This window comes from Cupressus sempervirens, chromosome 3 (genome assembly GCF_028749045.1).
Source record: "Cupressus sempervirens isolate cs-2001-9-10 chromosome 3, ASM2874904v1, whole genome shotgun sequence".
NCBI classification, from domain to species: Eukaryota; Viridiplantae; Streptophyta; class Pinopsida; order Cupressales; family Cupressaceae; genus Cupressus; species Cupressus sempervirens.
Window position 1 is genome coordinate 283,345,689 of NC_143120.1, and position 144,179 is coordinate 283,489,867.

General features: G+C 35.9%; 2 protein-coding genes across 5 annotated transcripts; one reads left to right on the forward strand and one right to left on the reverse strand.

Moving 5' to 3' along the window:
* Positions 1–9,115: 9,115 nt before the first annotated feature.
* Positions 9,116–102,331, forward strand: LOC149566050 (uncharacterized). Of its 4 annotated transcripts, none has more exons than XM_089819486.1 (6): positions 9,116–9,277; positions 18,926–18,957; positions 71,169–71,366; positions 98,568–98,618; positions 101,778–101,845; positions 101,986–102,331. In XM_089819486.1, the coding sequence occupies exons 1-6, from the start codon at positions 9,231–9,233 to the stop codon at positions 102,061–102,063; spliced, it is 474 nt and encodes a 157-aa protein (XP_089675612.1). In that variant the 5' UTR covers positions 9,116–9,230; the 3' UTR covers positions 102,064–102,331. The 4 variants fall into 4 exon arrangements, with proteins under 4 accessions (XP_089675612.1, XP_089675613.1, XP_089675614.1 ...); XM_089819487.1 differs by having other exon boundaries at positions 71,187–71,366; XM_089819488.1 differs by lacking the exon at positions 98,568–98,618.
* Positions 30,674–32,421, reverse strand: LOC149566051 (uncharacterized). The gene is made up of 2 exons (XM_089817337.1): positions 30,825–32,421; positions 30,674–30,699 (listed from the first exon to the last, which is right to left on the reverse strand). Exon 1 carries the CDS (start codon positions 32,364–32,366, stop codon positions 31,089–31,091), a length of 1,278 nt encoding a protein of 425 aa, XP_089673463.1. The 5' UTR covers positions 32,367–32,421; the 3' UTR covers positions 30,674–30,699; positions 30,825–31,088.
* Positions 102,332–144,179: the final 41,848 nt, after the last annotated feature.

Here is a 144,179-nt window from a genome sequence, read left to right on the forward strand (position 1 = left end):
TTCATCCTAAATGGACTAATCGTATACTTAAGTCAGGTGTTTCTCCTTGTAACAGAGTGGCTTGGGTTGTTATTAAAGATATTGATGATTGTTTTGGTATTTGCTCATTGTATGCTTCCAATGATTATCGTGAACGATCCCAAATTTGAGATTAGATGATTACCCTACCCAATATACCCTGGATTTTTGGGGGAGACTTCAATATGATTGAAATAGATCTTGATAAATCTGGAGGTGTTCCCTTTGAGTGGAAAGGATCGAAAAAAGGCTTTTGGGATAGTTTCAAAAGTCATTTTAATCTCTTTGATCCTTTTTATGATCAAAATAGTGACAACTATGCTCTTACATTTACTTGGTGCAACTATCAACATGGTGCCAATCGTGTCTACTCTAGATTGGATAGATTTTACGCCAACCTTGACTCTTTCTCCTTTTTTTCTTCTACCTTTTCACCTGCTATAATTGTTCACCCCACCATGCTTTCTAATCACTCCCCCATCTCTGCCTACATCAATTTTAGAAATGCTATCCCTCCTTCCGCCCCCCATTCCAAGAAATTCATTCTTAACACCTCCCTGCTTGTTGATTCTAATGTTATGATGGCTATTAAAATGGTTAGACTTTTTAATTAGAACAATAATAACCTGTCTCATATTGATAGATGGAATACCAATATCAATTCTTAGCAAAAGTTCTTTCAGACCTTCGGACAGAAAAAAGCCAAGCACTATAGAAGACTTGAGGAAATCTTATTTGATAACCTTTTGTCTTTGGAAGGCAAACTTCAAGCCCAACCGTCTTCTTTGACTCTAGCAGAGCAAGTTTCTCTTGTTAGATCAATGGCTTCAATTTGGGGATAAAGGCTCAAAATTTTTCTTTAACTACTTAAAGCAAAAGCATGTGAAAGAAAGACTTGATAGGGTTGTTCTTGAAGATAAAGAGCTTCTATTATCAATGTCTTTCATGATTTCTATTCTAACCTTTTCTCTTCTAAGGATTCCTCCACTTCTGTCGACACCAGGATCCGTTGTATGAGCCTCATTCCTACTAAGATCTCTAAGGAAGATTCTATCCAACTTTAAAATACTGTCTCCCCTCAGGAGATCGCTAATGCTATATGTAAGCTTAAGGATAATAAAGCCCCGAGTTCTGACAGGCTTCCTGCTGAATTTTACAAGGCTAATATTGAGTGGATTACTAAAGATCTTTACAATGTTTACTCTGAGGCTTTTGTTAATGGATCTTTAGGATCCTTTATTAATACTGGTATTATTAAACTCATCCCCAAGACTGGTGACAAGGCCCTTATCAAGAATTGGAGACCTATTACGCTGTTGAATGCTTGTTACAAGATTCTTGCTAAGGTCCTTACCACCAGACTTGAAAAAGTTCTTCCTAAATTTATCTGCCCTACTCAAACATGTTTCATTAAGGGCAGATACATTTTGGAGAACCTTATTACTAGCTGGGAAACTATGAATTGGGCTAAGACCTCTAATCAGAACAATGCTATGCTTCTTGTTGATTTTGAAAAGGCCTATGATAGAATTGAGTGGGATTTCATTATTAAAATGCTTAGTGCTTTCGGTTTTCCGCCTACCTTCTGTAGTTATGTTAAAATTTTACTTATTGATGCTACTGCTATTGTTGAAGTTAATGGTCTCTTTTCTTAGCCAATTACTCTATCTCGCTCTATTAGACAAGGAAGCCCCCTTGCTCCTGCCCTCTTTTTCATTACTTCTGATGCTCTTTTTTACCTTCTTCGTGATGATTCCCTCTCTCCTAGAGTCCATGGGATCACCCTCCCTGACAACTCTGAACTTTTAAATATTCAATTTGCTGATGATACCTCCCTTTTTTGGAGCTCTCCCAGAATAATATCCACTCTCTTGATCAGAAGTTTGAGATCTTTGGGAAAGCCTCATGAGCTCATGTTTCCAATTCTAAATCTATTATGCTTGGTTGGAAAGATTCTCCTCCGGACTGGCTGAATCAGTTCTCCTATTCTTGGGGTGGACCTCACAAAATTGTTAGATACCTTGGTATCCCTTTTTCTATTGATCCCTCTCTCAAGGATATGTGGGAGTGGGTTAAAAATAAGATCATGAATAAACTAAATAACTAGAATCATAGAGCCATGTCTCTTGTTGGAAGGGTTCAAGTGTGTCAAACGACCCTTTCTTCTTACAACATTTACTACTCTTCTACCTGGATGTTTAGTAACTATCAGATCTTTGAAATTCAAAAACTTATTCGCAACTTCCTTTGGTGGGATGGTAAAGGAAAAAGAAAAGCTCATGTGGTGAAATGGAAATGGTGTCATATGGATAAAAGAATGGGTGGTCTCGGATTAAAAGATCTGAGACTACAAGGAATCTCCCTAGCTTCCAAATGGATCTTCCAGGCCCTTGAGGGTAAGGAGCCTTGGAAAATCCTTATTAGAAATAATATTCAGTGTGGTTTACCTAAAAATGCTAAATCTTGGAAAGGTCTTCCCTTCTGCGATTTGGTGGTTGATCGCTTTGCTGTCTCTATTCAGGGGACCTGGGTCTTTAGATCCATTTGGAAGGCTTGGGAGATGGTCAAAGGTTACATAGATAATTCTAGCTTTGATTACCATTTTACTATTCATGGAGAACGTTTCATATGGTGGAACCTTACCAATGATGGCAAGCCTCTTGCTCTCACTAAAGGCTAGATTGCTAGATCCTAGAATTCTAAGGGCATTATGGATATCATGGAACATAATACCCTTATTAGCTGGAACAACCTGTCTAGTATGTATGATCTCCCTAATTCTCAAATAAGAACTTACAATTTAATTAAAAATGCTTGTGTTGGTTTAAATCTGCCTAGAAATATCGATGTGGATTCTCTTCGTTATCTATCCTTTAGATGGAGAGATGGTTCCTTGCTTACTAAAGTTAAAAGCTAAAGATGTTTATAAGTTTCTTAACTATGACATTGAAGTGACTGATCATATTAACAACATTTGGTACTGTAATCTTAGCTCTACTAAGTGACAAAAGTCCTTTGACAAGTTATGTAAATCTCCTCTTCCTACTAAAATTAAATGTTTCAAATGGCAACTTCTTCTTGACAAACTCCCTATTAGAAATCATGTAACTGGTTTTGATATTTGTTCTCTATGCAGAGTTCCCGAAACTATGAGGCATATCTTTTTTTATTGTAGTTTTGCTAAAGAAATATGGTTAATGTTCGGTATTTATATAACTAAAAATGTGTATACTTTTGAAATTGCTACTGGTTTTATACAAGGATTGAGAAAAGATGCTAACCTTTTCTGGCACATTCTTTCATCTCTCATTCTTTGGTTCATTTGGAAATTTAGAAATGAAGCCAAATTTTAAGGCATTGATAAAAGTCTTACTGGGTTTTATAGAAAACTCACCAAATTTAAGATTGTCTCGCAGGTTTGTTGCATTATGTACCTTGAACACGGTAAGCTTTTGATATTTCTTAAAGATGGTCACACATCTATGTTCATAAATGAAATGAAGCATGGTTATGAATGGGCCACCATCACAAAAGACAAGAACACCTTTGATATAGCCCTTGATAAGCTGATTAAATATATTAAAAATAATGATACACCTCCTTATGAAAAGCTGGATATGTATGCTTAGATTTTGGATAGAAAGAAGGTCATTTGGATGGAAGGCCCTCAGGGTTGGACGACCTAGTTAGAGAACCAAGATGATATTCTCTCTTAATTATTTTTTTGTTGGGAATCCCTTTTTGTACTCTAGCTCTTTATATTATGTAATTTTTGCATCTTTGATGTGATCTCTTGGGCTTGCTGTTTGCCCTTGGGTCTCTGATGTATCATGTATCTCTTTGAACCCACGATTTTTAATATGATTTTTTTTTATTGTTTTATAGTTTCAATAATTTATTTAGTTAGAATATTTGTTAGACATTTTTTTTTTGTATTTATTTTGATGAGTTTTTAAATTTTTAAATTTTTTTTTATATTTGATAAATTTAATTTAAATAAATAATATTTATTAGTCTATGGAAAATATTTTAGTAAATATTATGTTATTTAAATTAAAATTTATTAATAATCTAATTTGTTCACATAAGATTATATTTTAAATATCCACTTTTAACTATTATTTTTCTTTTTTGATTTATTTAAAAAATAATTACTTTGATCTCCACATTAACTTATGTTGTCATCTCTATTTATTTAACTTTTGATTTTTTAAAATGCTTTAGGTTTTAGTTTTTAAACTATTTTTTATATTAATTTAGTTTTTTATTTGAATATTATTTTTTACTTTTCTATAATTTATTTAGTTAATAGAATATTGGTTAGAGACGTCATTATTTGTTCATAGTATTTTTTCATATTTCTCTTATTAATTTTTCGTAATTGATTTTTTAATGGGTTTTTTTAAATGATTTTTTTTTTCATATTTGATAAATTGAATTTAATTGTTAAATCTTGAAATTATTGAACACATTTCTTAAGCAATATTCAATTTTCTTAAATATTGTAAATTTTATATCTATGTTTTAATGTTCAACTTTTTATTATTGTATTTTTATTTTAAAAAAAATTATATTTACATTATTTAATGTTCATTCTGCATTTTTCTCTTAAATCCCATATCCTATCAGTGCACTCGTTGAATGTACAAAAGCATGCAATTGCTAGTTTAATTTGGTGAGAAAATTTAGGGGAACCCATTGATATATTTACAATTTTTTTAATTCTTAAAAATATTTTGTAAATCTCTTTAATATATATATATTTTATTACTATCTATTAAAAATTAAATTTTTTATTTCAAAAAAAAATGTTCACAAATAAATAAAGAAACATTTAAGAAAAATAAAATAAACAACTTCACAATATAAAAAACAAAAATAAAAAATAGCAATAATTATATTATGAAAGTTAGATTATTAAGAGGACGACATTTTATTTTAAATTTTAACTTTTGATTTTTTCTAATATTTATATATGAGATTTTTAATCTCTAAAATTATGAAAATTATTTTACTTTAGTTTGGCTCATAAATTTTGGGTATATAAAAATAGCAATAATTATATTATGAAAGTTAGACTATTAAGAGGACGACATTTTATTTTAAATTTTAACTTTTGATTTTTTCTAATATTTATATATGAGATTTTTAATCTCTAAAATTATGAAAATTATTTTACTTTAGTTTGGCGCATAAATTTTGGGTCTATCCTATTATAAGGGGGATATTTGAGGATGAAATATGTATTTAATTTAATTTTTTATTGGTAATCGAGAGAAGCCTAGATTATTTATTATTTATTAATTATTATTGTTAAATCACGCGATGTAGGCTCTTCATTTTTAAATTTTATTTTGATAGGTAAATGGCTAAAGCCTAGGTTATTTATTATTATTATATGTTAATTGCAAGTAGATTTGAACCCAAGACCTCCTCGATGAGAGGCTTGCAATTTACCAATGCGTTGTAGGCTCTTGCCTAAAGGCTCTTCACTCTTAACAATGTTTAATTATTTTTTATTTATTTTTAATATGGTAATGGTAAAATTCTGAGAATACACTAAATACAAAGTGTTTTATATTTTTTATAGTGTTTCAATTTTTAATTTTTTAATGTTTACTTTAATTTAATTTGATAAATCAAAAATTATTTTTTTATATATTAAAAACATATTATTTTTCTATATTTAAATATGTATGTAGTTTAAATGATAAATTATTTATCTTAATAAAATATTATTAGATTCTATTAAATATTATGATTAGAACTCTTATTAATTGTTTTAAAATTTTGATCTTAAACTATTATAATTATGAAAAATACAAGCCGCTATGTGGCACTTGTTTATTTAAATATATATTTTTAAAATAATTATTAAAAAGTGGATGATAAATTAAAAAATAACATAAGTGTATTGATTTATGCACAAAATCAATATATGAGAATGTGAAAAAGTAACATATTAAATATATAATGGATAATAATTGATTTTATTAGGCTCTTCATTTTTTAATTTTATTTTGATAGGTAAATGGCTAAAGCCTAGGTTATTTATTATTATTATTAAGATTAATTATTATTATATGTTAATCACAAGTAGATTTGAACCCAAGACCTCCTCAATGAGAGGCTTGCAATTTACCAATGCGTTGTAAGCTCTTGCCTAAAGGCTCTTCACTCTTAACAATGTTTAATTATTTTTTATTTATTTTTAATATGGTAATGGTAAAATTCTGAGAATACACTGAATACAAAGTGTTTTTTATTTTTTATAGTGTTTCAATTTTTAATTTTTTAATGTTTACTTTAATTTAATTTGATAAATCAAAAATTATTTTTTTATATATTAAAAACATATTATTTTTCTATATTTAAATATGTATGTAGTTTAAATGATAAATTATTTATCTTAATAAAATATTATTAGATTCTATTAAATATTATCATTAGAACTCTTATTAATTGTTTTAAAATTTTGATCTTAAACTATTATAATTATGACAAATACAAGCCGCTATGTGGCACTTGTTTATTTATATTTTTTCTTTTTAAATAATTATTAAAAAGTGGATGAAAAATTAAAAAACAACATAAGTGTATTGATTTATGCACAAAATCAATATATGAGAATGTGAAAAAGTAACATTTTAAATATATAATGGATAATAATTGATTTTGTTGATTTTTTTATTTTTGATTGGTAAACGACTAAAGCCTAGCTTAATTATTGTTATTTGTTGTAATTAATTATTTTTTAATGTGTTAAGCTAATTCAAACTCAAGACCTCCCACATGAGAGAGACAAAACTTACCGTTGTGTTGTAGGCTCTTGCCTAGATTTTATTGACTTTTTATCCTCTCAATAATAATTTAATTAAATTATACAAATCTTGACTTCATTGTTAAAAACACTCCTCTAAATTAGTGACATGACACCCAAAATTTTCATCTATTTTTTGTTTTAATTACTATCATTGGTTATAAATATCACAAAAATATAATGGTCCAAGAAAATATTTTCATATGGTATTTTGTAGGCAGGAAACTATAACATTCAATGCACTTTTACTTTTTAATTTGTTTGTCAAATTAGAAGACTTTATTATTCAATTATTTTTTGAGCTATAAAGTTTTTATATTTATTGTATTTAAAATAATTGGAAACAATATATTTATTGACAATTTGAGTGGTTGTTTTGTGTTACAGTAGGAATGCAACTTTTTCATTTATTTGTTTGTCCAATCAAAACAATTTATTATTCAATTACTTTTTGCAATTGTAAAGTTTTCGTCTATATTATATTTGAAAGAACGAATAATTCATAAAAATATATTTACCTTTATTTGTTTGTCCAATCAAAATAATTTATTATTCAATTTTTTTTGCAACTATTCATAAAAATATATTTATTGACAAATTGACTTGTTATTTTGTACGACTTTTAATTATTTATACACAAAATGCAACATATTATGTTCAAAACTTTATTTATTTTATTATTGCATAAAATTCATATTATTTTCTTCTATCGCCACCAAATGCTTTACGTCCTTGTTGGTCCTTGCCTTATATAAGGCAGGAAACTAATGTTTTCTTTTAACCCCCCTGTCTAATTAGTTTTTTCCACCGTGCACCATTTGAAAAAAGTTTTAAGACTATTTATTTTTTAATTCATTTATCAGAACTTGAAAAACTTTTTCCAATTGGTGGAAGCCTATTTTCCTGGGCTTAATTTCTATTTTTTGAATTGGAAAATATAGAAAAATACAAGAGCTAAGTACAGAGTTAATGTTTTTGTCAGATTTTATTCAATATCTTCAACTGCGTTTCAACTACGTGTCCTTATCTGCCGTTTGAAAAATCAATTTGTTTTGAAACATTCTAAACTATAAATTACCTGTTATTTAAACAAGGACAAGCCTATACAGTTAAAAAGAAATCCATTATTATAGGCAAACTTTAAGGACATGATAAAACCATTAAATTTAATGGCATGGTTTGGATAAGTTATATGCATTTATATTTAAATTTTAGGTTCCTTTCATTTATTATTGCTTTTTTTCAATATATTTTATTTGATATAGATTCAAATTTTATTTTTATTTCCATATTAGAATTAATTCATAAATGTTATTCTTCAAGTTGATATAAAATTAGCACTATTTAAAAAAAATCAAAATGTCACTTCATATATTACTACATAATATAGTTTAAAAAATATTATGTCAAGTTGTTACTTAATTTCAATTTATAATACATCTTTATTATTCTTTTTGATGTATTAATTTCATATTTAAAAGTAAGAATTAAAATTTAAATGAATAATTGTTTAAAAGACTCAATCTTTACTAACTTATTTTAAAAATTCTAATTTTCAAGGTTAATATTTCAATGTATCTTAAATTTTTATTAATATATTAATAAAATCCTTTCCAAATATCATTATTAATGAACACACGAATTTATAATTTAAAATACAAAAATTCAAAATTAATAAATTTAAGAATATCATGAATCATGTGCTCTCTCAATCTCAATTATCAAAGCTTTCAAATTTTATTTCGTTCTCCAATCTCTACTTCGTGGATTATCACTTTTAATTAAAAACTAGTATACAAACTATTTTTTTGAACCAATTATACCTGAAATATCTAAACATAATCATTTTACAATTTATTTTTTCTTTATATTTCTAATTATTTTCTTTATGACTTCAATTCCACTTTAACTTCATCCTATATGTCTTATATTTAAGTGAAATGAAAATGCATTAAAAAGGGATAAAATATCATAGGACCTTTTATTCTACCAAACTTATATATCTATTTTTAAAAGATACACAAAATTTAAACTACTTCACATTTTCCCAAACAATTATTCACACTCACAACCTCAATTATGAATCCAAAAGACGGGGACTCCAGCTCCCAAAGAACTCTTGTTAATTATAAGAATTCTTTTAAATTGATATATTTATGTCTAACACAATTATAAATTCGCAAAAAAATTCAATAGATTTAAATAGGTTTATCATAAATAGAAAACGTTTAGGAAGTCTGTTTTGTATATTTCTCCTTCTTACCATTGTATATTTTTACGTCGGATTAATTTTTCGCGTCCCCGGGGGCCAGGCGGGTCTCCCATCGATATCATTGTTATAATTTGAATTTTTTCTCCCGAACCCTTGGAGGCTCAGAAAATCGGAGAAGAGATGCTAGAAAACGCAGGAGATTCCTCGAAGAGACAGCCTTCAACCAGGTATTAAGCTCTTTTGCATTATTTCAATCAATTTTTCTGATTGCGCAATTCTTTGCAAATGTTAAACTCGAACTCTTTGTGTTTTTTCCAGTTTTGGAGGATTGCGTTTCCCTGCATCTTTCAATATATGAATTTGCATAATTTAGTTGGTTAAAGTTATTACGAAAAATTCTCTCCTGGATAATTTCACAGAATTTCTACATTCTTTATCGAATTTTCTGGAGTTGATTAAGTTCTACGTGTTTTTAATGTATACGTACAGATGTACACCTATATACCTGTATAGATATACGTCTGCGTGCAGTGTTGGTAGACAGATTTGTCTTTAAAAAAGAGATATAAAAAATGACTCGAAATGTCCCAATGGAAGAACAAAAGTCACGAACAGTTGGATGAGTTATCATTAGATTGATAACTATCCTCTGAATTGTGAGGTACAACTCCCTTCTAGATGATATTCTGTGAATCAGATACAAATTATGTCTTTAACCTCAAGACATGAAGGCGATTAACGTTTATTCATCAACATGAAATAAATGTGATAATCAAGTTTATAAATGGAATAATGAGAGAAAGCCCAACAGACGGCCACAAGACCACCTATTGAGTCTTTTGCATTGGAAACGAAAAGAAACAATTAAATTGTTCAGCAACACAAAGGATAAGTAAACCTACAGATTGAAACATCTTTTTAATGAGAAATACAAGACAATGACTAACATCCAAAAGAGACCGCTATATGATTTATCTCAATCAGAGAAATCAGTATCTGGACCAATAGATCTTATATGTCTTAACCCTTTATTTCAGATAAAAAATGAAATGACCACAGGTTCAAATCATCCCTGCTATTACAATCAAATTTGCAGAAAAATAAATAATCTCCTCATTCTCTATGCTACAATCAGCACACGGAAAATATTCTCCCCCTCCCCGTGGCCACAAGACTGACAAAAGAAGAAGAACCCTATCTGTGTTGAGAGTTTCACAATAAATACTGTTTCCCTGTTGCATTTTGGTTCTTGTAACTGTTTCATGGAAATCCTTTTGATTATTCCCTCTTTAGTAAGTTGTGACCTTCTGAATATTACATCATATGTTGACAGCTGGATAAGCACTCTACAACCACGACATTTTACACTTGGCTGCACAATCCTGTTCTATTTGGGCCGGAGGATTTTATAAGTTGGAATGAAATTATTGTACATTTCTTCAATCCCACTTCCAGTATAGTCTAGTTTCATAAATGTTGCTAATTGCTTTCACTTAATAGACTTGAGCTTTGGTGGGACTCTGCATTGAGGCATCTCACCAGACAATTGTACAAAGTGGTGGATTCTTCGAGATTGATAAGGCATACGAGGCTCGAGTGGGATTTCATGAACAAAAGCGAGTGACAAAAACATTGAGGTTACATTCCAAACTACTCAAAAAGTTCTCTCTGCTTTGAATTGCTTTCAGCGAGCATTCACAATAAATCTGAGCTCCAACTAAATTCCTTTCCTTTGCATCAACAATAATTCTAAAGAAATCTACTTGTGGTGGCTTTGAGTGTGAGATCTTCCATTTGAAATGCCTTAGGACTCAAGCATGCTCTGCATCTGTATTGGCGCCAGCATCCATTAAATCTTTGCTTCACCGTCCTTCATTTCTTTTCACAAATAAATGGTGACAACGACACACCTCTTTTACAAGTCAAGCTTACGGTTTTACAGGGGTGCTCGAGACTAGGCTAATTGGGTTCAGTTTGGTATTATTCCCCTACGTAACTAACAATATTGTCAACATCGTTTTCATTATGACAACATTTTATATGGGGCATCCATATGTTGATGTTGTAATATGTATATTGTTGTGATAGCTGACCAATATGTCGATGCTCAAGTTTATCCATCTAATTGTGTCGGCATTCTGTCAAATGATTTCCATACCTCTTGAGTGGGCTTCTAAACATATAGAATAGGCAGACACTCTGTCGAACACTTCATTGTTATTCTCCATACTTTGCTGAGATCAGAGGTTCGATCTTGACATTTGCCGTGAGTTCATGGATTATGTTCCTAGAAAACCTCCCTCATTGTCCATGATATTCCTTCGGGTGGCATATCAGGCCTGCGCCCTTTATTGTTTGCTCATAAGGTATATCGGGCATCAATAGTTTATCATCGCCGTCGATGCAATTAACTGTTCAATGGATTCGATATCACAGTTGAACATATGCAATGGACACTGCCGTAGGACTTGGTCTTTGTTTAATTTGTGATCCGCCTTCAATAGAGATTAATATAGGCTATATACAGGTCCATTCCTCTCGAACATTTACGTTCAGTCAAACCTATCAAATATATTGCTTTGCTCCTACGATCTTTGCTCTGTTTTTCATGGCTGGATTTAAGTTGGGATCAAGGCATATTCAAATGTTGTGACTGAGTAGACTTCATAACCGCAAAACATCTCTTCCATTTACCGTGATTTTGGAATAATGGTCTGCAGGTTGAAACTTCAAATTGCGAATGTGAACCTATTTCTCTTCATGGCACTCTCTTCCTTTTGACTCCATGTTGAGGGTGAAATAGTGATCGTAGAGGATCACCTGATTCGAGGAATTAAGAGATGATCACAGGGCCCGTGAGTTTGAGGACTGGCTTTGCCTTTAAATTCTTGATAACGTATATTAATAATTGGTCCTTTTCTCGGCTTGAGCCTCTTAATTCTAATTCCCTATTAAATCGTTCACTTAGATGTTTGTGCATTATGCATTCAAAGATTCTACCTTTATATCAACACTTGATGAACCTTGTGTGGGTGTTGATTAGGATCGGGAATGACCAATTTCGGTTGGGTATCTTGCATTGTCCATCAAAACCTACTATAGTGTACAGAGAGATTATATCTTTTGGTGCGACCATGATCTTCTTCAATTCAGTCCTCCTTATGTTTGTTGAGCTCGGGCTTGCTTTGGCCTGTCACTCACATCAATATTTCTTACTCTCGGTTCCAAGGAGATTAGGGTCTTATTAGTGCAAATGGCATTTTTTATTCATATCACCAACCATCTTGTGACACCATCACATTTTAAAGACCATTGCATGTAAATGTTGCCTCTAGGTCTATCACCAGTGCGGTCATGATCAAATAGGGGATTGTGGATATGTACTAGAGACACACAAGATGCTCCTTCTAATATATCAATAGATGTCCCGATGGCTTCATTACACCAGACTCAAGCTTTGCCAACTTAGAAGAGCTATTTTAGATCTTTGATTTGCAGACTTGCATTTGCTGTCCTGATCTCATTCATAGATACTGATCGTTGTTTGCATGTAAGTGGCACTTATCCTATCTACCATACATCATTGAATGCACCATGTATTCGAATCAATGCATTTAACATACCACCTTGAAACTTGGGGCTATTTGGAGCTCATAGTCTAATTGGACAATTAGGCTCAGCATCATTGCAGGGAAGCCTGCTGTTCCTCAATTGATATGGCCTTACCATACTTGGGATTGTGTCTTTGAACCTGAATGAACTCTTGGAACTTTCTGCATCTGTCTGGATCATTAAGAGCCCACACTTTTGAGCCAACAAATCTGTATTTTAGAACTTCGAGCTTTGAATGTTGATTCTGAATTTGGATCTGCACTTTTAAACCTGTGCACTTTGAATTGAACCTCGAACGAGGTTCAAGTTCAATATCTCTTGCCAATGCTGCCTTTTCATAACACATAAGTAAGTTTCACCAAAACATTATTAACAAAATGGTATAAAGACTGAGAAAATTGGGCAGATCCTTTCAGTGAGCATGGTTTTGAAATTTTAAAACTTGGGTGCTGAAAGTATGCTGACATGCAGCATGGTTTTCGTGCCTCAAACGATTGTTTTAGAGAATTTGGAGTATAAAACTGATTGTATGTAATAGACCCTATTATCATTATTAGATGACTGCTCGGTAGGCACTACCTCAAGGGGATGTCCAAGCATAAGCTACAAACCTTACCAATTTATCTCATAAATGAGCCCTTGCATGCCAGTTGCAACTTTCTTTTAACCTTTTGTATGCGAATGTGGACTTTGAGAGTAAGTTGATTGGCAAGGTTTGGTCTACTTCCAAGCTTAGTCATCAGGTTGAAACCTAGGGTTATAAGATCTAAACAATGTATAATATAATAAGCTAATTGATAAAAACGAATCCTTGTGGAAATGAGGTTGTTATACTCCAAATTGGCATCTGCTTGAGAGTGACATTACAAAATGAGATCTATCCACCTTTACTCATCATGTGTATATGTGTGAATGTACAGGCTTTTGCTTAAGATCTTAGTGTAGTTTCAATGCCAAATTGATACAAGAACACAGTGCATTCCTTAAATTAGATGATTAGTTTTGTTTCCATTGGTTGAGGAAAGACTAGTACAGGAGAACCTTTACAAGAGTGAATAGCATTTCATCAGTAATGAAGCTTAATGAGCTTGTGCACATGGTTGTTAATGACTTGGGATGATCTGGAGTTTTCCGGGGAAGAAGAACAAAAGTGGCAGGAGGTTTTGGACTTTGAGATCTGCTGAAGTCACTGCTTGTTACAGGTGGACAAACTTGCATGTTTGCCCCTACATTTGAGAACATGTTCAACAACATAATGCTCAGCTCTAGCATTTTTCAACTTAGCAGTGGTGTGCAAGCATTTTCATTAAGTTTCTTGCAATGTTTAAATTCAAAGCCTTTCAACACTTCTTAAGCTGCGCTCTTGAGAGATTGATATAATAAGAGGGGGGTGTAAGAGGCAATGTTATAATTCTTTCTCTTTTGATTGATGACTGCGTGCAGAGGGCCCACTCTATTTAATATAATCGAAAGATAGAAAATTAAGTAGAATTTCAACAATCAAATTATCAAACCCAAGAGCAAGGGATCAGAGAAAAAGCAAGGTAACAAATTCTTACATAGATTTGCCTTGCTGAAGAGATAGGGAGAAACAACCAAAACGAGATTGTAAAGAGATTATTGCTTTGAGGCCATTAAAAATACTTCAGTTTTATATTTGCTATTAGCAAACTCAAAAGTCCTCATAAAAGTTTAGCTGCTATGTAATTTGAACCTTTTAGGTATGGTCATGTCCAATTAGGATTCAAGAGCCCATTAAGCTTTGGCTAGAGGTCAATTCACCTCCTTGAGAAAGAAGAGCATCCCTAGTCCATTGGGAGCCTAATCCAATTCAATCCCTAGGTTCTACCAAAGATTTCCTACATTAGATAGTTTGCTCCTTTTTTTTGATAGAGGCAAAGATAATCGCTGGAGTTAGAAGGGGGAAGTCAATTCCTGTAGGTGCAATCTTCCCCTCCTTTAGCTGAACATCCTCAAGATTAAGCTCCATTTTTTTATTGTTGATGATGCTCTTTATTTTAGCTTGTTTCTTATTATTGCCTTTCTCCTTGGTTTAGCCAAATTTTTGACTTAGGGCCAACCCTTCTTAATATTCCATATTTTGCTTTAGTTTTGCTCCATCGTTTTGGAGATTGTTAAGATATCTTTGGTCAATAAATAATCTTCAAATGCCCATAGTGTTGATGCCAGAGATTGCTGGTGGAAGGACTTTTGGTCGCCATGACATGCTCCTAAGTATCATCATTATCAATAAGTCTGTAAAGACCATGATCCTCATTACCCACAACAATTGCAGTGTGAGTCTACAATCAACAAATTACATTTGTGGGAACTAAATACCGCATTTGTGGAGAGTCTTATAATTTGTCTGATAGGAGGAAGGTTGAATTCCATTCTTGGAATGTAAATAAATTGAGGAAAGTCAAATTCCTCCCTCCAAATTGAATTTACACATCGCCCTTTCTAACAATAATATACTCTGCTTTGAAAATAACTGAATCAGTGAATGGTGTGTAGTTAGTGAACCAATCTTGACGATGAGTAAAGTGTTGAGAAGCACTCGAGTCGATGTGCCAAGCAGATGATTTGATGCAATTTACTAGGCATTTGGCCATAGAGGCATAGATGGCAAACTCCTTTGGCTTAATGTCTTCAGTGTGCTGTACTACATTCCCCTTTTGTTGAGACCCTCCTTGCGTATTCTGTCTAGAAGCCAAGCGTTGCCAATTGTCTTTCTTCATATGACCCTACTTCAAATGGTGTGTAGTTAGTGAACCAATCTCAACGAGTGGAAATGACCTTGGCCTTTTTGGCTGACACAACTCACTGTTCCCTTTGTCTTAAGTAGAGGGGTTTGCTGTAAAGGCCTGTTTTATGGACGACAAACTAGTATCTCCATCGATCCTGCTCTAGAAACTTGGTGCCAAGATCTGGAAATTTCAAGTCAACATTAGTTGAGGTAATGTTGTGTGTCTTAACAAAGTGCTTATTAGACATGGGGAGACTTTTCAGAGTGATTACTACCATGTCTTCTTCCTCCATTGTTGTACCAATTGGCTTGACCTGATCACAAATGTCCTTGATTTTTTGAGTTGCTCCTGCAGGGACATCCTCGCATCCATCATGATTGAGAAAATCAAATTTTTTTAGAAAATCAGATGTTTCATGTAGGGCCTTCAAATATTCCCATATTTCAGTAGCTGTCTTGCTTGAGGTTACCTGAGGTAGCTGATTACCAGGGACCAACAGTTTAACGAGCATTGCACCTTCTTGATTCTACTCTTCATATCTCTCCTGATCTGGAACCACCATGGTAGGATGAGTAGACTTGCTCAGAACAATTTGTTCAAGGCACTGATACTCAAAGATAGTCATCATTCGCGTCTTCGAGGTGTTGTAGTGACAGCCATTAAACTTTTGACTACCTTCCAACATTATGTTGGTCAAAGAAGTCATCTTTTACACTTTTGGAGTCATGAAAAATGGGGTAAAATTGAGTAGGCTTAACTTTGATTTGCATGAAACTTGAAGTACATATCCCAATGAAAACAAGCTCAAAATGCAGACACAAAGTTCAAGGCAAAATCGACAAAGAAGGAAATTAATTTACAAATGATTCAAAAACCCTGGCTGTTGTTAATAACAAATATGCTGAGAACAGCCACAAAAGTTTGCAAGCTGCCACAAAAGGCCTGGAAACCGAGCTGTATGCCAGAAACACTTCGAAAAGCATGCCATATCCAAACAGAAAAAAAAACTGTGAAATGTTTGCAGGCAATCATGAAGCCATAGCTCGAGCTTCAAACAAAAATTCACGGGCTGAGAAAGATTGGAAACCCCTGGTCGTAAAGAAAACCAGTGAGCTTGCAGAAAAACCAAGGCAAGAATGTGTCATTACAGGTAAAGAACTTTTAAAAACGTGGGTTGCAAACACATAACAGAGACAGAGAGTGTAGGTCTTGAGATGGGAAAAATGCAACAACGTGAAAATGCAGAAGACACTCCACCAAAAAAGAAAGATGCATGGGTGAGAAACAACCAAGAATGGCGTCACATGTCAAAGCCATAATTTTTGAAAAAATGGTTCTATCCTGTTTGTGTACGCAAACCAACAACCTCCAATTGTGGGTGGAGAAATCTCAGAGTCACACAGGTCAAACCGATGCCTAAAAAAAGCACATGATGACAAAAGCTTGATTTAATTTGCATGATTAAACTCAGAGAAAACTCTTTGATCGAACCCTTAAAACCGGAGAATGATGCCAAAGATGCGAAGAATCTAATGTTACAAAAGTAAATTACAGAAACCCATGAAAATTTTGAGCTCAAGCTTCAAACAAAAATTCACGGGCTGAGAAAGATTGGAAACCCTGGATCGTAAAGAAAACCAGTGAGCTTGCAGAAAAAACAAGGCAAGAATGTGTCATTACAGGTAGAGAACTTTTAAAAACGTGGGTTGCAAACACATAACAGATACAGAGAATGTAGGTCTTGAGATGGGAAAAATGCAACAATGTGAAAATGCAGAAGACACTCCACCAAAAAAGAAAGGTGCATGGGTGAGAAATGACCAAGAATGGCATCACACGTCAAAGCCATAATTTTTGAAAAAATGGTTATATCCTGTTTGTGTACGCAAACCAACAACCTCCAAAATTGTGGGTGGAGAAATCTCAGAGTCACACAGGTCAAACCGATGCCTAAAAAAAGCACATGACGACAAAAGCTTGATTTAATTTGCATGATTAAACTCAGAGAAAACTCTTTGATCGAACCCTCAAAACCGGAGAATGGTGCCAAAGATCTGAAGAATCTAATCTTATAAAAGTAAATTACAGAAACCCATGACAATTTTGCCCAAGATTAGATTACCGCTCTGATACCATGTTACAATGGTCATTGCTCGATTTTATTGAAATAATGAAATGTACTTATATAGGCAATTACATTGTGGATGTTTCCTAAAGAAACAGTTGAACACTAAGGCTCAATTAGAAACAAATCTAATATACCTAAAAATGCATTATTGAAAATTAAATTTAACATATTCAAATATTATTCTAATAGACTAACTCCCCATTACAATAGGAATACTGGAGGAGGTGTGTGACAATTTGTGTATTGAAATAAAAAATGGTATGAAAGTGCAATTTATAGGCTGAATGAGCTCTTTTTAGAGAAGAAAAAATTGATATATCTCAGCTAGAATTTTTTCCAGATCAAATGGATAAGTTGACATTTGACATGTTTCCACGATAACCTCAAACTGCAATGTTGAGGCAGAATCAGCTCTTGTGATAGAGGATATTATCAATCAACATATCCAGGTATATTTGCTGCAAATTAATTTTGGTTAATTGGACAACTTTGATTTTTGGCAAATTATCCTTGTTTAGCTTAAGGCTGCAACAACTTGCAGCACAGTACACAGAAGTGTCTATTATTGCTCTGGTTGGAGTGCCTCAGAATTTTCGGATGTTTTGGAAGTATTTGCTTTTTCTTGTTTTTAATTAAATAAAATAAAAATGGTATAAGTTTAAACATTAAATGGATCACAGTATTCTAACTTTAGGGTAGTATTTCAGTTGATTCTGAAGCAATTGGATGACATCTAAAACATATATGTCAAGGCTAAAGTGGAGGCCAAAAACAGGTAACACTTAGTTCGATTTGAAGAATATCCACTGCAGAGCATGATCTTGTCCTATCATGGACTTTGGAGAGTACAGAAAGTCCTCCACAAAACTGCAAAATTTTCAACCCAGGTTTCCAGAAATCTCTTTCTATCTGAAGCTGCCAAAAAATGACTTGCCTTACAGTGGGTCTAATTCCATGCAGAAATTTTCAGTATAATCAGTTCATTCACCAACCCACACAAGCTCACACAAAGTCACAGATTTCAAATGGTACAAATTTGTACAGAGAAAAATTTCTTAAATAGAATTAGATTTTAAGCATTAGAATCCATCTCTTGCATGTGCATTACCAAGAAGTCCATGTTGTAATATAGAGAGTATGTGAACCTAAGTTTAGGCATTTTTGTGAATAATACAGTTTAACATATGTGTATCTTCAGCTCATATTTATAAATAGCAATGAAAAATCACTTCTGCATGGTTTGGTCTTTTATATCTTGTGCTATTTAATTGTTTTTTTAACTTACCTTGTTGATAAGCCTAATGCATGGAGCTCTTTGTTTTTGGTCAGTTATGGACCAATTTTCAAGTGAATGCTTGGTAATAGGATGTTGTTGTGATTTGTAGGAATCGTGTGATCAAACAGCGACATCCTCGAGGTATTTTAGTAGTCATTTCTAGCTTTTTCAAAACTTATTATGCTAATTACTCATTTTCCATAAAGATTGATAGTGTGGAAGGAGATGTTAGTTTAATGGTCTTTACTTTATAAAATGGGGTTACGTGGGTCTTTTGCTCTTCCTTGGAAACAAAAATTATTAAGTTACATAGATTATGACTGTAAGGTTGACAAGCAACCAACAACTACAAAGAATGAAATGCCAGAACCAACAGACTACAGCTACAAATTAGAACAAGCTAGTGGCTACAGCGAACCAGTCAGTCACGAAGGTATCACTGACAAACATTCAAGATATAGGTGAATTTGGGCCATAAGCAGCCAATCAAAAGAGTAGTCAATGACTCAATACATTTTACAATCATTAGAACAAAGTTCAAGCAACTAGAGCAACCAGACTGCCAGGAACGATTTTTGTATAAAAGGAAAGGAAAAGTCCTTTTACAGTCCACGATACCAGCCATATGTTTTTGGGTCTACATGTGGTGCAATATATTAGGAGAGCTAGAGTAGGATTAACATCAAAGTCAAGATGGTAAGTGCGTGGGCTGCAAATGCACACAGGTAGTAGGGGCATTTGGGAAGCCAAAGCTTTAATCGCCCTTACGAATTTGACCATTTCTCCCATCCACTTATTGTCTTGCATTGGGTTTTGAGCCCTAAGAGCATCGGGCTCTTCTAGAACCATGTCCCTAGATACATTGCCATCCTCATTTGTAATCAGCAAGATGTGGAAAGGAAGTCAAGCACCATTGTGCTCTTCAACATCAAACAAAATGCCTAGAGAAAATTGTCTAAGCATTGACAACCTCTATGAACACCATTCTTTTGAAGCCTAAAAATGTGTAGAAGCCTTATAGGAATAGGAATGAAGACATTGAAGGCCTCTTTGAGCTTGTGGGTAGTGATAATCCAATCACTATGGTTTGCACTCACAGGGAATTGTTAGTTTCTTAAAACAGTAGATCGACAATCCTACAGCATTTCTTACTTTTAGCACTAGGGATTGTTGAGGATTAAAGCCTTAAAGGCTAACAATTGAGAGTTGGTATTCTCGTTTGCACTTTGGGTTTGTCTTAGATCTGGAAGGTTATTCCCAGAGGTATCTGTGATATGTTTGTATGTCAAACAAATGTAACATGATAACAACAATTAGCAGCGATGCTCACAGACAGTTGACTAAAGTATTACGACCCCATCAAAAAATCCGAGCTAGGGTATTGTCTCAAATCTGATTTGGATTTAAGATTTCTGACATGATTTGCTTCATTTCATTGCAAAATGACAACATGCAAACTAAGCATTCAAAGGAAACGATATAGATTTTCAAGGAAATAAGTGATTACAAAGACAAATTGTATTGAAATTGATTCTGAATCCTGATATAAAATGTGCATGGCTGTTACATCGAATATACTGCTGTTACAATGCTAGAACATGCATAAAATTTGCATGCAATATACCCACATGATTCCTCTACAATATCATCAATCCCCTGTGAGATATCATCTCCAAATCACAGCCATGAATGTGATAGCCACCCACAAAACTGGACAATGTAATACACCCGTGAATGCTGAAGCAAATCCACCAAGGGGGCTGATCTCGGTTATTGTCCAAATCACCAAACCATCTAGGGTTTTTCTGGACCTTCAAGAAAAGTTTCATGCTCACAGAGAAAAGACTTAAAATAAAAATAGCAATCTCTAGAATGTCTTCACAATGCCCTCTTTCCTCCTTTTGTAATATAGCCTTTTTGACTTTTTCCTATTTAGAGAGAGATACGTTATTTCATTTCCCTCCAAAATGCAGTTTTATGTTATAATTTAAAGTTGACATTATGATAAAGCAACTTAATTAATTGAGTGACTTTTAATAATACTTATTTTATGGAAGTCACTTCTAATTAAATTAATGAAAATAAAGTCTTTTTTTTAATATTTAATTAATTTGGACAAAAATAATTAATTTAATTAATTTATTTTACCAACATTTGGGGACATTACACCCCATTAGATGATTTCATTTAGTATTTTATACACACTGGCAAGGTGCAGACATCCATATTTTAATTCTCTGATGATTTAGCTGTTCAAATTGCTAGAGACTTGTTCCATAATTTGTAACACTGAATAATGAGTAGCATACTTATCCTACACTAAACTTATCTACTCCTACAACTAACTTGGGTGGAGGCTGTTTTGTGATGATGAGTATTTAATAATTCACCAATGTTGACCAGTGCCCACTCCATTGGGCAATAGACTCGTGAAAAGCAAGGAGGGAAAGAGATGCTATCAGGTAAAACATTAATAGAATTAGATTTCAATTACATGCAAATCAAAGATTGCATTCAATGTGATGGACATACTTAATAATTCGTTTTAAATTACAATAACCCATATGCAAAAGAGGGAAGACCATTACAAATCGTTTGTAGTGTATTAGAAACTGTCACATTTAGTCTAATCCTTATACAATTGCACCAACAAATATTGTAAGATTGCTAGAGACTTGTTCCATAATTTGTAACACTGAATAATGAGTAGCATACTTATCCTACACTAAACTTATCTACTCCTACAACTAACTTGGGTGGAGGCTGTTTTGTGATGATGAGTATTTAATAATTCACCAATGTGGACCAGTGCCCACTCCATTGGGCAATAGACCCGTGAAAAGCAAGGAGGGAAAGAGATGCTATTAGGTAAAACATTAATAGAATTAGATTTCAATTACATGCAAATCAAAGATTGCATTCAATGTGATGGATATACTTAATAATTTGTTTTAAATTACAATAACCCATATGCAAAAGAGGGTAGACCATTACAAATCGTTTGTAGTGTATTAGAAACTGTCACATTTAGTCTAATCCTTATACAATTGCACCAACAAATATTGTAAGAGAAAATGCACAATTGTGACTATACATTCCATTGAGTCATTGCAAATTGCCACAAAAACATACCAGTATAAGGAGATGTGTTGTTACAGACCCTTGCTACCCTTTACCTGATGCATTCTTTCATTTGCTGCCTGAAAGTCAGCTCCAGGTACTAGTAGGCTAGAAATTGGCTTAGAAAACGACCATTTGGATATAGAATAAATCTTTACTTATAATTCTCATGTAGTTGAAGTCCATGACCAGTGACAAGGTGTGTGGAAATTTGCATTGTATTTGAAAATCCTTGATGTGGTATGTTGTAGAGGACATGTAAGGCTACACCTAATGGGCATTTTCTTATCCTTGAATCATGCCTGTAACTGTGGCATAGGATGTTTGGTGTATTGACAAGATATGGTTGGAGACCCTTAGATTTGTGATTTGCCCTTTGCATTGATCAAAAATTGGTTATGGAGTGCTAGAGAAGTTGGATGAGTGTGCCTAGCCATGGTGATGGAAATGACCTAGGCATCAAATAGACATTCTTGTCTTTACACTCGGTGCGACTGGAGAGACATGTTGTACACATCCCACCAATAGGAGTATGGTATGTGTTGGGTTGACTAACATGCGACACAATGATATCATAAGATTTCTTCACAAGCCATGAAACTATGCCAATATACATGGTAGTATTTCACCTTCAATTTCTATTGAACAGTGAATTTGGGTCCCAATGCCAAAACCATGATGCAGAGGGCCTCTGCAATACAATAAAATTATACCATTTGTCTGCCATTGTATATAAAACTGCCAAAGCGGAAACCACATTAACACTTTCTTCACACAACAGAGAGATCCACCATGCATTGCCAAGAGTGAAAGTGGGGCCTGTTGGAGCTCTAAACTTTTGCAAAATCTAGAGTTCCTTATAAACAGAAAACCTTAAAGATGGCTTTCTAAATTCCATGGTAAATGAATAAGTTCTCCATGAAATTATACTTTGTTAGTGTAGTTTTTTATTTTTCCTATTTTGCTAGGTTTTTCCTACACTTTTTAATAATCTCGCTTAGGTTAATAAAGCATGTCTTATGAGGTAAATGGTTGTGAGGTGTCACCTTCCTACATGTGAGCATCCATTAGCTATCTTGGGAAGATACTTTGCTATCTTTAGTTCGATAGATGGTTGCTCCTCATTGGTTGGTGTTGCCACCTCCTCCCTCTTCCTAGCCTATATAAGCATGCTACCTGGCTTGTATTTGCATCTCTTGTTTTTGCATCTTCGTAATGCTATTTTGCTTCTAGCATTTGCATTACTCTCTTGGAGACTAACTCTGTGTTGCTATTTTGATTTTGTATCATTTGCATTCATAGTTTGGATATTTACTCTTTGCACTAGTTTTCTGGGTTGTTAATCTTTTCAGATTCTAACATGGTATCAGAGCTTTTCTATGTGCAAGAGTAGATTTTAGTTTCTTTATTTGAGAGATTCGGGGGGGGCTAATAAATTTTATTGTAGTTTTTTGAAAAACGAAGTATGCTCTTCTCTTGCATCTTTGGATGATCTTGAGAATCAGAAAAGTTTTGACAAAAACGATTTTTCTCTGGGGTTTCAATCTCAAATCTGACAACCAACTTGCATATTTAGAGTTTTCAATCAATATTGCAGGTTCCAGCATGCCATTAATGGACTTAGGAAGCTGATCTAGCATTTGCATGTCATATTTTGTTTGTTGGGGTCGTTTCTTGATTTTTGGAGCCGTTTTTTACTGTTAAAGGCGTCTGATTTACACTACAGCAACATCTTCTGTACATCAGCAAGGAAAACGCTTTTTGAGTTTTGTTCGCAGCTCCGAAAAACCATCTGGGTATCTTTTAGATTTTGCATGCAAGATGTATATTTTGCAGAATCGAGCATGAAAGGCTACAACCATACCCCTCTCCGTTGGCAGTCGCAAATTTGAATGCAGTTTTCAAATGTCTCGTTCTTGCTCATACGGACTCCGATTTTGATGATTCTTGTTATGAACTTGGCTATTTTTTTGTGCTCTATCCACTAGTAGAGTTGTTTTTTGATTTTCATGCATGAACTCTTCAGAAATTGCAGATTCTCAGCCGTGACTGTGCACAGTTTTCGTTTTGAAAACTTCGGAGGATCATAACTTTCTCATATGACCTCGTATCTAGGCGATTCTTTTTTTGAAAGTGCATGATTTTTCAAGTAGATCGCAATGGTGCTATTTGTTTCTTTGATTATTGTGCCCAAGTTTCACTTTTAGCATATGCTCTTCATGAGGTTTTGTAATGCATTGAAATCAAGACCACTAAGTATTTCTTTCTAATGGTAGTTGTAAACGCACTAAAATAAAGTGCTAAATCATATTTCTTTGGGGGGGGTTCTTTGATTGAGTAAAAAGGGGGGGGCATTGTCGTGGCTGGGTTCTCTTCTTTTTAGCATTTCTTTGCATTTCTTCATCATGGATCAAACAAATATGCCCATCCTAACTGCATACAATTACTTTGAGTGGAAATCACACATGATAATTCACTTAAGGAAAGCTGGATTAAATAGGATAACTATGGGACTTGAAACTGAACCTGCTAAAGATGAAGACAAGCCTAAGTGGTTTAACAAATCTGATGAAGCATATGGAACATTGTGTTTGTCTGTTTCTCCTGACTTGCTATTTCACATTGAGTCTTTGGATACACCAAATGAAGTATGGACAAAGCTAGAAACATTATTTGGCACACAAGATTCAATGAGGGGTCATATATTGGAAAATGAATTAATTATTTTGAGTCTAGGCAATTTCAACACAATTCAAGATTTCTTCACCAAATTGAAATCACTAAGGCTGCAGTTAAAACAATGTGGAATTGAAAAGAAAGATGAACAATTGATTCTCAGTATTCTCTCTAAGCTAAGTTTAGAATATTCTGTGTTTGTCTCTACCTTCTATGCTACTAAGGGTGCACTTGGTACTCAATTTACCATGCCATCTCTAGATGATTTTGCTGTCAATCTCACTCGAGAACAGGACAAGCTAATCCAGATGGGCACTCTTAAGTCCTTTAAGTCACATGCCTTAGCAACCAACCAAGGCAGAAAAGAACAAAAAGGACAAAGTAGTAACAACAATAGTAAGGATGAGAAACAAAATAATAATGAGGAAAAGAAGGATCAGATACCAATTGCGTCAAAAGCAACTATTGATACCTCATCCTCTAAGGGCGATAAGCCTAAGAAAGAAAAGGTTAAATGTGCCTATTGTAAAAGACCCGGTCATGATGAACATAAATGTTTGAAGAAACAAATTGATCACTTGACATACATTCTTGAGAAGAATAATATTAGTGTTCCTGAGTCTATCAAACAAAGTTCTAATGAAGAGTCTAACAAGGCAAAAGAAAACAACAAGGGGAAAAGAAAGGGCAAAGCTCTTGTTGCAGTTGCTTCCTCACCATCCACTTGGGTTCTTGATTCGGGTGCTTCGCACCACATGGCTTTATCTAAGGAAGAACTTGCATCCTTGGAACCATGTACTATGCCTTCTATTTTGATGGGTGATGACACTCCTATTGAGGTGTGTGGGAGAGGGTCTGTTGATGTGGGGGATGGCACATTCCATGATGTTCTTTGTGTACCCTCATTATCAACTAATCTCCTATCAATATACCAAATCACTCACACAGGTTTAGGCAAGCGGGTTGAGTTCACTCCTGATTCAGTGGAGATACGTGAGTTGCATAGTGATTCTGTAGTTGCAGTTGGGAGAGCAGATCATCAGTCACGGCTCTATCTGTTTTCTCACTTTGTTCCTGATCCTCCTTCATCTGTTTTGCTCACTCACTCTAATGATGTGAGTAAATTATGGCATGAGCGGTTTGGCCATCTTAACTTCCGCTATTTGCATCAGCTCAACCAGCAGAGTATGGTCACAGGGTTGCCTTCGGTTCAATTCTTAGGAGGTGTTTGCCAAGGTTGCATTCTTGGTAAGCATCCTTAAGAAAAGTTTGACAAAAGTAAGGCATGGAGAGCTTCACAGATACTAGAGTTAGTTCACAGTGATTTGGCTAGTCCATTTCAACATCCTTCTTTCAGCAGGGCCCGATATGTCCTCACATTCATTGATGACCTTTCTCGATATACATGGGTGTACTTTCTCAAACAGAAGTCAGAAGTATTTGATCATTTTCAAGACTTCAAAATTTTTGTAGAAAAGCAATCTGGGAAAGCCATCAAGGTTTTGCGCACAGACACTGGTGGTGAGTATGTCAACCATCGGTTTGAAAGATTTTGCACTTCAGAGGGGATTGATTTACAGCATTCAGTTCCATAGAATCCTCAGCAAAATGGTGTTGCAGAACGGAAGAATAGATCCTTGAAGGAAATGGCAAACTGTATGATTCACTCTAGATCTCTTGCACCGCAGTATTAGGTAGAAGCCATTAACTGTGCTTGTTATATCCAGAATCGTGTTCCTCATCGAGCCTTGAAGGGAGTTACTCCTTTTGAAGCTTGGAGTGATCGGAAACCATCAGTTAAGCACTTTCGAGTTTTTGGCTCCCTTGCATGGGCCCACATTCCTACAGAGAAACGTAAGGCCTTGGATCCGCAAAGCAGACCTTGCATATTTGTAGGTTATCTTGATGGTGTGAAGGGTTATCGGTTGCTCCACCCTACTACACATGAGTTATTCATTGAGAGGAGTGTTCAGTTTGAGGAGGGATCTTCAAGTTCACTTTCTATCACTTCTCCAACTCCTTCTACCTTGATATTAGAGTCACTTGGAATACATGACAGATCTTCTGATGAGTCAGATTCACCTAAACAATCTTCTACCTCTACTTCTGATGCAGAAAGTGATTCAGAGAACTCACCTCCTTCCTCTCCTAGTCATCATTCAGAGGTTAATGATTCCCCTCCAGATTCTCCATCTTTTTGCTCACTTTGGGCTAGACAGACCTTGCAGTCTGCAGGTGATTGGGTTGGGGATCCATCAGACACTAGGCGAACTCGTTCACAATTCCAGGATGCTCCACATGTCTTCATTGCTACTGCTTCAGATCCACAGTCCTTTCATGAGGCTTCTGGTATTTTTGAGTGGGATACAGCTATGCAGGAAGAGTATAGTTCCTTGATGAGGAACCACACTTGGGATCGTGTCCCTCTTCCTAAAGGAAGAAAACTTGTTCGATGTAAGTGGATCTATCGGACAAAATTTGCAGCAGATGGGTCAGTTGACAAACACAAGGCTCGCTTGGTCGCCAAAGGATTCTCCCAGGTTCCTGGGATTGACTACTCTGAGACTTTTGCGCCAGTTGCCCGAATGAATTCCATTCGAATTGTTCTTGCCATTGCTGCAACTAATCGTTGGGAAGTACATCAGATGGATGTGAAGAGTGCTTTTCTTCATGGTGACCTTCATGAGGAGATCTACATGGAGCAGCCACAGGGCTTCCTTCAGGATTCTTCACTTGTGTCATCTTCGAAAGTCTCTCTATGGCCTCAAACAGGCTCCTCGGGCCTGGTATGCCAAGATGGACTCCTTCCTTCTATCAATTGGGTTCACTCGGTGCCATTCTGATCCTAATGTCTACATTTTGCAACAGGGTGATTCACTTCTATTTTTGGTTTTGTATGTTGATGACTTGCTGATCACAGGAAGTTTTTCACCCACCATTAAGGCTGTCAAAGTGGCCCTTCAGGACAGTTTTTTGATGATTGACTTGGGCTTGTTGCATTACTTTCTCGGGATTGAGATCCTTCAGTCTCCTTCTGGGATCACCATCACACAATCCAAGTATGCTCTAGATTTACTCTCGAGGTTTCATATGGCTGACTGTAAGCCTGCTCCGACTCCCTTCCTTTCTGGAGTCAAACTTGAGGCTCAATTTTCTTCTCCACTTGTTGATGGCACTTTGTACCGCCAACTTGTTGGGAGTCTCATTTATCTGACTCATACGAGACCTGACATCTCCTATGCTGTAGGCATGGTCTCTCGATTCATGCAGGAGCCCCATGAGTTACACTGGAAAGCAGCCAAGCGGATCCTTCACTACATTCAGGGTTCTCATAGTTGTGGGATTCACTACGCAACAGGTATTGAGCTTGATTTGGTGGGCTACATAGATTCAGATTGGGCAAGTGATTCTGAGGATCGCAAGTCTACTTTAGGGTATAGCTTCTCACTTGGGTCAGGTCCTATTTGTTGGTCGAGCAAAAAGCAGTCTGCTATTGCTCTGTCTTCTACTGAGGCTGAGTATCGGGGGGCTGTAAATGCCGCCACTGAGGCCATTTGGATTCAACATCTTCTCACTGAGTTTGGTATCCAGATTAGACGGTGATCAGTCATATTTTGTGACAACCAGAGTGCCATTCAGAGCTCACGGAATCCAGTTCATCATCAGCGGACCAAACACATAGAGGTCCACATGCACTACATCTGGGAGCTCATCCATGGTCATGTCATTGACCTTCGCTATTGTCTGACTTCCGAGCAAGTTGCTGATATCTTCACCGAACCCTTCACTGAGAGCAAGTTCCTTCATTTGCGAGCTTTGCGGGGGGTGCGGGATGCTTCATCTTTTGGGGGGGCCTCTTCCTCTCACTCGGAGTCCTGACTTGTTTTGTGTGTGGGGGTCTCTTTTCTCTCTCTTTTGGGAAATCTTATGTACATGGGTACCTCATTAGGCTTGACTTGCTGGGACCCATTTCTACATCCACCTAAGCTTCGCTTATGGGGGGGTGTTAGTGTAGTTTTTTATTTTTCCTATTTTGCTAGGTTTTTCCTACACTTTTTAATAATCTCGCTTAGGTTAATAAAGCATGTCTTATCAGGTGAATGGTTGTGAGGTGTCAGCTTCCTACATGTGAGCATCCATTAGCTATCTTAGGAAGATACTTTGCTATCTTTAGTCTGATAGATGTTTGCTCCTCATTGGTTGGTGTTGCCACCTCCTCCCTCTTCCTAGCCTATATAAGCATGCTACCTAGCTTGTATTTGCATCTCTTGTTTTTGCATCCTCGTAATGCTATTTTGCTTCTAGCATTTGCATTACTCTCTTGGAGACTAACTCTGTTTTGCTATTTTGATTTTGTATCATTTGCATTCATAGTTCAGATATTTACTCTTTGCACTAGTTTTTTGGGTTGTTAATCTTTTCAGATTCTAACATACTTGTCACCAATACATAAGTGTATACATTAATTTTCGGCTCTCCCTTTTAAATCTGATGATCTTTTAGGTGGCAGATTGTTAGGGTACACACATGCTTTGCAGTTTTGAATATCACAGCTATTTTGCCAAGCTGTTTTTGAGACAATTTTTTGATACCTGTTGATCATCATGCTAATCCAACCATCCCTATCAACTCTGTGTGTCACCAATTGCTCGTGTACCAATTTGCAGATCACCATGGCCTCATTTGCTATTTTTACTATGTTCCCCCAAGTTTCCGGTACGGGGACGGCGGGGGACGGCGAGACGGGTTTCCAAGACGGCAAATTTTTTTGGTGATTTTGGGGACGGGGGGAACGGGGACGGCTATATATATAGGAAAATTTTAAAATATAGTATATACATTGAAATTTGTAAATATACATGTCATTCATATGAAACTAAGCACAAAGCATGTTATTTAAACATTATAGAACCATAACATACAACATTTGAATGCCATCTATGAAATAATATCCGATTTTAGTATTTTACTATTTAGTATTTTAGTATCCAATTCTCAAAATGCATATCAATACAATATCAGAGAACACTGAACAATGAACATTAAGTTATTAACCATTGTCAATATCACAAGACTCATAATGATAAGCATGATAAATCATAAATTTGAAAATCAAAATCAAAATATGCCCAAAGCTATAGGCTGCCATAAAGTAACAAGTATCATATAATCAATGTATCATAATCATGTTCATGTTTAACATAAAAAGCAAAACATAGAAAATGAAGCAGACTGCTGCTCCTATTCTGCCTCTACTAATCCATGGCATCAAAATCAGAATCCTCCTCGCTGTCATCCTCCACAGGAAGCGTAGTCTCATCTAATGGAACCCCAACCAGTCCTGGTGCTATGTCATCCTCATCTATCTGGGCCACATCCTCAGGCTCAACATCCCATTGCAAAGCTGGTGTCTGCCTATACTCTGGAGTCTGGCGATCGGCAAGTCGGAGAGCATGATGCACTGTCACTAGCTTCTCCGCTCTTTTAGAGGTAAGTCTATTTCTCTTGATAGAGTGGATATATGAATATGTGGACCAGTTCCTCTCTGCAGCTAAAGAACTAGCAACCTGTGAAAGGAGGCGACCGGCAAGTATCTTTAACTCAGGTGTATCTCTCCCATGCCAAGTCCACCATCCAATAGGATCCCTCTGTGCTAAAACAACTCTATCCAACCTTGCTTGTGGCTTACCCAAGTTTGGGCCACGAAGGTTGGTGAAGTCAAGGAACTGTGCACGAAGAGTAGAGGCATCTTGAGCTGAATACATTTTATCAATTGCTTTTGTGAAGCTATCCAAAACTTCAGGATCATCACATGAGAGGCCCCTTCCACCCAACTGTGCATACCATTTGGGATTTAGAGCAAATTTTGCCATATGAAGCGGGGTATTCATTATGTTTCACCTCCACGTCACAATAGGCCTAATATGCTCCTCATAAAAGCCCAATGTAGGATCCTTTGCCGCAACAATTCTCTTCATCTTACCCAACATGCTGTCAATAGTCTCATAGATCTCTCCTAAACTAGGAGCATCAGTATTAGCATATCCAATGACATCAACAATGGGTGCTATGACAGAGCAAATGTATCTGCAAGATCAAAATGCCAAAAAATAAAATAAAAATCAGAATTAGAATTTTAAGAATTTTAAGATTATTATTAAGAAAATCAGCAAGCAAAAGACTAATAGTAAATTTAAAAACCAACAATTTACTTCATTGTGGACCACCAACTCTCATCAAGGATCCTTTGCCTCACCGCTTTTCCTTCAGTGGACTTAGAATGAGACCATCGTCCCCACTCTGGATTCACCGCCATCAATTGAAGGGCCTCATACACCTCAATCATCCTCTCCATCAAGATGAAATATGTGCAATACCTATAGCAACAATTAAAAATTAAAAATTTAAACTTAAACATTAATGATTAAAATTTAAAACAAAAAGCATCGCATGTAAGTAAACTTATAAATGATTTTTTAAAATAACTTAAAGTTAAAACAAACTAAAAGTAAACTATAATTATAATTGACATACCTTCTCTCGGCTGGTTTGAGGAACTCCTCCTTAGAGAAGGACCTGAATAGAGCAAGTGAAGTGTGGTGGTTGCAAATAAACATTTGCACTTCTCTAGCTTCTAGCACCGCTTGCTTCACCCATTCAATCTTCCCTATGTCCTTCAATGCATTGTTCAAGGAATGAACACAACAAGGGGTCCAAAATATGTGCCTATAAGCACCCTCTATCATCAAACTTGCTGATTTGCACACAGGTGCAGAATCTGTGATAACCTGTACAACATTAGAGGGCCCAATCTCCTCTATGGCATCTCGCAAAATGGTGAACTGAAAATCTGCATCCTTCTTCTTTCCTGAGCAATCTATGGCTCTCAAAAAATAAGAGCCAACAGGGGATGTGACAATGATATTGATGAGTGGCCGATGTCTAACATCGGTCCACCCATCCATCACAATAGAGCAGCCTGTCCTAACCCAAATGCGTCTCATATCCTCAAATAATAAAGCAACCTTTGAGTACTCTTCATCTAGGATAGTGGTTCGTAGCTTATGCTCACCGAGGGGCACAAATGAGGAATTCATGCTCATAATATCTTTCACCATTTGTTTATAATGAGTGGAACGGGCTGCATTATATGGGATACCATTAGCAACAAAGAATCTACCAATGGATGCCTCACACTTCTCCTTTGCCTGTGCATTAAACATACTTTCCACCGAGCCCTTCTCACTACTACTTATCTTTCTCTTCCCTCTAGACCCACTAGGGCTGCCACTAGTACCAATGGCGGATGAAATATGCCTAGATGATTGTGAGGGAATGGATGGTGATGTCACTGTCAAATTTTGCCCCTCCATTTCAGCCTCTAAGTGCAATCTTTGACATTCTAATTTTTGTTCATCGGTTAGGTTAGGACAAGCTTTGACTCCTTGGCATGTAACACCTAAAAAATGTGACTTCACTCTTGTATAGCTGCCCCTAAAATCATCAAGACAAACATGACAATCCCACACCCTAGTCCCTCCCGAATTCTTTTTATCTTTTGGCCTAGGTGTGACATATTGGAGAAGAGGTTTTTTCCTATTGAAAGGACCCTTTGCAAAATTCTTCATAATGTCGGAAGGGCATTTAAACAAATCAGCTTTAGGATTGAGTTTTTGCCTAGTGTCACTACTAACAACATCAACCTCTACATTTTCTTCTTCACTACTACTACTTGTACTCCCACTGCTGCTCATTGTGTTTAAATATGCAATTGAATAGATATATGAGCTGAAACAATGAAAAAAAAATAAAAAATCAGACTTTGCAAGCTACAAATTTATTACAAAAATGATAGATGAAAACACAAAGAGTTTTATACTTACTTGGTGGACAAAATAGAAGATCAAACCCTTAGTCAAGCTCTTGGAAGCAAAACTATTACCTCCTCTACTTGCAAAATGAAAACTTCAGCCGGCTGCAACATAAAATGAAAACCAAAGAATGGTTAAAACAATTTAAATGTGTTGAGTTATATACATTTTAGGGTTTTTGGAGGAGTGGGGCCCACTAGCCGACCAAAAAAGACAACAAATGTTTTTTTTTAATGTTTTGAGCTTGCAAAGAAGGGGGACGGCCGGCCGTACCCGGTACGGTCGGGGGACGGCTAGACGTCCCCTTTCTGTACCGGGGACGACTGGCCGTCCCCCTTTTGTCCCCCCCACGTCCCCAAGTTTCGGGGACGTCCCCTGCAAAAAGAGGGAATTTGGGGACGGCTGGGGGACGTACCATACCCGTCCCCCCGTCCCCAGGACGTCCCCGTCCTCGAAACGGGGGGTTTTAGGCCGGGTATGCGTCCCCGGGGAACATAGTATTTTTATGAAACCCTTTCCATTTGCAATCTATTCAAAACATAGCCTACTGCAAAAGATCTACCAAAGCAGTCCTTTGTTGAAATTAATAATCCTCATCCAGTTAATTCACATAGCAAACCAATTGGTTACTACAATTGTTTTTACTAAAAATAATTGCCGTGCAAGTTTCAAGGTTGTAGCAGCTTATTTGGTATTTTTACGGAACCCCAGTTGTATGCAATCTATGCAGCATTGAAGATTGCAGTGAGCATGAACTTTCAGAATACCCTCATGGAAAATTAATGTTTTGACATTCGGTGATTTCCATGGGGAATCACTTTGCAAAAGGGCATATGACACTACCATAAGCACGATCACCAATTTTCATGAACATTGGATATCGTTCAAAATTTCTTCAGGGGACGGACTTCTTAGGTTTTACAACAACTCCAATGGTTATCTTTCATAGAGAATGAAGATGAAAATTACTAACATAACAGATTTAAACATAAATGTTTCCCACACAAAATACACGGTGATGGTGGGCCTTCTCTTATTGTTAAACTTGAACCAATGTGCACCAATGTCGCGATCTTCTCCGTACTATTCAAGCTAACCATTTTAGAGTCCTCCTGTGGGTAACTGCCCTTTGTGGGTAGATTTTCCTGATCATCATTATCATCTGACACGACTTCGATGTAGTGTATTGTCTCCTTACCAAGGCATCTGTGCTCAGATTCCTACGGATCCTTGCAATTGAAACATAATTTCTACCTTTGGAGATCCTGTTTGGTAGCTTCGTCCAATGAAGGCTTCCTTCGCGGAGGTTTGTTATTGTTATCCCTAGGAACCAATGATAGTTTGGAGTGGGAGTAACCTCAACAAGATGATGTCAACGATGATGCCATACTTCACACCTTCTTGATATTCTCCGGAAGGGTAGCTGGATTGAAGCTCTTAACCCAACCCCTTAGTGGTTTTGTCAGTTTGTCCATGAAGAGTACTATTTGCCTCCTTTCGGAAATGTCCGTAATCAAAACAAAGACTTTCTGAAACTCTGTGATGTACTACTTGACTGAACCCGTTTGCCTTAACTATGCCAACTCTTTAAAATTAAATTCCAAATTTTTATTGTCAAACCGGTGTACCAACCACTCAGTGAATTCTGCATAATTATTTACTTGGTCATGTCCCAACGTAATGGTGCCATGATACGACCATTCATGTGCTACTCCTTCCAAGTGGAGTGCTGCAAATTCAATTGCTTCCTCTTCTGGCATCATATTGGGCTTGAAGTATGGACCTTCATTATCCATGACTGGGTAGATATGGTTCTAGATCTATCAAATGTTGACAGATTCACCTTACTCAACTTCCTTTTGAGTTCATCGTTAAAATATTCTCGGTTTCCACCTCTGGAATATCGCATTCTTAATCTTGCGTAATCTTTGCAAGATATATCCTCTTCCAAGTTTGCATTCTTCCAGTCTTCTTTAAATTGTTCTTGAACTTCCTCAAAGGTTGGTCGCCTTCCACCGTGCAACACCTCTGTTTGTGGAGGGATAGTTGGCATGGAAGGTTGAGAGTGTGCGGGATGAGGATTTGCCTTTCTTGAAACCAAATCCGCACTATGACCATTTTGTTTGTCAAATATCTTATTGTCCGCCAGTTTTCGGAGAGTTTCTTCCATAAGTCGCTGAGTGTCATTGATCTGTGTTTGATTCCTTGAAAGATCCCTCAATAGTGCCATGACTCCAGCAGGAGTATGTTCTTGATCTGTCATTCTATCAAGTGGGATCTCCTTCATTTGCAGCTATAAACTTTCATTCACTGTCTATAGGCTGGTAGGATCACTGGTTTTGATACATTGTAATGTTCCTAATTGGATTGACCACGTGCTCTACCTCAAATCCCCTATGGGTAGTCTATATGGTAATAGTAGTAATCCGTACACAGAGCAAGGGAGGGTACAAAGGGAAAAAACTACGGTTGTATAACACTCCAATTGCACGAGGGAGGGAGTTTTGTATGTGAACAAATGTGGGTGTACAGAGGTGGCAAGGAGGGGTGTCATGGTGTTGTTCATACAGTAAGAATGTCGTATGGAGGGGTGGCATATTGTAGATGGCAGATGGCAGTGGGTAGTTGTTAGATGGAAAATGATAGATGGGAGGATGGTGTATGGCGAATTGCGGATGGCGAATGGCAGATGGTGAATGGGAGATGGCAGGATGGAGGATGGCGGATGACAGGATGGAGGGTGGTGGATGGCGAATGGCAGGTGGCGAATAGTGAGTGGCAGTTGGCAGATGGCGGTTAGTGGATAGCAATTGGTAGATGGCAGATGGTAGATGGAAGTAGAGGGAAATCAATCGTACAAGGATAGCTCGCAGCGTACAATTAACATTTGAAGACACCAACAAAAAAGACCAATCATAGATGTATGCAATGTATCACTGAATTTATAATTGCAGATAAAGATGGTGCTTTAGATGTGCTAGATTTGAAGTGAAGTAATGCAAAGACAAAATTGGGTGAGGGTTGAATCCCACCGAAAGCAGAATAGCCAAATAGGGAAGATCTTTCACTTATGAAATGGCAAACAATCCATAATTCCAATAGGAATTTGTAGTACAAAGAATTAATCCAAAATCACATACCTACAACAACTAGTTCGATGAACATATATACCTTGTCATAGGGAGAAAGTAAGTGCCGATAGGAGGCACGACAAAACACCTACCGGAACAATAAAATAAAAATGGGTTTGAGATATACTAAATCAATTGACCCATAAACAAATGTTTTAATAATTTATTTATTTTAATCAGGGACATCACATTAACACTCCCCCTTAGCAAGAGAGAGATCCTTCACAATTCATGACACGACAAGCACAAGGAGCAGCAACCAAAAAAATGTCAATATAAAAATCTCATCATAGGTTATAATATTGTCATCTAGCATGACATTCACCATAGTTGCACCTAGAGGGTGAAATAAAGAAAACTAACTCATGGAGTCTCACACATATTGCTCCTTGAGGGTGGATCCACCATAGCTATTCCAGAGGGTGGAACATCACCTCAAACATCTCTTGCACAAAAGTTTGCATAAACAAAGGATTGCACCTCAAACTTCTCCCTCTTTGAGAAGAACTCATTAACAAGAGATTGCACCTCAAACTTCTCCGTCATAGAGAAAAACTAATTAGCAAGGGATTGCACCTCGAACTTCTCCATCACAAAGAACTCATTAAACAACATATATAAAAATTACAGAAGCGGGGGCTCTCTCTCAGCAAGAGCATCATTCTCCACAATACCAAGCTTGTCTCGGAAATAACAAAACATCACTTTAGGAAGTGGCTTGGTGAGAGTGTTTGCTATTTTCTCTTCCATGCAAATGTATTTGAGCTCCATTGCTTTCCTCTAAACCATATCTCTTAAGTAATGAGATTTAATTTCCACCTGCTTGGTTCTATCACGGAAAACAAGATTAACGAAAAGCTTCACACAACTTTGATTATCACAAAGAATCGCTGTAGGCTCCAAACTTTGCTCAAGCAATCCTACAAACAATTTACAAAGGCATACTGCTTCTCTTGCAGCCATACAAGCTGAAACATATTCTGCTTCATCTTTACTTTGAGCAACACTTTATTGTTTCCGTTTGCACTAGGAAATCATAGCCGAACACAGGCTGAAACAACATCCTGAAATGCACTTTGTATTGGGCACACAACCTGCCCAATCTGAATTTGAACAGCCCTGGAATTTAAGTTCTTCACAAGAATAATATTTCAGATCAAACCCCACTATACCACATACATATCTCAAAATGTGTTCGGCTGCAACACGATGAATATGTCTTGGTTCACACATGAACTGGCTTAGAGTATTAACAACACAACATATGTCACGCCTAGTATTACCCAAAATTAATGAACCATTTAATTGCTTGAATGTAGTAGGATCAATCGAAGCTGAAGTGGCTGCAACCTCATGTAACTTTTTCAGATCTGCTTCCATAGGAGCTACCATAGAATGCCAAATCTTTTCAGAATATCAATAGCATATTTCCCTTAACTTGAAATGATTTGAATTGGTCTTTGCCATACCTCAAATCCAAGAAAGTAATGCATAAGACCAAAGTCTTTTATTTCAAAATCAGAAGGTAACTCCTTATATTTAATAATGAGACCATCATCACCAGTGAGAAACAAGTCATCAACATAAAGTATAAACATTAAGGCATTATCATCAGTTACCTTGAAATATAAAATTGGACCAGTATCGTTCTTTAGAAAACCCAAGCTCGATAAATAATAGTCAGTTCTCTCATACTAAGAACGTAGAGCTTGCTCAAGGCCATACAAGGGGTTTTCCAATCTGCACACATGTGAGTCCTTATCTTGTATCACAAAACTGTCTAGCTGTTAAATTCAAGCCTCTTCTTCAATTACCCCATTTAACAATGTCATCTTCACTTCCATTTGATGAAAGTTTTGATCTTTTAACTGTTGCAAAAGATTTGATTGAAGAGTAATGTGCTACAGGTGCAAAAGTTTCTTCATAGTCTATACCTTTTTTTGTGAAAATCCTCTAGCTACAATTCTAGCTTTATATTTTTCTATACTACCATCAGCTGCATATTTAATTTTGAATAACCATTTAGAGGAAACGATAAATTTACCTTTGGGCCTAGGAACAATGCCCCACACATCATTTTTTATTATGGATTGGTACTCCTCCACTAGGGCATCTTTACATATTTGCTGTTGTGAAACCTCCTCAAAACTTGAAGGCTCAGATGCTATAATGTGACTCATCAGGGCAACATAGCTTGCAAACTTATGTGGTCGTTTACTTTCCTTGAAAGTGTTAGGATTAACGAGACAAAAATAACAGTTACACGCAAATGTAACCAATATCAGAAAATAATAAATCACACTGAAGAGAACACAAGACACAAAGATTTAATGTGGTTCACCCAATCCTTGGGCTATGTCCACCAAACAACGAGTCCAATATTCTTATTATTCAGTGATTACAACCTGATTACAATTTGTAATCCCTTACAGCTCAATACTACTGCAAGAAACTACAATCTCATCATACATTATGAAATCCCTAACCCTAAGCTGTTTTATACAAGTTTTTTGCTGCTAACAAATTAGGGCTAGAATAAGCCGATCAACATAAAAATATAACTTCTGACACCTTTTACAATAGTAAATTCATTTTTGGCTTGAGAGTGTGCCTGGGGCCATTGACCCCAAGACCCCGCAAGGGGCGTTGCCCCTTGACCCCTAGAGCATGGGGGTGCTGCCCCCAAATCCCCGTAGTAAAATTTGGGGAGAAATTGTGCCAAATGAAGTGTGGAAAAATTAACCCAAGTCTGATTAGGCTCCATGTCGCAACAAAAAGTGCCTGTGGGGATGCATATTCTGCAGCCTCTTGCATGGTGTGTCTTGCCCACAATGGTCTCTTCTTATCAGCTGATACATTACTTGGACCAGCATTAGTATCTATAGGTTAAATAGGATCAATAGGATCAGCAACATCTTCTAATACTGTAGCCTCCTTTTGAATCTCTAAATGAGAATCTGGGACAAAATATACAGAAAAAGGTAAATTGTTGATTGTGAAAATAAGATCTCTTTGATTTATCAATTTGCTGATTCCAACTTTGCCAGGTTTAAAGACGGCTGCACAAACTCTGATATGCCGTTTGAGCTGCTTGTTTTCTTAGTTCGTTTTGCATGAAAAATCAACTGGGACATACAATTCAAGTAGTGCTGCACAATAAGTACGAATTGAATTTATTGAGAAGATCTTTGAAACTTTCAAGCAAATGCAATTGACAGTTGAGTCACATCAGTGTGGCTAGTAAGAGCATCATAGAAATGACTCTCATTGACTGCAAGATCTGCTCAAGATTGACTCATTTTACCACCTTAGTCAGCGGCAAATTCGCAGGTAAAATGATAACCCCCTAGACTTCGCTAGTACCCATGCACTGCCTATGCACATAAGGGAGTTTTGTAACAGTGGCACCGACCTTGACAGACATACACACATTGTGTAGAGTCATCCAAAAGTGAACAGAGAAGAACTTTTTCTCTGATAAACATGCATACAAAATGGAACCATGGAGGCAGTGATAAGTGACAAATACATGGCAAACATACATGTATAATATAGAAGCACAACTAGCAAACCCAAATTGCTCTATAAAAATGATTCGAAAGATTGCATCTATGAAGTGTAAGATTGCATCTACGAAGTGTACAGGATTGTGTAATATACAGAAAACAAGAAGTCCATGAAATTTTGTTTGTCAAATGTATAAGGCAGTATGGAAGATGAATGAATCGTATTACATAATGAACCATATTACATAATTGACCAACAAAGTGTCAATTTAATGAGGCATTTTGGAGCAGCAGCAAAACCAAAAATCAGTGAGAAGAAATTTAGCCCTTGCAAACTGGTTGGGCAGTATTATGGAGGTGAATCTAAACTATAAATGTTGTTTTTTACCTCTCAATGGCTGTCCAGACCATTTTCCTTGCCTTGGAGGTCATTCTGACAAAGTTTTTGATGTTTTTGGAGTGGGGGCAAGCGGAAAAGCAACCTAGATTTGTGAATCACGGCCTCCAGTCTATTTTAAGTCATTTAGCAGCAAACGACGTGATATTTTTGTGTGTGATTTTAAGTCTCTGTTGAGAAGGTGAAATCAAAGGAACATGAGAGGATAACAGTGGAGAATAAGGAAAGGAACTTTCAAACTGATGCAATCAGCTGGTAGAAACTTCCACCAGTGTTCTCATTTCCTGTGGTAAATGGAATCTTGGGAACAATGTATGAAGATCCGTCAAAGACATTGGAATTATTTAATTGACTGCATCAAGGAATGGATTTGGTTTTAAAATAAAAATATAAAAACCCAATGCTATTCACTGATTCAAATGTTGTAGTCTTACTTACTTGCAGATCACCCAGATTGTAGAACAGTGAAGCTTTGAGGAATTCATTGAAGCATAAGTGGATTAGAAAATAAATAAATTATTGAGAGGTTTTCAAAATTCCATCCGCAGAGAAAGTGTGCATTATTTAAATGAGTAAATTGAAAAATTGCAGGCATATACGCACCTGTCATCATAACCAGCACAACCAAATGATTTGAAAGCAATGTCGTCTCATGAATTCAGTGACTGCCAGTATGATTTGTCAAATTCTTTAGAAAAATCCAAGCAATGAATGAAGGAGTGGGTTCCATTTTTTATCAATGAAACATTAATATTCGAAGAAGTTAAAAATGCTCCACTGAAATGACAGGTTTTATTGAAAATAGCTATTGAGCAGACCAAGATAAGTCTCATCAAAGTTAAATGCCATCAACATAAGTCGCTGGGCAAGTAGAAACATGGTTCATTGAAACTATGAATTTCATCAAAAGATGAATGTCAAAGAGAAGATGAAAAGTCCCCAAAATATTGTTATTGATAAGGTAAAATAACTATGCCATTGATTATAACTGTCTTCCCAATAAGAATAGAAACCCTAACCAGCTACATAGAGATGGATTAAGATTGCAATTCTTTTTGATAAGAATGAGAAGTAATAAAATGCGCACAAACAGTTTTCATAAGGAGGCTATTAAAATATTTTAAAAATTATTCAAACTTTATTAAGCATATCCAAGCATTTGTAAGCAAATAATAGAAAGTGAGAAAATGTGATTAAAATTTAATTAAAGGTTTTACAAGATAAATTCTTGACATATGTATTGAGCACAAAACAAAGGTGCACTTCAAATTAAATTAACAGAATATTACTACGCCTTCACTGGAAGATTTAAAACTGAGGGTGATTAAAGGCACTCACCTTGAAAAATGATGTGCATTTGAAGTAAAATTGTGATTGCCAAGAGTTTTACTATGGAGTAGTTTCTTTCACTAAATAGCAAAAATTGAAGTGCACATGAAATTTTCCAGAAGTTCACATGAGTGATTAATAATGTGCAACTATTTTTTATGGAAAGAACTAGAAGCATTAGATTCTTCAAGCAACGACAAAGAGGGGCTTGAGTGGGTGAAAATATTTGTAGTGAAGACTGCAAAATTGGAAATAATTTTTTAAGTGAAGTTTTATCTTCAAAGTATATTCGCGGAAGTACTAAAGGACGAATTTTTGCTCAGAAGATATATTTTTTACCCAAATGTATTTTCTTTTGATATAGCATACATTATGATATTTTTTGTTTTGTGAGCGAATATTAGCTACAAGAACTAAGAATGAAGCTCAAGGGAAATGCCAATGAAGTGATCAAATGTTGCAGTTACCATGTTAAGGGAAAACTGGTTAAAAGGTTTTGTAATCTAAAGGTTGTGATGGTCTAAAATGCTTTCTCACTTTCTATAAGAGGGAATTCAGGATCGGGGAAGATATCAATTGGCAACCCAGTGTAATATTTCTCATCAAGAATTAATACAAGGCCAGTTCCTTTATTTGCAAATGTGATGTGGATTCTTTCATTTCCAAATCAGTTCTCTGTTATGATTATCTGTGTTTGATAATTGCTGCTTAAGTCACCGTGTGAAGAAATTGTGTGTTATTACATAGTTGGAACATCAAGATACATCTAAGATTTGTTTTGCCTGTTGTGTCTTGTTTAATTGGTCTTTCATAGGGAAAGTGAAATTCGATTAGACTAACTATGAAAACACCATACAATTATATAGCATCGTAGGTTGGGTAGTTGACAGTCCATCCAAGGGAGGATTTAAAACTTGTCTTTTAGAGTTATACATAGGGTTTGTAAGTGGACGACTCTATTGCCCAAATGAAATAAGGCACTGGTCTGATATAAATCCATATGTAATTAAACACACAACAAATTTTGAGTATAAGTACAAGAAGTGAATCAGGTAGTAGTAGAAGAATAGATAGAAGCAATCAGATATAGAAGATTCAAAATCAGTTAAAATAGCAGCACTACATAATTGAATATATAGATAGTAAATAACATTAGTGAAGAAAATACACAATTGAGTCTATCCTAGACTTAATGCCTTCTTGATAGATCACATATAAATCAGAAGAAAGATAGAGAAAATCAATATGCTACAGAAAGCTTCACTCTGCGAGTATAATTTAAGAATAGGTGTACTTGTCGAGATCCTGCAGAACCTGAATTATAGAGAACTTCAATCATATTTTATTGATCCTGTTCGTTGGACAAATTGAGTGAGAAGTTTGTAGAAGGGATTTGGCATTATCCTTGAATTTCTTAATCTGTTGATTTGGGAACTAACAGGGCTCTCATTCAAAACTCTGATTTGAGGAACTATGTGATCCAATAGAATGTAGTAGTGGGATTCTCCTCAACGTTTTCCTTCAAAGAGATAAACCCATTGTGCATTGTAGAAATGAAATTGGGTTCACATTCAGAACTGTGATGCCCCCTAATAGGTTTAGGCCTGTTATAACCAAAATTATCCCACATTTAATATTCTTATTCTCTTAGCTGAATTGACAGAGATATGGTGATTCTGATTGATGCTATTCCATGGTCCAAGGTAAGGAAAATTATTTATTTATCAAATAAATCAAGTAATTTGGTTTATATGAGTTATAGTTCTTAAATGCCGATGCTGATCTTACTACTACTTCAGTTTGAGAAGGAAGAAGATATGAATGTAACCAAAGCGTTTAGAGACCAAGCACAATATGCTCCCTCAGAGTGTACAGATCCAGCCTAAATTGGGACCATACCCTCAAGGTTTAAGGAATGCTAATCCCTACCCTCTAGGTTGGTTAAGACTGCTAACCCCGGAAACTGCCAACTGCCAACCGACAAGTAGTTGGGAACTAATTGTCCCATATTTTTTGCAGAGTACACTATGGAATTATGCCAACTACAGTTTCCTTAACTTCATTTTTAAAAATCAATTTTCACTTGCAAGGAGGCTACTTCTTATATTTATGAGAAATTTTATCCTTGACACACTGTTCTAGTTTTTTTTGTTCTGAAAGGGGCAAATTAAAACACTAACTACTTGAAATTCATATGTGAAATTGCATATCACATTAAAAGTAACAATCAGATTAAGTTGTAGATGGATTTCAGCACTTTTATCAATTGAAAATCATTGCAAATATTCTTCACTTCTATATACATTAATATATCCAATCCAATAATTAAACCTGTCTTTATTTTAATGTCGACGATTTCTCAGAATGCAAATATTGCAAAAGCTCAGAACCCAAAATTTAAAGAATCATACTTAATGGTTATCTAGCTAAAAGTATACACTGGTTTATATTCCTGGAGTATTGTATGAAAAGGTTTCATTGTCAGGAACCTCAAAAAATGCAGTTTGGATGAGCTGGAGTTATTTGTTGTCTTAAATTTAATTAAAAACATTACTTTTTTTATGGGGATGGCCAGCCATTCCTAGGACAGTTGAGGGGCATCATCCCCACCTGTCCTCTTTGGTTTTCTTGGGCGTTCCCAAGTTTCCAGGACATTTGTTGTGCTGTTTTCGAAATTATGAATGTCCTGGGGACATAACCTATTCATCCCCCCCGTCCATAGAATGTTCTGAAAACAGGGACGCCGCAGGGAATGCTGGGGATGCCTGTGTGGGTTTCCCTGATCTGCTTCAGTTAACAGACTTCTATCAGCAAATTGATATTATGAATGAATGGATTATTGAATATGCATTGAACTCATTTCTGCCGCCATACATACAATCTTGCACCTCAGTGAGCAGCATTTTTCTTGAGAATTTTGGCACCAGCCTATTTGAATATTTTGATGAGATGTTGTTTGAATGATTGCAATCTACTATCAAATTCTGTTGTGATATATTGTATTATATTTCAGTTTTGAACTTGTAAATTGTCAAAGTCAAAGTTTTAATGTTGGGGTGCTTGTCATTTTACCTTTAAGCAATGCCAGAAAAACCACATGGATTCTCCAATTTCCACGCCAAACATATTGCCTCCCTCAGAATAGAGCTGGAAACAGGAAATTTCGAGTGTTTCACTGCAAGATAAATACTACCTTAGCATGTTCAGCGGTTTCCATACTCAAATTTCTTATTATTGAATTGATATAAATTCACCACAAGAAACCCATTCATGGGTAGCCTCAGAAGATTTGTATTGAATCGATATAAATTGCCAAAATTTCATAAAAAATAGTCATGGAAGCTGTCCAGTAATCTCATATATATATATATATATAACTATAAAGTATACCCCCTGCTTAGATCCTTCAGACCTTATTATAATAACTGTTAAGAAAATTCCCAAAAACAATGTACTAACAGCCAAGGTCACATCTAATATTTGCTTCCTTTATACATTTAAAGTTTTGTAAGGTATAAAATAGCTCTTGTATGCCAATATATGAATTTTAGACATGGATCTTTGTGATAATTCTAGGGATGCTATATCCTTGTTTTGATTAAAATAAACCGATTACCAGCCATCTGTAGAGAGTTGGGCAGTGAACAACAAAATTTTGAATAAAAGTTCAAAATGTAAATCTTGTTTCAAGAGTAGTTGTATATTTGTGTAGACACTTACACACACATACATATATAAGTTCAAATCTATTCGAATGTAAAAAAATGGATTAATGTAATTATATGTGATTATTTATCTTATGGGATAATGTATGCTGCGATATAGTTCCATCTGTTACATCAATTATTTTAACAGAATATGCAGAGCCCTTAATTTTATGCTTGGAACCAATAACTCTTTCTCTTGAATGATTGCCAAAATTGAATGTTAATCAATATAAGTAGGATTCTACTGGTAAAAAAAACCAAAGTGATTGGTGTCTGCGAGGTATAACCTTCAAACTGAAATCATATTTAAGAAATCACAATAACTTCTCGAAAAAAAGATAGAGAACAAGATATAGCCGAGTGAGCCAGTTGAAATTCCTTGTAATCACAACAGAGTAGAGTGATATAAAAGCACTATTATTATTGATTTGTCTATAATAAATATAGAGTGTTCAACTAACATAAGAAGTAAGACTATACCATAAAACACAGTTGGGAAATGGGTACCATAAAACATTATTACAGGTAAGAAGAACCATCATTATATATTTACAAGTATTTTTAAAACATAATATCCTAGCATGCTAAGCTGCCAAAAACATTGGAGAACAACTAGACCGCTACTATAATTGGCAGAGAAAAGGCACAACATCCACAACCTAGAGGGAAAACCGAAACAGATATCCGAGAAAAAACTGGTCTTCATAAGGGAAAGATTATATGCACCATATGACAAGGATTTCTTCATTAGAGTCACTGTCAAAGCCTTTGGCGCCTAGAACGAATTTATCTTTGGGGTGCTTTTAGCCAACTAGCTTTTTCTTCCAGCTATTTTTGATGAGCTTAGGCAGAATGAACAGAAGGTGATCCAAATCTTCATTGGCATAAGGCGCAGGAATGTCAGCAAGAGAAAGATCCAAATCCAAACCATTCTTTCCTCATTTCATTGTCTCAGCAGGAGAAAGTTCCTTATTTAATTTTTTAAATTTCTATGCCTATTATTGATTGTTTCAACTATACTTCAGTTTCTTTCTTTCCATAGTTCCCATACTACTATGGAGTATGGAGGTTGCAATTTTCCATAATAAGCTATATAGGCTTGTGGTGTGAATAATTGGCTAGGTTTTGAAGTGATCAGTGCTGTCTGTAAATGGAGTTTATTATGTAACCATTGCCAACAACTTTGGGCATAGGGGCATTTAATAAGGATATGATCAATTGTTTCCTCCTCATGTTCACATAAGATACATCGAGGTGTATTAAAGTTAAATCTCTCTATTTTTGTTTCTCTCTCTTTCGTAGATTTACTTCTCTTTCTAATGGTCACTCTTCTATGTTTTGCATATTCTCTATTTGTTACTTTCTCGCTCTCTTCAAAATGTTTCTATTTCTCTCTATATGTTCTTTATAGAAACATTGTTGTGTATACTTGTACATATAGATCATTTATGATCTTTGTTTAATAACACATGCATTAGTTTACTATAATATGGCATTAGAGCTATTTTTTACGAAAAACAATAGTTTCATTATTGAAAATTTTTCAGTTATTTTTCGAAATAGGTTTTGAAAATCTTTAATTTCTTCATGAAATTTTAGTCAACATCCTTAACTCAATGTGTCCATTTTTTTTGGATATTTTGTAAAATTCATCTAGGGTTTTTGTATATATTTTTCTTTGGGCAACTTTTCTCCTGTAACTCATGTCATCTGCCTTTCCCTTGCCCGTACGACCAACTTCCTTTGAAAATCGAGTGGTATTTTGTCATTTTTTGGGCCTTGCATTTGACATTTTTTGTGTGTATTTTTCTGCAATTTCGTGGCTTTCTTTTTGGGCATTTTTGACCTCTTTTTTCCAGCATCCTCTGCAAAGGGTGATCTCTAAGGTGTTTTGAACCCTTTGTCTTTGGATTTTGTCCAACAATTTCATTTTCCACCCTTTTTTATAGCCAAATCTACCTTTTTTTTGTTTTTTCAAAAATGGCTAGGGTTTGTTTCAAAACTCTCTTTTTCTCTACTAGTTTTAAAAACTTTATGCTGATTCTTGGTGAGTTTTTACAGAATGTCAATTGGGTTTGTCTCCGTTTTTTTCTGGGTGCATTGTTTTCCATGCCTTGATTTTCAAGCCAGTGGATTCATAATCTACTTTCAGATTCTTTTTGGTTTTTTAGTTCTCTTTTGGGCGTCATTTCATTTTTTCAAGGTCTTCTGTCAATCTACCTCGAAGTTCGTGCCTTTTTAGATATTCATTTTTTGCATCAAAACATGTCATGACATCTCTCACCAATCTTTTCATAGTTAATGCTACCACAGACCAATATTGCAAAACATACAGAGCGGATTCCCTTGCAATTTTTTTTGTTTTGAAGTTAGATTGACCATTAAGGGAGGGTATTAGAACTCTCTATTCTTGTTTCTCTTTTCCGTAGATTTACTTCTATTTCTAATGGTCACTCTTCTTCTATGTTTCCATATTCTCTCTGTTCAATATTGAAACTCTCTCTTTCTCTCTTTAGAATATTTCTATTTCTCTCTCTTTGTTTGTTATAGAAACATTCTTGTGTATACTTGTATAATCATTTATGGTCTGTGTTTAATAACACATCCATTATTTTACCATAATAAGGTGGGCCATCAAAACTATTTTTTCTAAACTATTCTGCAGTAATAATCCTTTTATGTAGAGCTGCCCACAAAAATATACTTGCTTTTGAAAGACATACCTTATCCCAACACAGGTGTAGAGGCAACTTTGACTTTTTTCATTGTTGATCTTTAACCAAAGAGTCAACCACCCCTAACTGTATAAGATCCAATCTTGGATCCTGTCCATATCAATAATATCATCCCTTGTTTTGGGGAAAGTTTGTCTAGAATTTGAGGATTCTATTTAAATTGAACTTTTCTTCAAAATATAATGGGGTGTTTTCTAAGGATTTCTATTGCCAGCCTAGATTAGGATCTTCTTTAGGAAAAACTATATGATAACTGAGTGTTCCCCCTCAAAGGTTTATTAACTTAGTTTTTGGGGAAATATAATTCTTCAAGGGTGCATAGCCACTCCAAGAATCCTCTCAAAAGAGAGCAAAGTTACCTGAACCAATGTCCAAGTTTAATTTATTTTTAATGATATCCCTGCATTGTAATGTAAAGCTCCAAGCTTTAGATCCTCAGGGAGGATTATCAAGGGTGCATAGCCACCCCAAGAATCCTCTCAAAAGAGAGCAAAATTACTTGAACCAATGTCCAAGTTTAATTTATTTTTAATGATATCCCTGCATTGTAATATAAAGCTCCAAGCTTTAGATCCCTAGGGAGGATTATCTTTTCGGAATATGCTAGTGTTAGCAATATTATTATTTAAATATTTATTTTTTAGTATTTTGACCCATTTTTTGTCTCTTGATATATTTTCCAAATTAATTTGGCTCCTAATGCCAAGTTTTGCCATTTGGTTTTTTCTAGACCAAATTCACCAACTTGCAAAGGTCTAGTAATTTTATCCCAACAAACTAAAACCATTTTCTTATTATTATAGACTCCTTGCTGATTTATTTTATTTCAATTTATTTTCTAATTTATTTTTGGCATTTTTGGAGATAGGCATACAAGATTTGGTAAGTGGGTACAAATTTGAGCATTGTTGCTTTCTTGTACTAGAAATCCACCAACTTTTCTAGTTATCTATTTTGTCATCTAATTTTTTGATAAAGGGTTCCCATGTCTTAGTAGCTCTACTCCCTTAATCTATAGGAACACTTAGATATTTGCATGGAAAATTTCCCTTTTTCAAACCCTATAACTTGACAAGTTTTATCCTCAAGATGTGTGTCAATATTAAGATTTTTTTTTTCTAATTTGTCTGCATTAACTTTCGGTCCTCACACCTTCATGTATAGATTCATAATTTCTTTATAATTTTTTGGCTTCAAGGATGGTATTTTTTGCAATTAATAATGTGTCATCCACAAATTGTTGATGGGCAATGTTGGGTACCCCATTAGTTGCTTCAATTCTTGAAACTAGAACGAGCTGATTTGCTTTTGTGACCATTCTGCCAAAGGCTTCAGCCATAATAATATTGAGGAAGGGGGAAATAGGATCCCCTTGCCTCAATCCCCTAGATATATCAAAAAATCCTATTGGTGTTCCATTGAGAGCATGAAAATTTTGGGGGTAGAAATACAATTTAAAATGAGTCATCCATTGTTTTGAGAAATCAAAAAACCTCCGTGCATCTACATAAAAATCTCCAATTGACTTTATCATATGCCTTTTGAATATCTAGTTTAATAATCACACTAGGGTTTGTTGGTTCTCAAAACTGCAAATTGGAAATCCAAGAGCTTTGCCAATTCTCTAATAGGATTCCCCAATTGGTTCTGGCCAACGAACAAGAGTAATCGGAAATCCCATGCATTTTAAGCTTCGTTATACCTAGGCGGGTAAACCCTCACCTTGAGCCTAACCACCTGGTTCAAAGCTTTTCTATAGCAAATCTAGACTTTGTGAATTTTTAATATTTGGCAAAATCTTTAAACTCGATCAAAATTAAATTAAGTGAATGCTTTGATATGATTGAATATTTATATAATAACTAAGTTGATGCTTGTAAGGAGGAGGTATTGGAAAGAATTGTTAACTTCAACAATGGATCCAATAATTGTTTCAATAACTTGAAAGCCCAGAGCCTCGTTTATTCAGGCCATAGAGTCAACCACAATGAAAATTATTACGTACAACTTTATGAGACAATATATTAAAATATTATTATTACTCCAAACGCAGTAGATAGTTTTTTTTTTAATACAATTCAATGTTAGTCCAAAAGGAATTTAGCTTCTTCAATGGAATTCCAATTAGATAGAGACACATAAACTTTATATATTTCACGCTATTCCTTGTTTACCAAACAAAGAATGCTACAAAAAATCCAAAGCATAAGATTGTCAGGAATAATTTAATAATCAGTTTATTAATCAAAAGGACAAATCAAAATTGTAATTTATTCTCTCTGCCTTGAATAAAAACAAATTAAGATCTTTTTCTTCATTAAAATATAATATTTATTAATTCATATTAAAGTTACACTTAAATATTTTATAATCCTCCTTACAAATAAATGCATCTCTTTTTAGCTTCTTCTTATCGAATAGGTCTTTTTCGCTCTTGTTTTTAAATGCCATATTCCCTTTTTATATTCTTTCCCATAAATGAGTGTGATTTTTAGTTCCTGCCTACGACAGGTAACTTATGCTTTCGCTTAGTCCATTGTATTAATAGCTGCACCAATCAGATTTTAGATTTCATTCATATAGTAATATTTGCAAAAGATTTAGTAATTTGGATGATTTTTTGGAATTGAAAAATACAATTTTTTGAAAATCTTATTGGCTCATGAGGAAAAAGGCAATGAAAAAATTTAATTTTCTTCATCAAAAATACAACTATTTTTTCCAACACCTCTATTAATGCAAGCATTAATTGCAACTTTATCTTTTCTTTTCTTGTGACAAGTGGATAAATCTTATTAAAAAATAATCATTTTCCTAACACCTCATGAATGCATTAATTTCAATTTTACCTTTTCCACATTTGTGACTAGTGGACAAACTTTTTTTAAAAAGACAATCACTTTTAATTGATGTTTATTTTTGTAATTTGTAAAATGCTATTAAATATAGACATTTTAATCAAGTATAGGTATTTTAATCAAATATAAACATTTTAACTCTTTTAAATTGTCAATTTCTAAAAATTATTTTTTATATAGCTTAATTTCATATTTATTTTAATTTTAATTTATGTATAAGTTTAAATTAGAATTTAGTTTCTTTTATTTTGACATATCTAAACCAATGCTTTTAATAGATTTATTGTTTATTTTTTATTTATATATATAATTTTTATTATATTGATATTTTTAATTTATACTTTAAAATACATAATACTAATTTTGTATCAATTTTAATAAAGTTCAAATTGTTTAGCTTTGTATATTATCAACTTTATTTATGATAAGTGTGTTTGATTTTTTTAAAAGCATAAATGTTATTTTTAAATTAATTTATGTTTATTTATTTTTATGCATTAGATTTAAGCTTAAGAATACTGTCCACCTTCGTCAATTAGATGAATTTATCGCTTAAACAAGATATATCAAATAATTTCATCATTCAAATTAATCAATTTAACTCTTTTAAAAAAAAATTATATAATTTTATCTATATCTTATATATAATTAGTTCATAAATATCTTTGGTCTCATAAATGTTGTTTACATGTCATCTAATTTTAATTTACCATGATACTATAATATTTATTTATATATTCTTTTACTATTTTAATTAATATATATCCTTGCAGTTATACAATTTAATAATATACTGACTATACTCTGTAATTTAATGTAAATGTAGCTTACCACTATAATATTTTATTTGTCATTACTATTTATTTGTTATTTTATTAAACTAAATACATTATATTTTAACCAAAACCTACTTCAATCAACCATAAAATTATGAAGGCAGGAACTTTGGCGCTTGCGCCTCTTGTTCAAAATGAATCTTTGTTTCCCAAATCACATCTCTTCAATTTTAGTTTCCTTAATTATATTGCAAAACGTTTTCTAAATGTTAACTTTATTAACATGGTATATTATTTTCAAATACCAACTTTAAACTTATTTTTCATACGTCGACTAGACTAGGACATCTCTCCATAGCGTTTTTATATCCTCGATATTGCCCTAATATATGATGCTAATTTTATCTATAATAATCTCGTTCTTACCACTGGTTAGTACGTTAGTTGTTTTCACACTACCATGTTCCATCTTCCTTGCATTTGTTTCCTACGTGCTTAATCCGCACACGATACTGTTTGTGTCTCTTTGCTACTGTTGACAAACCTTCTTGCCTTCCCTCTTTGCATGCATCTCGGCAGAAGCTCTGACTGGGGACTGGCTCGATGATACCAAATCCTGTGATTGGCCTGCTTTATTTCGTATCTAAGTTTCGTTTGCTTATTACACTTCCTACTCCCTTGTTATTTTCTTATTCGTTGTGTATCATCCACTGAATGCGTGGGTTTCTCGTCCTCCACCCAACAATGTTTGGTGGCTCTTTCCCACACTATTCTGTTATTTATCTTTGTTCAAACTTGCGGCTTGCTTCCTATGTGTCGCCTCCTGCCTGCGTAGCCAATGTCGAAGTATTTATCATTTTCTTCTTGAAAGATTTCTTACTTGTTCGCTTCCTTACTCGTGAGTCTACGTATCCTCATTGCTTACATTGTTGGTTGTATTTTTTCCAGTTCGATGCTTATGGATTAATATATATTAATTGCCATCTTTTAAGTTTCATTCCATTTGAATTCGCTCATTGCTCCTTTGACAATTCCATTGCTTGATGCCTGAGTATGCTCTTCGATCAAGAAGATATGGTTTTATTTAATTGTAAACCATCGGTGTTATTATCCGTTCCTGCAAATGTCTCTAAAATCCGTGTCTGGATTTTTATGACTTGAGTGCGTTCCGTGAAGTATCTGTTTGTTGTATATATTCAAAGTTTTCATTACTACGTAGCTCTCAACCTTTGACGTTATTATAGATGGATATTTTGAAGATTGCCTCCCATGTCCACGGAAGTTGAAGAAATTTCAAGCACAACCACCTTGTTTCGATTATATATCCATCCGGCAGCCCAAAGTTCACATATGCTTGCATCTACCGAAGGATAACTAGTGTGGCCTTGTCTCCAGGCTCTGTTAAAATAGCCTTCATCCTGTGTTCCCTTGATGCAATTTCAAAAGTAACTTGCTTAGAGCACCACAACCTCTACCTAGATATTTCATGTTTCAATATGGCAACATGATTTGCTACAACTGGTGTTGGAACTTGAGCATGGAAATCAAACCTTTCAGAAGAACGCAGACAGCTAAACAGAGTCCCTGGAGAAAGAACAACAACCAAGAAAGCAATAAGGTTGAACTCACAAGGTCTCACGTATCAACAAATCTGCAAGAAATTCTGCCAAGGCCATTTCACTGTGAGAGTGCTCAGAAACCTCAGAATCACTAGAAGAGGAAATAGCACTATCTAAGTCATCCAATACTAAGACTGATGGTGTATGATCCAGTGCTTCATACACAGCTCTCCAAAGAACATCTCAAACTACCTCAGCTTTGTTGATGTCAGTTTTGTACCACTACATAACATATAGGAATTGAATACTTGATATGGAATATCAAACACTCAATCCCTCTCTTGAAAAGTAAATACTCATGAAGAACATGAGAAAAACTCCGAGGTTACACCTATGGATACTAACTCCGTTATATTAATGTGATTTGCTAGTTAATCACGTAGGCGGGCTTACGTTGTTCATTGGAGGATGTTGGACTTTTGCTGTGATGATGACAAAATCTAACTTTGTAACGTATATGAGTGCCAAATGATGTTGATGGTGATGATGGAGGGTATGTCCACCAACAATGCTCTGATTTTATAACTTTCTTTTTAAATGAGCTCCAACTATTAAACTACTTTCTACTTTACCTCTATTCCTATGAATAGAAAGATTAGCAAATGGACTGGGATCAAATCTGATGAAAGCTTACCAGCGGCTCTACCTCCATAGAGGCAATGATTCAAGGAAAAAAGACTAGATTACCATGCAAGGCTTCCTAACTAGCTGCTGGGATGTTAGTGGCCTAGTTTATAGATCCCTATCAAACATCCACTAATATCACCATACAACTATCCATCTACTCTTACTCTTACTTAACAACTTTTTTGAAATAAAATCTACTTTAACAACTTAAATGAAATTTAACTCTAACTATTGGAAGTAGAAACCATGCAATAAGACCAAGTGTTCTTATCCCCATGCAAGTCACAACAATGATTAAGAGCAGCGATTTTGGTATTATCTTAAGCGACAATTTTCTTCAACATTTACAAATGAGAGTAAATGGCTTTATATAGGGGCCGAAATTACAACCAATGGATTAAGAGGCAAAATCAACGATCCACATTAGATCCCAGAAACCCTAATTAGGGTCGCCACCCCATCGGCTAATGAGAAGATGCCACCTCATTAATGGACCAATGAAAAAAAAGAAAAGTGGCAACCAATGAGAAGACACCAAAATGGTAGCCAATTAGAATCAGACACCTATCCTACCTAAGAAGAAAGAGAATTTTCCACTTGGGCTTACATCAAATGATCTTGTAATATATTTCTACCCTTTTCTTTCATCTTTTTAGCCAAAGTAATGAACTTGGCTAGCCTGTCGTTGACTTCCTTCATGGGAGGGCAAGGTGTGTGCTTCATCTCGAGTTTAGCTAAATTCATCATGTTGCTCACTGCTTGCAGTGTCTTCTCATGATCCTTCTCATACTCTTTCGCAAATCCAATAAAGGCATTGAGAGAGACAAGGGTGTCCAAATGCTTCTTCTTGATGACAACCTTCCCCAACTCAACCAATCTCAATCCAAACTCTGTCTTATTGACGTTCTCCTCTTTGATATCTTCAAAATCAAGTGCAACCCCAACATCGCCCAACATGGTTGAAATGGAAGTGTCAACGCCTGGGCTGTGCTATGCAATCTCATTTCGTATCTCTCCAAGTATCCTTAATCTAATGGTCAAGGCAACATACCAAGACTCCATCGTTACTCATTCCTCCTTCATCCACCAATTTGGCTCTTTCCAAATATCTCTCTGGTAGCCCAATAAATGCCTATAGGCTGGGAATGGCTAAGTCCTTGATTAGAAGGAAATCCTTCCACTCCCCTTCAAATGTTCTGAATTTGTCTTTAATAGCCACCAATGACCTGAATGTCGAGATAAAGGAAGGCAAGAAATTTTGCCCATCTTGAATTATATCACTGGTCCAATCTTTCACTTCTCGTAGCTAAGTCGATATCTCTTCTATGTTGCTCCGGCTGTCTTTAGGAAGGGTTGCCTGGTGCAACTGTTGGATAGGCTGGCAATCTCTCCAATACTTGTTTTCAGCCTCCAATTTTACAATCCTTTCGTTTGCCTTCCTCAACCTTTCTCTAATTGAAACCATGCCTTCTTGGATCTCCTCACATTCCATGTCATCCATAATTCTTCCCAAGTTATGCTCTACTATCTCATACTCTTGGGCTACAATCTCATCCACTACCTTGCTAACCTTTGGTATAGCAATATGAACTTTTCGGTGACCCTCATCATCACTCTTGATTATCTTTGCCACCATTTTTGCAATTTGTTTCTGTTTCTCACTATCCTCCTTTGCCACTAACCCTTGAATATCGTCAACTGTTCAGACAGTCACCACCTCACCTCTTGGCATAAGCATTTTCCTTAACCATAGTGGTGCAGTGCATCCCCAAATCTAGATTTGGTTCGACTAGCAAAGCATCACCAATGACCTCAGGCGCCTGGCTTATTTCCTCAATATTAATTGGTCTATCCTCTTCTTCACTAGTGACTGTCATATCATCTCCATGTTGGTTCTCTAAAAGAGGAGAGTACTTGGTATTGTCATTGTAATGACTTGATTCTGAATCAAAACTCACCTCTTCTGAGCCCCAATTATGCTCCCCCTTGATAGTGTTGCATTCTATCTCTTTGCTAGAGGCTTTTGATGTTCCTTACTTTTCTCAACCTCCAAATTTCTTTTCTTGCTCCTAACTACTCTTTGTTGCTGGCTATTCCCCCCACCTTTCTGTTTAACTGATTTTGCTGGACCTTCCTCCTCTGGTTTCATCTCCTCATAAGTAAGGCGTACCTTTCGACTTTGGAATTGCCTTAACTTCTCGTTGTACCATGATTCAATGTGTAGATCAACTGTCCTTGTAACTGCCTCTAAGGAAGGATCCTGATGATCATCCCAATCCACTGGACCCAATTTTGTTCCATCCACTGTATCATAATCTTCTCTTAGCACATTTTCATTATCTTCCAGTTGATCGGGAATATCAAGGCCTCTCCATCTGATTGACCTCATCATGCTCACTGATAATTAGCTTCCTCACATGAAAGTCATCCTGTGCATTGGCCCAAAAATCTTCTATAGTAAAAATATGTTTGAACGTGTTTTCGTGAGATTCCTTGATAAGACCATTAGGATCGAATCCTTGTCTTGCTCTATATCATCCTAGATGATATCGCTCTAACTCCTTCTCCGCAACTGCAAAGGTGACAGGATTGGGGCAAGTATCATTGCCTATTTCAAATGATGAGGTGAACCCTGTCTCATCCTTAAGTTTCATCATCTTGTCATAATGCTCAAGTTGCCTAGCCAACTCCATCAAAACTATCTTGTCAGGTGGGTAGCTTGGAAGTCTCTTGGGACAAACTATACTTCCTGCTACTCTAATATATGCGAATTGCGAAAATTGGATGAACCAATTCCCATACTTCTTAACTTTTACTTCCGCTTTCGTTGAGAGCCTTCTAGTAGGTGTCCCTTGTAATATCCTTACCATCTTCATGGCAAAAGCATCATAAAACGTCTTATAATCTTGATGTTGTGCAAATGAAGTTGTGGATAGCACTCATGCACCAAACATTGCCGCAGCCCATTGCCAATCACTCCTAAGGCCTTAAGTCCAAGATTTTCATATAGTGTCGCAATTAGATAGAAAAGATAGGATCCCATGGAGAATTGCTTTTGAATTTGTATCGTCCTTAGTTGCAACTCTAAATTTTCACTTATAATCTTAGCCCAATCCAATCTCCTCTTTCTATTTTCAATTTCATCAATAAAATAGTACATCCAGTTCTCGAATTGCATATTATGAGCCACGCCCATGATCTGACCGAGAAGCATGATAAGCTCACCATACTCCATTTTGAAATCTGACTTGGTGAGCTTTGATGACTTGGTAACTCCCTTCTTGCCTTCGTATAACCAATTCTGTTTTAGATGAATGAAGTAAGCCTCCTGGTTACCCTGAAAGAACTTGGTTGTTTGATCCATCATTACCACTGTCATGCCTCTATGCTGGGGAATATTGAATACTTCTTCGACCACTTGTCTGTTGATGTTAGCCAACACTCTCTTCCCTTTATAAAAAATGATGGACTTGGTAACAATATCAAACTGGGATGCACACTCCATTACCAATTTCGGGCAAGGCAAGGTAGGAGGGGAAGCCGCTGTGTGAACAATTCCGCTCATGTAGATCTTCTTCGCCATGAGGCATTGTCCTTCCTTCAATCTATCCTTCAATTGTACCATGTTCACCGTGCTGATATTGGTATCATTTATTCACCTCACTTTCAAGAAGAAGGTGGTTTTAGACATCATGTCTTCCTTGTCTTTTTTGGTATTCGTTCCCTTTGGGTTCTTATTTGCACTAACATCTACCATCCTAAACACTTATTTTTGACCCTTCGTTCTAAATGATATGGACTACACTTATCAATCTCCAAACTTCTTTCTATCGATGGAATTTAGCTTATTTCTGCCTCTCCAAGTCCTATCTCTACACTCATCAATCTCCAAACTTCTTTCCTAGGGATGGGACTATTACTTATTTTTGCTTCTTCGTTACCTAAGAATGGACTACACTTATCAATCTCCAGACTTCAATCCTAGGGTGGTCTAGCTTATTTCTGCCTTTCCAAGTGTTCTATCATGAAATCTACACTTATATCTCTCAACTTCAGCCTATCAATAGAAATGACGAAGTGGTGGATGAAAAGTGCAAGAAGAAGATAAGGGAAACGAACCAAGTAAGAACAAGGAATAAAATCCGCCTTTAAAACCCATCTTCACCCTAAAAGATAAATGAAAATCTTACCTTAAATTTGCTTTTACAAATAATCGGGTCTCTTCATATTCAGATCAGATTTCGGAAATTTGATCTCCCTTCAAAATTCACCAACCTTGCTAACATCTGCTCATGCCATTGAATTTTGACCTTAAACTGCCTTTGCCAATTCACCAAATAAAATCGCCAGGCTGAAGAAGAAAATCGCAACCCTTAGAGGAAAAAAATCAGACTTCAAAATTGTTGCCAATCTCGCAAAAATCAGGCCTCTTCACCACAAATTCAACCTAGGGTAGAAATCGCCCAACCAAGGAGGAAAAAATCGCTGCCAAAGAAGGAAAAATCAGACTTCAAAATTGCGTTAGCTGGAAATTCGCTCACTAGAAGAAAACCGCTCCAACTTGCAAGAGGAGGCAGAGAATGAATGAGGAAATAAGAGGGGGGAAGCCCCTCTTATACCAAACTTTTTGCCTCTGCAAGTGGGCCGACCTCCTTGGAGGGAAAACAAAATTTATTCCCTTAATTAATGGCCCAGATTTAAATGCAACATTAAAATTAGTTGGCCTTATAGTGAAATTGGCCCATTTAATTGCCAGCGTGATACAAAATTGCAAAATAGAAACAAGGTAAGCCTAGGAGATGTCAAAATTTTCATTTAACAATGCTTTGGTAATTAAAATATCATTAAAATCAAATCTAGCAAGCGAAATTCAATTTTCAATGCCAAATTACCAATTTCCTTTAACATTTTTAAAATCCTCTAGGCAAAATTTCAACCAAATTAATGCAATTTAATACAATTTCAAATTTTTAACACAATAAATCCTTTTCCCAGCAGTCAAAGTTCAAACTCCAATTTCAATTTCACTATCAAAAAATTTCCTTTGCACTAAAAAAGTCAAGATTTTCCAAAACAACTAAATCTAAAATTCATTTTGAAAATGTTCAAGCTTATACAATTATTTCAAAATTTAAAAAATCCATCTAAGTCCAAAATTTGCAAATTTATTCTACCAAATATCGTTTTAACCATCGAAAAAATGTTATTTTTTCAATTCTGTTTGGCCTAAGGACAAAATTACATGTTCCAGAAAATCAAGTTTAGCACCGGGTGAAAACAAACCAAATCCCTTCTTGGCCCGAAGGCATCCAAGGTTTAAAAATCGTAAATTTGAAAACCTCTGGACAACTCCAAATCTTGCTAAGGCAACCGAAAAATTTCCAACCTGTGAAAATTGCCAAGGCTTGCCCGAAAAAGGGGGATCCTCAAATTTTTTTGCGGCAATGGTGTGAAAACCTCACAACAAGCTTGCTCTGAAGCCAATTCAAAACACTTCACAAAGATTACGTGAGAAAGTATCTTTGGATTGTCTTCCAGCTGTCATGCAAGAGCCAATGCCAGTTGAGTTTACGGTTTACCTGAAGCAGGTGGTCCATTAATAAGCTGCTAGGAAGTGGAAGACAAAGTCTGCTAAGAATCCTCTATAATTGTTGGACTCAAAGCAATTTCCTCACTTCCACCAAAAAACATACTCGTCTCACAATTATAAACTTGAATAAGTTTAGTAAAATGCTTCCTGATGTGATTGCTCTCCTATTATTCACCGTGCTGTAACTTCTTGCTACTATCAACACAGAAAAGAAACACAATTTCACTGCGAACTTGCCAATACCTATGACATCAATGACAAGTCTCCAACATTATTTCACAAATGGAGACATTAAATTTTTGTAAAAATTTGGGCTCCATCAGGTTCTTTATTTGTTGGACTGGATGGATGATTTCTTGTAGTTTAATGATTACTTCGAAAATTGATCTGCCTTGAACAAAAATTGTCTGTTCAACTATTATTCACCATGCTGTAATTTCTTGCTACTATCAACACAGGAAAGAAACATAATTTCACTGCAAACTTGCCAATACCTATGACATCAATGACAAGTCTCCAATATTATTTCACAAATGGAGACATTAACTTTTTGTAAAAATTTGGGCTCAATCAGGTTCTTTATTTGTTGGACTGGATGGATGATTTCTTGTAGTTTAATGATTCCTTTGAAATTTGATCTGCCTTGAACACAAATTGTCTGTTCTTCGGAGATGATGAAGTGTAAAACTATTTTTACCCTATTTGCTAGAGCTTTAGAAAGAATTTTATAAATTGTATTGCAGAGGGCAATTGGTCTGTAAGTCCCCTATTACTTCTACCTCCGCTTTTTTTGGTATAAGTGTAAAAATATGTGTCAAAAAGGTTTTGTTAATTTTTCTTAGAAGATTCCCTGCTTTCCTTGTGTTTTCAATAGCCTCACAGAGTTCATCTCCAAGAAAGTGCCAACAGTTTCAGAAGAAACCTGCTTGAAAACCATTAGGTCCAGGTGCTTTATCCACATGTAATTGGAAGAGAGCTGTTCTAATTTCTTCCTCTGTGAAATATTTGGTAAGCATCTTATTATCCTCTGCTGTAATTATTTTGGGTATATTTTTCAATAGTGATTGTTGTGACGTTAGATCTGAGGAGTCCCAAATTATTTTAGGATGTCTTGATAGAAGTTAATTAACTCATTTGCTAGCTCTATTGGGATTTCAATTGAGATTCCATTTACATTTTTTTGCGATTCTATTAATGTTTCTATTTTGCCTTGTACTGTTATGGAAAACTTTGGTATTCCTATCCCCATCAAATAACCAATTTTCCTTAGATTTTTGTTTCCACAAGGTTTCTTCCTTTGATAATAGTTCTTAATATTTATTAGGGTGTTCTTTTTCTTTGAAATATCTGTTGTTATCCTTCCCATATTTTATAACTTCTTCATTTAGATCTTGTATATTTTTTTCAACTTCTATATTTTCTTCAAAGATATTCTTAAAATGAGTTTTATTCCAGTTGAAAGTTTTAGTTTTTAGTACCATTAATATTGACACAAAACAAAACATTTTGGAACCGTCAAAGGTTTCTTTTTTCCACAATTGTTCTAGGAGATTTAAAAAGTTATTATTATGAAATCAAAAATTTCAAATTTAAATGGATTCTTAAGGCTTGCTTTCTTCAATTATGCCAAGGTTATTTGGAAAGTGGTCTGAACTAGAAAGGGTAAGAATTGAAGCTGAGAATATTTGATCAAAGGACATTAAATCACCCACATACAAAAATCTAGCTAATCTTTGTGCTATGTTACCAAATTCTCCTGTGCCAGTATATTAATTACTCCTTTACCTCATCATGAATGACATAATGTCTCCTATTAATTTCCTTAAAACCTCCATAGTTGTTTCCATTTCCTTGACAAGCTCTTCTTGAGATTGCTTTGTTTTATCCACTTCATTGTAAGTGATTTCTACTTCATTGAGGCCTCTTTCAATGTACTCATCTATATTTTCAGAATCAAAATGTATTACGGCTAGCAATGTCTTCTCAATTGTCTTTTCTTGATTGGTGATATTTTCTTTTTCTTTGTTAATATCTAGCGAAACCCGAGGACATGCACCCGATCCAAAACCCAGGAGTACTTGGTGAGGAGATGTCCTCAAGACGGGTACTTGGAGTACCCAAATACCCCCACCACTGCCCAAGCATCGTTGTACCGCAACCACATCCATCGCTGCACCACAATTACGGCTAGTAATGTCTTCTCAATTGTCTTTTCTTGATTTGTGATATTTTCTTTTTCTTTGTTAATATCTAGTGAAACCCGAGGACATGCACCTGATCCAAAACTCAGGAGTACTTGGTGAGGGGACGTCCTCGAGATGGGTACTTGGAGTACCCAAAGACCCCCACCACTGCCCAAGCATCGTTGTACCGCAACCACATCCATCACTGCACCGCTTGGGTGCTTATGTCAGGGGTACTTGCGTGCTTAGGTCCTTGGGTGCTTGTGTGTTTGGGTGCTTCATCCACTCTGTTAATAGGAACAAACATGCCTCTAATCGGGTTCTTGGGTGCTTGTGTTCCATTTACTCTGTTAAGACGAAAAAACTTACCTCTAAGAGAGCGCAAAAGCTAGTCGTTGTGCACAATGTTTTGCATATCGTAGATCGAAAGACACGTGTACAAAGAGAGCCTAGTAGTAGGATTGGATGTAGAGGAAGAGGACCTGTCTCATTTTGATGAGGATGGGATTGTAGCAGAAATAAATGTAGGGTTGGTTGGTGTTCCTTTTGTGAACTTGAGTGTGAGGAGTCTAGTATTTCCAATGATGAAGACTTTGGCTTGGGGGATGATTAAAGGCTTCACATCGCTACATTTTGTCATTTTGACATGATATTGTACTCACTTTGATATGGATCATGATTCATATCATGGATGATGCTACTCATTGTAATCATCTTTATCAGTATGAAATATTTGATATTTGATAGAACTAATATAAGTCCTATTTGCTGATAATTTGGATTTCTATTTGAATCTTGATTTATGAATGTTACTATTGGGTATGTACTATGTTACTATGTTAAATGTTCAATGGTTCTGGTTCGTGTTGCAATTTTGTTATGTGCAAGTATTTTGATTTGGTATATTACACCGAAATTCATTTTAGAACTAGCATTTCATGTTCTAATGTATAGCATGCCCCTACTCCACATCCCCCCTTGTTGTCCCCCTATCGTTCCCCCACCGTCCCCAAATTAAGGCCTTGTTTCCCTATCCTGACGCCCTCCCACACCGGTGCTACATTGTTAATAACATTTATTATTCCATTTTCTACTAAAGCAAGGATTTCGTTTCTCATTTTTGCAATCCCATCCTCTATATCATTTTCACTTATTCATGCTTCTTTCGTGATAGCCCTATTATCAATTTTTTTCAATATCTGACTTGTCTTGATATTTCCATAGCCCTTAATGCTTGTTTGAATTCATTAATGAAGGATTAATTACTATGTCCTTTAAATCATTGTGAATGTCATTATTTCTTGCCATGATTGTGACTTTCTTCATATCTAAATTAATTAAGGGTTCTAGTTCCTAATTATTTACTATTATAAATATGCTTAGGTTATCATTACCATCTTGTATGGTTGTTGAGGTACAATTCTCGTTATTTTTTGAATGATTTAGTGATGCATCATTTTCCTAAATCTCACATTTTTTGAGTTATGGAGGATCAAGATAGTTATCTTGGGTGTTTGTGTGCCTCCTTGTTGCGGATTGATCAAATATTTATGAGAAACATGAAGTTCACCTTTATATATATATATATTAATGTTAATGGTTATGTTATCCTCGAGTGAAGATGATTTAGTTTTAGTTTTGGTGGATGGATACATCTTATTGTTATCATGGGTACTTGGATCACTAAAAACTGTTATATTATTAATTCTCCTGTATAGGGTTTAGGGTTAAGGAGATAAATTGATCGACTGGCAATAATTTTGATTGGTTTCAGTTTAGGTTGGAGTCAAAGTTTATAATGATTTTGATGCTAGATGAAGAGCAACCACCTAGCAAATCCTCAATTTTAATTAAGATATGACTATGCAACAACTCTACTGGAAAATGGGGGATAAGAAGCCATCTAAGTTCTTTGTTTTCCTTATGGTTTTTAGCATAATTGGAAAACTCGGGCTCAACAACAACTCGCTAAGCCCCCCAAAAGTTTAATTGGGTAAAACTCGGCTATTTAAAAAAAAACACTCGGGAAAACTCAGGAACCTTAAAAAGCCGCTAAAATTTAATTAAAAATACATTTTTTTTGCAAAATTTAATGAGAAGATGCATCTAATAAGCTAATTGAAGAGAACACAAAAGAAACAAGTAGAGTTTAGATATATATAAATGCATAGTGGGTACAAAATCGCATTCTCATGCAGAATGCTAAAGGCGGGAAGCATAATAGTAAATGGTTTCAATCTGTCAAACTAGAAGTAAATACTAAATACATCAATACAATCACATCTTCCTCTTTCCAGCTCTACTAGCAGGAAAACGAGGGGGTCTAGTCCTCAAAGAAGTGCCCCGCATTGGGATTGGGCATGAGCTGCGTGATTGTAAAGTCTATGGCTATGCCTCCTGGCTCGACATCCCTACTAACTGGCTCGACATCCTGGAAGAGGATGTATCTCCTCCTATATATGGCACTGGTAATGCCTCCTCCTCTCAGCTTGAATCATCATCGTCCTTCTCGTCAATGTCATCCCTCGTGAAATAAAAATTTGTTTCAACACCCCCTTCAATGGCTTGCCTCTCCAAATCAGCGATCTCATCCGGTGAAAACAATTTTCCTAGCTCTTGTGCCATCCAATCAGAATAAGGATCTATCTCTTCTAGATCAAGTGGACCAGGTAGTGTTGAACTCTGTGCCCTTTTTATGCGCAACTTAAGATTATAACGCACATAAACAAGGTCATTAAGCCATCTTTGAGTCATTTTGTTTCTTTTCTTTGTGTGGATGGACTCAAATAAGCTCCAATTGCACTCACAATGGGATGCGCTATAATGTTGACATAGGACTCTGAGAGCAAAATTCTTTAAATTGGGGGTATTGCCACCCCAACTTGTCCACCAATCATCTGCAAAACAAAATATAAAAACTTATAAAGCAATGGAAAAAGATAATCAAAAAACACAACTTATCAATTTGTGAAAGTTTTAAAGTTTGATGCTTTACTTTGTGCTTGAGTAGCTCTTGCTCTCTTTGCTAGCGTAGAAGAAAACAAATTACCCCTTGATTCCATAAAGACTTGTTGTTTGGTCACAACAAGGTCTCTCTCTGCTTCATTGGATATCATTCTCTCAATGCATTTAGAGAGACTTTCCATGACCTCTCCATTGGAATCTGAGTAGGAATCATCAGCCCTACAACAAATAGAAAATGATATCAAGTCTTACTACACAACCTTAAAAAGTAAGGTAAAACGAAGTCTTTGTAAAATCTCAAGGACAATCATAGTACTTGAATTTGGGGTTGAGGAAGTAGCCTGTTGCATGAATGGGTTGGTGGAGCATATTGTTTCACCTCATATCAATTATTTTCCAGATGGGGTCAAATTTGAGTAGGTCCGCATGATAGTAATTTCTAACAGCCTCTTTGGCCTTATTCATGGCCTCATAAAGACCTTCCATTGGAGATTGTTGCCCATTACGTATGCGCAAGACTCTAACCAAGGGGCATAGAAATCTACATTTAAAATTTGAATAATACAAATTAGTTAATAACATATTAAGTTACAAATTAATAATTAAACCTGAATCAACTAAAAAAATAATGTTTTGATTCTTGAAGTTACCTCCACAATCTCCATAGCCTTTGCAAAAAAACTATCATCAAAGACTATCCATGCCACAGCCTCTCCTTTGGGCTTCTTTGAGTAAGGTGAAGCAACCTAATCATGTAATGGACACCTTAGAATTGCCCAAAAATTGAACCAATTGCTGATAGGAATTTAGTCAAATAATTTGCATCCAACTCTTAATTTCTCTGTTAAATGTTTAAACCCTTTTATGGCTCCGGAAATAAAATAAATGTTTGTTTTTATGTCTTTGCATAGATTTGAAACCACATAACATGAACAAGAAGGAATTTATAATAATATGCAAATTGAAGATTGAACTATTGCTAAAATAATATTAATTTTCAACTAATAAAATCAAATACATAGCAGACTTTTCAACTCACTAATTACTCTAGCATTATAACATAATTTTCCAGTAATGACTTCCCATCTTGCTGCTACAATAATATGAATAGTGCTATGCTACAGTAAATCTGCCTTCAATCAGTCCAAGACCCTCATAAAATCATCCCTTTACAATGGCATAAGCATCAAACAAGAAGCAGGAATGATATGAGCAAACACCCAATCCACCTATAGTTGGAAATGTACCCAATCTGCTTGTTAATGAAGCTGATAGCAATGAATTCCAAAGGCCAAATCTCAAGGGAATGACGTCTAGAATGTCACAAGAGAGGATAGAGGTCCTCTAATGCCAAGAACGGATCTGCAACTCACACATCAATCTCTCTCTGCTTCATTGGATATCATTCTCTCAATGCATTTAGAGAGACTTTCCATGACCTCTCCATTGGAATCTGAGTAGGAATCATCAGCCCTAAAACAAATAGAAAATGATATCAAGTCTTACTACACAACCTTAAAAAGTAAGGTAAAACGAAGTCTTGGTAAAATCTCAAGGACAATCATAGTACTTGAATTTGGGGTTGAGGAAGTAGCCTGTTGCATGAATGGGTTGGTGGAGCATATTGTTCCACCTCATATCAATTATTTTCCAGATGGGGTCAAATTTGAGTAGGTCCGCATGATAGTAATTTCTAACAGCCTCTTTGGCCTTATTCATGGCCTCATAAAGACCTTCCATTGGAGATTGTTGCCCATTACGTATGCGCAAGACTCTAACCAAGGGGCATAGAAATCTACATTTAAAATTTGAATAATACAAATTAGTTAATAACATATTAAGTTACGAATTAATAATTAAACCTGAATCAACTAAAAAAATAATGTTTTGATTCTTGAAGTTACCTCCACAATCTCCATAGCCTTTGCAAAAAAACTATCATCAAAGACTATCCATGCCACAGCCTCTCCTTTGGGCTTCTTTGAGTAAGGTGAAGCAACCTAATCATGTAATGGACACTTTAGAATTGCCCAAAAATTGAACCAATTGCTAATAGGAATTTAGTCAAATAATTTGCATCCAACTCTTAATTTCTCTGTTAAATGTTTAAACCCTTTTATGGCTCCGAAAATAAAATAAATGTTTGTTTTTATGTCTTTGCATAGATTTGAAACCACATAACATGAACAAGAAGGAATTTATAATAATATGCAAATTGAAGATTGAACTATTGCTAAAATAATATTAATTTTCAACTAATAAAATCAAATACATAGCAGACTTTTCAACTCACTAATTACTCTAGCATTATAACATAATTTTCCAGTAATGACTTCCCATCTTGCTGCTACAATAATATGAATAGTGCTGTGCTACAGTAAATCTGCCTTCAATCAGTCCAAGACCCTCATAATATCATCCTTTTACAATGGCATAAGCATCAAACAAGAAGCAGGAATGATATGAGCAAACACCCAATCCACCTATAGTTGAAAATGTACCCAATCTGCCTGTTAATGAAGCTGATAGAAATGAATTCCAAAGGCCAAACCCCAAGGGAATGACGTCTAGAATGTCACAAGAGAGGATAGAGGTCCTCTAATGCCAAGAAGGGATCTGCAACTCACACATCAATTTTCTTCTCATATTCCACTTGCCGAATGAAGCCAGTAACGCTCCCTTTTATTCTTTCTCCAAGGGTCTATTCCACTCAATGAGCAATGTGGGATAAAAGATGTGCGATATAAAACATATTAAAATAATCACTTATGCCTTGCTTAGGCGCCCCTTTTGATTTGCACACATCCCCATAAAATTCAATATCGAAGTAACACTTTAATATTTTACAACTAAATGAATTGTTACTTTAATAATACTTCAGGCATAAAAATATATTAGCTTTCGGATTCCAAATAGCATGAGTGATAGCTTGTCGGAAAGCTCTCGCCGCGGAGTATCAAATTCAATCACCAAAACTAGCCTTCCCTATGTCTTGCTGACTTACTAAAAATAGTAAGTATGCTTGAAATTGAGTAAATCAACTCCGTTTTGGCCCAAATTGGAGATGAATAGGCCAAAACACTCTGTTCTTTTTAAACCCTTCGTTAGCCCTCGGGGCCATGTAGAACTAAGCTAACGCACACACACTTGGTCAACTACTAAAGTGGGGACATCACAAATCAGCACACACAAACATTTGTTTCAGAGCCAATATGTGGCCGAGAATACTTTGCAAAGTCAAAAACACCGTTGCAAACCTTGTCATAGCGGGCCTCACCAAATCTTTGCCTTTAGTGGTCTTTCTTGTCAAACTGAGAACCCATGGGTGATTATAGATATATTTGGTGACTTGCCTAGTATCTTCCACAACTGGACTCACCTAATCAAGTTTTCCTATGTCCTCCAAAAGAAGGTCAAGGACATGTGCTGCGTAGGGTGACCAAAAAAGTGTGGAATGCCTCTCTTGGAGGATTCTACCTAAAAGATTAGTAAAAAAATCAATAATTAGTTACAAACTTTCCATATTTACATCAAATCTAAATTGAATAATACCATAGCATTACATTCATAAAAAATAAATTTACCTGCTGCCACATCTGTTGCTGGATTATTAGTGATGATTTGTACCACATTCTCTACTCCCACCTCTGTGATAACATTCTCCAACATTAAAGCCAATGTGTGTGTGCATTTTCACTTTGTTGGAGGCATCACCAGATTTCCAAAACACCACATCATCTTTGCAAGCAACCAAAAAATTAATAACGGTTCTACTTCTTCCATCTGTCCACCCAATCAGATAGAATTTTGCAGCCATATATTTTCCACTCTTACTCTTGGTCTTCTATCAATACTCTTGCCCTATCAACCGCATTGTCAAGCAACCTATTAAATTTAGGTGTAATAAAGTGTTAGTAAAAAATATGAAATAACAATTAAGATTTAAAATATAACAATGAACTAAAGTGAATCACAATTATTTACAATTACTAAATAGTAAAATACTAACCTTCCACTCAAATCCTTGCGAGAAGGCGGCTTGTACCCTTTGCCCGATATTGAAATTGCATTCACCAAAGTCAACCAGTAGGGACTATTAGCCACATACATTGAGAGATTGTTGAAAAACCAAAAATCAGTTGCTGCAATATCAATTTGCTCATGCACCTCCTTGTTCCATCCAGTGCCCTTTAATGATGGCTGTGATCCAACTGTGTTCCTGGACACAAAATAACTCCCTATCCTTGATGCGCGTGGTGATGAAGAACTAGGAAATGTAGAAAAAGTGAAACCGGCAAAAGAGGCAATTTGTTTGTGGATCTGTGGGCCATGAAGAGATCTTGATATGTTTTCAAGTGCTTCTTCTTCTTCTTGCATATCAAAAGGAGCTTCTTGAGATTCAGCTATGGCTGCCGTCATAGCTAATTCCACCCTCTCCCTATTCAGTTTTTTCTCTTCAGTAGCTGCAAGTAGGGCATTGATGAATCTTTTTTCTTTTTTAGTTACTTTGAGACAAGGATTTGAATCATGTTTTTTTATGCTTGCAAGGTGGTATTTGAAGCGGTTTATGCCTCTAGAAATAAGTTTTTCACATGGAATGCATATAACCTTCCCAACATCATTTGGAGTTTCATAGGCATACCACCATGCTTGATCTCTTGCATTTCTAGGCTGAGTGCCTATACATCCAGATGGCATGGAGTTTGTGGCCACTCTTCTTGTGAACTTGTTATGCTTTTTAAATGCTCAGTCGCTGCCCTACACATAAATTTATAAAAAAATGAATAAACAAAGTTAGAACTTAGAACTTAGATCTATGAGTATGAACTAAAGTTACTAAACAACTAAACGAACAACTAGGGTTTGTATTTAAATTTTTTTACATATCCTTCAAAAAAAATGTCAAACATAGAGCTGAATGACTTTCAAATGATTCAGACATAGAGTTGAAATGCTTTCAAATGATTTGACTTCATTTACAAGCAACAAGAAAACAATAGAACTATTTTTAAAACTTTAAAAACAATCTCAGCAAACCTACTTGGGAAAGTGATTTGTCTTCTAAAGCCGGATAGAATTCTCTTCAAATTCACCCAAATCCGCTTTGAATCACTTGCAATCACCTAAGAATACCTTGGAACCCTTCTTTTCTCCCCTCCTCAAGCCTTTGATCGCACAATAGAAAACTGGTGTTGAAAAAATGAGCATTTCTGGCCTATATCACTCTTGCAAACACATAGTCGAGTGTTTAAAGAAAAATCATGAAACTCACTGATATTTTGGCAATTAATTGGCGAGTTTTTTGGAGGAGCCGAGTTTTTAAAATGGTGAGCTTTTTTGCCATTTACATGTTGGCTAAGAAAACTCGGTGATTTCCTGCTAATTGCTGATTACTCTGCGAGTGTGCCAAGCCAACTATGGTTTTTAGGGTTAAAATTTTGCTTCCAATGATAAAATATTAATAGATGTCCATTACAATATCTTGGCGCACCAAATAGAAATCTACGTTTTAATATGACTTTCTTGCAATCAATGAAAAGGAAACCTACATCTAGAGTAGTAATATTTTCCTGATTTTTGTAGGAATCCTCGAGCCATTTGATGACACTAAACCCAAAGAGACCATTTCCTTCCCACTTTGTTTAGACACCATATTTGTGGTAGTGTTCTCATAGACCTTCAAAGTATGAACTTCTTATTATCATTGTACTAACGTCTTTATTCATGGGGTTGGGGCATTCTACAAACTTAGGGTTAGCAAATGTCTTCATATTCTTTGGAGGCCCTGATTTTGTGCGGCATTAAGAAGATTTGAGGAGGCTGCGCGAGTGATGGGGGTCACCAAGATGCAAGATGCAAGGTTTGAAGGTTGCAAGTTTGCAACAGGGGCTTTTCTTAAAGGGAGAATATTAGCCCCCAAAGAAAAACTAGGCATTGTATTGGTAATGGGTATTGCACAAATATCCTCTTTCTTCCCAAGATCTTTAGTGATTGGACGAACCCTATTTTGGGTTTTCTTTTCTTTGAGATTTCTCACTAACTGCCAACCCTCGGAAGAAACCTCAACCGAAGGAGACTTTACAGAACTAAGGATCCTTTGTTTACTGTTGTGCCAAAATTTTGAAGAGGAATTTTGCCCTTGCATTCCTAAAATTTTCCTCGGTGGGGGAAAACTTGGAGCCCCAGTCTGTTCTAGGGAAGCAGGAACCCTAGAAACAATAACATGCTCCTTTGAAAGGACAGAAAATCGATTTGAGGTTAACAGAATACCTTGTTTAGATAGAGCAGAGCTGTACTTTGTTTTGTAGAAGAAAAAGATCTGATTCTGAATTTTCCCATTATTTTTCATATTGTTCTTCGTGTGCAGAGCATTGTTTTTTGAGAGCATAGCCATCTTTTTTTCTGTTAATTGCCCAATTTATCTAAAATAATATCATACTAGGAAGGATTTCGATCTATCAAGAAAAAATTAGTTGTTTAGTACTTTGTAGTCTGCGCTTTTATTATTGCAGTGCTTAAGTAATGTGTCTATAAAGATTGTGTTTTCCCCTGTTCCTATCATTTTTGGGAAAGCCATTTCTGAATTCCATACAATTTTCATACAGTGCACTTATTTGTATGGTTTTGGATGTTAGATTGAAAGAAAGACATATTGTACTGTATCTATTTTTTTTGTAGGAGTGATACCGCCTCTGTTAATATAATAAGCTAGATGTTGGAATTAAAAAAAAGCATTGCCTTATTGCTAGTTATATTGACATGTGATGTGAGTATTCTTGTAATGGTTATGATCGGGTGGCCAACATATATCAGATTTGTAAAAAATTCGGAAGTACGATTGGCTGGAGGAAGCTGGATAAGCTAGCTGACCATTTGGAATCTTCAAATAATTAAATTGTCTTGTTTATTCTGTCCATGTGTATTAACAGGGTTTGTAGTTAAAATATGAATAGTAACCTTCTTTTATCGTTGCTACTCTATCCTCAAATACATGTCAAATTTGCATACTAAGTTTTCATTATGTTTTTTGTTTTATTAGTGAAATGTAATTGGCAATAAGTAGTTTTGAAATACGCTTCAAGTATTGAAGAAATGGCATTTATTCAGAAGGGGTATTTTTCAATTCCCTGCCTTATAGTGGTGTAAAACTATTTTTTATTTTACCAAAGATTTATGACATGCGTTCTTGTTGATGGAATAGTAGAAGTCATAAGTTTGCCAGTAGTTTGGACATGTTGACAGGCTAAAATGTTATTTTTACAGACCGTTTTGATCAATTAGGTTCCTTTCCAAATGATAATGGAGAAAAGGATGGATCTATTTCGAACATGCCATCCTTTGATCGTGTTGGTCTTCCAGTGACAAACATTAGTAGCAACAATAATGCTGAATTTATGAGTAATGGAAATGTCACAGTACAAGGATACAGTAACAGTGATGTGGCCAAGATGTTGAATGAGCGTAAGTGTGACTGCCCTTAGCATATTCTCTGTGGTATTTTAGTTTATGAAAATATAGCAGACTAACAAAATGAAGAAAAATATCAGTTCTTGATTTTTTTCATTTTGCCCATCTTTGTCATTAGTTTGGCAGCATCCTCAAGAAATTTACTTGTCTGGTCTAGCATGTTCTTCATAGGTTGTTATTGTTTTCTTGTTTGTGTGTGCAATTTTCATTTTTTCCATGAGGTGTAAATTAACTATGTTTTGATGTAGTTAGTTTACTTATTAAATCTGTTGGTTAGCTAGAATTGATAAGTTTGGATGGGCTGTAAATTCAATTCAAGCCTTATATCGATGTAGTTCGTTTAGTTACTGAGTAGGGGTTAGCTTTAATCTTTAAATTTGATTGGCTGTCTTCTGTAATTTTCTTTTGTGTCATAAAAATATTTTCCCCTCCTCTTTCTAGTTTACAGTATATTCTATATAGTATTGTGTATTCTGCATTTGCAATTTCTTTTTCTTTTTGATTGGTCTCCTTTTCTCTAGTATTACAAAGAGCACCATGAGGAATTGTAAACAACTTTTTATTTGATTGGACTACTTAAATAACAAGTTACACGGTAGAAGTTGCTAAAGGTAGTGACACTAAAAAAAGCGGACTAAAATACTAAAAATATCTGAATCCAAATATAGATTCTAAGATGACCATTGTAGTAATGGTCATCATACTACTCTACAAAAGGCTATACAGGTCTTGTGGTCACAAATACATCAGAACTTTCTACTGTTGCTGAGACTTGGATCTATAGAATGTTAATGACCAAAAGTAGCCAAAGAAAAAATAGGACAGGGTGGTTCCCTTCTTGAGAATGACATTCTGGTGTAATAGTAGAGCCCGCCACAGAATTTCAGTGACCCTTCTAGAATCTCCAAAACAACTGACCAGAAATCATCACAGAAGAACCCGACCCTTCCCTAAAAATAGAGATACATATTGAGAATGCCCCAAAATTGACTGCAAAATTCTATGATTGAAGAGTACAAAGCATCGTTTTTCTCCAAAAAACAGTAAAATCCTTGAAAATACATCCCATGTGAACTTTGTGTTTACATAAACTAGAAATGAATTTTGAGGCGAAAAATTGACGAAAACCCAACACAAATTTTGAGGTGAAACATTTGATCAAAACCGAACATGATTTTTGAGGTAAAAAAATCAGTCAAAACCAAATAGAAGCAGAGATACGGATCAGAGAATACAAAACTCCATTTTTTGAGAGAAATGGTAAAACCCAACTGAATTGTTTTAAGGAAAAAATTACGAAAGCCCATTAGATAATTTTTGAGGAAAATATTATTAAAAATCCTCCCTAATTTTTTTAAAGGAAAAAATATTAAAACTATCAGATTTAGTTTTTGAAATATCAGAAAACCCTATGTCAGAATCCAAAAAAAATTGGATTTAGGGTTGCACAATAAAACAGAGGCTGCCCAGAAATAAAATTGCTAATAATTCTAGAAAAAACACAAATTGGGTTTCATTTAGATGTCTAACAAGTACTGCTAACAAACAAAACAATACGAGGTTGTAGTTAGAAAAAACCAATTTTTTTTTGTCAAAATCAACAATGTGGACGTGGCTAGTTGATTGATGATGTGGCCGCAAGAAAAAGACAAACGCTGCTGCAAATTGCCAAAAATATGGACCAAAGACTGTGTGGACCTTCGAAAACCTCAGAATGAAGTTGTCATATCCCCTTTTCGAGACATTAGGAAATTTAAGGACATATTCATGTAATATTAAAGTTGACTTATGCGAGCATAGTGTAAATTTATAAAAAAAAACAATTTAATATTATAAAGTGGGCAAAAAAGTGACAAAGGAGGAATATAAGACAAAAGAACAGGAAAGGAAGTTTTAAGGGTCACATCTTTGAGCATTAAAAGAAGGAAGACAGTTTATTTTTCAGCATGTTTGGATTCAGATTGTTTTCAGATTTCTCTTTGAGAAAGTGGAAGCTCGACTTTCAGATTTCAGAACTTGAGGAGGCAACCCCTTTAGGATTCTCGTGGTGATTTGGATGCAAACTTGGTACAGTATCAACTGTGGTGAATTGACATCTGAAGTTAGTAGTGCATTTTTATTGTTCTTCCAATTTGACTGTTGGCACGATATTTAAAATTGGGTTTCTAATATGTTATTGTATTGCTGATCGTATAATGCAATAAAAAATCGGAGGATTTTATATGAGTATTTGTTGGTTATTTGCTGGATTTAATTGCACGGATTCTCTGGTATATATTCTGCAATTTTTTTTTTGCGAAGAAATTGGTAAAAATATCTAGTGGGATACTACAGTGGTATCAAAGCATCAAATCTGCCATCCTATTGGGCATAGTTAGAGGTTTCATCAGAAACATATTTACTGAAAGATTTTAATCTAAGAGTACCTGTGAAGCATAATTAGAGAAAAGTTGAAAAAACAAGATATCGCAGCCTTGAATTTTTTATTAGAGATATTATAATTTAATGGGGGCCCAAAATATTGTTTCAAGTGTTATTCAGATTTGGAGCACATTATATTATGGTTGGCATTAATCTTTGAACGGCAAGAGTTTTTCCATAAGCAAGATATTAATATATTGACCGAAGCTATGCTTAAGATTTTCAATATAATACTCATGGGCTTCATCCTTGATTCTGGAGCGGCAGTTCCATATTGATAAAAATACTACAAGGTATTTGAGTGGAAGTTATATGTGGGCCTTTGATAAACTCAAACAAGTTAAAATCCTGTGAAAAGTGTGTAGATACAAAATAATAATCCTAATTCATCCTCCTGGTGATTGTTAGCAGTTTATTGTATGTCCAAAGTTGTTGTGAAGTTGTCTTGCTGCAAACAGTCGTTGAAGAGTCAAGACAATCTGGGAAGAGTATACGTTGTCGAACAAGTTATATCATTGCCAAACCATCTCAACAAATATCAAATATAATCCGCGACAGAGAATATAAGTCTTCAAACTTATGTCTTTGAATAGAGATCATCGAACAAACAAAGTTGCCCCTCTTAAATGGTTGTCTCAACTCTTACAGTTGGGAAAGCAAGCACACAGAGTACTGATGGATGACATCTCACAGAGAGCCAAGAATGTGCAACTCTTATCAAGAATAACCAAGTACTTGTGTTAGCAGTTCTTTTACTAGCATTGGCTTTGACAATTAAGTATTTTTAAATATTCCCACAAAATAAGCTATTTTCTTGGCGGTTTCTTTCTTCCAACAAAGACTTATTTTTGAGCATTACTAGACACTTGTTGTCAATAAAGGTAACATAGAACTTGGATCTACTCTTTGCTATGATGATTGGAAACAACTAGACAAGGAAGGGAATACATGGGGTTCAATGGTTACATTAAGCTAGCATGGAAGTCTGTAGAGTGACGCTTCACATTACAACACTAGAGAGTTCACAACGGAACCTTACAAACCTGCAAAAAAATCATAATTGAATGATCGAACATAGAAGTGTTTGGCGACAAGAATATTATCAAGTGACATCAGAATCAACATAATTTTTTACAGGGAAAATGACAGGACAACCACAACATGACACGTTTTGTTGTGTACAGGAATTTTGGTGTATCAGGAATTCTGAAAGCACTTGCAAAAGAAATTTACCTGGTCACACTTGGGACTACAAATCTATAGGACAACCTCTAGATAGACGGACTGGACAAAAACCCAGTCGTGTGAGGGGTATTTTCGTTCAGAGTTTGCCATGACATCAACTGAAAGTTTAACTATGTTACAAAGTTTTCCAAGCATTCGAAGACTAGACATTTAACATCATTTTGTAGAGATTGCAGGGTTATTGGCATGGGTTGTTGGTATTGTCGTTGAGGAAAAAGCCATGGTTGCTTGACCATAGTGGCATTTGGTTGGGTTCAAATAGCATTCAGAGTCATTCATTGTGGAGAAAAGACTCTCCTAGGTGAAATGTACTCGGAATGCCCTCCTTGAGGTGTTAAGTCATACAGGGAATTGTTTGAGCATCCCTCAAGTTGTATACAGGATAAGAGGTTGAAGTTGGCTGACTGTTGACAGAGCTTGTGATATTGTGGGTAATCACCAACATGTGATCATTTCCAGACTGAGCTAAGGTAATGATTTCATTCCTTAGGGGAGGCTATGATGGTACAAAACCACAATAATTTGAATGGCAAAGAGGTGGATGAATCTTCTACAAAAGATTTTACCACTGTCAAGGATAGAGAAGGGAAAAATGAAATGTCTGAATCACTTGACAGAGAGACGAGATATTGTACTAGAATGCCTATCTTATACCGAGAAGTTTAAAAAGCTGTGAAGGAACAGGCAGTGTTAGATTCTGCATCAAATGTTTATCAGTCAAAATCTTTACATCACAATACTAAGCTATAATACAGTTTCCAGTTCCTTGTTTATGGAATATTGTGTTTAGTCTGTATGTTCCATTATATAAATTATGTGCTGTATTTACTATCTTATGCATTAGGGTTTTATTGTAATATTTTGTAGGTTTAATGATTACCCAAGTCTAATTAATATGGAATGCTGCCATGACTTGCATATCCAATATAGGCCAGCTAGCGTGAATTTGGAAGGAGCAAACCTTGTGGCATTCATTTGATTGAGAGAAGTTCCATATTGCTATCAAGGAATCTGACAGTTCCATGGACATGGTCATAATATAGAACAGAGGAAAGTAACTGTTTGGGTAAGCTGGGCAGCTAAACAAGTGTTCAGACACCATACCAGTAGCTGTAAATCATTTCTCTGAGCAATGCAATACTTTTAACATAAGGAAATAAGATTCTGAGTGTTATTGGTATTTAAGGTATTTTCTTACTGCTGTCAATATCATTGTATATTCAGAAGCATACAAGCTGTTTGATGAATTTCTTGTGAGAAAAAGAATAGACAAAATAAGAGCGGTCAAAAGTGCAACTTTAGTGGCATCAAATTTGTGTATTTAAAAAAATGGCATAAAAAACCAGGTTGACCAAAGTACTTTATGAAAAATGTAGCAAGTTGGGGTCGGAATTAAAAACAGGGGAACATAATCTCATCACTTTGATTAAATCGAAAGGATGTTTAAGCATGGTTGAGGAATCACCTTGGATTTATTGCAAATTGCTCTTGTTCCTATAGTACCTGCTTTGAATCCCATACGTGGCTGAAGCACTGAGATAGCGAGATAAGCTTATTGGCTATTTCTTGTTTGATGGAGGTTACAAGAATTTTAGCACCTCAAGAACCTTATGAACAAGACATAATGAAGGAGCTACTTAAGTTAATTGTTGATAGTTTTCAGAAACCTGGAGACATCAGCAGTTGTCATTTCTCTAGAAGGGTAGCCATACTATCATTTGTAGAAATCAAATTGCACTATCTATTGCTTGACTTGGGATTGCATGAGTTAATACATACCATGTTTCAACATTTCTCAGGCACTATCAGGAAGGAACACAATGCAGACGTTATTGCAGCTATGGAAAATATTATGGTTATGACAATTAATGAGAAGGATGCTCATTTTCAGCCACTTATACATATTTTGTTAGCAATTTTAAGGCAAGAACAAGATACTTCAAAAACTGACTATAAATTGGTCAGCAAGGTGATCAATCAATGTGATCCAAAAATTGAGAAGTACAAACAACAACAGGTTGAAGCAAAATTAAATGCAATTGGCGCACATGTTGCAGGGTTTCCGAAAATGAGCAAGATCCAAATGAGAAGAGAACAGATTTGCTTTGCCTGTCATGATCATTGGGCATTTAATTATCATTGTGGAGCCAATATAGAAGAAGAGCTAATGCAACCAAACATTGGCAAGGACAAAAGCATTTATAAGTAAAGAATTGGTTATGAGGTACAAGCTGAAATAAAAAATACTTGAAAGCAAATTGATTGTTGATTTCCAACCAGCCGAGGATGATATTATGAAAGAACCCATCATAACAAATGAGTGGTATTCTAAGCTCTTAATTGGTGAAATATCGATTTCTATCAACAAAACTAGTGAAGGGGAGAAATCCATTGATGAATCCATATACAAACGTGAGGCTATTCCATTAACACCTCAAGAAGAGTGCATGACACTAGCTGTAGAAACAATTAAGTATGATGATTATATTGCTCCAATAGTTGAGGATAAATCAGCAAATCTGTTACCTGCCAGCCCTTATTACTTTGGTAAATTTGAACACAAACCTTTATCGCTGCAAGATTTGATGGACAGGTTACTAGTTACAAAAGAAAATCTTGTACAAGTGTTAACAAGGGCAAATAACTCTCACAAATTCATTGAAGAACATATGTGGAAAACTCAAAGTGATGACAGGCAATAGGGGTTTCATGTGAAGTCACTAACATGCAACTACAAGAAACCAAAGAAGCATTTGAAATGATGAAATCAGATTACTTGCAGCTCTTAGCGGATAGGGAACTTGCTATCAAACTTGGAGAAGACAAAGAAAAAGAGGTAGATGAACTTTGTCTTCAGCCAAGTATGACCCACTTCTCTAATATAGAACTATAGAGATGGTAAAATTGTTGAAGGAATCAATACCATGTGTGAGTATAAAAGTAAGCACAATGTTTCCACCATTCTCCATCCTAACGAGGTATGTTATGCTAATGAAGGCCATAAGGACCAGCAAGAATCAAACACAAGTTCTGATTTTTACAAAAGCAGTTGCATGTTTTAACAATATTATGAGTTAGAGGACGAACTAAGTGATACAAATTCTGAGAACTCACTTGATGACAAACCTCTAAATAGTGAAGATGATAGTTTGACAGTCTATTGACATTTGTATTGGATCAGCAACATCAGAGATATATTCATGGAATATTCAAGTTATTAGTGGCTGCCCTGCTTGGAAATTAGTACATTTTCAGATTTGACTTGGCCTACATGGGTTAGTGAGTTGCAGGTAGACGGGTTGGGACAACACATGTTGCAATATATTCCATATGAGATGTTTATGCTTCCAATCTAAAGGCACAATGACTACATTGTTGATATACTTGTTTCTGATCCGGGTTATGACAATGACATTTGGAGACATGAAGAGTTAGTTTTATGCATATTCGAAATTTGTTGGCATAGGCAAAGTGCTATACCTGTGCAGTTGGATGATATAGGACGATAGTGGATGGATGGACCACAATTACGACTCCCAAGATCGTGTTGACAAGATGATATGGGATTTAGGAATTAATAAGATGAGTGCCTTGGGTTGTGTTGGGTTAACCATTTGAGGCAGGGAGAAGTTTGGTTTAGAGTAGTGCGACAAGAAGAAGCAACAATATCTCTTAGGATGACATGGGATCCAGGGGTCATAGTGATGGATGGGTTGCATCCTTGTTTTTGGTACCATAGCATAGCATGTCCTGACTTTAGACGTACCATTTGTTAAGTTTTATGCCCAAAAATTAGATAAACAACATAGAAAAGTAAATAAAATGCACAAACAACACAAAAGATTTATATAGGGAAAACCCTTCTACTTGAAGGGAAAAACCCAGCCACACCAACAAAATATCTATTTTATTGATGGGAAAATGTTTGAGTACAAGGCTTTTCACTTGACTTCATTACAATACACTGAGCAATCACATAAATAGATTGCATTTTTCTTGTCATATTTCATATGAAGGTCTCTTTAGATTCTGAGTGTAAGACCATTCAAGGCTCCAAATATTCAACACTTTACATTATAGATAAACAACATAAGAAAAGTAAATAAAATGCACAAACAACACAAAAGATTTATCCATGGAAAACCCTTCTACTTGAAGGGAAAAGCCCAGCCACACCAATAACCTCTTAGCAAGGACAACTTTAATATGTGAGATTTTCACTTAATAGAGACTCCCTCTCAGTAGGGACAACTTTAATTACCACAATTAGATGACCGGCTATTGCATAAACTTGCAAAGGATTGAACATCGCCCTCTGTCACATAATCTCCCTTTGAAGCTGAATAGTCTCCCTCTAAATATGTATCACCAAGGCAATATTCATCTCATTGCTTATTTGTTGCACCCTGCAACCATGAGAGATATTACTAACTAATGAAAGCAATCACTATTTAAAAATCAATATTCAAGAGATATACTTATCTCTTTATGGTCTAATCTCAATATCCACACAAATATACTCAAAGAAGAGATTTTGACTTGTTCCTCTAATCCCCATGACATCAATATAAATTTTATCATCATAACAATAATACTTAACACCACAGCTTCCAATGTTGTTAATCTCTAAAGAGAGACACTGATTTGCAGGTGTACACTCCTCAAGTTCAAGCTTTTGTGCAATAGTACCTTCAATATTATGTCACTGAAGGACACATCCATGCCTTTAACAACATATGATAGATCAACAACCATAGAGCACAACAAGGTCATGGGCATTAGTGATGAGTACCTATCAATATATGCCACACAATGGTTGACCCCCACAATGGGCTTCTTCTAGAGCTGAGAGAGCAACCTCACCACCATGGTCGACACTTGTCGGGGGCATTTCCATGCCTAGGGATTTCAATATCTTCCAGGTTCCAATAATCAAGATGTAACAAGAATGTCTTGAAGATAGGCATGATAGACCACAAATCATTTTGCACATAGCATGAGGACACTGACCACCAGAGAAGAGTCTACCACTCGATATTGCAATCGAGGTCAAACAAAAAACTGTCAGGTACAAATGAGATAAAAATTCCATCTCCCGACTCTTTCACAATTCTTATTTTTATAATCTAAAGAATTAATTAACATGTGCTAATTTTATCTCCCCTTCCTATTACATAATACGGATTCAAATTTGGCTCCATGGATTGACTTCCATCTCACAAAAACTGCTTCACAAACTAGTTCCATTTCTTTATTATTTCCGGAAACTCTTCCTTTGTTGACCGCTGAAAGTCTTGACAAACACAGTTCTTTATTACACAGTCTGCTCAAAATAAATTAGAATCTTTGAAGAGATACCACAACCTCGTACACTAGAGATTTTAGAAAAAGGACAAAATAAACTAATGGCAAATTCTGGCCCAATGAAATTCTCCACTATAATACTACCCAACACTCAGAAAAAAAATGTTATATATATATACCTTTACTCATTGACAATGAAGATTCCTAACAACTAGTTCAAATAGATGAAGGTAAAAGGAATACTTATATGATAAAAAAAATCGATGCCACCTGACAAATAATATTTTTGCGATTGTATCTCATGTATTTCCTCTATTCATTTTGAAAATGCTCCACCATTATCTTTGTAGTAGTTTCCCATGAGAGTTTGTTGGTTTTTCGGATCTGCTGCGAATGTACTAAGCATTGCTAGATTGGTATGTGTTCCAAATGCAACATCCTCTTAGATTTATATATAGAGAATAGGCCATGAATAGGCATGTCCCTTCATAGGATACGTCTATTCATTATAATTAATATAATAACAAATTTAATCATATGTATATATATATATATATTATTAGATTAATTTTTCTCATATAACAATAACCTTATATCTCAAATATAAAGAACACATATATAATAGGTTTATCCGACTGAAGCTATCAAATATCAACACTCCCTCTTAGCTTAGAAGGATAACCACATAAGAATAAATGTTACTTCAGCTTAATATTACAAATAACAATTTTAAGGATATCTCATTTGATATCTTAGAAGATTTGCACCATTTGATATCGCATTTGATATCATAAGTATTGATCTTTCAAAATATCAACACATGATATTTACCAAGTACTCAAAAGGTTTTGATATCACATTTGATATCAAGAGCATTGGTCTCCTAGAATATCAAAGATATTTGCCAAGTACTCAAAATAAAGTTTGATAACAGATTTGATATCAAGAGTATTGGCCTTCTGGAATATCAGTGATATTCACCAAATACTCAAAATAAGATTTGATATCACATCTGATATCAAGTGTATTGGCCTCCTAGAATATTAATGATATTCACCAAATACTCTTTGAGTAATGGCCTTCCAGAATGTTGAGATGCAAGACATTCACCATATACTCAATTTGTTATAATGCAAGTTATTGTAAGATCATCACCTTACAATAACTTCTACAAATACAAGTGACATCATTTGGAAGTCGTCACTTCCTCATGATGTACACAGGGGGTAGGCTCGTTAAAATCACATAGTCATGAGGTATATTCATGAATCATAGTCCTTTTGATTGCTACAATTTATTAATCACTGGAGAATTCATCTCAACACGGTTTACTCCCTTTGAATCAATAAGATCGAGATCATCGAAGGTTGACTGAATCACATCCTCTATGTGCTCTCTTTCAAGGTTGCCTCTAATGAAATGCCAAGCTCCCTCTAAATCTCAATCTCCCTCTTCTTGCAATAACATTCTCGGAGGAAAAGTTCAAGGCACATTGTTTTTATAGTACTCAACGAAATACAAAAATAAGAGAGACTACTATAATTCTCAAAGATAATAATAATATTAGGAATAATCAGATATTCATTATAGTGGTGTAATACTGATCCTTGCCTCGAAGCAATATAATTATTCTATTCTTTGATGTCCAAATGACATTCTTGTTTATTACTAATCATATTCAAAACTTATAATAATACATAAGTTGTATGCCATATCAAATTATTCATTAATACAAACTATATTATTTCACCATATTCATATAAATATAGTATTATTGTAGAAGTCCAACAACAATAATTATTTACCTTACCAATTTGAAGGCCAACTAGGATGTACCACATATATATATATATTACTTGGGATGGATGATGTGTGCGGTTTATTGTATCCTTTGCGAGTGAATCAGGGTTCACCTTTTTTATTTTTCATCCCCTTGGATAGTAAATTATTTGTCTTTTATAATATTCAAAGACCCACCAAAAGATATATTTAATCATCACCTTTTTTCTTCATTTTAATTAAAACTTTTAGAAGTAGTTGGTGATCAAGGAACTGACATATGTCAGTCATTCTTTTGATGTTATTTTTCTTTATCCAAGTCGACACTAGATTTGGCTATGATTATCATAGCGGTCCCCTAATTCACAAGATTCGCTGAATTTCATCCATGAAGTTCAAATTTCAGCAAATTTTTACCCTTTCTGAACTTCTGAATTTAATGATACTTAATATGATATTATTATTAAAATAAAGTTGACTTATTTAGTTTAATTATTTAGCAATGCCAAACTATTTTGATAGTTTTGTGGATATATTACTTATATTTAAAAACAAATAAATTTATTTAAGTAAAAATTTAATGTCGATTTTTTCTTCAAATTTTTACAATTTTGTCCAAATTTTATGTGATAGCTGAATTTTATCCAAATTTACAGCGACATCAGAATATTTATTTGACAATGCGATAGGGGTAAAAATGCCTTATCTGCTATGCCAAGGAGGTGAAGGTGATAACCACGTAGGATAGTCTAATTATAGCAGATCATTCGCATCGTATTCTGAACTCCATCATGAGATGCCAAGAGACTAAGAATTTATAAAATAGGCAAAGCGAATTTGAATGTCCAAAACCTACTACCATCGAGTGAAATGCATCCTTTCAAAGCTCTATTTGTTTGCAGATGATGTTGAAGCCCTTGCTGAGATTATCTTGTGACCAGAACCATTGTTCAACAATGCAGGGTGCAATATCTTTTTATTCTGATTTGTTTAAGTTCCAACATATAATTCATTGACAGAGGCATCATTGGTACTCCAGACTACAATTATCTTTTGTATCTGCACCTTCCAATGTGGATGCACTATCATTGGAAGACGTTTCATGTACTGTTGCAATTGATTGCACATTAATTCTGATAAGTGAAATTTATCTTTTGATTATCAATTTTAGGTAGTTGGAAGACCAATGAAGAGCACCAGAGCTTGAATTTGCGAGACCCTCCCAACCTTCTTTTGCTTGAAATTAGTTATCTTTGTTGAGTTGAATTCTTTCTTTATCATCTTCAGTTGCAACTAGGCTCTGATACCATGTTGGTTTTTCGGATCTGCTGCAAATGTACTAAGCACTACCAGATTGGTATGTGTGTTTCGAATGCAACATCCTCTTAGATCTATATATAGAGTAAGGCCATGAATAGACATGTCCCTTCATAGGACATGTCTATTCATTAATCAGATAATTAATATAATAACAAATTTAATCATATATATATATAATATTATATCAATTTTTCTCATATAACAATAGCCTTATATCTCAATTATAAAGAACACATAATAGGTTTATCTGACTAAAGCTATCAAACATCAATAGAGTCCTCGAATGAAACAAGAAACGATAAAAAGAAAAACTGAGGGCTATCCACTGCCCTTAAAAATTATATATATCAAAAAAAAACTCCATATACGCTGTCTTAGAATCTCATGACAACTTTATGCTCCTGCGATAAATTGTGTATAGAGTCTTTCTTACAAACATGACTTTCAAGGGAAACATCAACATACATGCAAAACAGAGATTTGACGCAGCACAAGAAAGGTCTTCAACTCTCATGAGATCCATTGAATAGCCACCCACGATAAATATGAATACCAGAAAAAATAATTAAGAGTTGCAGAAGGAAGAGAAGACGACAGGAGGAAAATTGTTGCATCTTAAAACAAAGAGATCTTAAGAAAAAATGCTTGGCCTTCAACTTTGCCGCACAAACCATAGAACCGAACATGCACACGTTAAAGTGATATATGACGTTGCTGGAAGAGGACAAAAACAATGAGTACGCATGCACACACAAGTTGAAGATGATCTTTCAAATTGGAAGTAACGAACTAGCAAGATGAGGTTCAGTACATTTGGCGAACCAAGATGTGAATAAAAAAATCATCGCACACTCCTTTTGTAGAATCACAATATTCATCTTTACTAGATAGATGAAGGAACACTGCAAGACCTCTTAAAATATAATATGAGATATACAATCTTCTCCGACTAGAATTTGGTACCATCTGCTACCTGGTATCTATTACAATAATATATAAGACGTCTATTATTAGTTAATGGTTATCTTGTAAATATCTTTAGCTTTAGTTTGCTTTCGTTTTTTTGCTTTCTCTGGAATAGAATGTTTCTATTCTTTACGATCGTTTCCTAAGGAAACATCGTCTCATTCTTTTGTATAAATTGACCTTTCGGTCTCTGTTATTAACAAGCAAGTATTTACCAATTACCTCGTAATATGGTATCAGAGCAAAATACTTAAATTTTTTTCGGAAAAATTTATAATTTCTTCTTGAAATTATTTGTTTAAATTTTTTCAAAAATTATTTCAGCTAAATTCTCCAAAACCCACCTAGGGTTTTCTGCTTGGAGAAATTCCCGAATTACGGGTCTGCAAATCGCATGGAAATCGTGGCCATTTTTTACCATTTGTGACTGGTATATGCAAATCGCGATTTCTTTTGACCAAACTCCTCTGCAAATCACGGCTTCATGACTGGAAAAATGCATTTTTTGGAGGTTTGTGTATGGTCGGCCCGCATCTAAAATTGACAGGGAAATCGCGTTTTTTGCAACCCGCGCGATTTCTTCTAATTTTTCCTGCAAATACAGTCGCGACCTTCACCCAGTACTTGTTGCCTCTGCAATCCCACTTGTTCTTAGTCATTTTTGAAGCAGATTCGACCATTTTTCATCAAGAAATCTGAAATTTTTTCAAGCTTTTTTCAGCTAGGGCCTTTTTTTTCGAAACCCTAATTTTTGGGGTCGAAAATTTTTTTGTTTGCAGATTCTTGGTGGATATTTCGAGAGCTCAACTGGGTTGTCCGTTTTTTCTGGGTGCCTTGATTTTTGTGCCTCGATTTTTGAGCCAGCAAATTCAAAAAACGAGAGCAGATTCTTTCTGGGTTTTTCGAGCTCTCTTTTGGGTCATTCTCTGATTCTTCTGGGTCTTCCGTATTTTTGCCTCGAAGAACGTGCCTCCACAGATTTTCACAGTTTTTCATTGAAAAACGTGCCATGGCATCTCTGACAAATATTCTGCTCGAGCATAATTCCAAATTCAATGGTCGCAATTATGGAACTTGGAAGCAGCGCATCATCGCAATCTTCGAATATCGAAACACCGATCAACTTGTTCTGGGTGTTAAGCAGCGTCCGACTTCTTCGGGTCCTGATCAAGATACATGGGATCTGAACAATCGAGAGGCAGTAATGCTTCTCAAACTCTCCGTAGCTGATGACCAGCTTTCTCAGATTCCATCCGGCAAGACAGCGGCCGAAATCTGGACACATCTCAAAGGTCTTCATGAGACTTCCGACAAGAGTAGAGCCTTCTTTTTGAAAAACACTTTGTTTTCTATTGTCATGGATGAGCGCACCTCGCTTCAGGCACACCTGAATCGGATTCAAGAAATCCGTGATCAGTTACTTGCCATCGGTCGCAAGATGGAGGAAGAGGATATTGTGGTAATCACTCTTCGGAGTTTACCAAATTCCTATGAGCATTTTATCGAGACTCTCAACATCACATCTACTGGTGTTGATCTAAAGTTCACTGATCTCTGCACCCTGCTACTTCAGCAAGATCGGTGGAAACAACAGTTTGGTAGCAGCTCCAGTTCCACCTCCACTGAGCAAGCCTTTGCTACGAAATCCTTTCAGAAGGATAAGGGCAAGTTTCAACAACCATCTCAGTAGAAGTCTTCTGCTCCAGCATCCGATGGTACCAAAAAGAAGAACATTCAATGCAACTATTGCCACAAGTATGGTCACATGAAGGTTGCATGTCGGAAACGCTTAGCTGCCCAGTCTAAGCAATTAGGTTCGCAAACCAAAGCGAACAGTGCAGAGCACACTGAGCAGGCGGAATCTGCCTTTTACGCCTTCATGGCTAAAAGACCCGCAGATCATGTACAATCATCTGCCTGGTACATTGATTCAGGTGCCTCTCGACATTTCACTCACCGCAGAGACTGGTTTACTGACTACCAGCCTTATTCAGATTCTGTTATCTTTGGTGGTGGAGAAGAGTACACGGTTGTTGGTAAAGGCAACATTCAAATTCAGTCTGTTGGGATAAAGCTCATATTCCTTGATGTGTACTACGTTCCAGGGATGGAACTAAATCTACTCTCAGTCAGTCAATTGCTGCGACATTCTCCACACTTGGCAGTCACCTTCAGTTCACATCAGTGCACCATCACTAATCGGGCGACTAAGTCTACTGTTGCAGTTGGTCTTGAGGATCATGGTCTTTTCAAACTTATTGATTCTGGTGATTCTCAAGACTTAGCTATGGCTGCTCGGCGATCTTCCATCAACACACTTTGGCATCAGCAATATGGGCACTTAAATGTGCATTATCTCTCACAACTTGCTCGGGATGAGCTTGTTCTTGGTTTGCCAGAGATTCAAACCCAACACCTTGGAGTTTGTGACGCATGACAGGCTGGGAAGCAACATCGCACACCTTTCCCCAGTGGCGATTCTTGGCGAGCTTCTCAAGTACTTCAGCTTGTTCATGCTGATATCTGCGGCCCTATGGCCACTCCTTCTATTCTTGGGTACAGGTATTTTTTGTTGTTTGTAGATGATTTCTGTAGAAAAATGTGGGTGTATTTCCTTAAAAAGAAATCCGATGCATTTACTATATTTCAAAAGTTTAAACCCTTAGTTGAAAAAGAGTCTAGGAAATCTATTATTACTCTTAGATCAGACAATGGGGGGGAATTTTGTTCAAAATGTTTTCTGCAGCTTCTTGGAGACACATGGCATCCATCGCCAGTTCACCACACCCCACACGCCACAATAGAACAGTGTAGTTGAACGTCGGAACAGGACAATCACCGAGATGGCTCGTTCCATGCTCGAACACAGACATGTTCCGAAGCGTTTTTGGGCAGAAGCAGTTAACACTGCAGTTTATCTGTTGAACCGGTCACCCACAGTGGCGGTCAAAGGTAAAACTCCGGAAGAGGCCTGGTCAGGTCGCAAGCCCAGAATCAGTCACCTGAAGGTTTTTGGCTCTCTTGCTTTTGTTTGGATCCCTAATGCTTCACGCACCAAGTTGGATGCCAAAAGTCAGAAACTGATGCTTGCTGGATATAGCAGTCTTCACAAAGCCTACCGCCTTATTGATGTTGAGACATCTCGTCTCATATACAGCCGCGATGTAGTCTTTGATGAGCAGCGAGGACCATTCATGCCTGTTTCTCCTGTTCCTGATCCAGCAGACCAGCCTATGCAAGTTCATGATTTGGGAGTTCGGCTTCTATTAGGTCCACCTAATGGGAGGGCTCCAGTAGCTCCTCCAGCTCCAGTCCTGCCAGTGATACCTGTACAGCCACCTCCGGCTTCTCCTGCAGGATCACTTCGTTTTGAAGATGCTTCACCTGAGTTTGATCCAAATTCTTCTGATCAGGATCTTGCTGATCAAGCATCTCTTAGTACTACTGTTGGTCATTCTCCTCTCCGGCCTAAGTGGTGGGCTAAGACACTTGCTGATCTTCATGATGATGAGCTCATTGATGGGAGAACTGCTCGGAAAAAGAGCAAAACTACAGATTCTGTTAACTTTGCTCTTATGGCCAACATTCATAGTGTGTTTGAACCTCAAACATATTCCGAGGCTAAAGGAATTCCAGAGTGGGAACAGGCCATGCAATTTGAACACTAGAGTCTGCTAAAGAACAACACTTGGGTCCTTTCTGATCTTCCCCCAGGGAAGAAACCCATTAGCTGCAAATGGGTCTACAAAATCAAATACAAATCAGATGGTACTTTGGATAAGTACAAAGCTCGTTTAGTGGCAAAGGGCTTTTCTCAGCGTCAGGGCATTGATTATGAGGAGACCTTTGCTCCTACTGCAAAGATGAGCACCATCATATTAGTCCTAGCCATGGCAGCACAGTTTGGCTAGAAGGTCCATCAGATGGGCGTAAAGAGTGCTTTCCTGAATGGTGATCTCCATGAAGAGGTCTACATGACGCAGCCTCTTGGTTTCAAGGTTGCTGGTAAAGACCATCAGGTTCTCAGATTGGTAAAAGCTCTCTATGGTTTGAAGCAGGCCCCTCGGGCATGGTACATCAAGATTGATACGTACCTCAGTGATGAAGGCTTCAAGAGGAGTTCTTCAGACTCAAATCTGTACATCAAGACTACTGACAGTGACATCATCCTTCTGGTTATCTATGTGGATGATCTGATCATCACTGGCAGTTCGACATCTTTGATTCAAGGAATCAAACAACACTTATGCTAGTCTTATGATATGACTGACCTTGGGCTCATGCATTATTGCTTAGGTGTTGAAGTTTGGCAATAGTCTTCTGGTATATTCATCTCTCAGTCCAAATATGCCAGGGCCTTGTTAGAAAAATTCCGAATGCAGGATTACAAACCTGCATCTACACCTATGGAGAAAGGTCTCAAGTTATTAGCCAAGTCTGATTCTCCTTCCGTTGATGATACTACGTATAGGCAACTAGTAGGCAGCCTCATCTACTTATCTGCTACTAGGCCTGATATCAGCTTCGCAGTCAGCTATATTTCACGCTTTATGACAACTCCTAAGGCTGATCATTGGATGGCAGCAAAGCGTGTGTTTCGTTATGTGAAGGGCACTTCTAATTATGGACTTCTGTAATCTCGGAGTTCTAATCCTAAACTCAGTGGGTTCACAGATTCAGATTGGGCAGGCTCTGTTGATGATAAAAAGTCAACATCTGGATATGTGTTCAGTTTGGGATCCGGTGCAGTCACATGGACCAGCAAGAACCAGCAGGCAGTTTCTCTCTCTTCTACAGAGGCTGAATACAGAGGGACTGTTAAGGCAGGATGTGAAGCTGTTTGGCTTCGTCGGATGCTTGGGGATATGCAGATGTCACCAGCAGGACCAACTACTCTGTTTGTTGATAACGAAGGCGTTATCAAGTTAGCACGGAATCCAGTCTTCCATGAACGAACCAAGCATGTGGATGTTCATTGTCATTACATACGACAGCTGGTTGAAGATGGGACTATAGATCTATAGTATGTTCCTACCACAGATCAGACTGCAGACATTCTCACCAAGCCTCTTGGTCCTGATAAGTTTGTCAAATTCCGAGGACAGCTTGGCGTGTTAGATAGATTAACCATTAAGGGAGGGTATTACAATAATAGATAAGACGTCTATTATTAGTTAATGGTTATCTTGTAAATATCTTTAGCTTTAGTTTGCTTTCGTTTTTTTGCTTTCTCTGGAATAGAATGTTTCTATTCTTTACGATCGTTTCCTAAGGAAACATCATCTCATTCTTTTGTATAAATTGACCTTTCGGTCTCTGTTATTAACAAGAAAGTATTTACCAATTACCTCGTAATAGTATCATCAACCATTATGACGAGGAATTCACAAATGCCAAAGAGAATCCCCTTTGAAAACATGCAACCCTAAATATGAAGGGTTTCCAATCCTCATTACTACCAGATTAAAATCATGAGAATTGTTAAGTTTGTAGTTACTGTCAGATTGATATGATCACAAGATTCATTATCGATGGTAAATCATCATTAGATAAATATTCTTTTATATATATATATAATTATTTATATATTATACATATGGTTATTTATTATATTAATATAATAACTAATGATGATTAACTATAGAACATGTCTCTTCATGAGACATGTCTCCTCTCATATTTATGAGTCCTCAAATTTGCATTTGGAAAATATCTATAAAAATAGCAATATAATTACATTTGTAGAAACCGATCCATGTTACTTAGCATGGTATCAGTGCCGATGAAAAACAAAAATGATGCAAAACACTTGAATTTGAATGGAGGAGAATAGTATGAGGACTTTAGAACGATTAAAAGGGCAGGACGCGCTAGATAAAAGACTGGTTGATAACAAAGACACAAGAGATATACGCAAGGGAGAATATAAATCTATATGGAGGGAAGATTAATATGATGGACAGACAAAATACCTGCGATATCAACCCATATGAACTACGAAAATTATTGAATATTGAATCTTTAACACTAGGGATTGATGGGAGAGGGGGACCCCGTCCATTGATTGTGCCTGTCTCTGTAAGTAGACCCATTGTGATTAATCTTGATTTAGAAACCCTTGATGAGATTTTCAAATATGTGGAGGATTACTCTTTTACAATTGCTATTTTGTGTTTCAGGAGTTTTTGGTCCTCTCTTCTAGAGTTACATGCTTGGATTTCCAAACATTGGGAACCAATCATAACTAATACAGTTCAGATTCACCCTTTGGCAAGGGGTTTTTTTATTGTGAAATTTGCTAATTTTGCAGATAGGAAATCCATTTTGTGTAACAATTGTTTCTCTTGGGAGGAGAGGTTTCCCTTGATGGCCAAACCTTGGTATCAAGGATTTGATCTGACTACTGAATCCTTTAATAAGATACCTTTATGGGTAAGATTGTTGAATCTTCCCCTTCACTTTTGGCTGGATTCAGTCTTGGAGGCTGTGGGGGAGGCCATTGGGGATTTCTAGATGGTTGATGCAGAATCTTTTGATGTTTATAAAACAACGTATGCTCGCATTCCTGTGGAGGTTGATGTTTCAAAGGGTCTCTCAAAACAGATTACTTTGGCTTCTCCAAATGGTTCTTGGACCCAGAATCTTGATTATGAGGGTATTCCTTTCAAGCGCAGGAAATGTCACAAGACATGTCATCTTGTTGCACGGTGTTCCTCTGATAAGGTTAGATCGAAGAAATCACCTTCTTGGTGGTTGGGGGTTTCAAACCATCATTATTCGGTTCAAAAAGTTTCGAAGGAAGGAGATGGGGTGGATTGCTCAACTCAGAATGATCTTTCTTTGGCAGATGATATTGATGCTGTCTTTGATGATATGGATGCTGTCTCTAAGGCGGCTTTGGTTCAGAATGTTAAGGCTGCCCCTTCTTTAGCTATTGGCTCTTTCCAGAACATTGTTGCTAGAGTTGACTCAGCTATCTTAGCTCCTGGTGCTGCAAATATTGATGTCCATGTTTTTTCTATGAGGGCTTTGGGGGTTAGCAGTGGTGCTACCCCTTTCCCTCCTATGGATACTCTTGCAATCTGCAATGGTTCTTCAGGTTTATCTTCGGATTGGCATACGACTACTAGAAAAGTGGAGGATGAATGAACATCAGTTAAAGGAAAAAAAGTCAAATCCTCCAAACCTTTGTTTGATGTCTTTACGTTCTCAAAAGACTAGACCAAAATGTAAATCATGATGGTCTTTTTTTTTTTCTGGGCTGGTTTTTAGCCCTCATGTTGGGTACTATGGTGTGTCCCTCTAGTTTGTTGGGTAGTGTTCCACAGTTGTGTTAAGATCCTTCATTGCTATGTCTTTCCTTTCTCTTTGTACAAGGTTTCAGGTCCTTTCAAAACTTGTTTTTATTTTATCAAAACATTATGGTTTGATGACAAATTGCACGAGGTTAAGAACAATCAAATTAGCAACAACAATCTAGTCTCACCTTAAGCATCACTATTACATCTAACATAAATGAGAAAGAGCTTACATATCAGAGCAATGTTCAAATTTATTTTAGAGGAAAAAAATTAGACCTTTTCGTTGAATCATCATTATGAGATCTCATTGGGAAACTTGGAAATTCACCTTAAAATTAGGTGGTTTGAAGAGATTGATCAATATCCTTATCGTAATCTGATTCATCATAGTGGTAGTACAATGATGATAAACTGAGGAAAACCACACATAAATATGAGCCTGCATCATACCTCTCTTATCCCCCTCGTCTTCTTGCTCAAATTGCAAATTGTTAATGTATTCCTGGATTTGGACTTGGCCCCAAGAAGTGGAGCAAGAATATCTACAAGAGTCATATCTCTATTTGTTTTGGTCGTATTCGGGCCTCCGGTGCAAATGCTTTTCGAGATTTTGAGCCTTAGTCTTTTTTATTTGGTTTGGCTAGCGTAAGAAGAGATCAGAAGTATTCAAAGCGTCCATTCATTTCTTGAATAGATGACTACGTTGGGTAGTGTTTGATGTTGTAGTCTGACGACCTTGGATAATGTTTGATACTGATTACCTCAGTTTTGTAGTATAGTTCAAATAGTTTTCAAGCAAAAGGATATTGGTATTGAATTCTACCTACATAAACAGGAAGGAAAGCACATGCCCACTTTGTAATTGAAGGTCAAAGAACACAAAAATAAAAGTCATCCAATCACCTTATGACACGACCTACGTGGAGAAGATGGTGCAAGTAGGAATGACTGTGGCATGCGATATAACCTTGGCAAAAGTTAACAGAAGAATTTGCAAGGAGGGCACCCATGTAAAGAGATTGTACAAACTGACAAGTGCAAGGTCCTTGTTGACATCCTATGTGATTAATGAAGAAGATCCACAATGACGAAGGAATGTTGACCATCTAAGACATTGCAGAGAAGACTCTTGTTATACAAGGTACGTCAAACTATCACCCCACATACACGATAAGGCAAAGAAATGAGCCTTGACCTGTCAACAACCATGTAATATAAACCTTGATGAAAGATACCATCCAATGAATAGTAATCGTATACAAGATATAAGAACATATCAAATATTGAGGCCTTAAAGAACAAAGGGATTGGGCACCTACCGACCCTATAAGGTATGAGAAGCACCTACCGTTCCTATAAGGTATGGAAAACACTATTTTGACTTGTTTTCTTTTATTAATATGTTTAAGATATTAGTATTATTTTTATGTGTGTGATGAGCTCCAAGTAAAGGAAGGATGAACATGTTGAATAATTATTATTGGGAGTTTCCAATAGTCTTATTATAAACATCAAATAAGAACATCATCTTGAATAGAGTAATTATATTATTCTTAAGGGATAAATATTACACCATTATGATTATTACTAATATATGTTTATTCCTAATTATTATTAGGATCTTTAAGTATTATAGTATTCTCTCTCTTATTTTTACGTTCTATAAGAGTTATGTGCCTTGATCTTTTCCTCTGAGAATGTTATTGTAGGAAGTGGGAGATTGAGATTCAAAGGGAGCTTGACTATCACCGTATCATGTGATGATCATCGGAGGAAGCAACTATAGCAGACTCTATTTCCATACATAAATAACCAGATAAATCCCAATATATTATGCCTCACCTACTACTCGAAATCATACTCAATATTGACTGAGATTCTTAGCATAAAGATATACACTGTCCGATGGAACGATTAGGGGAAGATCCAATGACAATGATTTGATCACATGAGAGAAGCCGTTTTTGAACACATTCAATGGAAAAATGTTTTATGCTATGTGAAAGGATATAAATCACATTTCTTTTGTTGCATCTTTTGTATGGATTACAACTATAGCTTTTTACCCCTCACTGTATTGTTGTGAGGCATAAAAATTGATGTTGAAGATTTGGGAGCTATATTTCATTTATATGAATGAGGAAGTTCCATTTCTTATGATTGTCATAGCTTCTTTTGGAGATGGTTATGGACAAATAGTGTTTTGTGTGGGATTCAAACAAGGACTCAACAAGTATATATATTCAAAGGGATGATGCACGACTATAGTGGGAAGTTGAAAAAGGAGATAGCCTAAGTTGACAATACTAGAAGTTTGACCCTATCTGCCTTGATTGATAAATATTGAGGGTTTTCATATATTGAGCTAAGCTAATATAGGTTCTAAAGTTTAGTATATGTTAGTTGTTGGGATACTTGGTGGAGATTATTGCTAAGATAATTATATCTAAATCAGTGCAGTCCAGTATTTCTGAGTAATGTGCAACTTATGTTACAAGATACAATAGTAGTCTAAAGTGGAGTTTGATTATATTGGCATCAAACTGTGTGAACTTGCAAGGGGAGAAAATCTATACAATTGGTACAAAGATATGATATTGATATAAAAGTAAAACTTTGTTGGGTGGTGGACATGGTATCAATGTGAGCTCTCCTCAGATAACATTATTAGAGGTTGATATCTCTCATGTGTGATTGTCTTATTAGAGTTGATCGTAATTGAAATATAAGAGTGGAAATTTTACATTGTTGGGGGATTAATCATAGCCAATGTTTCATTCCCACTTGAAAGGAGAAATCCCATTCTCAAATGTCTATGTACACTCGTGTGCAAATAAGTTTTCTTATTTTTACATTTATCCACTCATTATAGTCTCACTCTCTTATTTGTAATTCTATACATACTATAAGGGTTATTTGCCTTGATCTTTTCCTTTATGCTTGAGGATGTTCTAGGTTGATACTTTACACATGCTACCAAATATTGTGCGGACTCAATCTAATGATAGTAGTTTCAAAGACCCCAATGATCAAGATGGATGAAGTGAGGCTCTTGAAGAAAACATCTTTGATGATTGAAATTATAAGATCCTTCTACATTAAGAGGGAGTATGACACTTCTTCTAAGGCAATGCAGGAGCTTAGAAGATTGATACTCAGAGGGAGTCTAGAAATACATGTGGGTGTGACTGCATGATGTTGATGGGCCTACTCCTATGTATATCATGAGGAAGTGATGACTTATCATCAAAAAATCAAAAAATTGATTCAGAGTGAGTTTGACAGGCATCCTTGGGTGAAGAGAGTTTGTAAGGAAGTAACTAGAGGACCTGACTTCCTAGGATCGATGTTCAGAGGGAAAATTTTGAGATGCAATCCTTTGTGGATGATGTCTTCTCTATGAGGAGAAGTTCTAAGAGAAATTCTTTGTAATGCACTCTCCTCTATGAGAGAGAAGCCTAAGGTGAAAACCCTTGTTCCACCCTCTAGTAGCAGTTATGGTGGGTCCACCCTCTGACTTGGTTCATGGTGGATATCATGTGAGTTACTACATGATGCTGTTGTGATTATGTCATGAAAGGTGATGATTTTTCATTGATATATATATTTAGAGGGGAGCTATTGAAAGGTGATGATCTTATCAATAGTTGGACCTGTTATCATAATAGACTACATTAAGTTTTTGTCTTGGAGTGCTAGAAGTTATGATAACAAATAGAAGGTAACTATTGAAAGGTGACGATCTTGTCAATAGTAGACCTATCTCCTAACACCAAAATGTGTTGGAGCAAGTGTTATCATGGTTCTTCGGGCCAAATTTTGCTGGACACCATGAAAGTTATGGTACTTCGGACCGGATCTTGGCGGACACCATAACTTAAATTTATTATAGATCACACTTAAGGTGGTGTTTAAACTTATATTAAAGTTATAGAAATTGCTTAAATTCCCTCTTTGCCAAAGAAGTGTTGAGAAATTTAGCCTCCTTCTGAATCAAAGCAAATTCCATCTATAATATATGTATTATAAATATGTGTGTGTTGATGGATTTATGTTGATATCCTTAAATATGCCATTCTAGGAATATCATTCTGAGATGATATCTCTTCGTATAATCAAGAACATAATATGTTCTATATCAATCCTTCCTAACTAAGAGGGAGTGTTAAGTTCATAGTTACTGTCAAATTGATATGATCATAAGATTCATTATTGATGGTAAAGCATCATTAGATAAATATTCTTTTATATATATATATATTATTATTATTATTTATATATTATACATATGGTTATTTATATATATTTTTTGATCGGTTCATATGATTATTTATATTATTAATATACCAACTAATGATGATTAACTATACAGACATGTCTCACATGTCTCTTCATGAGACATGTCTCCTCTCATATTTATGAGTCTTCAAATCTGCATTTAGAAAATATCTATAACAATGGCAATATAATTACATTTGCAAAAACCGGTCCATGTGACTTAACAAGAATCTCTAATCTCTTCATCTTTGGAAGAGATTGAGGCTAACAAATATGCTGAAACCAGAGAGCTCTTAAGGTATATAGAATGCCTAAGAATTAGAAACCTAGAGAACATCTCTTATTACCGTTTACCTAACTTGGCTCTGATACCATGTTAAGTTTTATGCCCAAAAATTGGATAAACAACATAAGAAAAGTAAATAAAATCCATAGACAACACAAAAGATTTATCCTAGGAAAATCTTTCCACTTGGAGGTTAAAAACCCAGCCACACCAGCAAAATATGTATTGTATTGATGAGAAAATGTTTGAGCACAAGGCTTTTCACTTGACTTCATTACAATACAACAAGCAACCACATAACTAGATTGCATTTGTCTCTTCATATTACATACTAAGGTCTCTTCAAATTCCGAATGTAAGACAATTCGAATTTTCAAATATTCAACACTTTACATTTCCATATGCATGCCTCTTTGCATGGCGTATGACACAATAATTAACTTAATTATAATCACATATACTCTTTCAGCTGAAGATGACCACAACGGTCAGAACAAACATATTTCTATCTCATAAAATCAGAGATATAAATCTCTATTGTAGCTACAAACTTCAACACCAGTATGGGCCGTAGAGATGCTAGCAGATTGATATGAATCCTAGTATTGGTTTACAAATTCATGATTGCTTGAGGGCAAATAATCTTAAGAAGGGAGGGCTATAATGTCCCCTTTTTGGGACATTAGGAAATTTTAAGGACGTATTCATGTAATACTAAAATTGGCTTGTCCGAGCATTATGTAAATTTATAAAAAGGATAATTTAATATTAAAACGTGGGCAAAAAGTGACAAAGGAGGAATAAGACACAAAAACATGGAAGGAAGTTGAAGGATCACATCTTTGAGCATTAAAAGAAGGAAGGCAGTTCATTTTTCAGCATGCTTGGATTGAGATTGTTTTCAGATTTCTATTTGAGAAAGTGGAAGCTTGGCTTTTAGGTTTTAGAACCATAGGACACAACCCCTTCAGGACTCCTGTGGTGAATTGGATGCAAACCTGTTACAGTATCAGCTGTGGTGAATTCACATCTGGAGTTAAAGATGCATTTTTATAGCTCTTCCAATCAGACTGTTAGCACTGTAATTAAGATTGGGGTTTTAATATGTTATTGTTTTTCTGATTGTGTAATGCAATAACAAAATTTGAGGATTTTATATGAGTATTTGTTGGTTATTTGCTACATTTGATGAATTCTCAATTTCTCTGTTATATATTCTGCACTTTTTTTTGTGAAGAAATTGGGAAAAATATCTAGTGGGATACTACACCGTAAAAGACAAAGTGGTTGCCAAAGATGTCAGGGGTTTGACAAAAGAATGGCCACTGAAAAAGCGATGGCTTACAGGAAAAACAACCAGTGCTAAGAACGAAAAATGTGGCCCCATTTGTCTGTTTTGTGATGTTGTGGTAGTATTTCCAGTTGGCAACGAAGCCATGAAACTTGGACCTAGCCCTGGAAAAAGAAAACCGTGCGCGTGGTGGAAGACAAAATCCTAGGTGCAGCATGGGTGGCTCCCCAATAAATGTAAAAATGGTAGTCTGTTGCCCACTGAAAAAGATGCATGGTAAGGTGTAAGGATGCAGGATTGTGACCCTCAAATTTTTTTTTCTGATGAGCCGCAGGTCAAAGGTTTGCCGTTACTGGGCAGAGAGGAAAAAATAAACTACTGAAAAAATAATACTGCAGATTGTGGCTGGATTTTTGAGACATGATTTTTAGCAGGGTTTTGACCTGCAAAAAATGGCTACAGATTTTCATGATAAACTCTAGATGGATTCGAATCAGACTGCAAAATTTGGAAAAAATCAATTTTGAATTTCTCCAACACAATTTACCCAAAAAAAATATTCACCACTCTTCGAAACTTGGAAAAATACCTCCAATTGAGAAACTAATTTCTGGAAAAAATTCCAGATCAGAAAAGGCTACAACTTTTTTGGAACCCCATCGACCTGCTCTGATTCCAAGAAATTGTAAAAAGTGGAATGAATGGAATAAACCAGATTAAACTAAACTGAGGAGACAGTAAATAAAAAATTACAAGGCAGACGTTGCTAAAAACAGCAACAGTAAAAGAAGCAGACTAAAGTATTAGAAATATCTGAATCTAAATACAGAACCTAAGATGACCATTATAGTAAATATAATATTATTTTCATAAAAGGAATACTCAGATGATACAAATCTATAATTTAGAAGTTTTTATCTTTTCGGATCTTGTAAAGTAAGCACAATCATTTAATTGTTATCTCAATTTGAAGTATCTCCTCAATATGTGCCATTTGATTTCAGGCTGGGCTGCTGTAATCCATTCTTACAATGATCCCTCACTGGATCCTGCAGGTATGTTTACTAGTATCTGAACCTTCCACTTGCATCAGAGGGACCAAAGAAATAGCAATTCTACAGGAATTTTGTGTTCTGTTTAATAGATAAGCATTTCTAACTTTGCAAGTCTGAAATTTTGTTGTTTTTTACTTGCAATTTTCCTTGCTGTGTCTGGCTAACACCATATTTTCACATCTGGAAAGAGTTAATTGATGTCACCAGATTGCCCTTGTGTGTATCAATTACTGAAAAATTGTTTGTTTATTTGATCACTTAAAACCTTTAGGACAACTTTTTTTTGGGGTCTTGAAGATTATTATGTTCCTTGACAAAGCAAAATGAATGGCTACATCTTTGTATGGTGACAAATTTTTAATGAATCTTATAGCAGTTGGGGTTTAGTAATTTCATAAATTGAAAAATAATGTCAGGATATGTAGAGATTCTGATGATTATTTCATAAGTAGGCAATATTTTCCAGAAGTCAAATTGTGATATTGCTATCAGGATTCAACTGTGTAAAATAATAACACAGTTGAATCCTGATAGCAATATCACAGCTATGACTATTTTCAAACACTAAACTTTAATGCTGAATTTCTATGTTCTGCAACCAGAGATAAGAAATTTATAGCAAATAGTTCATGCAAGGTCTTTTTTAGTTGCTATTTGTGATTACTTCATGATTTGCAGTAGTTCAGATCTTGTCTAGACCTTCTAGAATACCTGAATCCTAAGGCATGCAAATAAAGATGAGAGCTGAAGACCCATATACTGAACATACCTCAGATTCATGGGAGTGGAAACTACTTGCAACCTTGATATACAAATGAAAGTTAGCTGTGGACCATGTTTGACTGAAGGTGTAAAAGGCATTATTACCAGGGTTTCTTGGTTTATGGGGATATGGATGTATAAAATCCAATTTACTAGGACCAAATTGATTTGGCAAGCCTAACAAAATGAGCAAGTCTGTTGGCATTAATTGATAGAGTTTATTATCAAAAGGCTAGGCATTTAAAATAACTGGAAGAGTACATGCCGGTTGGAAACCAATATAAAATGAATCTCAATACAGTTCAATGGCTCATAAATCAATCAATTCTCAGACATCGGTGGTTGTTTTTAACACAGAATAATAATAAAATTTCACCCAACATAGACAAGGAATGGGAATCCCCATATTCCATACTAATATACTATCAATAATACTTATTTCTTTATTCAAAGTTTCTTCAGGAACGGGATTTAAACATTAAAGAATTACCTTTGTGCTGGAATCTTTGTCCAACAGCATTTCTGAGATATTGATGTCCCTCAGACTTGGAAATAGGCACAAAATATTCCTTGCCATGCCCCCATCACTGTTCATAAAGGGGCATGTCCTGATCAGGGAAAGTCTCGGATGTTTTTTCCTTAAAGGCTTGGTCATCCCTGGGACAACCATGGATGCTTGCACATTCCTTGATGCATTCTAGGGATGGCTGGTAGTTCCCTCACAGTAAATGGCCTCTGAATTATATACTTTCAAAGTATGTTGAGAAAAAACGAAATAATTTATCTGGTGATTTTAGTTCCTCAGTTGAACAGATCTCCTCATCTCTTTCTTGTATGTTAGTTCTTTGCTTCTTGCAATGTATTGTCAGTTCCTTGACTCTTAATTTTCTGTCACAAAAGATGACCTAAATTCTCCTTGTACTAGCATGCGAGGTTTGTCAATAATGACATACATTTAGCCGTATGTGCCCTTTAATAGCTACGCTAAGAAGTATGACAAATTTACAATAATTATAACAACTCAACTCATACAATTGTAAGTGCAAATGGCAGCAAAAGACAACCTTATTACTGATTTGGGTGTGGATCCAGATGCAAATGCGGATGTGAGAATCGGGTGGGCGGAATTCGTTTTGGGGGATGCAGATGCGTTTGGATGTGTGCGTGCGCGTGCGCGTATGCAAAAAATGAAAGAAATATACAAAATTTATTTATTTGATAGTATGTTACATTGCTAATACTTTTATACACATTCATTTGAAATTCAAAATTCAATAAATCTCCATTTATGTCTATGTTTATGATTCAAATGCAAATCCTAAAATCATCACAATTACAAAATCAAAATATAGTTCTTGATTCAATGTTCATCAACCCGAATCAGAATCATATGAAAAGAGAGACTGGCTGCAAACAAAATCACACGAACAATGGTTGAATGGCCTCTTTTAGGCTTTTTTAGGGTTTAGGAGCAAAATAGAGAAATAAAAAAATCATATTTGCACATGTCTAATTCAATTTTAAGTGGCAAAAAGTGAGTGTTCTGGGCATTTTTAGCTTCTGGGCATGCCAAGGCTTCCAGAAGCACCTGGATGCCCTGTGGGTATCATCCGGATGCTGCCTACAGGCATCCAGAAGAGGCATCCCCATGCTTTGAGATGCCTGGAGGCCGCTTCTGGATGGCACCCACAGGGCTTCGGTCTACAAATTGGCATCCAGAGGCAGGAAGCTCTCGTTGGCTATTAAGCAGACAACATTAGAATTATGATTCAATACTTCAAATGGGTTGGATTTTTTATGATATCTTTCCAAAATAATATATTAATTAGCTTAATTAAGTTTGGCATAGACAAACCTTAGTTTACTTGGTGCACAATTATAAGTGAAGAGCACAAAGGGACCATCTAAGCTGCCTACAGATTATGTTAATGGATGCTGTTTAGTACTAAGTAAAATCTTATATTATATTTATGTTGCAATCTCTTATACATTTTGTTTGAGTAATTCATCTAGTACTATATATGCTATTAGTTATATGATATTTTTGCACTGCCATACACCTATCATCTCCAGATTTTGGTCCATAGTTGCTTGCAAACTCTGGTAGATGAACAAGGATTTTTGTGTCCCCACAATTTTTGGTTACTACATTTGTCATTTATATGTAAGTTAGCCATACCATTATTGATTGCTCATGTATCCTAATTTTAATGGTGTTCTCATCCTCATATGGCTGCATATACTCCCATGTCTCAAGGGAACTATAATAATTATAGAACACCTGGTTTGGAAGAAGCTAAATATTTGGGCATAAAATGTAAGGGCACCTTTTTCCCCTATCTGGTGTTTCGAAGGCATGATATTTGGCCTCATGTATAATATCTTTTTTTAATCCAGAGAAACCAGTTGTTTACTCTAGTTCTGGAGGAGGGCCCAGTTCGGGATCTTCAAAGCTTGCTTACCAAGTAAGAGTTCTGCACATTCTCTGAATTTTATTGTGCATGTTTTTCATTTTTTTACATTTAACGTTTTGGAAAGTTTGAGCTCTGTCTTACACATTTGAACATTGGCTTTTGATAATGTGATGTTATTTGTTACTTTGCAGTCATCTGTTATGGACTTTTTGGCAGAGATGTCACAAGCAATACGCAGGGCAAATATTAATCAAGTCAATACGAAGTAGTCTTCCAAAGTAGAGAGATTAGTTGTAGAGTACTTATTTTAAAAAATGTATTTGGTTGCTTCTTGTACTTGGTTGCAAGTGGATTGATAGATGAATTGGAAGATTAAAAATTAGTGCTTTAAGAAGCAAGATTATGTTACTGTGTGCACAGAGAATTCACTTTAGTTTGGTTATTAAAGCTGATTGCAAAAATGAGATACTGGAATATTGCTGAATGCTTGAGGAAATTGTAAGATTTATTTTTGTTTCAATTCCTATGTTTTTCCCACCTGTAATGTTCTGGATGTTCTTACCTTGGCGAATCTTGACATCTGTAATTAATTAATTTTTTTTTTGCTCAACAGAACCTATGAATGATTTGGAACTCTGCACATTTTATAGCAGAATGCTTTGATATTTTGTGTACTAAAAAGATAGATTGGAACATTTATCATATTGCTTTGAATTTTCTGTATTTTAAGAGTGCTCATTATTCAACTGTTAGAGCTTGTGTCCTGGGCAGAAAAGCTTCTGTGTTGGATCATTTGATTTGTGAAAAAGCTTTGATTTTGTTTTTGCCCGGTAATTTGGCAATTTAAATTATAAAAATAAAATTGCAAAACAAACAAAGAATTCATAGCACTTGTTTGCTTTGATAGTTTAAATTTCATTATTGGGAGACCTAAAAGCTAAAATGGTATAACTATGTATTCTTGTGCAATGTGTGCAGTATGTTGATGCTTATTTTGGGCTCGTTGGGATATAGTCTGTCAATTCTGTATTTTGTGATCTAACAAGAGATGTACCCTGTTCTTTCCAGTTAAAATAATTGCATTTTTTTAAAATTAGAAAAATCAAGAAACAAGTCCCAACATTTTACTAAAGCTACCATAGGTCGAAAAAAAAGATGCGCCACATCAGCCAGAGGCCAGAGACAACAGAATAACAGTAATCTAAAGGAGTGAGGTACAGCTGCAGCCAAGCTACTGATATTAATTACAAAGAATAGAAAAAGCTGGGATCCCAGGGGTCCACCTTAGACAATCTTAGGCCTCGTGCAAGATGGTCTCTCACCCAACACTAAAGCACGAGGATGGACAATGATTTAGAAAGACCTTTCTTCCTCCTAACAGCAATCCACGATATATTATCTTCATAATTTTCAGCAAGGAGAAGCAGTGGGGATTCGCCCATAGGGAGCTTATCAATGTGCAAAAACAGAGCAATAGAATGGTGATTGACCACCAGAGAGTAATTTAGAGCTGAAGATAAAGCAGGCTGCAAGTTCGAGGGTAGAGGTTCTCCATTAGGTTCCAAAGGGCATGTTGGGGCCACAGAAGAAGCTAAGAAAGCATCATCGACTTGAGGGGAGCTATCTGATGGTGAACTGGGGTCATGAATAGTCAAGTGATCTTTATCTGTGGCACCCCACCATTCAATAGTGCCCTTGAAACAAGAGATAACAATTTGAATTTGTAGCTAGGGGAACAATGGAGAATCAACATTTGCATCTGAAAGGAAGACCCTTATAATCAAAAGTGTGAGTCTAAGGCCTTTTCCCAACCATTGAAACCACATCCATATGAAGAGGGGCTTGGAAATGTCAATGTTCATTAGAATGGGATCAAATGTAGTGTGCCCCATTTAGGAAGCGGTGTAGTCGACCTTAAAGAAGTGATCAATCTAGTTGCTTCTGGCCTTATAACAAGAAACCTTCCAAATTTGTAGGGAGAGACTAGTGTAACCCACATTGAACACAAGTTAAGAGTTTTACCAAGAGGTTAAAGGAAGTTGGCCAAGGCTTTAAGGGGAGAGAATTCTCTCTCTAAGACCTCTATTTACAATGCAACACCAAATCTCTGTACTCAAAAGAAGCAATAAGAAATCTTTAGCATAGGGGAAGAGCTTTACCTTACTCGCTAAAAGAGGCCTCAAAGAATCCATCCCTCAATTATAAATGTTTGGCAGAGAAGGCTAAAGGTTGTAGAATCTGCAACACTAGACCTCTATGGTGATGAAGTCTTCATTTTCCACCACATCTAGGCCACAAACTACCATCAAGGGGATTGGGCACAAGGGATAGGATAATTTTTTTTCCCATCAGAGGCCAAGTATCATCAACACTAGCGTTTGTAATATTAGCAAAGCTCCTATGACCAATAGGAGGCTTTGCTCTGCCATTAAGAGTGGTAACAATTGCAAGAGACAAACCAATATGTGGCTTTGCCCCACCATTAAGAGGGAAAAATTGCAAGAGGCAAACAAACCTTGGGTGCGGGCATCATAGCAGGGGAGATGCCAATATAAAATATTCCAACAGCAGCTGAGACATTAAACCAAAAAAATATGGTGCGCTTGAAACATAAGCAGACCAACCTTTGATAGACAAGGCCTTTGCTGCAACGGACCATGTAGCAGCAACAAAAAGGAATAGTAGAACCAGATGATCCTGTAAAAGATGAACACCAAGCACACACGCAACAGTTAGAGTGAAAGTAATAGATGGCCCAGAGACTGACAGTGCATTCACAGCAGAATGCACACTGGTTATTGAGACAGAACGAGACAGGAGAATCGTGAATCTTAGCAACAAGTGACAAATGGGTGAGAGTAGTAGTAGGAGAGTCCATTTCAAAGAGAACCTGGACTGTTTTTAGCATCAATTTAGTTACCAGAGTTTGGGTTATTTAACTGTTTTTTTATAATCATTTTATATTTATTGTGGAAAAAACTTTAGTGACCGTACATTGTCAGTGTTATAATGGTGTGTATGGGTTGAATCATTAATGATTGGTTATACACATTTATCATGACGGCCAAACCAATAGGTTAAATGCAAGTAATGTCACATGTTCAAGACATTCCTGATGTCTACCTTAATGTTTGAATGGACATAGGACTGGGCTATGGGTTGCAGTGTCAGTGGGCTCATCTAGTTTTTATGAATCTTTGCTTTATATGGTTAATGTACACGTTTGCTGGACAACATATGTGGCAGCCAAGGTAAAGAGAATGTATAAGCTTGTACTAATCCCTTTTGAGTACGATAAATTGTGACATCAATGTAATATGATGTTTATTAGAGAGAGAGAACATGAACAGTGTGAACGATGACGTTGTTCAACAAATACCAATGAAACAATCCAAAAATAAGAATTGTCCATTGAATCTACAAAGAAATAATAGTGCAATACTTGTTAAGGAAAAAGTTAAAGGCAATGATCATCGTTAGTATTAATACAATTATTTGCATTTAAGAAGAATATTCTGTGCTGGTGATTCACTTTAGTTACTGTCTGAGTATTTCAGTAGATCATCAATGTTAGCTACTGCTAAGTGCCGTTACATATGGGGAAAAGGTAAAGTATACAATACATATTCGATATCTGTAGGGGAGTTTTAAGATTTGGTGGAAGGCCAATTAAATTACAATATGAAAAGTTATGAAACGTGTAAATAGCTGTAAGTGGTTGGAAATATACAATGATTACCACACACCATTAATATGTGATTTTTAAATGCGTAATTTGATGCTGTGTTGTAAATTGATTTCATAAAACTCATGCATGCTTTGCAGAGTGACCATGAAGCTGTCACCTACAGTCCACTAAGTGGGTGTACAGTTTACAAGGTGTGTTTGAAGGAAAGTGTAGGGGGTGTCTGAAGGAAAGGGTACGTGTAGAATAATTTTTTACGTTAAACAATGGGGGAGGTATGTTTGAATGGATTTAATTTTTTGTAATTTTAAAAAGATATATGTTATTTTAAAGATAAAAATTTCTCTATAAAAGCAAGACCAATTGAATTATTTGGAAATAATAATTACAATACAATATTTGTAGTAATTTTAGGCAACAATTTACAGTACATCAATAAAGTTGTGAGACTCTAATTTTAGAGCTCTTGAATTTGAGCCTACTCAAGTTTAACAAATAATAATTAATCTCAATAAATAATAGTTAATGTCAGTTTTGGTTCATTATCCATAAAAAGATAATACTAGAGTAATTTTGATAGCACCATGGTAACTACAATTCAACCATACAACCATATAGCGTTCTATCTTCTAGCAACAGTTAGTAGATTTAAGGAAGAATTAGAATAATCCAATGCTTAAAGATAAAATATATATCAAAGCAATGCCACAAATTTCAATGCTTCATTTGAGGATTAGATCTTAGTCTTGTTCTTATGCAAGATTTAGCATATTGTTAACATTGACACAACTTGTGTGTTAGGAACCATATCTAATGTGTACAAATATATTATTTTAAACAAATATGTATATTTGTTAAATTATCGTGGATACTATTTTATAAAAGTTGATTAATGTACCATCAATATTTGAAATAATAAATAATGAGACAATTGATAATAAATTATTTGTTAATGAATTAACATGTCCAATGAAGGGATATGTCTATCTAATCTCATTCAAATTGCACTTAGATCACACATACCGAGAAGACAGTGTGACTACATCTGCAAACAATCCTCCTAAAATCAACATGGGATCAGAGGAGGTTCACTTCCAAATCAGTGAGATTTCATAAATCAATCGTAGTTGGTATTTGATGTTAGATGAGAAGACACCACTTTGCATTCTGTCTTTGATATTTCTAAAAATAGTAACAATCTTTTTTAGAGAATTTTCTTCGGGCTTGAACAAGCTTTCAGGAGCGTGCAGAGATTGTGGCCATTGTGTTCATTTCTTAGATTCATTTATACTGAACTAGGCATTATCAGGTCATAGTAAATTAGGTTAAGAGTAAATATGAAGATAGAGTCTTCTGAACGAAATAGGTAACAAGCTCGAGACAATATTAATGCTAGACTTGCTGTCACGAAGGAAAATTCTTCAGAGGTTTTAAAGAGTTTTCTTTTTCTTTGGTTCTATTGAGGCGATATATATTGTTCTATTAGAAAAAGTTTCAGCCTGTGAAATTGTGGTTGTGCATTGCATTTTCCTAAGGCAATTTGAAAGAGGAATCTCATATTAATGGTGCTGCTGAAATCTCCACTTTACAAGAATTATAAACATCTTTATGATTGATGGATAATGCAATACAAAAGCTTATTATTTACTAGTTACAAAAATATGTAATATGGAAGATTTGATTTTCCAAAAATTTATTCAGAATTTTTTAGTAGATGTTTCATTTGAATATTTGCTAGGAAGCGAGAAGGATATGAAGTTGCATTCAATCAAGCTACTGTGTAAAGTATATGATAGCAAAAATTATATTTAGAATGATGAGAATATTGTGTATGACAAAATATGGAGGCATAATAAGAATAACAATAATAATAAATATATCCATTCCAAATGTTTCATACATAATTTTTTATTTTGGGTTCTATTATTGGAGAACCTAATATTCAATATTTTATAGCGTGGCAAGCCTTTTGGCGATCTAGAAGTAACTCATACTTAGTTTAATAAATACCTGTGTGGTGGCAGCAAAATTGATAGTGAAGATTCAATGACATGTAGAAATATTGACCATAGTTATACAACTCATTGAGTATAATATATAACCACCTATTTTCTCGTGATTTTGTAGAGATCTTGTATAGTTATTTGGTTGCAAAGACTTCTTCCCGTTTGATACCACCTTGTCGAGGAATATTTAAATGGCAGAAATGGATGAGCTGTGAAGGTCTCACTGGATGATGTGCCGGATCAGGCTTGCAAGGCCAGATGGGAGATTCACTTACCGCAAAATAATCCCTAAATTGAACATGGAAATTCGCTCACCGGATCAAGCAGGATATCTCCAACTTTACACGTGAACAATATTATGAACATCTTCCCTATGAATGACACTTTATTTACAAATTGAAGAACTTTTTATTGAGTCATAACTACCGTTTGAGGATTTATGTTTAACAAAAAAAAAAATTCTCGTTCCGACCCAATCACGTCATATTCCAAATTCGGTGATATGGTAATTGGTGGATTTCAGGGCCTTCCTGTTAATTAAAAATCACTAGTAGACAAGCGTTGACATCATACCAGCAGTGGAATAAAGTTTCTCTGAAACGCTAACATCATCATTCGTGTCATTATAATATTGGTCAGACAAACACAAAGTGGGAGATATGAAATATGGGAAGAAATAGCAAACATGTTTACTATTGGGAGGGAGTCGAATAGGCACCGATTGGACGTAAATATTAATTGTTTATTTTTTATTGGAATAATCTTATATGATTACATAATTATTGGAAAAATTATGTCATTGTACATTATGAGGAAGTGATGACTTCTAAATGATTTTCACTTGTATTTGCAAAAGTTATAGGAAGGTGACAATCTTACAATAACTTAATTTTCTATTATGATGGATATCTTACGATGTCTATGCAGATCATGATAGATTATACTTTGCATGATGGATGTTTATATAGTACTTGTTGAATATATTGCATCTCAACATTTTGGAGGTCATTACTGAGAGTATTTGGTGAATATCATATGTTGATATTTTGGAAGCCAATACTTATGATATCAGATGTGATATCAAACTTTATTGAATATGTGGTGAATTTCATATGTTGATATTTTGCAAGCCATTACTCAAAGTATTTGGTGAATATCATATGTTGATATTGTAAGAATTTGCTTAAGGGCAAAATTCACCCAAGAACCAAGAACTCAAACACAAGCACAATGAAGACCAAAAGAAAGTATGATCAATTAATCAGAGTATGTTCGAATACATTGCTCTGTTCAGAACGTGAATATGCTATGCATAATGCAGAGTACACTAGGAGTGCTTGATTATAAAGGCTACAGGAGAGCTTCTAGAATGCCTAGAAGTTAGCACAATGAAGTGTCAAACAACCAAGCACATGTCCACCAGTGATGGATTATCCTCCATTAAGCATGGAAGTAAGTGCGGTGATGAGAGGATAAGCCTACAAGGGTGGGATACGCAAAACAGTGTTGTAGACACCATGTGCTCAAATAAAGGTGCAGACTCCTGTGTTGTCAACATGACAAATCACAAGGTGGCACAAAATCCTAAGTGTCTCATAAAAATAATAAAAATAATGCAAAGTAATTAACTAATGCATTAACCTAAGTAAACTTAAGTAAGTGTAAATAGTAAAGTACTAATTTACACCAACACCCCCCCTTAAGTGCAAGTTAGGGGAATGCGCTTAAGCTTACGAGTTAGGATGAAGATGCAGAATGGGTCCCGACTACTAAGCCATGTTAGGTACCCATGTACATAATGAAATGCAATGCAAATCTCCCATAAAGCGGGGAAAGAGGGAAAACCTCATGGGAAAAACCCTCCCCCAAAAAGAGAGATAAAGATGGATGCATTGATGGATGGAGTAATCAAGACCCCCCCATTATGACATACATCCAATATATACAAAAGAGAATGAAAGAAGGAAGAGAGACAGAAGAGGCTCCCCCCCCAAAAGAGAGAAGAAAGAGACGAAGTAGTCCCCCCCCTTAAAAATAGTGTGCCAATCAGTGAGAAGTGCTCCGATGAAGAAGCTGATCCACGACCTCTGAACAATGTTCCTCCCCTTTGGAAGAAACAATGGCAAGAGTACAGGCGAGAAGTGTCCCCTGGATGGAGAAGGAATCTCAATGATGACTGGTATCTCTGAAACCTGTGTCAAAACACCAACAGTCTTCTCGAATGTGAGAGAGATCACCTGTAGAGGTTGGACATAAGTATCCACAATCACACCAACCTGAAATGATTGATCATGTAGAGAATGTACAATAACTGTAGAAGAATCAGTCTCAGCAAAGAGAAGCAAGAAATCATCATAAAAGTCTCCCATATCAACTGTGTGTGACTCCAAGAACAGAGCTGAAATGTCTGGCAAGAAATCAGCACCTGGAAGACCATGTGTACCCTGTAATGCTGAAGTGCATGAATCTATAACTGCGGCAAAAGATGAAGTGTCCGCCTCAAAAAGTAGACGGATGTCATCAAGAATGGCTCCCACATCTTCAATGTGAGACTCCACGAACAACTGGGCAATGTTTGAAGGGAAGTCTTCGCATGAAGGTAGAGTAGGAAGACATAAAGTATCCTGTTGCATTGAATCCGAAGCATCTGTGGCTGGAACAGGGTCAGTAGGAGCAACAAGAGCGGGAGGTGTGATCTCATCGGAAGAAGTGTCAGCTGCAACTGGAGGAATGAGTTCCTTTGGGAAGGGAGGAATAGATGGATCTCCATAAGTCTCCCAAAGAAACATCCAAACATCATAGGGATCAGTGAACTTAACTTCATCTGTGACGAAGTCAATAACGTCATAATCCATATGTAACCAGAGAGTACGCAAAATGATGTCATGCTGATCAAAAGTAAACTCAAGACCTGGTGTATAGGGTAGTACATTGTGCTGACTAAGATATCTGATAGCAAGTTGACTCCATTCTTGATAGTTGTGTGTGGTCAATTAAATCAAATCATCCTCTTCCATGATGGATCAATCAAAAGAACCTCCAAAAAATCAAATAACCCCCCCTAAAAAGATGATGTCAGCAAAGAAAGTCCCCTTAGGGTGACTGTGATGTACGAACATGCACGTGGCGATCCGTACAAGTGACGTGGCAAATAGAATGCACCGGATGTCCACAGGATTACGTGGCAATGCCGGGTGGCTACCCGCTCGTCGGTGTTTGAACGAAGCCAAAACGAAACCCTCGGCGGAAGGAGGAACTGCAACGTGCCGGAGGAAGCAGATCTGCCGAGGTAGTCACTGCGGGGGCGAAAATAGCAAGTCGTCGCTGGAATCAGCAGATCGAAATCCGGATGGTCTGCGGGAAGCCGGAAGAAGACAGATCGAGGGCGGAGATCTAGCCGGACAAACTGTCGGACTCTGCAAAAGGATGCTGCCGAAAAGTCGCAGATTAAAAAACAAAGGATGCCGGAAACTCTCTTCGTAGCCAGGAAACGATGCCGAAGCCGGAGACAAAACAGTTTCGCCGACGCTGTTAATCTTTTTTCCTTGCCGGAAGTTCGCCAAAAAATGCCGGGATCCTCTGTCACGCGGGGGGTCGGAGATCAGTCGCCGCCGGAAGAAGCAGATCACAGTGGCCGCCGGAGATATCAACGGCAACGTCGGAGATCCCTGTGCGGGCGGGTAGAAAAGTCTGCGGCGCCAAAAAAATCGTTGTCTGAAACTGGAAGACGAACTCAGCGGGCTGCAAAGTCTGGTCCCGCCGGGGTTTGTCAAATGCAAAGATCCCACATTTTTGGGTTGTGCGCTTTGAGCACTTAATATAAACAAACCTCCGCAGCGCTTTAAACAAACACTCCGCCGGTGTGCTTGGGGTTGTGCCGCCGGTCGGAGGATTGCGGCGGGTGAGTCGCCGGATTTCGCAGATACGGCTGACTTGCTATTAGGCCGCCGATTTAAAATTAAAACCCTGCGAAATTTAAAATATATATCTGCCACAAAAATACAGAGCCAAGCCGGGGTGTCACTGCCCGGTTCGGCCAAAAAATTTTCTCTGATAGGCCAGTAAAATTTTTGAAAATACACTGACGGAAATAGATAGAGAAAATAAAATAGCAGATTCGAAAATTAATTCATAAATCTGCGAAAAAAATCATACCCATACCGCAAATCGGGGCTTCCGAGTTCCGATTTGCAAAATTTTTTTTGCCTCACGATCGACTTTGAGCCAAAGTAGGCTTGCTTATAGTCGATTTTCACCGGTTCAGCGTTCCGAACGCAATGGAGAGGTCAGATCTGATGCTGGACGCTCCCAACTTCTGCAGCACTCCGGATTCAGGCTGAGGTGATGAAGCAAGAGGTCTCGAACGACTATGTGATGAGAAAGTCTCCAAGCTCTGATACCATGTAAGAATTTGCTTAAGGGCAAAATTCACCCAATAACCAAGAACTCAAACACAAGCACAATGAAGACCAAAAGAGAGTATGATCAATTAATCAGAGTATGTCCGAATACATTGCTCTGTTCAGAATGTGAATATGCTATGCATAATGCAGAGTACACTAGGAGTGCCTGATTATAAAGGCTACAGGAGAGCTTCTAGAATGCCTAGAAGTTAGCACAATGAAGTGTCAAACAACCAAGCACATGTCCACCAGTGATGGATTATCCTCCATTAAGCACAAAAGTAAGTGCGGTGATGAGAGGATAAGCCTACAAGGGTGGGATACGCAAAACAGTGTTGTAGACACCATGTGCTCAAATAAAGGTGCAGACTCCTGTGTTGTCAACATGACAAATCACAAGGTGGCACAAAATCCTAAGTGTCTCATAAAAATAATAAAAATAATGCAAAGTAATTAACTAATGCATTAACCTAAGTAAACTTAAGTAAGTGTAAATAGTAAAGTACTAATTTACACCAACAGATATTTTAGAGGTCAATACTAGTGATTTCAAAATGTTGAATATCACGTGTTGATATTCTACAGGCCATTATTCAAAGCATTTGGTGAATAGTATATGTTGATATTTTGGAGGCCACTACTCATGATATCAAATTGGTGGATATCTTTTGATCAAAGATATTTTTAAAATTTGTCATTCCTAATATTACCAATGGTGTAATATATATCTTATGTTTATCCTCCCTAGCTAAGGAGTGTTAACATTTGTAGCTTTAGTTGGATAAACTCATTAGACTAAATTGAAGTTATAAAGATGTGATATTTGTGTGTGTGTGTGTGTGTGGTTAAATAATAAACTATTATATTAATTAAATATTAATGAATTGACATGTCCCATGAAGGGACCTATCTATCCATATCTCATCCACAACATAAAAAGAGATCGTTGCACTTGGAACACACATACCACCACGAGAATGTTACTACATTTGTAAGCGATCCTCCTAAAGTCAACCTGGTATTAGAATAGGTTCACTTCCAGGTCTGTGAGATTTCACAAATCAATCACAGGTGATATTTGATGTTAGATGAGAAGACATCACTTTGCATTCCGTCTTTGATATTTCTAAAAAGAATAACAAACTTATGTTAAAAAGACAAACTTGCATTTTTATAAAGGGAGAGTGCAACAAATAATACAGGAGGCTAAAAGTCAATGGATAAAAAAGCTTTGAAATGAAAAGTAGTGCACACAAAAAAATATAAACATAAATCCATGAGAGAATCTTCTTCCCCAAAATGTATGAATACATTCTTTGTGATTTTAAGTCATTGACATTTCTTTTTAAGATTAGCATTTCTATATAGTGTTTATTTCTTATCTAAGACATAGGATTTATATTCTCCTATTAAATATAAGGAGCTAGATCATCACATTATTGCATTGTTCTAATATTGACACATATACCAGATACCATCAAAGTTTGTATTGATCTAAGGCTCATTTAGATCTTACAATAACACACCTTACAAAGAGCCCATTTCCAAAAAACCACACAACAATTATAATTATTACATTTTGAACCATGTAGTCCATGGTAGGGGGGCATTAGCCCATTTGAGTATGAGGCCATCTTCTTGAATGATGTTATGCAGGTTTTAAAACCATGCTTCCTAAGGTAGAGTAGGAGGAGGTTGGGCTCCAACAACAAGGTAGGGCAGGGCTGGGCAATGCCATTGCTGATTTTAGCAAAAGAGACTTGGGGTTCATTGGATGCTGGTGCAATGCTAGTAGAAGCTTCTTTTAGTTTCTTGCTCTTGATTTGCTCCAAAAATTGCTTAAGTGTGCAATCAAAGTCAAACTCAAAGTTGTCTTTGGTTTTAAATTCATAAGGAATGCCTTCTTTCTTTCATATGGTGGCACATTCATTGATAACCTTGAGCAACTTATTCTCTTTCATCTGCATAATCATAGTCACTTGCAAAGAAATGTTAAAATATACGAGTCTTCATAGAGACTCAATAAGAATTTTAAAAGTACCCTTGAAAATATCCTCATTATTAATTTTTCAATGTGCCAAAGCATAGGAGAAGCAAAACTAGACCAAAATGAGATGAACATTTTATTAACTCCAATAAAACTAGTAATGATATCAAAAACAGACATATCACAATCCACCTTAAGACTAAAGATCCTCCAAAGGCCCTTGACAAAGGTGCAGTAAAAAAAGCTATACATTGATTTTGGAAGAAGATAAATTGAGAAGAGATTAGGTTCTGCACCAAGCTTGGACAAGGGGAGTATGTGTAATAATAGATGCCAAATAAAACATTGGATTTTTTGCTTCAATGGGTAAGTGGCAGAGATTTACAAGAATTTTCATCCAACATGAGTGGTCAAAGTTGGAGCTCCATTTATGGTTGAGATGGTCTAGGACAGTAGGGGCATCAAAGAGAAAACTATATACCAACTTGGCCTTTGTAGAGTACAAAGGGGAGCATTATGGCCATCAAAGTAGGGGAAGTCTTTCAAAAGCCTCACTACAAGATCTTAGGAAATTGAGAGCAGTATAGGGGTGAATGTACCAAGTTGTGGTGCCAAAAAGATGATACCCAACTTAGATTTTAATAATTCTAAAAGTGCGCACGCACTTTGGCTTGGGCTTCACAAGCCAAAGCTCGTGCATGCTTTAAAAACTTAGAAGTTTTTATATATGGGTTGCAAACCCACGACCCATTTCATTTCATGTTTTTTTTTTTTTTTTGCTGCCTTCTTTCCCCTCAACAGTGTGCACACGATTTGTAAAAGTTGAAGAATTTGCTCAATATCGTCCTCAAAATGCCTCCTCATCATTAGATATCAAGATCGGGATCACATAGTATGTTTTCTACTCTTGTTTTTGCATTGTTTTGTATGTTTTTTTAGTTTTGGTTCAAATTTATTTACTTATTTAAAATGCAATTGGTTTCTTATTAAGAAATGTGAATAATCAACCACCAAATCCCGAGCCTAATCAACAAAATCAAAATGAAACCCCTCCACAAGATCAATATGAACTTTTGTAACCTCCACTAATTCAAACACCTCATCTTGGCACTCAAGACAATATAATGAATGAAATAGAAAGAGGGAAAAATGAATTAGAAGCAATGACTATTAGGTTGAAAGCTTGCAGGAATACTAATCCTATGAGAGCACAATTGGCATCCTCTGTTGAGTCTATTATGAGTCATGTAGCTTCTATTAGTGGTTAGTTGGATATTTGGCATGTTGAGAGAAAAGAACAAAGAAGATATTATGCAAACAAATTATCCTATAAAGATGTATGAAAAAAGGAAATAGCAAAATGAAACATGTGTATTGTTTAAAAAACTCGGAGAACAAGACATTGTTAAACATACAACTAAAAGGTTTCCCATTTATTGGTGCGTACATGATGATATTAGAAATAACTTTTGGGATAGATGGTGGATGGTCTTTGATGCCCCTTCTTGCAATAATCATGAGGTTTCAATGTATTTCTTAAAGAAATTGTATTGTGAATTTGTCCTTGGGGAGATCCCCAACCATTTTGATATTCTTAGATTCTTAGGGTAGGGTAGAGGTGGGGGGGTCATCATTTGAGAGGCCGAAAGCACGTTGTGACCCTAATGTAGATAGGGTGCCTGTTGTCAAGCCATAGGGTAAGCATGTGATTATTTCTTTAGTAGTGAAAGAACATGTAGAGACCAGTACTTTAGAGACTATCAATGCTTTGACACAAACCCTCATTCATTGTGTCAGTCCATTAGTTGAGGAGGAGCCTTCTTTGCATCACGGTCACATGCGCACATCATGTGGATCCTTATGCACATTTGTGAAGGGTTTGAATAATACACAAAATAAATCCACAAAGCCCTCGAATACTTTCATGTAGAAAACCTGTCACAGAGAAAAAAAAAAGACAAGAAGAGGCGAGGGTTTGCTATGAAAATATACAAATTGTATTATTAGAAAAAGAAAGATGTAGATTATTACAAAAGATCAATCCTTATAAAAGGAGATCGAAATCTAAAAGAGTAACCTAAAAAGTTACAAAGGGTGACCTAAAAGGTAAAAGCCATTTAATAATTACTAATTAATTATTAAATGGAAAATGCAAAAGGTGCATAAAGAGAACTCTTAAGAAGGGAGAAAAAGCAATTTAATTAATGAAATTAAATTAATCTTTTTTTCTAACAATTTGGCAGCCACATTGGAGATACTATGGATGATGGGCTAGTCACTGATGAGTACCTGAGTGACACATTTGGCATTGACACACAGGTAAATTACAATTATAATAAACCAATTTGATCACATTTCATATGTATAGTAAATGACTAATTAATTAGCATGTCTTGAAATTGTTCAAAATTTAAGATAAGAGTGTTGATGGCCTTAGTACAGATTCTCTGACCCCATTTTATGTCTTGTTGATGATTCGAGAGGTATGTATCAATTTAATCATTTAAATTAATACATATATTTATTAAGTAATCATATGAAGGATTGAAAATTTTCTTTTTATCCATGTGCATCAGTTCTCTACTGGACCATCGACATTCATAAGGGACTCTAAGCCTAGGCATGATGCGAGCTTTGTAGAGGTACATTTTTTTCATGTTAATTTAATTCATTTGATTATATTTGTTTCATATTTCATGTTACATGTAAATTGTATTATATGATTTGCAATTGTTGACATCTGAGACTCCTCATCTTCACTAGTCCATCGATCATGGAGTTGCTACCACGATGGCTAGTTCAGAGCCATTAATCAAGGTATGAAAGAGTTTTCATAGTTTTAGTTGTTATTTATAATAGTTAGTATTGAAATTTCAAATGGTATTTAAAAGTATGATCGAGTGATTATATTGATTGAATTGTTATAGGTCCTTGTTACACCTGATCATCCGCGAGCCTTTGAGGTGGATGTACAGAGTGACTATTTGATGGTGGTAAGAAAATAATTAATTTTGTGTCTACATATATTTGATTTCAATGTATAATAATTATTGATTCATATCTACTTTGTTTGCATCAACTCTAGTTAGAGAGGAGCTTAAACAAGAGGATGAGTGAGCGTGTGAGGAAGACCCCATCATCCCCATCATCTCCCTCCATGCAACGACCAAAGACCTCTAGGGATTTGTTTCCTTCCCCTCGTGTGAAGGAAAAGATATAGGGATAGACACACATGTATATGCATTAGTAGACATATATCTTGAATTTTATGTTAGTGGACATATTCAACATACATTTGATGTATATATAACATTTTATATTTGATGTATGACATATATTTGATGCATGACATTATTAGACTTATGACATTATTGGTTATCATAATATATGATATGTTTGTTCATGAATGACATTATTGGTTATCATAATATATTATATGTTTGTTCATGTATTACATTCTTAGTTATCATAATATATATCTTGTCTTTCTTGTTTACATTTTAAGTACATTTCATGTATTTCATTTTTATATAATTTGCATCCAAAATAATGTAGAGTGCTCACACCAAAAGCTAGCAGATTCCCAACAAGAACACTTTTAAGGAAAACTACCTTTCCCACCTTCCTAAGTGTCTTCAAAGACTCTTTTCAACTTGGTTACAACACTGAACAAACTTCTACCCAACTTCAAAAAATTACTTGATCACTTTCCCTATTCAAGACTTGGGAAGCAATAAGGGAAAAATGAGCAAATTTGAGAAATGAATCATAATCAATTTCTTGCTTCAAACTAACACCTTAGACACTTCAAGGAACACCTAATAACTATCTCACAAACTTCAGTCTGTCATCTATTCCATCCTTCCAAGAGATTATTAAACATCCTATAAGTGAAAACAATCTTCCAACATCCTATGACTATATTTTCTTTGCAACAACATGTAATTTGCTGATTTTCAGCCAACTCTTCACAAAGGGAAGTGATTATGTCTCAAACCCATGAAATGACTACTAAGACAACCAAGAAGGTCCTTAACATCTTCCACTAACTCCATTAAGTGATAACATGCAGTTAAAGTGGTGTTTCATTATGATAAAGTATGGGTTTGCTATTCTAAAATAGGAAGTAATGATATTTGACAACTCAATGATCATAAATACAAGTTTAACATCAACAATGATTCCTTGCCATATAAAAAGAACTTAATAATCACTAACACCTTATGCCTCCTCTAACTTTATAGAGGGTATTTTCATCATTTAACATCCATTCTAACCAATTACTAGTTGGTTTGATTGGTTACAAGGTTAATTTCAACGTTTTCCAAAAAATTGCTAATATTGCCAAAAGTTGTTAGCAACTTTTATTGCAAAATGTAATTTTTGCACTAACTCTTCCTAGAACTTAATCAAGTGGTTTTTGGTAACACATAGGACCTATATAAGGTGTAATGACTCTCAAAACACTTCTTGAGTCAACTTATTAACAAAAACAACAAAAAAGCAAAAATTCTTAAGACTAAGGCAACTTAGGGATATAGGTGACCTCAAGTTCCTTGACCTTACAAACAGGGATTACCTTACTACCATAAAAAAAAAACATGTTCAAAATTAAGTGTATGATCACCCCTTTACCTTCTATCACGAGTCTCCATCCTAGATGAGATGACATATCCAGTTGCCACCTAGGTGCCTGACACCACAAGTTTTAGCATCACCCGAGATGGGGAAGCAAAATCAAAATGGAATCCAATATCCAAAGATAAAGAGGTTATTATAGATGTTGAAAGCAAAATCATGTACCACCCAAAATTGCATCCATACTTTGCACGAGCTCCAAGATATGCCTTGTCAAAGATCACTATCCTATGGCATTTAATGACTCTTAAGGTCAATTTGGTTTGGCGTGATAGAGAATGTTCAAGTGGTCAACGGGATGGGAAGAGCTTAAAAATAGGGTTTACTTGGCCACCCAGAGCTAACAGAACAGACAGTTCAATCCCACAACGAACGATTGGAGAGATTCACTAGTTGTCGACTTTGTACTGACCAATACTACAAGTTTCAGCATCACCCGAGATGGGGCTGCAAAATCAAAATGAAATCTAATCTCCAAAAAGTGAGAGGTTATTGTAGGTGTTGGCAACATGGTCCTGTAGTACCCATAATTGCATCCATACCTCACATGAGCTCTGAGATATGCATTATCAAAGATCATTGTCTTATGACATTTAGTGACTCTTAGGGCCAATTCGGTTTTCCATGCTTGAGAATATTAGAGTGATTAGTGGTATGGGAGGAGCTTGAAAATAGGGTTTACCTAGCCATTCAAAGCTAACAGAATAGATGGTTCGATCCCACAACAAACAATTGAAGAGAGTCACCAGTTGATGACTTTGTATTGGCCAACACTAAAATTTCAACATCACCCGAGATGGGGCCACAAAATCAAAATAGAATTTGATCTCCAAAAAGAGAGAGGTTATTATAGGTGTCGGCAACATGGTCATGTAGTACCTTGAATTGCATCCATACCTTTCATGAGCTCTAAGATATGCCTTGTCAAAGATTGCTGCCCTATGGCATTTAGTGACTTAGGGTCAATTCAGTTTGGCCTGCCTGAGAACATTCAAGCACTCAATAGGATGGGACAAGCTCAGGACTAGGGTTTTATCCAGCGACCCAAAGTTAACAGAACAAATAGTTCAATTCTATGATGAGTGGTTGGAGAGATTCAACAGTTGGCGACTTTGTATTGGCTAACACTACAAGTTTCAACATCACCCAAGATTGGGCCACAAAATCAAAATGGAATCTGATCTCCAAAAATAAGAGGTTATTGTAGGTGTCGACAACATGGTCTTGTAGCACCTATAATTGCATCCATACCTTGCATTAGCTTCAAGATATGCCTCATCAAAGATCACTGCCTTATGGCATTTAGTGACTCTTAGGGTCAGTTCATCAATTTAGATAGGACGAGCTTGGGACTAGGGTTTATTGGCCACCTAGAGTTGACAAAATAGATAATTTGATCTCAAGATGAATGGTTGGAGAGATTCGCCAGTTGGCGACTTTGTATTGGCCAACACTACAAGTTTTAGCATCACCCGAAATAGGGCTACAAAATCAAAATAGAATCCAATTTTCAAAAAGAGAGAGGTTACTGTAGGTTTCGACAACATGGTCCTATAGCACCTAGAATTGCATCCATACCTCACACGAGCTCCGAGATATGTCTCGTCAAAGATTGTTGCCCTATGGCATTTAGTGACTCTTAGGGTCAATTTGGTTTGGCGTGCCCAAGAGCATTTGAGCACTCAATGGGATGGGACAAGCTTGTGACTTGGGTTTATCCGACCACTCAGAGCTAATGTAATAGATAACTAGATCTCATGACAAGCGGTTGGAGAGATTTACCAGTTGGCAACTTTGTACTGGCTAACACTACAAGTTTTAGCATCAGCCGATATGGGCCGCAAAATCAAAATAAAATTTGATCTCCAAAAAGAGAGAGAGGTTATTGTAGGTGTCGACAACATAGTCCTATAGCATCTAGAATTGCATCCATACCTCACACGAGCTCTGAGATATGCCCTATCAAAGATCGTTTCCCTATGGCATTTAGTGACTCTTACAGTCAATTTAGTTTGGCATGCTTGAGAAGTTTGAGCACTCAACATGATAGGATGAGCTTGGGACTAGGGTTTACCCAACCACCTAGAGCTAACAAAATAGATAGTCTGATCCCACGACGAACAGTTGGAGAGATTTACTAGTTAGTGACTATGTACTGGCCAACACTTCAAGTTTCAGCATCACTTGAGATCGGGCCTCAATATCAAAATAGAATCTGATCTCAAAAAAGAAAGAAAGGTTATTGTAGGTGTCAGAAACATGGTCCTATAGCACCCAGAATTGCATCCCTACCTCGCACGAGCTCCAAGATATGCCCCTTCAAAAATTTCTGCCCTATGGCATTTAGTGACTCTTAGGGTCAATTTGGTTTGGCTTTCCCGAGAATGTTTGAGCACTCAACGGGATGGGATGAGCTTGAAAATAGGGTTTACTCAGCCACCTAGAGCTAATGGAATAGACAATTTGATCCCACAATGAATGGTTGGAGAGATTCACCAATTGGCGACTTTGTACTAACCAACACTACAAGTTTTAGCATCACCCAAGATGGGGCCACAAAATCAAAATAGAATCTGATCTCCAAAAAGAGAGAGGTTGTTTTAGGTGTTAGTAACACAATATTGTAGCACCTATAATTGCATCCATACCTCGTACAAGCTTTGAGATATGCCCCTTCAAAGATCGCTGCCTTATGACATTTAGTTACTCTTAGGGTCGATTGGGTTTGGCATGCTTGAGAACATTCGAGCGCTCAACAGAATGAGATGAGCTTGGGACCAGGGTTTACCCAACCACCTAGAGATAACATAATAGACAATTCAATCCCACGAAGAACTGTTGGAGAGATTCACCAATTAGTGACTTTGTACTGGCCAACACTACAAGTTTCAGCATCACTCGAGATGGGGCTACAAAATCAAAATAGAATCTAATCTCCAAAAAGTGAGAGAGGTTATTGTAGGTGTCTACAACACGGTTCTATAGCACCCAAAATTGGATCCATACCTCACACGAACTTTGAGATACACCTCATCAAAGATTGTTGCCCTATGGCATTTAATGACTCTTGGGATCAATTCAGTTTGGCATGCTCAAGAATGTTGGATCACTCAGGGGGACATCAAAAGCTTAGGACTAGGGTTTACTTAGCCACCCAAAGCTAATGGAATGGATAGTTCAATCCCACGATGAATGGTTGGAGAGATTTACCAGTTGACAACTTTGTACTAGCCAACACTACAAGTTTCAACATCACTCGAGATGGGGCCGCAAAATCAAAACAAAATCTAATCTCCAAAAAGAAAGAGAGGTTATTGTAGGTTTCAGCAACATGGTCCTATAGTGCCCACTATTGTATCCATATCTCGCACGAGCTCCAAGATATGCCTTGTCAAAGATCGCTACCCTATGGCATTTAGTAACTCTTAGGATCAATTTGATTTGGCGTGCCCAAGAATGTTTGAGTGCTCAACGGGATGAGATGAGCTTGGGACTAGGGTTTACCCGACCACCCAGAGCTAACATAATAGATAGTTTGATCCCCATGATGAACAGTTGGAGAGATTCACCAGTTGGTGGCTTTATACTGGCCAACACTACAAGTTTCAACATCACCTAAGATGGGGCTGCAAAATTAAAATAAGTTTGATCTCCAAAAAGTGGGAGAGGTTATTGTAAGTCTCGAAAACGCGGTCCTGTAACACCTAGAATTGCATCCATACTTCACACGAGCTCCAATATATGCCATGTCAAACATCACTTCCCTATGGCATTTAGTGACTCTTAGGGTCAATTCAGTTTGGTGTGCTCGAGAACGTTTGAGCGGTCGATGGGACGTGATGATCTTGGGACTAGGGTTTACCCAACCACCTAGAGCTAACAAAATAGATAGTCTGATCTCACGATGAATGACTAGAGAGATTCACCAATTGGCGACTTTGTACTAGCAAACACTACAAGTTTCAGCATCACTTGAGATGGGGCTGCAAAATCAAAACAAAATATGATCTCCAAAAAGTGAGAGAGGTTATTGTAGGTATTAGCAACATGGTCCTATAGCACCCAAAATTGCATCCATACCTTGCACGAGCTTTGAGATATGCCTCGTCAAGGGTCACTACCCTATGACATTTAGTGACTCTTAGGGTCAATTCAGTTTGGCATGCCTGAGAACGCTCAAGTGCTAAACAAGATGGGATGAGCTTGGGACTAGGGTTTACCTAGCCACTAGGAGCTAATTGAATAAATAGTTCAATCCCACGATGAATGGTTGGAGAGATTCACTAGTCAACAACTTTGTACTGGTCAACCCAAGTTTTAACATCACTCGAGATGGGGCCGCAAAATTGAAATGAAATTTGATCTCCAAAAAGTGAGAGAAGTTATTGTAGATGTCGACAACAGTCCTATAGCTCCCAAAATTGCATCCATACCTTGCACAAGCTCCGAGATATGCCCTGTCAAAGATCACTACCTTATGACATTTAGTGACTCTTAGGGTCAATTCGGTTTAGCATGCCTGAGAACATTCAAGCACTCAACAAGATGGGATGAGCTTGGGACTAGGGTTTATCGGGCCACCTAGAGCTAATGGATGGACAGTTTGATCCCATGAAAAATAGTTGGAGAGATTCACCAGTTGGCGACTTTATATAGACCAACACTGCAAGTTTCAACATCACCCGAGATGGGGCTGCAAAATCAAAATGGAATCCAATCTCTAAAAAGTGAGAGGTTATTGTAGGTATTACCAACACGGTCCTATAGCACCCAAAATTTCATCCATACCTTGCACGAGCTTCAAGATATGTCCTGTCAAAGATCATTTCCCTATGGCATTTAATGACTCTTAGGGTCAATTTCGTTTGGTTTGGCATACTCGAGAATGTTCGAGCACTCAACGGGATGGGAAAAGCTTTGAACTAGGGTTTGGTCAGCCACCCAGAGCTAGCATAATAGATAGTTTGATCCCACAATGAACAGTTGGAGAGATTCACCAATTGGAAAGTGATTGTATATTAATTTGAACTCACTTGATGTGGTTGTATATGATATGTAGGGTGTTCTTTATAAAGTGTTTTAATGGTTATCTAATTTCAACTTATTATATGATGTAGTTGAGTGCTGACACAATTATTATATCTAGTATGTTCTACTATTTAATTTTTCTGAGAACTAATGCTTATAGTGTACCCAAATTTAGTTGTTATAAAGATGCGATGTTAGTGAATGACTACTTGCTAATACTATACTTCAACCCTTTTGTGGATCTATAGGCTCATGAGCCCATAGAATTGGCCAAGAGAAAACTATAATTGTATATCTTCTAATTACAAAATGTTCAGTTGAGAAAAAAAATTGGAACGATCAAGAAGAAAATTGGCCATGGAGAATCTCGTTATGAATTTTGATAAAAATGAAACTATTAAGTAATTGCATGATATATTAATCCATTGTGCAAGAAATATTCTCAATGAGCATGGAATTACAGCTACATCTATTAAATATACAAAGGAAGATATATAAAACTTGCTTAATAGAGAGATTAATTTGAGAGAAAAGGTTAGGCAAAAGCCTACAACGCAATGGTAACTTGTGAGCCTCTCATGTGGGAGGTCTTGGGTTCGAATCTACCTTTGCTTAACATATAATAATAATAATTAATTCCAAAAAATAATAATAAAAAATCTAGGCTTCGGCCATTTACTGATTAAAATATATATATATATATATATATATATATATTGAGAAAAAAGGACATTCCAAGAGAAAATGGTCATCATGGTGCCATCCAAGGTATGCCAATTACTCAAGATGAAGAGATAAAACTTACAGCTAATGGGAAAGAGTGGGAAGACCTTCTTGGACCCATGAAAGAATTTACAGATAACGAGGAAGAGCTAGGAAGGGGAAAATAACAAAGGAAAGAAGTAACATATGCATGTGAGCCTATGTCAGACATGAATGCTCATCATTTTCTAGTAGCTCAAGTAGTTACAAAAGCTCTTCAATGTACATGTATACAGACACAAAATTTTCAAATAGAGAAGTAGCAAGTGCTATAGAATTATCCACGAAGCAATGTGAAGTGAAGCCTCAAATTGGCTCATTAGTAGGCAAAGAATATAGTCACACACTTCATTCTGGCACCACATATGTTTCAATTAGAAAATGCCTATTCATCAATGGCCTTGCATTTATAAGACTTGGGAAGCTAGGATACTCAAGATGGGCATGATCCCTCAAAGTTCTCATCAAAATATATTAATGATCTTAACAGAACAAAAAAAGCTCATTACCACATTGGTGAGGTAGTCTCACTCTTTTTAAAATGAAGGCCAATCATCTATAATATAACATTTTAATTCAACTAACAAATGGAGAGCTTCTCAAGGTATTGATTTCTTTCATGGGGTTCTTAATAAATCTCAAGGTTCTCATTTAGGTAATCAACTACCAGGAGGTCCATGAATAGACCCGTTGATTTCCCAAATTGGCAAAAGGGTAGATCTCAATCAAAGAGAAGTGGAAATACTAATGAATATAAAGTTATTGTAGATCAAATGGGTGCATCTCCTTCATTGAAAAAATTTATTTCCAGAGACTTTAGTTTAAATGGAGATTGTCAGTTCCCAAACATGTCCCAGTCAAGTAGATGACCAAGATGTTGCTTGAGTAAAGGGTATACTAGTCTATTAAGGTATCTTTATGATCCCACTTGCATTTAGTTACTATTTTTTGAGTGGCTAGCCAGCTACTTCGGTGTGGGATTTCTATAATATATGATGTCCTCATACAAGTACATGCCATTTTTTGTAAACATTTTCTATTGTAAAGGATTAGTGAGCAATATTTGTAAGGTCCCTTTTTGGGACTAACAAATATAACTATGAAAATCACAAAGCTTCCATGCTGTTGTAAAGGAGATTATGTGCAATATCATTTTGCTAATTCTAATTTGGTCAATAATACTATATACATATGTAATAATAATCCAATTTTAATATATCTGGTTCTTAATTATCTGACTATTATGAATGACTTATTGCCTTTGGTTTGGAAAAATCTTTGTTGTATACAATACTCAATATTGGTATCCCTTTATGTTTTTTATTGGTTAATGTTCATATATGCATATATATCCTTAAATGATGTGCCTTTTCTTTATTGGATGCACTTGCTTCAGATTCTTAGAATGACTATTTATTACCTAGTAGAGGGTTGCGTCTCTTCAATGTCTGCTCAAGAGTAGCATCTCTTCCATGCATACCCTACTCTCTCTCTCTCTCTCTCTCTCTCTCTCTCTCTCTCTCTCTCTCTCTCCATTTCTCCCTCCCTCTATCTCTATTCAATCTAATGAACAAACTAGATTTGCTTACATTTTAATCTCTCACATATTGCCTTGTGGTCTGACTCACAAACCTTCAAAATAGTCTTATTATGTGGTTTTCCACAATATTTTATCAAGTGGACATTTGATGCAACAACAAGGTTCGAATAATGAAGAATCATCCTCTCTATTTGTCAATCCTCAAATAACCACAAGTTAGGGTTCTTCATAGAATATCATCTAAGCCATGTTCCAGTTACAACCACTACACCGATATGGTACTCTAAACCTTGACTATCTATAATCGAGTGATCCAATTTTTTTTGGCCAGGACACAATGACACAAATAATAATTTGTCCATTCTTCATTTTCTTTAGGTGCAATAACAACAAAAACATGGCCTGTGGTGATAAATGTACAAAATGTGGTCATTAATTCAACAAATACTTAGGTAAAAGTTATAAAGTTACATATTGAATTTACAAAGAAATATATTACTAGGTTGCACTAGATCAAATAAGCGATCAAAGTCAATGGATGAATCCATCTCTACCATTTCCAATGCTTGTGGGGGAGGATAGGTGTCAGTTAGGTCAAAAACTTGTATATCCCAATTACCCACCCATTCAATCAACTCACACTCATCCCAATTTTTTGTTGCACATGATGAACAATACCATGCCATTCTACGTGTGTGGATACTCCATGAACTTGCATTAGAGCTTCTAAAAGAGTACAACTCACTTGATCCTATGAGTGTGCAATGATCTTCATATGGTGCAATGTTAGTATTATCTATCAACCAAAAAAATTTATGAACCATAGATTCACCTTCCTTACTTGGACCCATTGTAGTGTTACACCACTGGATGATGAAATTTTCATCTGTCAATGTTGCTCCATCTTTTTACTTTATTTCTTCACAAGATAAGGCTCTTTGGATGCATGCGCTTGCACCATCGTGCTCTCCCTTTCCAAGACCAACCTTTGTGAAATTCCATATATATTAAATTCTAGACAACTTGTGCATCATGTTCAACCAATAGAATATCTGTGCATTCCTGAATTGAGATGTGCAATTGTCTGAGCAAACAACATGCTAACAATATGGTATGCCTCTGTTAGCCAAATCTTCATAAAATAGTTGAAAACAACCATGTACAAACTCCATAGAATGTAATCAATCATCACTAATGTAAAAATGGTACTCCCTCAATATCTTCCTATCATCCTCTATACTTGTAGATGAATGCATGACTGTTATGTGAACAAATATGGAAACCTGTTAAGAAGTATAATACTTTGCTTGCACCTCATTTTTTGGTTGTAGTGTGTAGTTCTCTGTGAAGTCTACAACCAAAACAATGGTATCGAGTGGAAATCTATCCTTGCACAACTTGAATTGCAGATCTAACCATCGAGCTCTATGCGTATGCCTTGCATACTCGTAAATAATCTTTTCATGAAAAATATTCATAGACTGAAATCTTTTCAATGACTAAATCACATCTTTTACCCTATTTCCCATCATTTAGAGCATATCTCACTATCTTATATTTTATGTAATCTACTATTTCCTTTCCAATTGCATGTGTACTATCCATATGTTCACAAGTTGATAAAAGATGCAAAGAACCACAAAATAAGCATGACATCCTATAAAAATTTTGACCATCCCCTATTTCATGTAAAATGTTGGATATGAATTCCCTTGAAGATCTAGGTGGCTCATTCATGTCACAATCCTGCAAAACAAACTTTGAATGCAAAAACACACATATATGCCTAAAAACATCAAAATGGTTAAAAAATTCAATATGTATCAACAAGTTGTGCATGTGTGATTTATCTTCACATAAACAGGTTTACCCATCTCAAAAATCTTTGACTTATTCAAATTTGAGGATACATACCAATAAATTTTGCAAAAAATTGTGTTTGAGTTGAGTCCAAAAAATGTTTCGCATGTGGATCGTGATTTCTGCTACCAATCCTCCTTACATCTCTTTGATTAGGGAAAACACATGTGTTATTTGTCCAAAAATCTTCAATCAATGATTTTAAAGCTTCATTGATTTCTTTATCCTTTCATAGTAGTCTACCGCTAAATGTCCATAACTCATTTTTGTTGGATCTTCCAATCTCTCACACCTTACCATGGCTTCCTTAGAGTGCCTCTACCAATTTTAAATATTTTTCTTGTCTTTCTCATGAGTCAGGCTTTTTTTTATTTGGGTACTTACTATTGTCAACATAAGTACACGGCTTGTGATATTACTATCTTTGGTGCATGATTTAAAACCCACTTTGTCAGATACACTCATTAGATTCTTTACAATGTTTTCTCCATTTGAATCATCCATCATTCTTAGCCCAATAATCTTCATGATGGGCCTAAATTTCAAATTCTTCATCGATTCAACAAATAATTGGCATTGACTTGTAATATTTAATTCTTCAAAGAATAATCTCCACATATGGTTAACTTTTTTTCGACAAGTGTGCTTGCTAATCTTATCAACCATTGATTTCAATATGTTAGTATCAATATCAATCGAATATTTTGGTCTTCTAAATCTAATTATAGAAGGTGTTATAATCTCTTCCATTCCCTCAACATTTTGAACATCAACATAAGGTTGAGTGTTTTGAGTACATTGAACCAAAGATGATGTGCCTTGGAAATAAGTTGCAAAAGATGGAATATCACCTACTTGATATATTGATGTTGTGCCTTCAACATGACATGATGGAGTGTGTACATTGTTGGATGTAGAAATTAGCATCTCTTCAACATGAGATGACGATATGACTCCAACATTGAAAGTTGGTGTAGCTTCACAATTCAATTGTCTTCTTTAGTGTAAGAGTCTCATTTGTTCTCTTTGTCTTTCCAATTCTTCCTCTTTGTTTCTTTGTATTGGTGGTTCATGTTCCTCTTCGAAAGAAAATTTTTCATTATTGCATTGCAATTTTCTTTGTTCACGTAGTAGTTTCATTTTTTCTCTTTTAATTGTCAAATCTCTCTCCCTCTCTTTTGTTTGAGTTTTTGGTTTCTTCCTTGGCATGTTGATGACTTCTATATGTCAAATTATTCAAACATATGAATTACTTTCAATTTGTAAATTACAAATTTATTCAAATACTATATAAATTAAAATTATATCAATGAATACACAATATATATTAGACAACTTGTCAAATTTCTAACCATTTCCAAATAAATATTCATTCACACATACAAATTTCAAAGCATTCACTATATATTAAACTACTTGTCAAATTATAATGAAATTTGTCACTATAGTAACAAAGAATATTTAAAAAGAACTACACTAACCTTTTCTATAGAAGAATGTTCAAATAGCCTTCAAATAGTGTATCTAGTGATTGAATTTGGTGTTTGCTAGCTTCCAATAGTATGAAAGAACGTTAAAACAACCTTCAAATAGTGTATGCAATGATTGAATTTGGTGTTTGCTAACTTCCAACAACATGAAATCCTTGTTTTTTTATCAAAACAATAGAACAAACAATAGACAAAAATAATAATATGGGTTAGTAGGGACCCAAACTTTCGTTATAACCATTTTTTGGTATTTTCATATAGTGTGTATGCACTATAAAGTGCACATGCACTATTTAAAAAATCTCTCTCCCTCTCCCACCCTCTCCCATCCCCTACTCTCTCTCCTTCTCCCTCTCCCTCTCCCACCCCTACTCTCTCTCTCTCTCTCTCTCTCTCTCTCTCTCTCTCTCTCTCCCCCACCCTCTCCCATCCCCTTCTCTCTCTCTTCCCCCTATCCCACACTTTCCCATCCCCTCTCTCTCTCTCTCTCTCTCTCTCTCTCTCTCTCTCTCTCTCTCTCTCTCTATGTGCATGTGTGTCCTTATCTCCCTATCCCACCTTCTCCCATCCCCTAATCTCTCTCTCTCTCTCTCTCTCTCTCTCTCTCTCTCTCTCTCTCCATGTCTCCCTCTCCCACCTTCTACTCTCTCTCCCTCTCCCCCCTCCCTCCTTGCCTTCCTCCCTCTCTCACCCTCTCCCCCCTCCCTCCTTGCCTTCCTCCCTCTCTCACCCTCTCCCATCCCCTACTCTCTCCCTGTCTCTCTCTGACCCTCTACCATCCCCTACTCTCTCCCACCCTCTGCCTCTCTCTCTCCCTCATCCCCACCCTCTCTCTCTCTCTCTCTCTCTCTCTCTCTCTCTCTCTCTCTCTCTCTCTCTCTCTCACCCTCTCCCTCTCTCCCACCTTCTCCCATCCCATACTCTCTCTCCCTCTCTCAGCCCTACTCTCTCTCTCTCTCTCTCTCTCTCTCGCCCTCCCTCCCTCCGTCCCTCCCCTCCCTATCCCACCCTCTCACATCCCCTACTCTCTCCCTCTTCCACCCCCTACTCTCTCTCTCCCCCTCTCTCATTTTCTCATTCTCTCTTCCCCCCCCCTCTCCCCCCCTCTCCCATTCCCTAATCTCTCTCTCTCTCTCTCTCTCTCTCTCTCTCTCTCTCTCTCTCTCTCTCTCCCTCCCTCCCCCACTCTACTCTTTTACTATATATTTCTCACACACATCTCTCTCTCCCCCTATCATACCCTATCTCATCTACTGCTCTCCCTCTCTCTCACTCTCTCCCTCTCCCATCCCCTACTCTCTCTCTCTCTCTCTCTCTCTCTCTCTCTCTCTCTCTCTCTCCCCCTATCCCACCTTCTCCCATCCCCTACTCTCTCTCTCTCTCTCCCTCCATCTCTCCCTCCCTCCCTCCCTCTCTCCCTATCCCACCCTCTCCCATCTCCTACTCTCTTCAATTTCTCTACTCTCTCTCTCTCTCTACCCTCTCTTCCTCTCTCCTTCCCTCTCTGTTGAAATTTATGCTAACAAAGTGTGTGCGCACTATAGCGTGTACATGCTATGTAAGCCTAAATTTAAAATTCTTTACATAACACACACATTCTATAGTGTGCATACCCTATGGATCATGCACACTATTTAAAGCTTTGGATTCTACCAAGCCTAAGGCCTAAATTTGTCATGGGGATCCAACCCAAAGGTTTGGAGTCTCTAAAGTGGTCTAAGATGTGTTTTGCAACAAACATAAAAAATGATTGATTTTTCTTGTGTGCTCTCCTTCAAGTTTCCTCATGGTTGACCATCGATAAAATTAGGTTATGTGACATTGTAGATCTCTTTGTTATCTATTTAACCATATAATTTATTTTGAATTTGAACTATTTTAAGCCTTTCAACTATAATTTCTTTTGAATGCATGTCCATTTTCTATCAAAAACCAACATGTACTTGTTGGAGTGTAGATTTTAGCCCTCTCATTGAATTTCACAAGAACTTAGTTTTTTAGAAACTGGGCTGCATTCTACACACTTTGAAAAAATGAAGTTTTGATTTTAGATTAGTTTTGATCATTTCTAGGGGGGGAGCACATAGATATTTCAAATTTTTGGGATGTGTCCAATTGCAAAATTCATTAAAAAAAATACATATTATAAAACTACTCAAAAAATCTGAGATAAACTACATGGTGTTAGGTAACCTTTGACAAGAGTGATTAAAGAATTTCCAAAAAAAGTTAAAATTTTAGGGGGGCCACACTTTGCACTATGTTATCTTTTTTCTGAAAAAATAGTACCACTTTCTGTGGCCCCCTTTTTGGAGGACCTAAAACTAAACCATTTTGAAAAAAAATAGTAGTTTAGAAACTAGATTCAAAGGACTACTACTTTTGTCATATCTTAAAATTTTGAGCGTAACTATCTTTAAATTCTTGTCAAATTTTAGAAATTGTTGATTTCAGAAAGAAAAAAAAAATTGGCCACTTATACCCTCTTTTGGCACCACAACTTGGTGCACTTACCCATAGGCATCCTTAAGCATGGAGAAAGTTCTCTTTTGGGAGTGTGGAATGTGAAACTTATCAACCAACTCTTGTCACTCCAAAAGCTCACCATTAGAGATAATGTCACTAAATTTGTTGGTCCCAATTTTGGACTAGGTCTTTGTAGAGAAACCTTGGAGAAGAGAAAGGGTCTTATCCTTCCTAGTGAGGTTCCACCATATTGAATTTTCCCATAGATCTTATGTTCTTGATCCATAAAACCATTCCTTGTTACAATTTGTCTTTTGTGTTCCCATCCTTTCCACATGGCTTGAAAAATTGGGAAGCCTTCAACTTTGATTTTCTAGTTATGAGAGAGGAGATGATTGATGTGTAGATCTTTCTAGGATTTTTCAAAAGTGGGTACCCCCTAGATATGTTGTTCCTTATCACGATCTTCCAAGGTTCCTTCTCTTTAGTGGCCCTCACAATCCATTTGATTGCAACAAAAATTCCTTGCCATCTCAGGTCCTTTAGTCCAATTCCACTCATTTCTTTCCTTCTAACACACCACTCCCACCTCACAACATGACTTTTCTTCTTTCCTTTACCATCAAACTAGAGAAAGTCCCTGATTATTTTCTTAACATGATTTATGTGAGTTTTGTTGAATAGCCAAGTGGAGGAGTAGTATTTAATATATGATGATAGAATCTTTTGGCAAACTTTCATTCTTCTTGTTAGCAGTATATATCTATAGTTACACTTGGAGAGCTTATCGTCAATATTACTTATGACCCACTCCTCTATTTCATTTAGGTTGGGATGAATAGAGAATGGAATTCATATATATGTATTACTTGGTGATTAAGGCCTCCCCCAAAGACAATTAATTAATCACACCAGAAAGAAGGGTGTTCATCCCACCCTAACATAATAGATTTGGCCATAGAAACTTGGCTTAAATATGTAGAGCATAAGGTATATATCTAGGCAACAAGATTATCAATATATTTCTTTGATAGTTCTACCAACATAGTTGTTTCATCTACAAACTATATGTTAATTATTTCTTACTAATTAGAAACAATCCCTTTGACCCTTGAAGAAATAGAATCAACTTTTAGATTATAGTACAGCAAGTCAATGACAATGACAAATTAAGCAAGGGCAAAAGAGAAACCTTGTCTAATAGACTTGGAAAGGGTGAAGGAGTTGGATCTGACATCATCCATTTCTATTACAATTGAGGTATCAATCATGAGGGAAAGAACAATATTATCAAAAAACTTAGGGAATCCTAATCCTTCTAGCATCATCTTGATATACTTCCATTCAATCCTATCATAAGATTTTTTATAGTCAATCAAGAACATACAAGCTTTTTGGCCTAGTCCATAGCCTCCAAACAAGTAATTAGACTCTCCAAAATATATCTTCCTTTAACAAAACCTTAATTTTGGATAATATTCTTTCCAATTATAGTGCAACAATTTTGGTTAGGATCTTGTAGGACACACGGAGTAGAGTAAAGGTCTCTGATTTTTTATCAAGGTCTTATCTCCTTCCTTTGGGATAAGTTTAATAACACTCAAGTTGGTAATAGATCCAAGAGATCCCAATTCTATAGCAGTAGCAGGTCTTTCTAGATCCACTCGATGTTGGTCTTAGAAAATTTTATGGGAAACCCATCCAACTCGAGTACCCTCTCATTGCTCATCTTCATAATGACTATAGTAATTTCATTTTTTGACAGAGGTTGGTCAATCTTTTGACTATCAACATCGTCAAACCTCTTGGGAATGAGTTTTTTGATTTTGAGTTTCACCTCTTCCATAGAGTCCCCAACTTCTTTTGAGGTGAAAGTACTAGAGTAGAAGTTAGAAAAATTATGAAGGATGCCCTTTTAATGTCCTCACCATCTTCCTAGATATGATCAATCTTGTCTCTCACTTCCTTATGTTTTAGAAGCTGAAAGAAGTATTTAGATCCCATGTCTCCATGTTCCAACCATTTAATTCTTTCTCTTGTTTGAGCTCCTTAAAGCTTAGCATCCAAGGCTTCCTAATTAGCAAGATTGACTTGGATACACTTTTTAGCCTCAACTAGTGATTTGTGGACGAAGTGCTCTTGTTGTCTAGAATCCTTACCTTTCTTCTTCCTCACTAACTGGAATAGTTTCTTCCAAATATCCAGGTAAAAGTACAAACTTGTGTCACCTTTCACATTGACTTATCAGAATTTGAGTATTTCTATCTAAAAATCAAATTTATTCAAACATATGATCTAGATAAATTCATTCTAGCTAAGTTATATATGGTTTCACACTTTTTCAATTAGAAATGTCTATTAAATGCATGTTTTATACTAGTTTGTATCCAATTACTAAAGAAATACAATTATTTTAGAAAAAATGAAGTTTCAATATCTCTTACTTTTTTTATGATAATTTTTTAATAACATAAAAATACCATTTTATAGAGCTCAAAGTCAAGAATATTCTCATATAGATTTTACAGTGTTTTAATAAGATATAGTATATTGCAACTAAAAAAATTTATAGGCACCCATTTTAACACTCAAAAAGATATCGATTCTGAGAAAGAAAAAATATTAAATCACATAAAAAAAATTTAAATTTTTATTACATTATAGAGGACAGAGTCCTCTTCCAAAATGTATAATTTTTTTTCTGGTTAGAATAGATTTATTTTGTAAAATGTGGTGGGATATGAAAACTACCAATTTCAGGTGAGTTGAAATCTGAATCATTATAAAAGGGAAAATATAGGTCTAAAGACAATTTTTATTTTTTATTTTTCTAGCTATATATGTTATTTATAAAATAATCTGAGATCAAAGGGAAATACATTTATTTCCATATAGTTTCTTGGTGGGAACTAGACCCCCAATTTTAAGTGTTTTTTAGCAACTAAAAAATTATCTATAAAAATTGAGAAAATACATCAATTATTATCCCAAATAATTATTAAAAATTATAATTTTAAATTTCTTCCATTTCTACACATTTCATTAGTTTACTTCATTTTCAAATTCTAAGTAATAATACCAGTTTTATGTTATTGAAGTTGAACAATTATTCTTTTGTTAGCCTTTTCCTTTACAAAAGGGTGACCCAAGTTTGTGCTTTTACCCATCCATGATTGTTTCACATCTCTTAATTGGTTCTAGGTGTTTCACAATGTTGTGGTTATACCATCTAATCACTATAGTAGTAGTTTTACTATCTTCCTCCTTAAATAGTGAAGTGGTAAGGGAAAAACCTTCAGACATAAGGGGTGGGGTTATGTTCTTCACTCAACATAAAGATGAAGGCTATGATAGGATGGTGATCTGATAGGGTGTAAGGAGATACCTGAATACACCTCCCATCATAATTCTTTCTAAAATTGAATGCATCTTTGCTCACATAGAACCTATCATGTCTATAGAAAATCCTCCTTGATCCTTCTAAAAGTTATATCAGGTATACTAGATCCCCCTACTCTCATTTCCTCCTCCTGCCAATTGGTCAAAGAGGTTGTCTTACTCACCACTTTGGACCAAAAGAACTTATCTTCCCTTTTCCATTCAAAATTGGTTCTTCTTGATTTATCTTGGCTGCTTGCATGTCATTTGTAAGATAAAATCAGATTTTGGGGGTTTTGGAGTCACAATGTCCACTATCCTGTCATTCATAAAATTATGGTTCTTGTTAATGTACTTGGGTCTATCTTTTCTTGAGTTTGACCCTTTTTCTTTTTCTTTTTGTAGTGTCAACTCACCTTTCTTGATCATTAATTCTTCAATAAGGACACCATGTTTAATCCAACGCCTAAAAGAAATTTTATCATTGTGGTCATTGGGAGCATAGATGGATCACAAACCTACTTCTTGACCATTCAAGTTCAAAATAATCCATACCATTTTGTTATAAGGGAAGGAGTCCCATTCAGTGATAAATTTATATCATTTAGGCCCTATTAGAATGACATCCCCTCCCTTTCCTTTATGATGACTAGTAAAAACAACCATAACATCATTCTATATGCATTTTAGGGAGATTTCAAGATGGAACCTGATTGTTTTGGTTTTGTGGAGCATGACAAAATCTACATTTTATGGTTTCTCAAAAACCTCTTAATGACATATTTTTTGTCAAGGGATTTAAGACCTTTGACATTCGAAGCTATGACTTTGGCATACATTAGAGAAGAATTCACGTTTCAATGTCCATAGGATATTGGTTTGATACTACTGATAGAGTTAAGGAATCTACCTATCTTCCTCTCTGGAGAGGGCTCTGCATCTTCACAAAAAAAATTCATATGTAGATTTCTCTTTCATAACCTCCTCTTGTTAGGTCTTGGGCTTCTTCTTAGTGCTATAAATAAATAATTTATCTCCTTCATCCTTATTGACAGTATTGGAAATATTAACACTCATCTCATTTTGAAACATAATATCTTTGTAGGAACAAGGGCCTATGCAGCGGGGAAATGGAATCAACAACCCTAACCATAAATGTGTAATACCCCAAAATTGACACATTGGCATCCTCAACCAATTTCGATGCATTAATCTCAAAACAAAAATCTCTCAATTGACATAGTCCTAATGAACTAGACACTTGTTATCACTTGAATCTACTTGACCTAAGTATCAAAACAAATAACTAAAACCTAACTCTGCAATAGTCTCCCTTTTATCAAATTCCTAAATATTGACTTAATATGGCTAAAATCACCCCTTTGATCAAATTAATTTATTTAAAGGTCCTAGTGATTTTAATTAAATTAAAACACCCCTTTTAGCTGAATACACATGAATAAACAATATGATGTTCATTCTTGGATAAAACTCATCATAGAATGACTAGGCTAAAGTGTTTTGCTAAGTTCTAAGGCCCATATTTAGCACTTACATTTCTGGCACCCATCGTGAGGTAGAAAAATCAAATTTCTAGCCTCGTTTCTATGTATTTCATCATTCTTCTTTTCATTCCTATAGCTTCGATAAATTTTTGAGTGGGAAGTACTTTCCTTAGGTGAGCTTCTGGTTATATCGCATGATTGTTTGCAAATTCTCCTGCAACAGAGTATTTTCTCGCCTGAGACTTGCATTCTCTCACACAACACCAAATTTTGTCTCATCTGGGAGAGTATTTTATCACCTGGAAGAAGCAATGTCTTGTGTGAGATTTGGCATCAGTGCTCTTATTTTCTTGATTTTCATTCCAAATTTTACTGGTTTTAATATCTGTTGATCATGATAATATGGGTTTCAGTATGATTTATTTGTTTTTTTTGAAACAACATAATGGTTGTCTGAAGGACACATGTCGAAGACTCCATTGAAATGTGTATATACTTATTGATAGTTTGATTGTAGGATGTTTGTCGAAGAAACACTTGTCAAAGATACAATCAAAACCCACAAAATAATGTATTTTCATTTTATGCTTTCAAACTAGTCTAATTAGGCCTTCTAAACTTCTATAGGGCTCTAGATGAAGGGATAGGGGATTATGCTCTTCACTACTTCAAAGTGATGCCTAAGAATAGATTGGAAACCTAGACCTCTTTGGATGGTGGTACCCTCTGAAAAAAAGGAAAGGTAACAAGTCACTTAACTTATTCATTAGTGAGGGGATTAGTTAGGATAGGTTAGCTCGATGATGAACATGTTTGGCATTTTTGGGTGAGGTGAAGAGGTAGAGGAGTATGCTCTTCTCCCTTTTGGGATTATCAAAAACTTGGACCCTTGTATCCAAACCAAGTCCTTGAGTCACCTTTAGTGGGCTTGCCGAAGTACTCAACCTCTGGGAATAAGCCAAGTAAGCATACACCTTTTGTTGGTGATTCCAACTCACTATAATAAAGAAGCTTTACAGAGTGAAAGACTCCAAATCCATGTTAATTCTTTCCTCTCAATTTGTGATATCACATGTCTTGCAGAAACCTTGAATATTGTACTGAGCGGTGCTGCTCCCTATGCCCTACTTCTTAGGGGTGTGCACTTTTAGGTGTTAGTATGATTGAGAGGCCTAAACCTCGCTTGCTATTAAAAACTTTGGATTTAGTTTCCTACCCAATTCACCTCTAAAAGGGGGCATAATATTTGTGCAAGGAGGGGGGAAGATTTTCTCCTGTAGATTCTCACCATAGATATGCACTTGGATGCTTGAAGGTGGTATATGATATTGGATCCTTCTTCAAGGTTAACCTTTGAACATATATTATTGAGTCCTTGGAAACACCAAAAAAATGGGTGACCTCTAAGCATGATGTGGTTGTGTGAGGTGGATGCATATACATAAGATGTGAGACAAAGTTTTTCCTTCTCTACCATTTTTTGTTTTGGGGATAATGTGTGTCTTTTGAGTCAAATTTGTTCAAATTATCAAAATCTTTTGAAGATTCCCCTCATCCTTTTGAGTTTCTTTGTCCCCAATTGTATTTTTTGTGACTACTACTTGTGTTCCTACTGTTTATTTTACAACAGACTAAAAGAAAACCTATCAAATTGTCAAATTGTGAATCTAAAAATTGTCAAATCTATCTAAAACTAAAAACTTTGTGAAATTGTCAACATGTCAAATTTGGAAAACTCTATCAAAATTATATGAGAACTAGTCAAAACTAAGAAATCCTACTATTTACTTGCCTAGTTATGTGTAAAATCTTGTACAAGTTAAGGTCTTAAGGATTGCTGATTTCTTTACTTGCCTGGTTACTATTAGTCTATCACTTGGGAACACCCCTGTTCTCGGGTGGACCTTTGCCAGTTATTTGTCAAAATCTTGTCCAAATTATCAAACTGGTTAACTGTCTTTCCTAGAAATGCATTGTCTTGCTTGGTCTTTACATTTATTTGGACAAGCGTATCCAAATCTCTCATGGAGAAGCATTCTCTCAAGCAAGATTGTTTGAAATATGTCCAAATAGAAAGTTGTTGTCCTATCAAAAGAACCTTTGTCCATTTCTCTGTTTGCAATAGTCATAAATTGAAACTGACCATTCATGGTTGAACACTTGTGACCCACATCTGAACTAGTTTCTTTCCTCCATTTCCATACTTGTCATATTGTATTATTGCACCTTGTTGTCATGATTGTCAATCTCTAGCTTTTCTAGCCACTACCCTAACTATTTGTACCTTGGTATACATCACCATTGTTGTCATTTGCACTTACTTTGAGAAAAATTTCTAATTGTAGTTCTAGTCTAAAACTATTGCATGTTATTGTCTATGACTATTGTAACTAGAAGTGGAAACATGTTTCCCTTGCATAGAGCTAGAAGAGGTAGATGTAGAGGTAGGAGTCAAGGTAGAGGTTGGTCCAATTTTTATACACAATAATAGTATAGTGGAGGATCGTTATAGTCTCATTTACCTACTACACCTAGTGAGGAATCATCACTATCTACATCACCTACTACTAGACCTTTCTTCAAATGTTCCTTCTCCATAAACTATAGTTAGATTTGAAATCTATTATTTTGAGAACATCAAAAATATAACTCTGTAGGATCATCTCCTAAACTAGACTTTCCACTATGAGAAAGATACCTATACTTACAAATTTAAACATTGAACCTCTACAGACAACACCTTTTCATACTAAACCTCCACATATTGAATTTCTGCATACTAAAAACTTGCATACAAACAAAATGGCAGACCAAAACCAAGAAAAAGGAGAACACAATATAGAGGAAAATTGAGATGACAATTGAATAATTGACAAACAAAATTAACACTACACCTATACAAATGAATATGGAGAAAATGAAGAAATACCCCTAAAATAAATAGAATAATTTCATAAAGACAAAAGGTTTCAAAAGATGATGGAAATCTTGCTAAAGAAAGAGAAGGAAAACTGCTTCCTCAAACTAGATAAAGAAGGAGCCAAGCTACCCTCAAACTATGATGTGGAAACTATTGTCATCAAAGAGAAAGATTTTGAAATGTCTAAACTACACAAACAAATTCAAGCCATGCAAGAACAACTGCTCCAAATGATGAAAGACAAGGACAAACCTACCAGACAATACACATTGGACACCATTTGTCAACTTCCTTTTGACAAGGACCTCTACATGCATCCTTTTCCTAAAGGAGGTGAACTACCTAAATACAACAAATACTTAAGCACTTATAATCCTCAAGATCACTTGAGGGAGTTTGGTGCCTTGTCCATGGAGTTCAAGCATGACCAAACATATCTTATGCTCTTGTTTTCAAGAAGTTTGGGTGGATATGCCATAGGGTGGTTTTCAAGGTTACCCACTGGAATCAAAACCTTCGACGAAATTGCAAACATGTTCATCCACACTATTCTCACAACATCCAAAATCTAGCCAACATTAGAGATCTTTTCAACCTCAAGCAATGAACAAGTTAAGCATTCTTGAACTTTCTCTAGAGATGGAGACAATTATATACCAAATACTCCTGCAAGATACCTAAAAATGAGAAATTTGACATCTTCATGGACAAGCAACTTTAACTTAATTTCGGGTATAAACTAAAAATTTCACGGCTCGCAACCTTTGATGACATGATTAAACATGGTGTCCTTATTGAAGAATTAATGATCAGGAAAGGTGAGTTGACCCTACAAAAAGACAACAAACAAGGGTCCAGCTCGAGAAAAGATAGATCCAAGTACATTAACAAGAATGATGATGTTATGAATGACAGGGTGGTGGACATTGTGACTCCAAAACCCCCAAAAACTGATTTTATCTTACAAATGGCATGCAAGTAGCCAAAGACACTAAGAAGGCCATTTCAAACACTAGATCATCTAAAAAAAAATCTAAAGACATATCTTCGGCTTCTAGTTCCAAGCACAACTACACACCTTTGGGTGAACCTCTTGAAGTGGTCTATAAGGTGCTTCTTCAAAACCACAACCAAGACCTAAATGGTAAAATGAATTTGCATACTGTGACTACCACCAAAATAAAGGTCATAAAACAAATGATTGCATCCAACTTAGACACAAGATATAAGACCTAATTGATGATGGTGATGTAGTTGTGGGAGGACATAATAAAAACTCAAATCATAAAGCATTCAAGGAACCATTTCCTCCATATGAAAAGGGAGAATTGTCTAAACTGTAAAAAAATACCAAGGTCAACTATAGATACACCAATGATTACAACATGATGAATATGGTTGAACTTATAGAATATGAATATTGTGATGTTATCACAATCAAAGGGAAAGTGACAGTGCAAAGCATAAGACTCCATTTGTCCTTAGAGGAGCTACACCTCCTAAATCTGATCAAGGAAAATCACATTTTTTTGCAAATATCATCACATGATCCTATGCCAAAATAGTGCTCAAAGGCCCTACACCTTCAAAATCTAAACATGAACAACCTAAAGACAAAATTATTGCAGGTCTAACTAGAAAGAACACAAAACTTGCAACATCTTCCAACACACCAAACTACAACATTCTAGAGAAGTTGCAATGGACTAATGGCTAGCTAGATAAGCATCTTTGAATTGTTGAAAATATTTAATGCTTATAGGTAGATTCTTGTCAAATCTCTTACCAAAGCCAGCGTACCTAAGGATCTTGATCTTAATTGGTTTTAATCCATGGTAGATCACCTGAATTCACCTCACTACCTATCCTTCTCTAAGGAGGACGATAATTCTCTAGGTCCTCCCCATATTGCATATCAAAGTCATGATCCATCATAAATGTGTACATCATGTGCTAATAGATATGGTGTTGGTCTTAACATTTGTTTCACTAGTTTTCTTACTCAACTAGGCTATGATGACGAGTCCATTGACCCTCACAAGAAAATTACCATCAAATCTTATAATAAGGAAAAAAGAAAATCCAAAGGCATTGTTGTGCTACCAATCAAAGTAAAACCTATAGAAGGAGATGTCATATGTTAGGTTCTTGACATACCTTTAGAATACAACACGCTGCTAGATAGGACTTGGATTCACGAGATGCAGGTGGTTCCTTCCACTTATCACCAATGCATAAAGTTCCTATTTCAAGGGGCAAAAGTGACAATACCTTACAATACTAGCTACACTTGCAACATGCCCAATAAATATGTTGATAGATTTGTTCCAACCAATCGAGAGTCTACTAAAAACCATGTTGAAAAATTAAAGCACATAGAAAAGACTCTCAAACTAAAGGATACTAGTATGGGAGAGTATAAAATAGAACTAGTACTATCTTTGGCATCTCTCCCATTATCTCCTCATCACTATGGGAGACCTTCTAAAGAGAATTTTGAAAAGAAGAAACCCTCTGCTATACCACCCAAGACTATCTTTGATGACACTTTTGTACAGGCCATTGTACCTCTAGAAGATGAGGATGAGAATAGAGCCATTTCTACTTGGCTAAATAAGGAAGAGGTCACAACTGATACCATATCACAATCGTTTGAAATAACCCCTAAAAAGTATGGAAAAGTCCTCAAACTAATGAAATGACTTCACTATAAGGGGAATGGGCCTATAGGGTGAAACAAAAAGGATTTGATTGGCCCAAACAACCTCATGATACAACAAGCCTGGGATTTAAGAAAGTACCCCTTGACTTGGGAATAAACAAGTTCATGCTAGAGCCTGACAGTCCATTTGAACTTGAATATCAGCCTAAATCTAAAAATTGGGTAGGAATCTCTGATGATGAGGATAATTTTCCTTATCTTTTTCTCATGGATTTTTCTACTCTCTTTTCAGAGCTTGATGACTTTCTACCATGTGTGAGTACTTTTGAAATTGACAGTGACTCTACTAAAAACACTACTATTACTCCTGTGAAACAACTTGAACAAGATGAGTCTAGTTGAACTCTTAGTACTGAAAGAGTTGAACAAAAGAAAGATGACATTGAAAGTGGAGAAATGATATCCATGACTGTGGGAGAATACTTCAACCTACCTCCATGTAGGAAAAACTCTCATGAGTATGATATTGATTCTCCCTTGGATGCTACTTCTAACAAAGATGTGGACATGGTACACACATATGAAAACCAACTCAAAGTAGAAGAGAATCTAGGGTTTGGTCTAATGAGTCTAACTATACTAATGTTGACTTGTCTTCAGTTAATTGCTATCCTTGCTTCCTCCTCTGCATGCAACTGTTGATTGGATCAACGATTTCTAGTATGTATGCTGGTGATTCAACTCGGTTAGTTGGATCCCCTATAATTCTCCCAGCAATAGACCCTACAATTCTATGGCAACCAAAAAAGATTTTGCCCTTGCCCTACTATTCGTAAGGGCTCCTGGTTCAACTGGGTTGGGTTAACTAGATCGATCAGTTGTTGCTCTCTCTGCTCCCACCAAAGCCACTAATAGTGAAACTCCTATTGCCTCCCTTGCTTATGCCATTTCAATTGGTGTTGATACCTATGCTCTAGCTTCTGCCTTCCTTTTTGCTCCTGCATCCACCTCTTTTTCTCCATTTCGATCCGCGCTTGCCCATAGCCCTACTATTCTAAGGTATGGTAGTGTTAATTTTTTTTTTGCATGCATGATTGTAGCGGGTAGGAGTTTGGCACAGGGTAAATAGGAGAGGAGAAAGGAGGTAAGAATCAACCACCCTGTAGTTTATGGACACCAAGATCATCTATTTGAAATGCATTTGTTTTGCTTTTGGGGCTTTAAAATCACCATCTATGTATGGTGCCTGTCGATAAAATATTTCGATATCTTATACCATCTACGTCTGGTTTCTTGACAATCTTAAGTCTTTCCCTGCTGCATTGAAACAATCCATGTTGGTGAGGCGTATTCTAGGTTTAGACTTGTATAGACTTCAAGTTGATGAGGGTGAGATGAGTGCCATTTCTTTACGGGTTTAACTCTAGGCCTGTGACTAGAGTGTAATGATATTTTGTACTGGGGCCCATTAGAGGGAAATTTTTGGATATAGAAGACTAGAATATGATGTTTTTTCATAATAGTCTATATTAGTATGGAAATTTTGGGATACTAAGGATTAGATGCCATTTTATTTTAACTATAACATCATGAACTAACTAAAATTAAGGATAGGATGTGATAAGGGAAGGGCTCATGGGAACAACTGAATTTGATACCTTGCAACAGTGATATGCAAAGTCTTTAAATGCTCATCTATGAGGAAGATTTTACAAAATAATTAGATTATAGGTCAACCTCACAAGTTTGCATATTTAGAAATAGCCCAAAAAAGGAACACAACAATATAGATTGATTTGATTTCTATCCCAAAGGGTGTGGCTGGTCTAGAGACTGATGTAGTAGGATTTAAAAGTCCCAAAAAGATTTGAAAAAAGTAGAGAAAATTGCAACTCAGGATATTATGACTAGGTGTGTACTTGTATGTCCTTCAAAGTCTCATTCCCTGCTCAATTTTGCACCAAGTATTCAAATGATTATACTCTGACACAATATATGTTTCTTTTGTTAACAATTGCAACTTTTTTACTTGCTTTAGCTATCAGAACTACTATG

Coding starts and splice junctions, on each gene's coding strand:
- LOC149566050 (XM_089819486.1), top strand. CDS start 9,231: ATGCTAGAAAACGCAGGAGATTCCTCGAAGAGACAGCCTTCAACCAG. Junction 18,958..71,168: donor CAAACAGCGACATCCTCGAG/GTATTTTAGTAG, acceptor TTATTTTTACAG/ACCGTTTTGATCAATTAGGT. Junction 98,619..101,777: donor TCCCTCACTGGATCCTGCAG/GTATGTTTACTA, acceptor TTTTTAATCCAG/AGAAACCAGTTGTTTACTCT.
- LOC149566051 (XM_089817337.1), bottom strand. CDS start 32,366: ATGAGCAGCAGTGGGAGTACAAGTAGTAGTAGTGAAGAAGAAAATGTA.